The sequence below is a fragment of the Cygnus atratus genome, chromosome 12 (genome assembly GCF_013377495.2).
Source record: "Cygnus atratus isolate AKBS03 ecotype Queensland, Australia chromosome 12, CAtr_DNAZoo_HiC_assembly, whole genome shotgun sequence".
NCBI lineage: Eukaryota > Metazoa > Chordata > Aves > Anseriformes > Anatidae > Cygnus > Cygnus atratus.
This window is the reverse complement of record NC_066373.1, coordinates 6,842,640-6,986,818: the sequence shown is the minus strand read 5'-3', so window position 1 is coordinate 6,986,818 and position 144,179 is coordinate 6,842,640. Positions and strand designations below refer to the sequence as shown.

Below are 144,179 nucleotides of genomic sequence, written 5' to 3'. Positions count from 1 at the left end.
CATGTGCCTCAGTAATTCAAATAGCTTGCTGCCATTCCCATGCTCTTAAATATACTATTTTAAGTACATCAACAAACAATTGCAAGAGCTTATAAATGTTTCAGAGAAAAATGTGTTGAGGGCCTTTTCTTTTTCCTCTGTCAAATGCTTCTGGTGAGTTAATAACTCCATCTACAGTTCATCACTGAAATAGTTCCAGAAGTATTGGAACTATGGGCCTGAACCAGGTCACTTGTGTGATAAAACCTGGGTCCTAGTCATATTTTAAACAATGGACTAAGTGTAGCGAATCCACTAGTGCAGCAGTGAAAGTACAAAATTTATTTTGTTGGAACTGTTGTTGTTTTTTTTTTTTTTTCCATGACAGAGTATAAGGACCAGGAGCACATAATTGAAGCTGTTCTGCAATGGGTGTTGACCAATTTCTGTTTAGGTGTTGGAGAATTCAGGGCCTGTGGGCAAATGTCAGAGGGAAGGGCGCTAATAGGCCTTCTCATTTCGGTGGGATCAGAGCTCCCTGAGACCACACTCAGAACAGGCAGATCTCATCCCAAAAGCCCAAGGCAAAGCTAGAGGAAAAAAAGTGAAAAAATAAGATCCGATGAGGTGCAGACATATACACATCTGCTTTTCCCATGCTTTGAGCTGGCCAGACAAACCAATTTCTTTCTGGCCACGTTTCAGCTGGCTGTTGGCTGGCCTGGCCGCATGGCTCCCAGACCAGACCTGCCTCAGCCAGACAGCTCAGGACGTGCAGAAGAGATCTGTCTGAACCTGTTGTGCCGCTACAGCTCCAGGCACTGTGGACTAGAAGAAGATAAAAACCCAGAAGATACAGCCCAGTTTTCACAGATTATTCTACTTTTCTCAGTGTTACTCTTGGCAGTAGACCTGGGTAGTACTAAAAAAACATACAGTCCATGTACATGAACTACACATATAGCCTGCCTTGAGTGTTTTTATGTAAGTGTGCTTACCTGTTTATGACCTGCTTTGTCATGTCCAAAATAGATACATATTAAAAATTCCTTATCTATATTAGTGAAAAATAATTGTGCAGACCTAGTGGGACTCCAAAAAGAGGTTCAACTACCCATCAGCTATTGTTATACCTGAGGTTACAATATTTGTAGGCATCAGCTCTGGCATGTCCACATGTAGGTGACTTATAAAAGCAGATCTTTCTTAATCTTTGCAGCTTTCACTGCCTTCCTTGAGACCTATGGAAGCTCTGTGCTTCTGAACTCATTATTATGTGAGAATCGAAGTAGGCATTCTCATATATTAATTACTTCATGTTCCTATGTAATTCTTTTCTTAGATTTATCAGTTAAACCAACTGTAAATTTATTAGCAACAAGCTTATGTAGTAGGTGAGTTATTTTTAAAAATCACTGTTAACAGATTAAGGAGAGTTGAAATACAAAAATGGTTTTCTAAGCCCAAAAGGCAGGTAGGAAATAGACCCAGAATAGAGTGGTACTAATGTATCTCTGTTTGTTGTGGTTTTTAGCTTGTCACTAATATGAATACATTTTCTGCCACAGTAAGATTTTTCTATATACTACATTATAGATATGGAGGTGAGACCACTGCAAAAACCACAAGCCATTGCCTTTCGTAGTTTCGTTAGGAGAAAATTCTCACTGTTGCACCATCTTCTTCCTGTGTGCTTGTGATTCAACAGTTTGCTGGCAACTTTGGAAAAAAATTATTACAAAAATAACTGTAAAAAAATAGGTATTTAAGAAAATAACATAGTTTATTTTACAGTTCTAAATGATAGGGATAGCGAGATATTTTTTTGTGAATCCTTTTTTTTCCTATGGTTATTTGCTCTTGAAATCCTTGGGAATTGTATTCTAGTGACATCTGTTAACACTGTTGCATTTAACATGTAATTAGGAAGTGAAAAAAAGAAAACAGAAAATAAAAGCCCATGCCAATCTAAATGTGCTTGAAAGGTGCCAGATTGATAACTCTGGAGAACTGAGTCCTCTGTTTATCCTCTGAATTAGTGCAGGAAAATCAATGGCAACATAAACTTGCTCATGTCGCCCTGAAATGTCTTGTGCTCACTCAGCTGTGAGAGTAGCTCAGGCTTCATATCGCCTACAGTCCTTAGGATCCCAATAGGAATTATACGAAGGATGCTGTCCTGTAGTGGAAGGACTGTACTGAGAACGCTAAACTTCTTTCATATAAACTTCTGACCATCCATCCAAGGTCAAGCTTTGCAGTTTCAGCATAGATTACAAATGGTGATTTTGAATTAAAAGGCTTTATAGTGCATTCCCAGTCTCTGAGCTATCGAATCCCCTGGTGTGTTTTATTTAATGCATAAACTTCCATTGACATGACAGAGCCAGAGGCATTACAATCTATCATGTCAAGACTTCATACATTAACAGTTCTTGTTAGCACACATTGGCACAATACACTGCAATAGTTCTGAATTATACTAATGATCCATGGATAATGGGTCACAAGGAGATTTTTGAACCGTACCTTTAAACCAATGCCACAGTGCTTTTAGGATGTGTCAAAGAGCATGGAGGCTTGGCACTATAACACGCTTTAATGCATCTTCAGAGCACCTTATCTTGTATGCTTTGCTTTAATTGAGATTAAATGGCTTTGAAGGACCTAATGCAATTTCAAGGACAATGCAATATCTCATATTCTCAGTGAAAGGTTTATAATGTATTTCCTTAAAACCGAGACAAATATTCCATACAAACACATTACACCAAACTGATGTTAAAGGTCTAATTCAAACTTAGGGAAGCCAATACACTTAGAATTAAAAGCATGGCATACTGTTCCTGAGGCTATGGCTAGGAAGGGGTGAGAGAACTGCATAGGATCTTGGGTTCTGCCACAGCACCAGCCAGCAAAGTATCAATGGAAACAGCATTCTTGAAAGGAAACTACTTTCCTTTTTAGGTGCCTAGATCCTGTTGAAAGTCAGATTGAATTTGTGCCAGGGAAGACTTGTGAGAGTGTTCTTCTGGGGCTGCATGCTCTGAATTCTTTGCATGATGTCAAGGCAGGAGCAAAGCCATCATAAAAGTTATGTTTAGTTTGTTCCTCCCTTCTTTATTACATTCCTATATTAGTGGTTTAAGAAAATTTAAATAGATGTCACACGAAATGAGAAATTACAAAAAAGTGACAGCCCCCCTCCTCTTTTTTTGTAATTTCAGTTTGATATGTGCTGTTTATTTAGTTGCAAACTTGCCCTCCTTGGCTTGCTTCAATAATTATATATATAAATGTGCTGCACTATCTTGGAAGATGTTGTTGTATTCCAGTAATGATAACTGTGTAGTTTCATGACCCTCCTGAGCTTACATTTGAGGACTCTTTGGAAAAACTGCCATCATACCACAAGAATGTGAGGTGTAATACTGCCAATTTTTTGAATTATTCATTAGAAGGAAAAAAAAAAAAAAGGCAACAAAGACATAGGATTTTTCTTTTTATGTATGACTTTACTGCTCTTCATATTATTTAAGTAAAAGGAATACAATTCTCCCATCTTTTCCACAGCCCAAAAAGAAAAGAAAATATGTATGCTTCAAAAAGTTGGGATTTCTGGGAATACATTTCCGTCTTTTAACTTGCATTTTAACATAAGGTAAAACATTTTTTTGACAAGGTAAGTAGAGTAAACAAAGATCAGTGAGAAAGCAGAAATTATTGAAGTACTGGAAAAACTGCTGCAGGCTACTTTTTCACACATTGCTGCTCAAGTCAGGATTATGCTATGACAGTTCTAACTCTCCTGCTGACATCCTTATAGACTCTATTACATTATTTACTTCTTGTAAAATAACATTCTATTACAGCTCCTTCATGTCCTGCTGCTATTCTAAGTTCAAGGGGAAGAAATTCTGCTCAACCATAATTCTTTGCTTCCAGCTCGTTAATATGGCTCTGAGGAGATCATTATTAAAAAGACTGATACGCGGCCTTATTTCATACCCCATTTTCTGTTGCAGTTACAACTGTATTGCTAGGGTCTTGGTCTTCACTTAAATCAACAGTACTGCATAAGATTCATTAGCCTGTGTCTTGAAGTATCAGATGAAGCATGTCCCACCCTGAGCTGAAGATGTAATGCCATTTTTATGTCAGTAAGGGGGAAAGCTTTCAGATATTTCTCTTGCTTTTTATTGAAAAGAAAAGTGAAGCCAGTCATGCAATCATACCTGATTTCTGAAGAAGAAGAACCAATTCTCAGTAGACTTGCTGGGAACATCTGTGGATAAAACAGGGTTAAGAGCAGACAGATTACTCAAACACTCTCTGAAAATGGACTTAGGTTTCTTTTTCAATGTCAGGACATAATATGTCAAACACATATCACAGAGTCCCATGTAAGGAATCAGCTGAAACTTGTTTTCTGAGAAGATGTACTTATTAGGACCCAGAAAATGAATTTGCCTACTGTCTCTGAATTCTCAGGCCTTTCATCACTGTAAGTCCAGTTAGCAGCTAGGTGTACCACTAGCAAAATATTCCCACAGTATGGTAGAATGCTCCCAAAGCACCAGCCTTTGAAAAGAAGCACTTTCATGACTGTCTGAAATCACCCTGGCAAGTCAATCATCAGCCCTGCTGCTTGCAGTGTGAATCTTGAAAGCAGCACTCGACACTTGAAGAACTGGCATCAAACCAAACAGCAGTGACCACATGCTTTGAGATGGTCAGAGGACAGGGAACCCCCGGCACTACACACACAGTTCTGAGTAGAGCACTTCGTCTGCTTTCAAAACCCATTTGGTTCATCCCTAATGAAATTTAAATTGCATTTTGTCAGTAATAAGACAGACAACATGACAATTATCTAGTTAACCAGTCCTTGTGAGGAGATACTGCATAAATTTCCCAGCAAAAAGTGAATCATATGTGCTCTTTCTTCAAGGCAAATAGTGAAACAGCTAGAAGATCAGCACTGACTGAAGCAGCATTTCATTATGTATGTGGTGGGTCCCGATAAAAGCAGTGCAGAGCATTTGGCTGTTGATCTCTGAAGTTAGGCAGGGACTGTGTGGGAAGGGTGACATTTGTCACTTCCCTCAACCTGAACCAGGACTTCAGTCACCGTCTCTAGTATTTTCAGTTTGCTGCACAGCTTATAGTTATGGCATTGAAACTGGGGATAAAGTTATATACTGTATGCTGTGTTAGCAGCTGGGGATTGCTACATCTGTATAGGTAAAGGATGTAGCTGATTAAATATCTCATTCATCATGAGAAGATTCTCTGATGATCCTTCACAAAGGTAAGAAATGGGAGTGGCAAGAGGTTGCATACAAACAGGGTGGTTGTTAATTCTACTAGAGTGATCACACAGGATAGATATTTGCCATTTCTTTCATATATGGTGCTGTTGGTCAATCACAAAGAAATATTTCGATCCCTGTTACCCTTTGATTTCAATGGAGTTTGGGACAGATTCCCATTGTTTTGCTTCACAACGTTCTTGGTGTGTCTGCAGAGTCCCTGAATGGGTCAATAGACACAAGCATGGGACAGGTTACTGGAAAAGAAAAAAAAAAAAAAAAGCAGGTTACTTGCTAGTGTTGCAAATTTCGTTTCCCTCAGTCATGAAAGGTCATCCTCTTCTTCATCTTCCCACCTTTCTATTTTCCCCCGTCCCCAGTCTGACCTGCTTCTTCTGTAAGAAGAGTTGTTTCTTCTCTAAGAAAAGTTTTAGAAGAATTTCAGTAAAAATACCAGGAATATCTGACCAACTGTTAAAGTCATTTAGCTCAAGTGCCTGTGGAATGTTTTTAAGATCCAACGTCTTAGCTTATCTTGCACTGGCAATCCAGTCTCTGAACCAGGGAGTCATTATATATATGTTTGTTTTTTTTATATACCACCAATTACTGTTATCAAAATATGTTAAATGAAATGATATGTGTTCTAGGAAAGCAGATAATTTCACTGTAGACTTGTAAATATCCGATTAAAAATGAAGCTACCTTTTATTTATTGCAAAGGCTAGCACATTCATCAGCATGCCTAATTAAAATTTAACAATTAATAAGCAGTGGCAAACCCTGTACGAAGGTCAGTAGCAACCTAAGCAAACTTATCAAAATTGCAAAAGGGTTTAGAGTTTTTAAAAAGTTCATTCTGTCCTTAATTAACAGATCTAATTACAGTTCTGCCATAGCAAAATGCAAAACGATCTCTTCAAAGGACGAGAAGTCAAAGGTGTAATAGTGCAGATAACCTTCTTCTTCAGTACATACTGACCCAAGTGTAGAAGGGAATTTTACCAAGCAGTCAACAGAGTTGATGGGATGGCTTTGATAGAAATTAAATCTAAGCAATACATAGAAATCCCAAAACAACAAAGGAATTGAGAGGGAATAAAACTCTCTCCTGTTTGGGGATTTGAGCTAACACCAAGTCAAGACTTTGGATAATCTCTCTTCTTAGCAAGTTGTCAATGTATTTGTTCTGTGACCTTTGATGGTTAGTTTTGAATAACACTTTCTGTTCTATAGACTGCATGTGTTTAATTATCACCTTATTCAACCACAATGGACAGTGCAAAAATGAAGGATAATCTAGTATAGTAGAGCTAAATACAATAGAGCAAAGCACTTAAAATTCCTGTAGTTAATAGCATTTAGGAGATGAAGGGCAATTTTCCAAGTTTCACTGAAGGGTTTAGTTATGCATTACTTCTTCAAGAAGACTAAGAAAATACTGAGCATTATGTTCAGTGTTTTGGAGGAAGAGGCTGGGAATGAACAGAACTGGGTTCATCAGTAACCAAATGAAATCTTCCTCGTTGATTTATGTGGGCAAGGGTCATTACATGTGGGTAATATAAAGTGGCTGAAAGAAAAATTAGACTGCTTAAAATTAATAATATATAGCTGAAATGAATTGTTACTATTCGTCTTTACATTTGGGTTAAAGAAGAGAACACCAGCATTAGAGGCAAGATCGCTTCAGGGAAACCTGACCTATATGACTATCCTTATTGTCCCCTTTCATACCCTGCCAATGTTGAAGTGAATGTACATAAAGGAGAAACAGTTGAATATCAATAATTATCTTGGAGAGGCTCAAATACACAGGAACCACATTCATCTTATACTGGCAACAAAGTACATCATGACAAATATTTCAACCAAAAGGCTCATTACATGCAACATGAAAACTGAGAGTCTGTTCTGAGCAATCTCCATGATTTGTCCTCCAGCTCTACAGCTGCACCATCATGACCTGAACTAATTTCATATGGCAAGATAATTTTCTATTGGCTGCAGGAAGAAAAAAAATGAAGCCCACTCAGACTGATGAGCATTTTAAGACTGATCCTTTATTCTTTTTCTTACAAAGAACATAATCTGCTGCTTTTAAATTACCTGTCTTGTACCAGTCAAGCATCCCATCAACATGCCGTACTAATGTAGCTTCATGCTAGTCTTGTGCTATATATTTGAAAGCAGAAATGGTGAGGCTTTTAAATGTAGCAAATATTTTGTCTACTCAAAATAGCTAGACTCCCTGTGTGGCCACAATATGATCCACACCTTTAAGGAAATTATAGTGATCGGTCTAAAATTTGGGTGCTCAGAAAGATTTTATTTGGTATTTGGTACTCCTCTGTATCCTACCTCAGAAAAGGACAGAAAACTAGTCCTGCTACATTGCTTAAAAACACAAGCAGTGGAAAACACATACTGCATTATCACATTCCTTTCTTTGATAACACTTGCTTCAAAATAAGAAATGAACATAATTACTTGAGTTCTGCTGATGGGAAGTGAAATACAAGAGGTAGGCATTATTACTGTTACTGTTATTATTATTATTGAAGTAGCAGGAAGTGCAGATAAAAACTCTTCTAAGCAGTCACTCCCTCTAACAGACCATTAAAGGTTCACTTCACACTTATGTCTTTTTTTTTCCAGACTGAATCGTGAATCATTAATTTTGCACTTGATGTTCCTAAACGAAAGCTTTTTGAAGCAAAACCTTCTCTTGATGTCTGAATGCACCCTGAAGATGTTAATCACGAGAGCTGTAAATTCAAGAAAAAAAGCCATCCAGGTACCTTGAATTTATTGAGACTTGAAAGCAGTAAGATGGAAAGATTTTTATTTTCCAGCACTATACAACATCCAAGCTTTAGACAATATCATTTACTAATAGGAATCTGAGCAAACAATGTTGTTAGAAATAATATATGGCCCAAGACACTATATGAAAGGGTGGTAAATTAGATTTGAGGGCAAAGAGAACCGAACCAAACTCTTCCTCCTCTCCCTTGCAAAACTCTTTCAGTTTACAGATCAACTGCCTTTAGAGCTAAAATTTATGGAGAGACTTGACAGTAAGGGTAAGTACAATATTTGGGATGTGCATGTGAGATACCTATAATGAAGAAATAAAAAGTTTTATGACTTGTAACTACTTCTATAATTTCTTTCTCTTCTTTTTTTTCCTTTATTTTCTTTCCCCTTTTCTTTCTCTTTTTTTTTTCTTCTCTTTTCCTCTTCTTTCCTTTCCTTCCTAATAGATCTTTCTCTGTCAGTGTTTCACCAAAATAAGGAACAAATTCAGGGATCATAAAATGTCAAGTACTTTGTTTCAAAGAGACACCGATTCCCTGTATCCTTCTCAAAAAAAAGACTCAATTTCTTTTAAGATTATCACAGCACTGTGAAAAAGAAAGCAATTTTTTTCTTTCTGGTCCTCTGGGAATCATTTTCATCCTCCATTTCTATTTCAGCATAAGTCCTTTTCAAATTAAAGCAAATGCATGAAGCAAAGGGTAAATTTTGTTTAACTGTTAACAAATGAAGACCACCCATTTCATACCCTCTCAGGCACACAAATTCTGAATATCTCATGCATTGTTGCCCTCTAGTGTTACTTCAGAATGTATGTAGAAGATTCTATCCATAAAAAGTGAACAAGAAATGTGTGTTTCAAAGAGATAGGACCAGATCTAAACCTGAGAAGTGACTGTCTGTGAAAAGAGGCATTTTACAATCCTTTGACTTCAGTCGGGTTGATTACCTAAGGTCTTTACGAAGAACCAGTGCTTTGAATATTAATTTCTACACATAGGAAGTAGGGTAGCACAGGGATTGTTACTTTGCTCTCCACATGTCTCTCTACTTTACTCCAAAGAGGATGCTACTCATGCCATATGGGCCTTTTGATTTACCCCCAGTTTTCCTGTAGCTGAAAGCTTCTCAGGGAGTTCAAAATGCTTGGTTTAGCTATTCATTAATAAAATGAATAAATATGGCAGTATAAGTTCAAAACTGTATTGCTGTGGAATGGCAGGAACAAATTGGATGGAGTGTTACCTGTTAGCATGTCTGGCTCATGAGATTTACATGTGCATCAAAAAATGGGAAAAAAATAATTATCATTTTTTGTGGAAATATTGCAAGGCTTTCCAATTTCCAAGGAAATTTACAAATTGAAGTGAGGAAAAAAAAAAAAAAAGCATTTCTGTCCTTAGGGTCCTTCTGACCCTATGTCACTAGTTAGATAACTCATTAAACCTGATCTAATAACATGCAGGCTAGTTGAAATTCTAAGTAAGAGCAATCAGGAGTTTTCAGCTTCTTTGAAACTGACATATTGGTTGATACTTTAATGGTTTAGTGCTATTACCAGACAGGCATCAAATACCGTGTATTTATTAATTTTACCCATCTGATGGGTTTCTGCTGGAAAGTATATCATGTGGCTTGGTGAATAAAGTTACCATCTACGGGATGCTGATAGCTCAAATTCTGGACCTCATGTTGTTTTTCTGTGCTTCATTTTTCCCATCTAGAAAATAGGATGATGAAATAATTCTCTCATGTAGAATTCTTTGAGATCTATAGATGAAAATGGCCCATCAGAGCTGGGGTATTACTAAATAATATCCAGACTTCCTCTGAAAGCTCTAAACATAATAAGATAAAATGCTAGATTTTTATTCTCTCCAAACTTACAATAGCTTTTCAGAAAAGTTCTCAAAGCTTCATGAAGTTTTGAGCCCAGATCAGCACATTAATGTCCTTTCTGCAAACCATGCAACATACGCATTTTGCTACCATTTAGGAGCCTGTCTGAAGGAAAAACTGAAGGACTCCAATCAAGAGTCCTGAAATGTTCCATGCAAAATACAACTGCCAGTTCTCTCACAGATCCTTTCATCCTATGCTCATGCAGGAGCTCTTGTGCATCCCTACAAAAGGTTTTGCTGGGAATAAGCCAATGAATTCCAGCCAAGAACTCTACTCATTTCTTATTCAAAATCTTGAAATCCCCAACACAAACTGAATCATGACACTCAGTCCTAGCTGTTAAAAAGAAAGGAATGTTACTTAATTTTTATGTTCATACTGGGCATGATTTTTATCTCACACTGATTTTACAACTGTATACTGCAGTCAACTTTGATGACACAGCGTGACTTATCTTAATAAAAATAACAGAATCATATCAATGACTGGGAGTTGTTCCTGCAGTCACAGCTCTCCAACTCAGGGCTCTGGAGAGTCACAGGGCCCCTCACTGGTGTTGAAGACAGAGGCAAAGAAAGGCATGAAACATCTCTGATTTGTCTGTGACCCTATTTGTGAGGTTTCCATCCTCATCAAGTAACAGACCAATGTTATCTCTGGTCCTCCTTTTGCTGTTAACATATTTTTAAAAGCCCTTTTTATTATCCCCTGCAGTACTGGCCTGCTTCAGCTTTAATGGAGCTTTGGGTGCACAAATATTCTCCCTACAATGGCAAACAGCATCTCTGTAGCGCTCCTGCATCACCTGACCTCGCTTCCAGTAGCCATACACTTTCTTTTTCCACCTAATCTCTAGAAGATCCCTGCCCAGCCAAGCCAGCCTTCTGCCCTGCCTTCTTGACTTCCAGCATTTTGGAACTGCATGTTCCTGTGCTCTTAAGACATGGTACTTAAAACATGACCAGCACTGAGGGACCCCAGTGCCTTCAAAAGCAGTTTCCCAGGGGACCTCACTAACTCATTCCTGAGCAGCCTGAAGTCTGCTCTCCCCATACCCAGGGTATACTGTATATGATACACAAAACTTTTAGAACACACCTTGCTGACATTTATGTCTCCTTGACCTGCCTGTGAGAAAGTAACACGTTTCTGTTCAGACAACTTTGAGAGAATGATTTAAAATTTGATCTTGAACAGGAAACTATTTTTCCAAAGGATTGCAAATGTCTCTAACATTTCATGCACTGAAGCTCATTTTTTAAATGTTGCTCATAACTAGATTTTATGGTGAATCTTTATGATTCAGGAAAATCAAATCTCAGAGTGATTTGTGTCTACCATTCACAATGGTTATAGCTTTATAGTAATCTTTGGATGTGGACTAGTTGTTCTATATATTTGAGGCCTGTTAAAGGATTTATATCTGAGGCTTAATGAGTAAATATACTCCAGGTTGCACAGTTTCCTAGTACATCATGAGGCCAATTGTCTTCAAGTATGAAGCTAAAGTAAGAGATTTTCCACAGAGGAGTTCCAGTAGAGTCAAGGAAGACTTCAGATCAGCAGTCTGAAGATTTACCTCATAGACCACAGAAGCTGCAACCATCACAGCTATAAGCACTGGTCTAACTAGAGTGATCTGTCAGGGCTAGACACAGCGTAGAAGCACTCAGTATGGCTCTGTGTATATTAAACATTCTTATCAACATGAGAGGAGACTCCACACATCCCAACAAAAGACACAAACAATCTGGAAATAAGCTCTGGCAATTTATTACTTCTTCTGGGCAGAACAGGTGTACTGGTACTGATGAAACTGCCAGTTCTGATCTCTGAGCAAAGGAAATGAATGTGGTGCATAAGCTACCTTCATTTGCTGGCTCTGGGACACAGCTGCCTTTTGGGCAAGGCTGAATATGTTGCTCTCTAGAGTTACTATTAAGCCAATCACGGTAGTAGTATGTGTTAGGGAAATGACACCTTTACTTACAATTTGAGCTGGACACAAATGAGATTTTTCATGGTTGAAACGGGAGTTGTTTAATTTTGGGATGATATATTTCTTAATTTTTGCATAAGCAGCCTAGACTGGCAGATAGGCTGTAGAGGAATGCCAGAAAATTCACTGAGTTCAGAAAATCTAGTCATTGCTTGCCTGAACAGAATTTTGTCCCTGTATTCCTTCTCTCCTGGAGAAAAATGCAGCTGAGTATAGGGATCCCTTCACACTCATTAGATCTGTTCCCTGCATGTCTTCTTCCTTCCTATATGAGAAGAAAGATGTTTCCAGGGTTGTCTTATTCTTGTTAGTCCTGTACAATCAGAGCTGTTGGAAGGAGTTTAGATTTATTTATTTTTGTTTTTTGTCTCTTACATTAACAATAGAGTTTTAACTAAGATGCCACTTCAGAACGGCAGTAATGAAATGTGCAAGTCAAGAGCACAGCTGTGACTTTCAGAGTTTGCAGGGCTGTCAGCTAGAGAAAATGCATCTTTACCTGTAAAGTGGGCAAATTTATTCTGTAAGACTTCGAGGGAAAATGAATTTGAAACTTCACAATGATATTTATTCAGAGTCACTTTTCAGCATATAACCAGTTGTTAAAGTTCTCACAATAGTAGGAATCTCATAAGCATCTCAATGCACCTTAAATTCTTACCTCTGTCAAGAGTCAGCATCCAAGTTTATAACAAGACCTGGCTTCTTTTATTTTGGTGGAGAGACTCTTTTAATCAGCTCATAGTTGCCTGGTATGTGTCTAATTTTATGCGGCAAGAAAAAGATGAGCGTATCTGCACTGACTTCACAAGTTCAGAGATATTTTGCTTTGAAATTTACAAACAGATAGGATCCATGACTAGAATTACAAACGTAGATAGGCATAACACATTTAAAATTGCATTTCTTTTCTTCTAAATGTGTTTCTCTGCCTCTTGTCATTGCTCGTGTAACTTATCAACAGACCTAGGACTGGCACAGTAACACGAGTGTCATTGGGCCAAATTCAGAGGAGGATACAGACTCTGGTTTTGTATCTACAAATGCACATGCTAAGATTATTCACGATTTAAAAGAAAACTGTTTGCAAGATATATGGAAAAATTACAAGAAACGAGGAAAGTTCAGTTTTAAATGCATTTCTACCACTGTGCTGGCAAATCTACACTACATTCTGTAGAATTTAAATATGAACTGAGAAGAAAAATTGGCCCTGGAGATAGCACAGACTATATTGTGTAGGTCTGGCCAGGAGCAGACTAATCTAGAAAGAGAATTGGTTTTGTGTGGTTTAAGGTCAGTTTCTGCCTTATGTCCCACAAGGCAGAATGGCAGAGGAAGGCCTATAAAGCGTCCTGCTTCAGTGGAGGAACAAATACGTAAGGTTGTTGGTGATATTAAGTATACTTCCAAGCAGATATTTAGTATCTGATACATTTTTATGGCAGCAATTTAATTCAAGACTTTAAATGTTCATAGAGCTAAATGACAGCTCATTTGGGAATTTGAGGTTCCAAGTAACTTAAACCTTACTGGTTTTAGTACCTGGGGTCAAGCGCCTCTTCATGCTTTCAGAGCCACATCCATTCTTCCTATCTGTAAGGTCAAAGCACAAGCATGTAATGGATTCTTTGTGCCTGAATTTCTCTAACTGCAGAACAGGAAAGCAGTCAATGTGAAGGGCTGTATGTCTTATAGTAGAGTCTGGGTTCAGCTCCTCCAAGGTACATTGCTTTCAGGTGGCATGAGATAAAAGAGATAATGGGTGCTTAAGCTCATTTAGGATCAGGGCCTCAACCTCCTTCCAAAATTATTGTCAGCACTAATTAGCTCCTTAAATCACTGCTGAATGGGTATGCGGAATGAACAAACATTTATCGTTAACATAGTCCTTTCAAAATTAGTGAGATGTTTGCCGAGAAAATATCTTGAACGTGTTATACTTCGACTGTACCTGTTCTGTAGATAAGCAGAGAACTCGCAGTTCTGGCATCTCTCCTAGACTCTGCAGTATGTTCATTTTCAGTTTCAAGCAGTTTAGTGGTTAAAGGTCCTTCCTTAGATATGGCTACAAGTATCAGAATGCCCACTGTGAGAAAAAGTTTAAATATTCAGAAATTTCTATTCAAAGCATTAGTTGAAAATCACTATAAGAATTTCTCGCCTTTGTCTTTTATCTCATGAAGCAAAACCATGAAACCTTAAGAAACAAAGTCTGTCTTTGACCTTACCTCAACTTTTGCTTGCCTGGATTTGACATACAGGTGTATGGAACTAGAGTCGTTTGTTAGTTAGCAATTGAATGTGTTTGCAAGTTTAATGGTATGGCATCCAACCTGTTTGATTACGATAGTAGAGCTTAATCACACAGATATCAAGCTTTTACAGATCTGGAAGCTGTACTCTGCTAATAGCTGCTGCTTTTCTGTTGACCTGCTACAGTGCACTTGGACATCCATAAGTTTTGGCAAATTCAATTTGACATTGTCTTAGAGAGGGAAGGGAAGACCACAGCTGCATGCCCTAACTGTAATTCCCAAAGAATCTGAACAGGGCCATCAATGGATAATTATGTAATTCTCTTGGTCCAGTATAAAAAGGATCTGATAAGCACTGCTCTCTTTGTTTTCACAAATCACAGGAAACCTTTAAGGGAAAACCTTTAGGCAAAAGCACTATTAGAAATTTTTTCAGAAATTTTCAAGCTGCATATTGTGAATCTTGATAATGTTTCCTTAGCAGTCAGACTGAAGAGAGTTGTCCTGTTGGTCTTAGGCTTTAAGTTTTGAATGTAGGAAATACACTTGTCTTTGTTATGGGATTCAGCTGTAGCCTTTGAAACTGTAGTTGACTATATGTTCTTGGCTTGCTGACTTTGCTGTATCCTCTGAACAGAATAAATGATCTCATGTAATAACAAACCTGACAGATCTTCATAATTGATCACTATTCTTCACAAATGAAGGGCACAGGATGCAAATAGAATAAAGCAGTTTAACTATTGTGCAATGTGAGTATTGATTCTTTTAACAGCAGTACTGCCTGTATCTGTAAGTGCCCACCTCAGCAATAAGAAATTATGGGGAAAAATAGAAGTGGGAAGTAAAATTAGAATTAAATAGAGAAAAAAAAAAAAGTGTAACAGAACTTAGTGAGTGCCTGCCAAGTAGTCTTATTGCCTGAAGGTTCAGCTTTATGTAAAGCCCTTAACTGTATCAATAGATTCTTTTTGGACTTGGGAAAGCTAAACAAGTGTAACTGGGGGAGGGGTAATAAATCAGCCCTGCTTGAACTGTATAGAAGTCAGGGGCCTTCAAGACCCCTTTAAACAACTGGAATGATTTACAGATGAATGATTGGCATAGACTGAGAGGTACTGTGGGTATTGGGTAGAGTGATGTGGGGAGGGCTGCTCACACCTCTTACAGCAAACTTATAATCTAGCAAATTGTGCTTTCAGAGCCTGATGTCCTTGATAAACAAGAAATGGCAAGACTTACTAAAAGTGTAGTCCAATCACTGTTATACCCTGATACTGGAAGAGATAGGTGTCAAGTTCTGTTACTGCTCAAGTTTTCACAGCATCCAAACGATCTTATTTGAGGTGTGTGAGAAGACACATTGGCATAATATGTGCACACCTATTCCCAAACCTGCAAAACCACTGCAGGAACCCTTTAACCTGCTCTTTCATCTTCTCTTATACATCACCGTTGTCTCACAATCTGCTCCCACTGAGCACGCTGCAGTTGTCTAACAAATTTCACATTCAGATGGTTAACTCACATTACACTACACAGGGTCATATGAATGTTCTGAAACTGACAGTTGTGATTACAAGTTAGTTGGGTAAGAAGAGAACCCCTGGGCACAAATCTCTGATGTACCTGAAAATTTTTTTGGCAGCAGTGACTAAATCTATCCCAAGCCTACAAGGTCAATTTGCAGCTCAGTTGCTATCCATATTTATCTGCCTCACACATTAAAATTTTGCTATGACAGTGATAGGATCTCTAGGAAATACCTCAAGTAGTTTCTGTAGATAGCCTGTAATACTTGTTGCTTTTAAACAATCTTCCAGGACGTGTCATTGTCTTGATGATGACATCTTCTATTAATTTTAAGAGAAAAAGAAGTTCTTATAGAATTCACCTTGGTTTCAGATCTCAATGGCCTGTAACTTGGTAAGCCTTGGTCACAGCACTGTCATCAAGTGTAGGCATTGTTCTGCTAAGCAATAACGAGAAGTGCCTGGCTGCTAGAAGGGGCAAGGAATACAGTGTAAGATCACTAAGTTACTTAAATTTCTTATGCTAATTGTGACATCTCATATCACTGAAGCACTTAGGATTTTCCTTCTCTTCCATATTCTTTCTGTTCCTTTTTGCACTCTGTTCTCCTAAACACTTCCAGTTTCCGATTTGTCAGTAGGAGTTTGTAGTTAAAACTAATGTATTTAATCACAGTAGTAGTATGACAAAAGCACCAGAAAACTACAATTACAAGAGGAGTCATTCATACTTGTCATGTAGATTTTAGAAGCAATAGCAACTTTTATAAGGAAAGGGGAGGGGCAAAAAATCAGACTGTTGAATCTGGTTTTAAAATGTTTAGCATTTAGAAAGTTTTGAGGTATTTGTCATTAGATGATACCTGAGAAGTTTTCAACAGAGTCTCTTGACAGAGAACTGCTTCTCTTGGTCCACAGATCATCCCAGGCAGTGCATGACTTTGTGTCATACAGGTACATGCCTGACATGGAGAAAAGTTTTAACTATGATTTTATAATTTGCCGTTCTCAACACAGTTCACCTCTGAACTGCTAAATATTGGAAAAAGTAAGAGGGTCATTACTTTGAGGTAGCTGTTAAATATTGAAATATTAAACTGATTTTTTTTTTCTGATGTTTTTCAAGAGCAAAAGCACGTAAAAAGAAGGAAGGTTGCTCAGTGGCTTGGAGAACCTGTGGTATTTTTGTGGTAGGCTCTAAAATGAGCAGTGAAAGGTGTTAAGGGAATAATTTTCTTTAGCTTGGTGTTATGTGTTCCTAAAGTTATGATATATACATGTAGTATGAGGGTTCAAGAACTTCAGCATTCAAACACTGTAACTGCAACTAACTGCAGAAAAAGCCTACTATAATGTATGCTGAAGTCAACAAGAGTATTTCCATCAGCTGGAATGGATGTTGGATCAGGTTCAATACAACAGAGATGCAAACTCTGCAGCTCAAGCTCTCAGAGGAGCTCTCCACTGTCAGCTAAAGAAAACTCTCCATTAGCCAAGTTCATATTGTCATCAATATGAACACGTAAGCAATTCTGCAAGGCAAGCCATGCACTAGACAGTAGTGATAGGCACAAGATGCAAGTCAGTAAATATTTTCAGAAGCACCAGCTCTATGTGCTATATATGCGCTATGATACGCATTATGCAAAGCTTCTGCTCAGCAGAATTAGTCTTTATGCTTAATTTTGATAGTTAATCATAAGACCATATTTTATAGTTGCTCCACCAAGAACATTCACTAAGACAGGGAGCTAAAATACAGAGAGATGGAAATGCTTTTTTTTTTTTTCTGAACCTATATGCTGGGCTTCGTTGTGGCCTAAGGCAGAGTTGCTTTAGCTCTTTCTCCATCGTTATTCAATTGCTAACATAGCAGTAGCACTTAAGTAGGGGTCACAAAATGCTAACAGTATTCTATTGTGAATGTATGCTGTTGCTATTCACAACCTGGAATCCTTGTCCTACAAAATTTTGCTTTTTATTTACAGCTCTCTAAGCACATTTCTAGAGGTATATGTTACAATCTCTGTCAGGGATACAAACAATAAAATATTACTACATAGCTGGCATCTCTGAAGCTAGAATACAACCCAATCAAACTGACACAGCTGATAAAATTTGGTGCTGCAACTCTTGCGAAGTCTTTGCAGCACTCTGAAATGCTTGAGTACAGCATGGTCCTGAAATCAGTATGATGTTTTTGCTACAAAAACGCACTACATCAGTGCCACAGAATAGTGTCCTTCATTGCACTGATTTAGTGCTCCATCCCAACCCTATTCTCATCAGGAATTGTCCACCAGAGACAACTCAGTGTTTTGCTGCTTTTAAGTAAGAAATCTAAATTAGTGAAAACTTCAAATGGAGATGTATGTTTTCTTTTGCTAGCAGAAAACCCTCTGTCATTTGCATCAATAAAACTGATTAATTCTAAACTTACTAATCTTGTTGAAAATGGTTTTATCGTGCTCTTCCTGAGTCTAGTAAATGGGGGTGAAAGTGATAGTTACAGTAGATGCAGTATGATATGGAGGGTGAGTCAGTTTCTAAAATCCAGCACATGGGGGTTGTTTTGTTTGAAAAAGTAGTGTAGGCCTAGATTATAAGTGTATCTTCAGCCATAGTGTGTTCTTTACTTACCACTTATTTCTTGAAGAACTAAATTTATATTAGGAAGCAAAGTATTTCTTCCTTTGAGGAGAAGTTTTTGGTCTCACACTAGCATTGCACACTTGATGACAGGAGAAAATATTAACCATATGTATCTTTGAATTATTTCTGGTGATATGGTACATGGCATAATAGATTTTAAGGCTAAAAGAGGCCAGCCTTCTTATGTAAAACCTGCCAGAGAATTTCACTGACTTCTGCAGTTAGAGTTCAGAAACTTGTTCAGTAACTATCGAACTCTTTATCACTTGCTTCTTTTGTTCTCCTCTCTGCCCCATAGGAGCAATGTAAATTCAAATGAAAGAAAACATAGTGTTTTGAAATAACTTGGTACATGTTGACTTGTAAGTGTCAAATATTGTTATTAGACCTGGTGAGAAGGATGAAAAAGACAGTGTCCTGTGCCACGCAGAAATGTGCTGTTTGTAACACAAGCTCACAGCAACGTTCCCACCCCAGTACGTTTCATACTGCTTTTCCATATTGCTGCAAGTGATACTAGAGAGCTATACAAAAAGAAACAGCCTTTAGTTTTTCAAAGCTGTATCTTTCCTTCTTTCATCTCGTCTCTGCTTATCTCTTGCTGTTGTTCAGACCCCCTCTAGGATGAAGTTTAAAGAACAATATGGAAAAACAAAGGAAATAACAAGAGTGGTTGTTTTTTTTTTTTAAAGCCTTTCTCAAGAGCCTGTGCTCTCAAATGCTTACCTTCAGGTTTTAATTTTGTTGTTTGTTTTTTCTTTAAACATATTCCACTCTGTCATAAACATTCCTCATGTAATTTCCAATGTCAGGAAGGGAAACTTGGGGCTTGAATTAATTGTGTAAAGGTACGGTTACAAGGAGAAGCAGATGGCAGATAAAATGTTGGGTGAGATTTTCTGTCTGTCTAGCCATCCGTTCATTTATTGTTCGTTTCCATCTGTCTTTGCCTGGCTTCCAAGATTGCATTGTGTATTTCTCTAAGTGCTGTTAAGTGCCAGAGATTTGACAGAGTGCTACATTAGCTTACCTCAGCAAGAAGAAATAGTGGTTGGTTATACTGAATTGGTTTTCCATTCAGCATTTTGTTACAGGATTTTTAAACGTATGTGTTCATGTCTGCAAAAGGCTTTTATGATAGGTTTATTGTGTAGCCCATCTTAATTGGAGATACTTTACCTACACATGCTTCAGGATTTTTCTTTGCTTCAGTGCTCAAATCATATTTGCCTTGCAAGTTTTTAATCCTTATTCTCTTTTCAGCTGATTTGCCTACTTTTACTTTTTTTAAAAAAGAAAAAAAAAAGACTTACTCAGCAAAATACTTTTAGGTTTTGTTAGCATGGGAAAGGAAAGGTTTCAGTAACGTAGGTGGGACTGTATTCAGCATTTGAAGTGACTTGCCTGAATTCTCAGCAGGTTTGATCCTTATGGTAGGTGTTGCTTTAGAAGGGACATTAGCTTCCTGCCTTGGTCTCCTCAGATGGGACATGGGGGTGCTATCGCTACTCTAAACTGCAAAGGTCTGATTGAAAAGGACAGTTAAACCGTATTAACTGGTGATAGTTTGTATACCTTGCTGATAGTTGTAAAGTTCTGCAGCCTCACAAATAGACTCTCACAACCTGGCATTTCAAAACTCTTTTCATGTTTATTTCCAGAGATACAGTAATATTTTACGTGTAACACGAAAATCTGTGTACCTGTGTACGTCAGAATGCAAAGTCTGTTGTGTGGATTACCAGCAGCTTCAGGTTAGAGGACTGAAATGACCCAAAGCAAAACCACTAAAATGTCACAGAATCCTGATTAGAATAATGATAGAAATGTCCAGTGAACTGAATGATGTGATGTTAACAATCCCAGGATGCGGAAAATGATATGAGTACTGTAAGTTAGGCGGCCAGGGCTAATGGCCAGGCACTGATGTCAGGACCTCTTAGGGAAAGGCCATGGGAACTGACCCAGGTCAGATCTGCAACTGAGAGGGGATGTATGTTTTGAAGAAAAGATCAGGACCTGGAGGTAAGGATACTTATCTTCAGGTCATCAGAGCAAGATGATAATTTTAAAGGCATGAAAATAAAAAATTCTGACATCTTTGAAGCACCTAGAGTTGGTTACTGCTTTATTCTCAGTGTGGTTCTACTAACTGTTCATGCATTCATCCTTTCTCTGATTTCTTGTCCTGAAATAACAGTTGTGTGAATTGACTGTAAAACTCCACAAAGTTGCATAAGGTTTTAACAGATTCGCAGCCTTAGCAGGGAAAAAATCCTTTTTTCTTTCTATGTTTCCAAGATACTCATCCTCCCTCCTTCTCTTAAGAATAGGTGCCATGATTTCCTATGTTAGGTCTATCGGTGAAATACTTAAACATTGCTGGGCACTGAACATCACTGTAGAATCAATTCAGCCATATGCCACACAACCCCATCAGGAACTGCTGTGCTATTATGGAAAAAAAAAAAGAAGATATGCAAGTCATTTCTCAAGTTTGACAAACATCTATTTTGTTGTCAGCTTAAATATATTACTACTTTTTTCATTATTATTTTTCACTCACCTGAGAATACTTCTTTATGCAGTAGGCTTCAGTGAAAGCCATTTGGGTAAGAATTATAGGATTAAGAAATGTAGGATTAGAATCTCTTTTCATAGAAAAATGTTTTTTCATCTCTAAGCAATTATTTTCTTGGACTACAACTGGAAGTTCCCCAAAACTCTATGCATGAGTTTCTGAAAGGAGTAATTCCATCATGATGATTCCCATATGTTTTGTAAAGAGAGAACTAGCTGTCTGTACTCCATTTGCTTGAAAAATATGCATTCAAAATTTTATCCATTTATTGTAGACATAGATACAACATGTATCTTAATGTCTTATAAATAAATGCTCTCTATGTTTGCTGGCCATTTTCATGTTATAAGCCTTTCTGAGATACTCTCTTAAAATCTTAGCTGACATGTTTCCTGTCTTTTTATAACATTACAGTGGTTTGGGACCTGAATTCTAATACATTCCTAAATCTGATTTTGTTATGTTATTTTATTTTTGAAATTGCATGGTCACCTCAGTGCTGCTAAGATGTTCAGAGTGAAAAGAAACGGGAATTTTTTCTTCAGTCTTTGTTTTGCAAACGTGGCAACACCATAACATGAACTGTTCTCTACATACTCTCATGGGAGATTCCTGGTTTGAAAAGTCTCCAGTCTGTGTAAAAATACCACAACCAGTTCCTTTGCCATATTCCCTCAGAGAATCTGAGGACATAGGAAAATTTTGTCTAACGTCTGCTGAACTCCTGACCATCTGCCTACGGGAGATGTCATGTTGGAAGCCACCCGTTGTAGATTAGACTAATTGCTCTAACTTCCCTGACTATTTGGACACTATAATCAAGTTACTGATTTCCCTAACATAGTCAATCCCATTTGCAGAAAATTTTTTCATGTAATACTCCCACCAAATTATGCAATAGCCAACTTCACCACCATTTTCCTTGGCACCTCTGTGCAGATGCAGAGATAACTTCAGTACCTAGGTTGCTCTTGTGAGATCCCTAAGGGGATCTAATTCCTAATGATTCCTAACTAATTCCTTAATGACTACCACAATTCATTCCAGTGCCTCATGCCACGTAGTGAGACACTGCTTGCATTTCCTGATGCCATTTTCAGATAAATGAATGTTTCTATTCTGAGAAATATACTGGATTCTTAAAGGGTTTGTGAAAGAGGAGGAGAGCCGTTGCAATGTCATGCAGTCTGTCTTTCCAACCTCACAGTATCTGGCAATAAATACTTGGATAGGAGAGAAATGAAGTTGTGAAATTGAATCATGATATCTCAACAGATGGTCATAAGCAGCCTAAACATGAGCTGAGTGCATTGTATGTTGTACAGGACTCTGAAAAGATTTACACAGTTATGTTTTACATTAAAAGGAAACACCTTTGCTAATCTAGATATGTACTGCATTAACTTTCAAAGTTACACAGTATCTTCTTTGCACTATAAGGTAGATTATTGGTTCTTCTGAGCCAAGAAGCAAGTAAAAAATGACAAAAGGGTATAGGCTTCTATCGAATTTATCAGAGCAAGTTAATGAATTGTATGTGAAAAGGGGGGTTGGAAGTATAAATATGTTCTACATCCTTTCCATGACAGGCTATGGAATATTTATTATAAATGGAGACATAAAGCAGGAATAATCTTCCCCATGACCTCACTGTGACAAACTGGCTTCCTAATTCTTGCTGAGTGCTGATTATTACTTGGCTAGCACTCTGAGCTGAAGATGAAGCATGTGCTAAGTTGCAGGAATTCTTACAAGTAGGCTGAGCTATTTTCAGAAGGGCAATTTTAAGGACACATTCATGTTTTTACTCACAGGAGTAGTTTTTTTCTTAAAGCATACAAGTAGATCCACATGTGGAAAACCTCCAGGCAAACAATATGAATGCAATTGCTCGTTTATACATTGTATTTTGTGCCTGGTTCAATGGAACAGGCTTGTGAAGTGTGGGGCTAGAGAGCTTGGTGACATGCTTTGAAGGGCTTTCTCCTTAAACACTTTCTTGGAGGTGTATATCAAAGGAACAGGTGTAACATTAATAAACGTGCTTCAATTTGTATCGACTTGAAGAGAATGCTACCAGGAAAGGTAGCTCGGAAGTAGATGGATATAACATGAAAGAGTAGAGTTAAGTGGTGCCTTGCTGAGTTTTGTCACTTGCTGGAAAGTTTTGAATTATATTTGTGTACAGACCTGTCTTGTAGAAGGAAGCAAGGATCCAGCTCCTTGCAGCAGTTTTGCCATGCATGTCTATGCAGTGCTTTCAGAAGGCTGGAGAAGACCTGCAGAGAAATCACAGAAAGAAATAAAAAATATTGACGAGTACCATTAAATAAAAGAATTGTGCCATTCTTCATGCAAGGTTTCTACTATGTAAAAATCATTACGATTTGAATTCAGACGAAACTCCTTCTAGCTTGTACTTTGAAGGTGGCAGTGACCTTTAGCAAAGACTCACCAGATATGACTGGCCATCTCATCTGCTCTCCAGACCTGTAACTGTAGCTGAGCCAATCTTTCTAGTGTGCTGAGAGAAGTGCAACAAAATGTTGTACTGTTTAGGTTTAACCACATAATTTTAATCTAGGTCAGTCCAGCCAAGTCTACCTGAGTAGTTATCTTGCTGGTTCATCCTTTCACCATGCTGCAGGATGTGCTGTACCTATTCTAGCACCAACCTTTGATCATTTCCTCTTAAGCTTACACAGCCAGGAGTCCTCTGCAAGCTTGGTGTTCCCATGTTTTCAGAGCTTGTTAATAGTATCCTCTTTGCAGTTTTGTTCCACAGATGACTTGATGTGTAGATACATGGACAAGAGAAAAAGCGAAAAGTTCTAAGGTCTTGCTGATGCAGAACAGCAAGAACAGCGCACTGCTGGGGATGGTTGTTTTAGCATTTCTTTTAATAATGTCCATAAAGTATATAGAGGAAGGCTTGGTCATTCATTTCATAATAATCTAAACAACTGTAACTTGCTTTTAAAGTTTTCCCATATGGCATAAGAGTTTCTCTACAACTTATTCTACTATCTCACCATGCAGTCTGCTTCTATGATACAACACTTCTGTTCTGAAATTAAGACCACTAGGGGAGATCAGTGGAGGAAAATGTCTCACAAGAAGAGTGTAAAACATCAAACAGAATGAGCAAACACCTCTTTTAACTTCTAGATGAGCTGTGGGAAGTTTTTGCTTGTATGAAGTCTCATGAACTGCCTGAATTTAAATCTCCTAAATCTGTGAAAACAGAGAGGGATTTTTTATTTCTTTCAGACCCAACATATGAGAGAAAGCTCTGCAGAGTTTTTAAAGGAATGTTTCTGTAGTTACTGATCTGGGAAGCAATAAAAATCCACCAAACTGTGCTCTGCAAGGGAATTAATGGTTCTAGTTTTGCCAGCCTCGTTAGAGTGTTTTCCACAGGGAATGTGGAAATTGGGAATACCAAATTTCCATTTACAGGGTAGTTCACCACATGGAATGGTAGAATTTCTTTCTAAATTAGGAGACCTTGGAGAGGTACTTTTGTTCTGAATCATTAAGGGTTAAACCCATGACCAGGAAGCAGCCTTGAGCTTCAGTCAAGTCCTACTGTAATTTTCAAATCAAAGACAGACAGATACAGCTTAATAGTGAATCATGAGAAGCTGGTATTTTTCTAGGGGCTACAGGAAGTTGGTCTGCTCATCACTGAACCAAAGATCCTGTCAGTTCCTGCCTACGCTTTTCAGTTAATATGGCAGAGCAACAGTATTGAACAAATTGCTAAGGGAATGAACCTAAGTCCTAGAACAGAATTTCAGGCTGTGCTATGATTTGTAGGTTCGGAAGCTGTTCACATTTTTGTTTCTACGGGCTTGAATTCTTTGATGTCTTATGGCTATTAATCAGTGACATGGGGTAATTCTGATTACAAGATTGTGTCAGAACAAAAGGTCACTTAAAAAAAAAGTTAACATCTGAATTGGGCTTCACAAGAGAGATGTTTCTCCATAGCAGATGTCATAAGCACGCAATACTCATCCAATTTGCAGGAACAGAGGTCAAGTACTTGCAGAAAGTGACCTCTAGACATGAAGGGAACACAGAGTCAAAGAAACTGCTCTAGGGAACTACAAGTATTCTGAAGGATTGCTTTTAGGGTTCATCACTGAAAAGATATTAACTGCATAATATAGAAATTAGTTTGATACAGAAGAAAAACATATTTTTTACAGGTCTAACAGAAAATAAATACATTTTACACTTTTACAAGTGTTAAGAAGCATTAGTGGCTGTGTAGTCTGATAGTGATGAATTTTACTCACACTTCAGGTGGGCTGTGTAAAAGCAAGAGTATGTTATACATGTAGATAGGAAATTCGATACAGTCACGGCTTCAGAGATAGAGGAGGTACTTCAGGTTAGAGTACTTTTATAACTGCAACCACTAGTGTAATGCTGCCATAATAAAACAGCAGGGAGCAACTCTGTCTATTTGCCTATGTGTATAAATACTCAGGACCAGGAAAGGAGAAATCACACAACAATGGACTACGGAACTTGGTGAACTATGATAACTAATATCTATTGTACTGAAGTAGGTGAAATAATTGTATTGTTTTAAACACCCACTTAGAACGACAGGGATATTCATATCGTTCCAATTCTCCTGAAGTATAAATTTTGAAATGTGCTTATCTCACCTCTCGGCAGTGTCACAGAACGCAGCCCCATGGCACTAATTTCCCCCTGGATACAAATGAGCTGAAACCTGAGGCTTGTGAAGGGAGATGACGGAAGTGTGCCTTTGTCAGGATCTCTTTTGGTGGTGGTGTGGTACCCACACTCACTCCAATGATGCCCTTCAGGGAGAGGTGAGGTGCTGTCTGGTGAGCTGCCATCAAGATTTAACCCACAGTGCCCAGCAAGGGAGCTGTATTCCAGTTGCTGGGCTGACGGCAGCTCTGGTTGTGTCTGTGGCAGAATGAAGGGGCTGGAAGTCTATCTGGAATAAATAAATATTATTTCTCCTCCTACACAGACTTTGCATGGAACCTGCATGCATAAGTTCAGCTTCTCCTACAGAGAAGCATGCCATCTGTGCAGGCTAGCGCATACCTCTTCCTGAGGTATGAAAAAACAACAAATTGTCAAATGGCACCAGCCCCACCTGTCTGGGGAGTTTCAGAACTGAAGCTCTGAGGGCTGGATGACAGTAAATTCCTACAGAACAGGGGGAAGTTGGGACAGAAATTCAGAAACCAGTGTGAAAGGGGAAAGAGAGACCCGGACGGCAGCATACAATCTCAGCGTGACTGAACATTTTGTAGTGAGCTGGGCCGTGTGAGGGTAGCAAGATTTTGAGTGAGACCTAATTAAAATCATCTGGCCCTCATGAGGGAGATGTCTTTCTTTTTGCAATTATTTTGTGTGTGTTGTGGATATTTAATTAGGCATGTAGAGCTGATGTTTCTGAGACAAATTCAAAGGACGCTATTTTTAGTATATTATTGTATTGTTGGGCTTATGGATTACAAACAGTGCAAGCCTGTAAGAACAAAGAAACTGCATTCAAGGCTACAGCAATAATTTAGGACTGACACGATCTGCAACTTCGGCAGTTCTCTGCATCTGATTTTTGTGAGGCAGTAAATGTCTGAGTAGAAATTATACATCATCCCAAACAGATAATAATCAGCAGGGTTTAGTTAGTTCTTCTTTGACCTAACCACCTTCACACAGTTTTTATGGCTTATTAATATTAGGTGAAACTTTGGAGAATGGTAGTTTTGATAATATTTTCCACTAGTGTCTTAATGTCTTATTTCAGTTGATCTTTTTCTTTTCATTTTCATTTCAATGATCACAGTTATAAAAAGAGACCGTTTGGGAGCTTTCTCCTTGCAAGTGGTCTTCGCAGCAAAAAGTAATTTAGCAAGCAGTGGTTAATATGTAACCACTGGACTGATGATGTGCAAACTCTGGCTGCTTCACTATAATTCCACACATTTTGCATGTTTCTAACATGAGGATAAAATTGCATGTTGTGGCTCTATGAACATCCAGAGCACTAACAGAGGTATGAAACCATAAGTGTGTAACATTTTGGTGGTCTTCCTGGAAAAATTTTGCAAAGGCAAACTCATAAATCATACCTGAATGTTTTTCTGTGAATCCTTATGGTTGTTTTTGTTTGTTTGTTTGTTTTTGTTTTTGTTTTGTTTTCCTTTTGTCTCATAGAGCTAGAATTTAACACACACAAGCAGTAAATGTAAGTGCTATTCCTCATATGAACTGGGGTCATAGGTTCTCTCGTCTTAAGACATACTATTTTCACAACCACGTTCAAGTTTAGATTAGCAGAAACGTTGGAACACACAGACCAATGAAGCAGGCTTTCTGTGCGAATTCTCAGGTGCAATTCTAAGAATCTTTCCCTCTGGACTTTGACCCTTTTTATATTGTATGATATGAGGGTTTTCAATCAACAGTAGTCTTTAGATTTAGAAATGAGTACATAAGAAAAAGGTGAGATTAAAAAGAAAACTCATATTTGTATACATATATGCACACATACTTGTTCCTAAACATTTCTGAAATTCAGTTAGCCCTCAGACATCCTTTTTAATACTTGAACTCCCACCCAAATATTTGTTTCTAGAATTGCTAGGTAATGAGGAATCTTATCTTACGGCTGTTTAGTAATTCAGCAGCCCTTCCTCTGCAACTGTGTTTACTATGAGAAAAACCTCTGAAGTTCACTGCTGATTTTAGCACTGTATTTGTAGTGTAACTCCAGTCTCAAACAGTTCCGTGAATTTTCTTCCAGCTCTTGATTCCTCACTGAGCTCACTAGGTGGCTGTCTAAGAACATATATATTCTTTTACTCGCTGAAATATAGTTCTTTTACTGCTGTGCCATTCTCTGAGTTCACTCTGGAGAGCACCCTCTCATCAGCCACAGCAGGTACCACTGCAAGGTCTGGGCTGAAAGAGCCCAACCCCACAGGTATCAGACATCAGATCTCTTTGATTAAACCACTGTCAGTCTCCAAAACCTGGAAACATCTGAAGTGCAGAATTAAGTATTTATATCAAGTCCAAGCCTCAGCTAAACAACTTTCTTGCAATACTCATTTTTGAAATTCTAGGTGATATATTCATAGAAGTTGGATGATAACAGGGAATAAGGTAGAACATGCATAACTAGGGCTAGTTTGTTCTTCCAGTAGGCTAGAGAAGTGAGGCAAAGCATCTTCCAGAAACTGGAAACTGTAGCTTGTGAGAGAGTAAATTCAGAAAAACTGTGTGCTGTTCACTTAACATCCTTCATGTTGTAAAAGTCATAGAATCATCTAGGTTTGAAAAGACTTTCAAGATCACTATGTCCAACCATTAACCTGACCTACTGAGTCCCACCACTAAACCATGTCCCGTAGTGCCACATCCACACGTCTCTTCAATACCTGCAGTGAAGAGGATGCCACCACTTCCCTGGGCAGCCCATTCTAATGCCTAACCACCCTCTCCATGAAGAAATTCCTCCTAATATCCAATCTAAACCTCCCCTGGCACAACTTTAGAGTGTTTCCTTGTGTCCTGTTTTTTTGTCACCTGAGAGAAGAGACTGACACCTCCTTGCTACAACTTCCTTTCAGGAGCAAGAGGTCTCCCCTCAGCCTCCTCTGCTCCAGACTAAACAGCCCCAGTTCCTTCAGCTGCTCCTCATCTTGTTTTCTTGTCCCTACACCAGCTTCATTACTCTTCTCTGCACACGCTCAAGCAACTCAGTGTCCTTGCAGTGAGGGGCCCAAAGCTAAACACAGTACTCGAGGTGTGGTCTCACCAGTGCTGAGTACAGGGGGACGATCCCTACCCTGGCCCCGCTGGCCACACTACTTCTGATGCAGGCCAGGATACCACCGGCCTTCTTGGCCACCTGGGCACACCGCTGGCTTACGTTCAGCCGGCTGCCAAACAGCATCCTCAGGTCCTTTTCTGCTGAGCAGCTTTCCAGCCGCTCTTCCCCCAGCCTGTACGGCTGCATCAGGTATTACCTTATTACCAGACGTCCTTACTACCAGATGTGGTTTGAGTTTGACTTGTACACACTGATTTTGTATGGTTATGAATCCTTTAACTTATGGGAAATTACTTCTGATTGAGATGAAAATTGGACCCCAAGGCTCAGGCTGAGCTGAACTTTGGGCATGTATCTCAGTTTTCCAGTGCTTTTCATTGGAAACCCTGACTTAGGAAGGAAAGTATGCATGGATCTCTCTCTAGTCCATGTGTCATCCTGTTGTCTTCAGTACTGCAGAATATAAAGCAGGGAATGAGACCACACAGGAATACATCTCTCTAGAGCATCCCTGAATCTTACTTACATGGTTTGTGTTACTCAGTACTGCTCCAGAAAGATGAGGTAGGGAATAGGCAGTATCTTGTCTCTGTGCCTTAATGTAATTGCAGCAAAGCTGAATCAGCACATGGCTGGGAATGATGTTAATTGCTTATGCATGGGTAAGATGGGAGAATAGTAGGGAACATAAATGTTATCTCTACTTGATCATTTTTTTCTCATCACCATATTTTCAACAGGATACTTACATTCCATACAATAATAATTTTTCTTTTAGCGTAACCTTGTTGAAAATCTTAGATTTACCTGACACTTTAACAATATTCAGTTGGAAACACTGAAACAAGATACTTAAGGCTGGGGGCTGGGTCAGCTCCATATCTTCCAGAAAAACTTAGACTGTGAAATAGTTTGTTTCCTGTCATCAGAACACAAAACGCTGATGTACAGCTCTCCAGTGCCTTCTAGGAGCTGTAATTCGCTTGTTCTCTGCCCAGCTCTGGTATTTTTTGGCACCTTGCAAATACATGATACCTTTTCCACATGAAGATAAATGCATAGTTTTAAGCCTTCATTTGCCATAAATCTTAATTTGCATATTGCAAGCTTAGCTGAAATAATAACAAATTGCAGAAGTGTTTTTGCCTGGCTATCAGGAGAGTATGAAAGCTAGCATTCTTGGCTCAGTATCTGCGGGATTAATCTGAAACGCTAAAACATGATACTGGAGCTGATCAAACTGTGCAAGCTACACCTGAGGGGAATTTTTCTCATGGAATTCATAAAAACGTTCTTATATTCTCTTGATTAGATGTGACTGTTAAGGTTTAAATAGAAAGCAGCAACTTGTACATAGACAGCAGTGGGAGCTTTACAGTTCCAAAGCCATAACTTGTAATCAGCATAGTTCCCTGTCAAAGTGGATTACCCCAAGACACTTCACAACCAGCTCCACTCCCCATCCCCTCATGGCTTCAGGGGGGGAGCTTTGGAACAGGAGGAGAGAAGCAGAGAAAAAGGGGGTGCAATTGTCCAAGAGAGACAGAGCTATGTGCCAAAATGTCTGAAGGTTTCAGAACTGTATGAATCTCACATTATTGGTACTTTATTTTTTAATCAACCACTGTTATTGAAAAGACAAATCCACTGTTTGTCTCCCTCTTGTATATAGTTAGTACACTACAGTAACACAATTTGGAAACTGAGGTGTAAACTCTGCTTTCAAAGAGTCCTTTGGTAGCTGCTGGCTAGGATCCATCCAGTAGGCATGAGGTTCAGAAGGTTAATGAGAAGATCAGGGAAGAGCATTTACAAGAGCCAGCACCAAGAATAACCCAGTTCTTGAAGTACTCTGTCCCTGAGCAAAGTGTAATTGTGTCATCTAGGAAGCTGGTGCTTTCTTTACTCTGGTTATTTCCTGAATAAGGACAGATAGCCTTTATGATTTATTTATTTTTTAACCTTAATTAACTTACTCGTACAAAATAAGAGCTAGATTAACAGCCCAGAAGATCTATACCAGATATATTGTATATAGGTAGGTAAGAACAGTTCCGGTGGCAGAAAAAGAGAGTATCAGCATATCCATGCAGTATCTCATCTCTGCCTGTTGTCAGTCAGAAGATAGGTTCCCATCCATTTTATGTTTCTACGTTATGCTTCAATATGAAAAATTCATTCTTGGCCCACGCCGAAGACCAGCAGAACCACTGAATTATGGCTCTAAACAAACACAATCCGATGCAAATACTGTGCAGCAAACACAAGCCCCTTCAACCTTGCCCTTCCTGATTACAATAGGTCAAAGCTCAGAAGCCGTGTAATCTCGAACTTTAATTTATAGCTCTGGCATCAACCCTCAGCTGTTACATAAGCAGTTCTGTGAACTTCTGGCTTCTTAACTAGCCCAGATGAAGTTTTTTCACCACCACACACAACTGATCTACAGCACTGCACTGCAGCATGGACACAGACTCTCTGATTTAGCTCTACATTACAAATAGCAATACAACTGGTGAAACTGAACAGGATTCTCAAAATAAGTAAGCTCTACTGTAGAATCATGGTGCAAAGGAATAAATAAATGGCTGATGAATGTCCCAGATGTTAAATGTGTTTTTTATCAGCTACCTGAGAGTTGCACTGGTATGCTCTTGGATCAGTATGGCTAATATAACATAGGGCTAATCCAGCTTGAGGTTAGTCAACTGTTTATGACACACAGAGCAAGCTGTATACTTACCTGAACAAGACACTTACAACAAGTTCCGGATTTTCATTACAAGTTCCATTGCAGTTGAAAAAGAAAAAAAAAAAGAAAAAAAAAAAGAAAAAAAAAGGGGGGGGGGGTCAGAATTAGATGTTAACTGGCCACAAGACACAACAAGAATTTGAGTTCAGAACATGTAATATGGTAGATGTATATCATAGTTGCCCATATACCATCTTAAGGTCTCACTGAATAGTTGAATGCTTTTAAAATTAGATGTTACAGTTTGTTCATATGCAATTTTGGTTTTGCAACTAGTATTTTAGAAGTGGACACCAAAAACCTCAAAATTAAATTGTGGTAAATGATACAGTTTGAAGAAGTATATCCTATATTTAATTGGGGAGGGCTGTGTTTACAGCCTGTTATTGTCTGTTGGTTGACTTTTCCCCACACACCAGCAAAGACAATAATGAGTAAGTCATGGTAGTTCTGGGCAATTTAGCATTTGCAATGTATTTTTACAAAGTCTGAGCTGATGAACTTTCTGCTGACAGGCAATATCTGTGTCTAGAAATGAAATGTTCTGATCCTATTAAAATATTATCTATCAATGGAGAGTGCTGTACAGTTAAATTTTTGAAAGTTAGACTTCTTTTAATGGACTTGGAAGTAGAGTATCCTGCAAAGGGTGGAATTATGATTTGCATATTGAATCTTCTCATTTAACTTGCATGGATAAACAGTGGCATATCATTAACAGTGAATAATCTAGAAGCACTTTCCTTTTTGCAGGGTTTGTCTATTTGGAGAAAAAAAATAACTCTGTGAGATGATCTGTTTGTATGTTAAAAATACAAAACAGAAAATGATCTCAATGAAAAATTGTTTTTCAACTATCAAAAGCCCCCAGAAATGAAAGCTGTAAAGCATTTTGTTTAGTCGCTTAGAAAAAATCATTTTCAGTGATGCATTTTGGGAAAAGGCGAGCCTCAATTACTTCTTACTTGTTCAACAATGTGGAAATGTGAATTCTAGTGCTCTGGGGAAGGCATTGCACCAGAATGGCTTTTCCTGTGAAACTGGTCATAACTGCATCCAGGGAAAGCATTAATGGGATTTTCTCTCATCTCTCTTCATGGAATGAAAATTTATCCCTTTCTGTGCTCAGGTACCCCCCTCTACATAAGACACACAAGGATCCTGGGTGTCATTACAGGTTGCTGAGGTGAGGAATCACGATGGTTGCAATACATTACTACACTAGAAGCACTATGAAAGCTGGTCAGAAACAACATTATACATAGGATTAACTATTTTGTACGAGAACAACTCTTGAATCCTGCAGATATCCTGAATATCTTCAACTATAATCTAAACGGAGCTAGTAAAGGTCCATAATTTCCACAGAAGCAAAAGAATGTGAGCAGGGGATTCCTGCTTTGAAGACAATGCCTTCAGTTTCTCCTATTAGACAGTCCTGATTTGGGTATTTTAATGTTATGAGAAGGAGAAGATCCCGAAGAGGGAGTTGTGTATGCTTTTCTCTGAACCCTGTTTGCTTTCCATAGGTAAGATTTTCATGAGTAAATATTGCTATTATAAACCCTTTTATATACTTTTTAAATGATCACGTGTGGCAGCTCTTCTATGCTGTTATGAGAGGATTAATGAACATTATCACAAAAGAACATAATAAACTAACACTTGGCAGTCCGAGTCACCTACAAGTTATTGAGGGTTTATCTTAAATCACAGTAGGTACACAGTACGGTGTTAAGGATTAAATGTATGGTGACAATGGCTTGATTTAATGTTTAGAAAGTAAGTTCAGAAGTTAGGGTTAACTAAAGGTTCTGCCTTCATTGACAGAATCTAGAAATTGCATCAGATTCTGTTTATGAATAAATACTTACTACTGAACAGAAAGTACGTAAAATAGATACTAGTTTGAAGTATAGGTCTTAGAATAGATTTTCTTTCTTTCAGGGAGCATGAGGAAAATTGGCTTTGATATTGATATATTGGATTTTGAATTCAGAAATTCAGGTTCCATTTCTAGTTCTGCTCATCTGGGACATTCAGACAGTTTGTGCTCCAGTATCACTCACGGAAAACGAGCAGGCAGCTACTCCTAACCCTGCCTGGCATGTTGACTGTTAGAAGGCAAGCTCTTTGGCCAGAGTGTGCTTCTGGTTGCCTCCATCCAGGGCAGAGACAATGACTATCCATGGGCAATGCAGTATAAATGCTGTCAATAGCAACCGGCTTTTGTACCATTTGCAGTGCAAGCCTGGGAATCAATCTGTCTGTCACTGCCTGCTCTCATGGGAAGCAAGTGTTATTTGTAACCTGCCAGGTGAAGAACTTATACAAGAAGAAACATATACATGAAAGAACCAATTCCAGCATGGAATGGTTGGGATTACAGCCCAACCCTGACCTGGATTTGTTCTAAAGAGAAGGAGATGGAGGATAGCTGTGCTACTGGTGCACAACATGCAGAAAGCAGAAAGGAAGGTCAGCTTGACTTGGCTGATGTTTGTATGAGATTGGTGAAGAAGGAATTCAGGGTATTTTTTACCAGCTGCATCTCCTTATTCCAGAACTCTTTCTGATGGAAAGAAGATTTACTGCCTTGCCAAAACCTCACATCTCTGTAGTCCCTGATAACTGCCAGGCTAACAATTTGAATAATTCATATTTCTTTCTTTTGTCTCATGATAGTCAGTATCTTGGTTAGGACTCAACATTGAGCACACCTCATTTTTGATTCATTCCACTGTAACCCAGCTTCCCTACTAACTTTCCCCTCTACGTTCCTCTTAGGCCTTAGCAATGCTTAGCATTTCCTTTCAAAACAGCCAAGACAGACTTCCTCAACATTTTGCTCTTTCAGATCTTATCTGCATGGTGTTTCCTTTGAAATGTTCTGCAATGTCCAGACAGACAATGACCCATGAGCAGCGCTTCAGATCACCATGATCTCACTGTTAATGCTTTCTTTTCCTATTGTTTCTTGTTGTACACTTGGGACAGTAAGCCTTTCATGGCATGTATACAGTGTTGTACACAATGGAACCCCAGCAACTCAGGGCTGGACATCTATTACAATAGAAATAATAATGTTAATTTATTTTATGGATACATTTGAATAGGATTTGCTGAAAAAATAAAGGAAATACAGGATATGGATCATGTTACCATAAAACCACATGCAGCAAAATGTTCATCTGTCTCCAGCATTTCATGTCTTCTGGGCATCCAGGGTAGTTGACTTTGATTTACACAATCAAGCCATTCATTAAATATCTGTTTCAGTTTTAGGCAGATGCATCCTTTACCTGAGTGATGAAATCTGACTACAGGAAACAGAGTTATTCCTTTGTGAAAAGACCCCATTCTGCTTTATAAAGTGAGCCTTGAAGCAATATACTTCTAGAAAACTGCCAAGCTTTGTATACCAAATATCATTATAAAGGCTTAGCAATATAACAGTTGTGGACTTGGGGTTGATCCAACCACACAATAGCACATCTTTATGCAATACTTCCTCTTTCAACATCCATCTCCAGCACTGTAATTCACTGAAAACCGTCAGTTAATTTTAATTCCAAAATTCTAGACCAGAACACAAAGCAGTTTCAAGTCTGAAGTCTTGTGTGGACATATTAATTATTTAAATCACTAGTCCAAATCATGTTCAAAAGAGCACTTGCTGGGAATCCTTCAGGAGCAGACTGATCAATTGTTTATTATTGCCTACTAGATTAGAGTGTAAATCAGAAGTATGCTCAGTATTTCTTACCAACAGTACTCTGTGAAGCTTGCTGTTGTCAGAGACCTGCGTGGTGGTGAATGAATGGACAAGTTGCAAATATATGTTAGAGTGTATATGTAAAATGATGGAGTGACCAGATGGAGTCCCTCCTAGTTCATATCAGGGAATGGCATGGAAAATTCATAACTGAGTCATTTTTAGAAAACTAAAGTATCCCCAGGCCAATCGGAGAGACTGTAAAACCTAATGCTTAGTTGAGTGAGGCTTCTTGCAAACCACCTTGCAGATAAATACACACAAGAATCACGGTGGTTCTATGATATACAAGTTTCTGCTGTCTTTTGCAGGTGAACAGGTGGGTCAGTTTTGTGTTGCATATAGGGAGGGAACTGTATTTTTGTGTATTTTAGCTTCTGTATTATGCAAGTAAAAACATGAAATTATGTCCATTTTGCCCTTTTGTGCCTGCAGTGGGCACAGTCCAGACTAGCGGCTTCAGTGGCAGGATAGTCTTGCAAGTGAGAAACATCACCTACTCTTGAAAGGCAGCTACAATATATTCACTTTGTTGAATAGCCAGTGGTGCATTCCACACTTACCAGTATAATAGGACCTTCAAAAGTAGACAAGTTTCACATGACCTTAGAACATATGCCTGACTTTGAGTCCCTGAAAGGAATGACCTCCCCCCATTCATCATAATGGCTTGTAAACACTCAAATTCACTGTTTCTAGGGTTCCCCGCCAATATTAACCCATAGAAAACCTGAATGGTAAGGGCACGGACAGGCAGTAGAAGTCATACTCAGCTATGGTGGCTATATTTCCACTGTCCCAAAGAACAAGATTTTCTTTTGGACAGCTTTTGTTGCTGTCCCCCATAGAACTGAGGTAGGTTCAGAGTCACAGACAGAAGACAATTACATAGCAGAAGAAAGTAGGATAATGTTTTACTTAAAGATATTATGGCACAATCAACACGAATGCAACAAAATGCATATACACCACTTATATTACTTGATATTTACTTATAACCTCCATATTTTATTCATGAATTTTACAATTCCAAATATAATGAAACAGTTAGAGTACTTTATTACAAAGCTTATAAAATAATTAAATATTACACTTATATTTTTTGCTTTTTTTTTTTTACACCATAATTCATATTTTGTGACACTACCGTTTTCTTTTCTCAGTTTTCACTTAAGGAAGTGAGCAAAGAAATATAAAGGAAAAGCTATGCATTAATAAATTAATTATTTTACATCAAATAATCAAAAGGGCACAATTATAAAAACAAAACAAAACAAAAAGTAGTTTTCCTAGAAAAGAGGTTACAATTATGCAATGTTGAATATCAAGACAGAGTGATGTAGGTTGAGAGATGTTTCCAATCATCATTTCTTAAAGTATCACAGAATACATGTTTTTAATTTAAATTGTTGCAAAAGGAACTGATAATTTCAAGTGACCACTGTCTGGCATTAGTGCTGAGCTGGCTAATCTTATGCTGAAATGATACTTTAAAAAAACAGTAAAACTGAGCTACATTCATCAAAAGAAGTTGTGGGATTGGGTGGAATTAGATAAATATGTCCCTCATAGGCACTCCCCAGAAAATTACAGTAGAACACAGCTCTGTCTCAGAATGGTTTTGGCAAATAGGTTGTGTTGGGTATTTTTTCAATGCAGAAACTTTTAAAATTGTACCATTTGACGTACAGTGTCACCTAACATCTTGATACTGAATGATTACAAATATCATTGTGTTTACATTTGTTTTGTTTGCTGGTGGATTCTGAACTAAATAAAAGTTTTATGAGAATGTATAAAAATAGAAATGATTTCCATTTGGTTAGAGTAAATCATCCGCTTAGCATTTGCAATTTTTTCATATCACCTATGTGAATAAATAACTATTTAGAGAAGTTTGGCATGGATTGATGGACTGCAATATTCTTGTTATTTCCTTTGGGCAACAGATGAATCAAAACTTGCAGAGATTTGAGATTAAAAAGAAGACATTCTTCAGTATCTTGGCATTCAAACAACCTAGCTTCTGAAAAAAAAAAAAACTACTTTATCAAGTTTAAATTTTAAATTTACATATCTAATGAGCTTAGAAAGTTGAAAACATAACCATTGAGCTCAATAAATCTGAGTTCCTTGAGTTAGTTGAAATATGAAATTCTATTTTACTTGTAACAGAGCATTATTAAAAGTCCAAATATTCTAACGCTGAATATTTCTAGGAATACATTTCAAGTTACTAGTTAACCACCTCTGAGTTTCTACACAAAGCAGAAAATGAATTCTTCAAAACAATAAAAACATAAGCATGATGCAAAACTTGCTTTTCCAGCAGCAAGTATAATAGAGAAGCACCATATATCTTTGTAGTGCACCATTTACTTCTCGTGGTCACACATGTGACACTGGATTCTCCAACCAACAGTCATTTGAATGTCTTTCTGTGAAAGTGGCAGTAAGCAGCTTCCTTACCTGGGGATGATACTATCATAAAAGATATGAAAGGAAAGACTTCTGGTTGTGTGATCTGTCATGCTGCCACGCTGTAACCTTATTCCTTGAGATCCCAATCTCTTTTGCTTGGCATTCGGGTAAATTAGCCAGAAAAAGGCGTCCTTGCCTTAATTTCTTCCTCATAACATATGACAGTGCAAAATGACACTTTTAAAGAAAGAAGAACTGCCCGTTGAGTCTCAGTGTTCAAGTGATCCATAGTACCCTGTACTTTAGTGAGGTCAGCAAATAAAGAAAAAAACAACATTCCTTTTTCAGTATATATCCAACAAGTACTGTACCTCAGACATTCCCTTAGAAAAAAATGTCTGTTCCGTCAGTGGTTTATGTGGCACCATGTCTTGGCTCAAAGCAAAGTTAATTTCAACATAAATTGAAAAAGAAAATCCTGTCACTGAAGAGTTCAGATAACACGCTGCTATCAGTTCTTCTTTGTGCATGATTTACAGCATTGCTTGCCATAAAACTTGTGGTTACAGACACCATGCTGGGGTACCAGATGACACCAACTGAAAAAATCCACACAAGAAGGATCATCTGAAGGAGAGAAATTCAAGCAATATGTTAAGACTATGTTTTAGCAATTCTACAAATCAGGCAGTAGTTCAACAAACTTGTATGCATTTGGTAATTTTAAAAATATGATGGGTTACTCAATTCAAAGAAAACGAACCATGAACTAGCTTCCATCTCAAAAATTCTAGTTTAATTTGTTAAGTGATGCTGATAGAGCTAATACAGTAGGAATGTCAGAGGCTAAAGGAATTAAAAAATTCAGAGCACACTTTGAAGTTCAGGAAAACAGAATGAAATGGGGATTTGACCACTAACTGTAGTGGTGAAAAAAGTCAGTTTTGATACCTCAGTGTTTTCATCTCTGATTATAAATGCTCTAAAGCCAAGTACTTGTATAAATGAACCCACTTCAATGCTCCAATGCATGTTGATACCACCATTGCATGGAGTTCAGCTGTGCTTCAAAGTAGTCTCAGCTTTGAGTTTATGTGTATATATACAGAAAATGCATGGAAAATTGAATGCATGGATCATAGTCTGTTATGTGCACAAAATGCTCTGCTATGTGTTTGTATTCCAACGCTTTCCAAAGTGACTTATTTTTCTCCTTTTGTTTATGTAGGGAGTGTAAGGAATCACTCTTCTAACTTAAACATTTAAATTAGGTGGTATGAATCAGGCTTTTAGGACTTTATGCCATGCTGGTGAAATCTTAATTAACTAATAGGGTAAGAGACAGCTGACAACATTTTGTTCTGAAAAGCGTAGTTTTTAATTGCAAAAATAAATAAGACTTTTCAATTAAGATTTTATTTCACATATTTATGTATAGATCATTTATACATACAGCCCAGTTGCTTTAAAAAACATTTCATAGTTACTGCTTTCTACTGTTTTGTAGTGGATGCTTTACTTTTCTTTGAAAGAGCAGAGTGATGATTCATGTGGATGATTTATAAACAAATTCACAATGTCTGGGAAAGCAGTAAGACATTTAAATGAGGTTTAGCAAAATTTATAGCTAAACTGAAATCTCCTATGAGCATGGGAGAAGATTCCATTCTGCTCTCAGAACTACTGTTTACATGGTCAATAAAAGGAATTTACAAGGAGACACTGAAGACAATCTAGCCACCGTTGTCTGCATTCTCAGATCAGCTAAGTTGAGTCATAGAAGATATATGCTCCCTTACATAGCATAGGCAACTTCTTCATAGTTTGTGGTTCAGGAGTCATCCCAGTCTCTTTGTATGAATTTATTTTGATTATTCACTGCTTCATATTTTTTTACTTACATTTTATGATGGCAGTGGTGATGTTGTATACCTTTATCACTCTCAAATTTGTTTGAATGAATAGCAAAATGAAAAAAAAAATATATTCCTCAATTTTTAAAAACAGAATCCTATCTATAAATGTTATCTAAAGAAAATACTATCCTTGAACAAAAAGTTTTCTGGGAACTGGGTGGCTCAGTGTCATACTGTAGCCTTCCCACTCTACCATGTTATGCTTCTACTCTTAACCGAATGTCAGTAGGGATGGAAATGGTAGTTTAGCACCAGCTTTCACTTTATCTGCTGGCCCCCTACAGAATTTGCCACTGGAAGGACCCAAAGCAGGCAACCAAAGAAAGACATGCACAGCTCAAGGCAAGGAAAACTGTTCTAAGTCAGAAAGATCTCCTGCCATGTAAGCATAAATTTTCAAAAATTGCAAATTGCTAGTTGTTTTTTTTTTTTAATTTTTTAAGAAATGAGAAGGCAATGTTAATAAATCTTTATCCCCCTTCTGAAGACTGGAGTGCAATGCTAACATTACAGAGGTGTGGCCGAAAACTTTACTCTTGGGACTTAATCCAAAGACTATTGGAATGAACACAAAGACTCCCTCTAGCTTCAGTGGATGTGGATCAGGCTGTCAGTTCCTTATTTCTATTTACTCAAGTATTTACATGTTGGTTTAATTTTGATTGATTTCAAGCAGTTGGATATGTTAGGAGTTATGGTGACCGTAACTGCATCTAACGGATGGAAAGGACCCAGCTTGTCTAGGAAAGTGTGTAAACTCTCCCTGAAACATTAATTTCTTGACTGTGATCACTGAGCTGGAGCTACGTGGCTGATAATAGAGACTGATTTGCTTGAATGTGATTCCAGCACAGCTGGTTCCCCCTCTTTTTGCTGCTTTAGACAGAAAGTTAGAGAGCAGTGAGGAGATAATTGATCTCCAGAGCCTGACGACCCAGTTATAATAAAGGCGAAAGGGCTCCTGCAGATGTGAGGCAAGAGAGAAACAGGCCAAGGCCAAAATTAATAACAGACATTACTTCAGACATGAAATAAAGCAGAGGGAGGCTGGGGTAAAAGAAAAGTGCTTGCTATATCATGATAGAAGAGGATGTAATACAGAAATTCCAAAGTACAACAGAACTTTGGAAAGCTTCATTAGCATTTGAATTGTTAAGAGCATTTAACTGTAGAAGCAGGACAACTGTTCCGTTATCTCTTTTAGGACCATTTCATCTGTATATCCTAGTTTGGATTCAGGCCCCCAGATATCACAGTTTGATAATCTGTGTGTCTTGAGTTGCTGTAGTAGAATGGTCTAGCACATAAGATATCACTGGGTTTTACAGGGTTTCTGTGCACAGTGAATGTCACAAATCAGTAGAGACAAGAGGGGGTATTGCCTAATGTCAAATTACAAGATGCAGGGCCAGAGCTTGACCTTTGCCTCCAACTCTATTATCTTTTTTTTTTTTTTCTTGTAATCCAGCCTAAGTTTTATAGATGTTACTTTCAGGTCCCTGTTTTAAGACGGTAACAAGATGGTTAAGGTACAATATTTTGAAAGTTAATGTTTGAAGTGCTCTAACATGCCTAGGTAACTGTTGTTATATGGGACAAACATGGACCTCGTGAGCTTTTTTCCTCGGTTAAGAAGGAGTCACAAACTGTACCAGCTTGTGAGCAAATACACAGGATGGTGCAAATGCACCTCTCTCTTTTTTTGGTGGTTCTGAGAAAATTCCCATTCCATCTTTAACACAAAGCATCTTACTTCTCCTGCTCCTCCAGAATTGCAAAACACAGTAAAGAGATGGGGAGGGATATACCAGACACAAATGGGGAGAGAGATGAATTTCATGTTCCCTGTCTGCATGTGCCATACACTGATCAGGAGGAGAGAAGAGAAAGTACACTCTAGACAAAGCATTTTTGGACAGCCTGGAGGCAGGTGTAATCTGACGCTTGGGTGGACTTTAAAACACTAAAAAATAAATGGCAAGTTCTCATTTGTTACTTCAAATGTCACTATTTTTAATCATAAAAGAATACCAGCATAGGACACTCTGATGTGAATCAACAAGATAATCTAAAGGTGCAGCTCAGAAACAAACCATATAACTTTAAAAAATATTTTTAAAACATATCTTATTTTTTAAATAAAATTATTTTTTTATTTTTTAATACATTTTTAAAATGTTTTAAAAAAAGTTTTTAAAATCTCAGTTATATTGAAGTTTGCTTTAAGAGGGCTCACTCCGAGAAGAGAGATACTGTAGTATTGGAGAGTAACTGTAAAGCTGCAAAGTTGGGAAAAATTCATTTGTGCAGGAACATGCCAAATACTAACCTTCAGTGGGTGTAACTGGAAAAGGTGATTTTTACTGGATATAGAGTATATCTATATACATAGATATAAGCAACCAACCCTGCAGCAGCATGTAGAGCTGAGTTTTACCTCTTTTCACAGGGGCTGGGCAGAAGTTAGTATTGCAAGCTCTCAGGATTGCTGGCTTCTGATGGGGCAAGCACCCAGAAGCTGGTCTCCCTTGGCGTAGGCACTGTACACTCCGGGTTTGCACTCCCCCTCCACATGTTACTGTACACTGTAGACAGGAGGGGGGGGGGGGGGGAGGGGAAAAAAAAAAAGCTGTCTTTAATTATAGGGAATCTCTCAGATCTCATGAAAGCCAAAGAAAAAAGTTTCAGGGGTTTAAGATGAGACTTTCAGAAAGATTTCAGGATCTGATGTGTTGATGCTCGGCAATCCCCATCAGGACCAAATTTTCAAAGACGTGTGCATCTGTTCTCCATGTTGAACCCTTCTGAAAGTGTGGTTATTTAAGGACTCCACTGAAAATTTTGTTCTTTACTTAGGCATCTAGACATAAACTGAATATTTTAGAAAACCTGTTCCTGATTGTCTGCACTGATTTCTTTTGAACTCTGAGCCTCTGGTCCCAATCCTGCTGTCTGAACAGAGATAAAACTCCCACTGGAACCATAATTATGGCAGTATCTGGGGAAAAACACTATGCGTTTTCAGGAAGATCTATGAAGTATGTTAAGATGAATAAGCATTTTACTTCTATGTGTTTCATGAGAAGTTGTCTTTAAGATAAATGTGACCATTTTCATCTGATTACAATTGTCAGGCATACATTGTTTCATGTAAATGTTATTAAATGAGTGTGTGGCTCATTGATATGTGACTCATAAAGTAGATAAGTTCCAGAAATACAGAAGCTTGTTTGCAAGAATGTAGGAACAAATACAGACTGATCCCATAATTAATCATAGTATTTAGGGAATTCCAGGCAATCTGTGCTGGTCCTCAAATCCATTGTGCATGTAGCTATGTAATAGTTCAACCACAGTGCAGTTCGAAGAAGACTGAGAAGGAAGTATTGGGGACCGACCATGGAATCTGGTGCCTCTGGAGCACAAAGAACACGTTAGGGTGACATTCTTCAGATAAAGGACAAAGAAATGAACTGCACCAAAATACACGATGGATAAGGACCAGCTACATCATGCTCCAGTGGCTGAGTGGTGTGACCTTCCTTAGGGAACAGCCGTGTGCAGGAGACACCCGTGGACTGTCAGCACTGGGGATATAACCTCCTCTATCCTCATCCCTACAGTTGGACAGTTTTGACTACAGCACAATGACTGTAAGACTCAAGCTAGCTTCAGTTTGGGTAGCTCAGACTCACATTGCCCTAAAGTCACAGTGGCATAGTCTTTAGCATTTTACACCATGCTGGATGTTTATGCAGCTCCAGCTAGCATCCATTCTGTGGCATGTGATACCACCACTTCTCTAGGTTTGGTGCTCTCTAAAACCACCTTCTAATTACAGTGGATACGCTGTCCAGGAGTCAGCAGTCACTTTGCAGTTGTTCCATTCTTTAATGCTGTGCACTAGGGTATGCTACATGAACTACCATGCGGGGAAACTTGCTCCTTTAAAAACTCCAGAAAATCCAAGACATGAAATGCTGCTGGAGAGACAATGCTAGCTGGGACTGGGAGAGAGAGGCAAGAAAGCTTCCTGTTCCTACCTGCTGCCAGGGTGAGGAATACCAGCCAGATACCATGTTATACAACATTTGTGATGGACAGGCTCCATTGTTACAAGCTTCTTCCAGGTCTATGTTTGGTTTCTTGATGTTTCTACATCTTCTCTGAGGAAAGGTGATCAATTTCCCATGGATGCTTTTCTCACCACATTTTAGTTCTCGCTTGTGTACACCTGGGCCACAGGAAGCTGAGCACTGCAAAAGCAACATACACCTTTTACATCTATAGAAATGCCCTCAGAGGAGGCTGTGCTATGCTCAAGACAACTCAAATTATGTGAAACTACAAAAGCATTACTAAAACCACAAAGACCACATTCCACAATGTATAAAAAGAAATATGAATCCAAGTCAGTGGAATTCCAGAAAAGCAAAGACATAGAGTACATCTAACTACACCTGAATTTAAAGAACTGTTTTTATAGTGGCTTGCAAACAACACCTGATTTTCAAATGTTAGCTTAGCTTCTTTTTCCCCACACAGTTTGTGTGTGCCCCAAGTCAAGACCAGTGAAGAAAGACAGTGAGCCATGTAGCTGTACCACTTTACCTCACTCCAGGAAGAAATCACCCACTGCAGCCGGTCATTTTTGGGGCAGCGTCCTAGCACACAGGTCTGCTGGGATTCAGGTTTATGGTCTTGGCTGCACATACTATCAGGCAAGATTTTAAGCTTGGGAGAACCAGTACTTTTGCAGTAGACATCCCGTTTCTTAACACCTCTCCCACAGGTCTTGGAGCACTGTGATGGAAAGAAATACTCATCTGAGCTACAAGAAATGCAAACTGACATTATTTGTATTTTACAGTGAGCATAGAAACCATGGTTAATGTGCTCTGTAGCTGTCATAATGCAAGTAAACTTGAAATTCAATTTGTAAACACATAACAGCAACATCTGTGTATTGCTTCTAAAGAATTGTTCTAAGCACTTTTGTAATGTAAACTACGAACTCTTACAGCCCCCATGTAGGACAGATAAGTAATATCTCTCTTCAATAGATGAGAGAAGTTAGACTTGTGAGCAAAATTGTTTTTCCTTGGACAACATACTTGAAAACTGGTTCTAACCTCCCTTCTGAAGATCTCCCACAGCAAGATGTTCTCAGCTGTTTGTTATTTTGTCCTGACATAGGCCCAAGAGTATCCAGGGAATATATACATAACTCCTTCACAAATGAGTCTCACAAGACAGAATCTGATACAGAAAATCGTTAGGATGTTTGACCAAAGATATGTTAATTGCCAAGATTGCAATAAAGCTTAGGACAAGTCACCAGTGAACGAATGTGTATTGCTGAGCCGTGGTTCAGTTGAAAAGACATTCCGTAGTTTTCATTGCCTTAGCATGCAACAGAATGCACTAATGAGCCATTTCTGGTGAAATGAGGAAATAAAGAGCTTTCTGCCGTGTTGCATCCTCTTCTAAGTGTTCTTCTTCTTACTAATAATTAACAGGCACATTCCAATGTGGAATACCACATTATCACTATACAAATTAAATCACAAATGTTTTTAAAAGATTTCATGAAAGCAGAGTTGCACTGAAGATGCATCAGAAATACCTGCTTGCTGAAAATCTGGTTGTAATCTTCCCCCCAGACAGACAAAAAAATCATTTAAAATGACTCCCTGATTAGTGAAGAGAGACTGGGTATTTTGCATTTATTTTTCTTTAACTCTTTTGAGCCTGCGATATAGGAGCTTTCAGCTGACTCTAGAAATCTTCACCAACTTGTTCAACAGGCCTGCGTTCTACATTTAGGCAGGACTTGTGGACTTAATTTTCACAGGCTTATTTGAAATCCCAGCTTGAATTATACACCTCCCAAAGAGGAAGAAAAATGATTATTTTTTTTTTAATTTGAAATAAAGTTTGAAAGTGTGAATATGTTTGAAGACTTTGTTCTTCCTTTTTAAATATCTAATCACCATATCTGTTTTTTACAATCTCTTGCCATAGTAAAGTTTTGCTCACATATGCTGGAAGAAAAAGCTACTCGTCTGTCACAGTCCATTACAGGGCACTCCCCCAGAGAAGCAATCTGTACTTCTCAACCCAGAATGCTTAGGTCAAGACAGTCTTGAACAGGACCTAAAGAGTAACAGCACCAAGAATTGTACATAAAAGTAACAGAATTTTCAGTGAATTTAAATCCACCTTGAATCTCATTAAATGAAGATGGAAAAATCAAAATATTGTCACTCCCTTTGATATAGGTGTACTGTTGTCTCTCTCTTACATCTAAGGATTTCCCAGTACTTGATCTATCCTTACATTTGTAGTTCATACCAGCAGCAACAATAGTGAAAGAAAGAGCAGAGATGAGTTTTGTTTAAGTGTGTGTATGCTTTTTAACTTAGATTGGTTTAATGTGAGGCATTTCATAGGTTTGTGAATCAGGGTGTGTACACATAGGAATCTGCCTAGGGGCCTTATGCCCTTCGTGGAAATTAAGTACAGTGATATTCTAAAGTATGCTAAAGAAGAGTTATTCTGACAAAGGCAAAAGTACAGAAATTTTTATTGCACATGTAAACCACAGATTTATCAACCCACAATTCAAAAGTGTGTATGCAAATAAGCATGTCCAAATACTTCTTCATCCTTGACTGCCTGTCATCTCAAAGAAAAGTTAATATTGCTGTGGGAACTGATCTCAGAGAGGAGTTTATGGCTTTGAAGAGTTCATAGAGCCTTAAGTTATGAAACCAGAAAAATCTTCCATCTGTTTGTATGTACCCAGCAGGACACCACGTGTCCCCTTCTGGTAACCCCTCCTGTCCGACCACTTATGAAGACTAGGTAAAATATATATGTTGTTTACATGTTACCTGTATAAATAGAGCTATTCGCAAAATATTGATTTTCACAAAGTTTACACTGTTTCTTCTTGAGCAGAGATTTTGGCAGTATTTTCATTATGCCAGCAAAAGAAAATATACGTTTTTCAAGTTACCTGAGACCATAGTCCAGGGCTCCATTCAGGTGGGCAGTCTTGACTGTTGCACATCTGCACTTGGGCAGGGGTGCTGACAGGACACAGGGAGTGGGCCACTACCTCCTCTCTCTGGAAAGCCTTTTTCTGGACACACTGAATGAGACGACTTTGTTGCCCGCCTCCACAAGACTTGCTGCATGCACCCCATTCGCCTGGTGACCAGCTTAGCGGAGAAAATATATATTAAAAACACAGGAGGCTAATTAGCTTTATAAAATCAATGCATTTGAGCCACCTATCAAAGGTGAATCACTCAGGGATTCAGCTTAGTCTACTCTACTGATGTACAGATATCTTTTCAAGCAATCAAAAAGCCTGAGTTACTTAGTCTATCTTCAAAGCAGAGAACATTTTGCTAGGGATGAAATATAAGTCATACAACTAGAAAAACCAGTATTACTTATTTACAGTTTTCATCTACCAGAATGAACTTGCCTATGAATATGACCTAGAATTTGGAGTTCCACAGGGACTGAGGGAGACACTGCCATTGAGGCTGGTGGAGTATCTAGAAAATCTAGGGATCTGGCTAACAAATCACCATTCCTTTTTAACCACGTCAATGTCTTAACCGAAAAACTCTCTCTAAAAAAGGAAAAGAAAAATCTCTCTAAAGAAATGATAGGATGATCACTTTTGTCACTTTAGCTGCTGAAGAGACCTCCAAATAGACTAACAGACCAGAGGCCAAAAGAAAAGTCAGATGGATAGCCAGGTCTGTAAATAGACGAGATTGTATCACTGGAAAGTTTTGCCTTTTGCTGTTACATTTTTCCCTTGTTTCAGTCTCTGTCAGAAGGCAGAGAGAGGAGGAAGATCCACCTAAGCTTACACAAGGAAAAAGCTGGCATGGCAGGGGAAGAGTGGGGCCAATTTAGCTGGGCAGGTACCTCCCAACGCATGTGTGCATAGGTACACTTGCTTAGAGTGACAAATGTTGGCATGATGCTGTCCAGCGATATCAATGGCAAACCTTAGCTTTTACAAAAAAGAACATACTTGCTAAAATCAGCAGTCCTGTTGTTAGTGTTTGGAGGATTTAATTGTCCTCAGACTAATAAATTTGGCAGACAGATGATGTGGAATCTAAATAAAACAGTAGGAATTCAACCAGCAAAATCCGTTGGGCAAATCTATGCTGCAGTCACAGGCAAGCTTCAGTTATGCATGCTGTCACTAAAATTACACAAAGCCTGAATAGTCACTGCCAGTCGCTTAGGCTAAGTTCAGTTCTGAAATGTCAATAGCTGCTCAGTGTTTCTGTTATAGAAGGACTGGACGGATCCCCAGCTCGTGTGTCACTTCGCAAACACACAACTGTGTCTGTCCCTGAAGGCTTATGATGTGAGACCATAACCAACAACTCAATGGGAAAACAGGGGTGAAGAAAACGAAGGAAATTAAGAATGTTTAAATGATTGCTCAAGTTGAGAACTCATTCAAATACCCAACACTGAATTTAAACTAAGTATTTTAAAACAGCAGTTTTACAGATTGTTAATAATTGACGTCATAGAAAAGGGCTTTTTGTCTCAAATCCAGCTGCTTCTCCTATCCCTACTTCTATCATTTCTCACAGCATTAGCCCTGTAATGACTAGAATAGCTGCTTACATAGAGTTTTAACGACAGGAAAGTTTTGTTTTGTTTTGTTTTGTTTTATTTTCTTACTGTGTGAAAGATGTCCAGCATCTCATTAGCCTGTCTGTTCACATCTGCCTGTAAACAAAACTAATTTTAATTGGTAAAAAATGTATAAAAGGCCTATTCTGGTAAAATTCCTTTGGGAACAGAAGAAATCCCAACGCTCAATCTAGGAACTTCAGTAACTGCCAAAAGTAGTGGGAAATATAAAAAGACATAATTTAAGTGCAAAGAAATATTAATATGAGAAGTCAGTAGTTATGTATTTCCAGCAAATGTCAGAAATTTCCTTTTTGCCTGATATATAAATATTTGGACCTTTGCAATACAAACATCTGGATAGAAGATAGAGTTTTAATCCATTCTACAGCTTTTAATTAGTTTTCCTTGATGTTTCTGACAACTATGATTGGCAGAGCAATCAAAAGCGAACATTTTAAGAGTTTATTCACCATAAGTGTCCAGAAAGTTCCCTTCTTCACTGAGGAGAGGGCAATAAACTTGCTTTAATGTCCTTTAGTAAACTGCCATTTTCCAGGATTATCTGGCTGTGATCCAAGAGTATCTTTCATTAGCTCGAATAACTAACTAATTATGAGCAGATTTGGCAGCTCTGAAACCCAACAACAGTGTGCAGTTCTGATGCCTGTGTTCTTACTGTTAGGGTCGTAGTTTTGTTCTCCCTCAGACCACTAAGTCTTTGTCCTTATGCAGTAAGTATTCCTCACTGACCTTTACAAGGCTGGTGTCTTCTCTTTTAAGTCACAAAACAGACACACTTGTATCTCATCTATTTTTTCACCACCTTCTCTTGCCTGTTAGGCCTACCGTATTTGTTTCTTCTCTATTTGCTGGCTATTAAGCATTCCTTGTCTCCTCCACTGTATTTATTAATATAAATATATATATATTTTATGTTGACAGTCTCAGTTTTGTGGGTAAAATTACATGTCATGACTTTCTAGGCAGATTCCTCAGCAAAGATGATCTGGCATAGTTTCACTCAGTTGAATGGCAATCTGTTACCTTAAGACATGGTCCTACACGTAGATCCTCCATACATTAATATATCCTCAGGATTTTAAAAATAATTAATTAGTGAGTAGAACTGTTCTTCCTGAAAGGCGTAGTTTTTTTGAGGGCTTGAGGCTTTTACGGCTTTTCTTTTTAGGCATAAAGTCATTAATTGTGTTGTAGTAAATCCAAGACTATCAGAGCAAGTTTAGCATGAAAATATTGCACTGCATGTCAAAAAGGATATTCAGCATTTTCAGTGATAATTATATCAGTGGATCTTTAAAATACATTGGGATCTCTGTTTAATAGAAATAGAAATTTTCTGTGTGGTCCAGAGGGACAAAATAGAAATGAAGATCATTTGCTGAAGCTTTATAGCACAACAATACCACATCAAAATGAAGGTAAGCATAAGCAGCTTAAAAAGACTCCTGGGAACATCACAGACATTGCATTTCTGTCTACACGATACTGCGTTCATTGGATAAAAATACTTCTGGCAGAAGATAAGTCATATACAAACAGATAGTGTTTGGCTACAAAGATTACATAAAATTAGTATTCAGAAAATCATGTGGCTAAAAGCAATCTAAAGAAACTGCTGAAACAGGAACATGGGGCCCTGATGTGACATGCTGCCATTATTTAAATCTTATCTCTATCCTTTTGTGGTCATAGTATATAATTTGCCATTTGGATTTTGTGTTCTGTGCTGTAATCTTTAAATTTTGCAGGAAATTCCAAACTATTACTGGGCTATTTTTTAGAATGTTAAACACATTGCAAACTATGGATTTTTAAGCAAAAACAAAGCCACTGCAGAGCATGTATATCTTTCTGCTTTGTCCCATCATCCTCTTCTGCATTGGGGAAGATAGGGAAAGCCTATTAAACTTCATTAAATGTGTTATTTTTATGAAGTGTGGGAGTGGGCTTAGATAATTGCTTTTACCACCCATTGCTTTTATCACTACAGAGTAAAACCACCAGATGACACCAGGAGTAGAGCTTTCCTCCATTTCTTCTGCCTTCTGCTACTTGTGCACTTGAACTGCTTTTTTACCTCTCTTTATTTTCTTCTGCAACATTTAATTTTTTCAACATATCGCTTTAGAAAAACTCCTGTTCTGGAAGTCATGGATGTCTTGTCCAATATAATTTTCTTATGTTTAATATAAAATTAAAATAATGCTAAGGTCGCAAAGTCAGGAGTCCGAACATGGAAAAAACAGCAGAAGAAAGATGCTCAATGCATCCTTAAATCTACCCATGTATATTCTAAGCCACATGATACTGTGCTTAATTATATGAACACGCAACTTTTTTTTTTCCAAAGGACCCCTACCACAGCTACTATAAATCAGTGTAACTCCTTTGTTTTTAAAGGCGCTCTATTGATTTATACCAGCTGGATTCCAACGGCTTATCTATATGTCATTGTCTTCCTTTGCATCTCACTTCCTTATGTCTTTTAGAAAATAAGATTGTTAACATAGGAAATGTCTTCATATTTATTTTTGTGGGCACCAGGAGCATTGCTGACAATTTATTTGGCTTAGATAGTCCTCTTATTGGTATCATAATACTCTATGGAGCATTTTGTCCAAAAATCACTAATTACACTTCACAAGATTCTTTTAGCCTAATCTAATATGTGGAATCTGAGTCAGAGGGCCAGGTCTCCACAGGGGGAGTAGCACTTTACTCAGGAAATGGTCTTGTTGATTCAAGGTGAGTAAAGGTGGCAGAATGGGCCCCTAAGTAATTTAGATTTACTCAGTGTCACATAGCTAACCCCAGCATGGTGACAGAGCTGCAAGCAATCCTCAGGAGGTCTTGCTTAGCAACATTAGAAATACTGCCTCTATTATTATCATTGGGCAGGAGCCTACACAACTAGCATTTTTAAACAATTACTGTTTTAAATTACAGAATAAAAAGAGGTTCATCTAGCAGGCTATACAATTCTGTGTGCCTATCAGGACTTCCTTGCTGGCTAACTCAGTCATAAGCCACAACAAAAGGTAGAAAAATAAAGAGAACTTACTATGCTGGGCAGGGATTAGTATTGCATAGTTTTGTTTCAGTTAAAGGCTTCGTCCTTGCACCACAAAAGGAGGAATTAACTCGTGTACGATGATCTTCTAAACAAATTGCTTTTGTTGTAATGTGTCCTATGGAAGTATTAGAAAAAAAAATGTAGTAAAATAGATGTTTACTCAAAATATAAGAGGAAAAGTAGTAGAAATGAATTTTATCTAAACAAGTCCAAGCTCATCCTTGGTACAATTCCACTGACATGAACTAAGTAAAATAGGATTTCATTTGGCAACAAGTTTTTAACACTAATTTCCTTCTATGCAACACAGGTACTATTGAAGTCAGATGAAACACTTTAGTTATAAATGGCATATTTGCAGAATCTTCCTCCAGCAAAAATCAGTAATGCTTCAAATCCTAATTCCCTGCAGAAACCAGCAGCACTTGCTTAGAGCTCTCCTCGTGTGCTTGCAAATGGCAACAAAACATTTTGCAGATTTTTCAGTATTTTTACACACTTCAGAGTTCTGCAGGCTCCTGTACCTAGTTTCTATCTATTTTCTACATCAGGTCAGACTATAGGGAAGGTGACAAATGCCTTAAGTGATTAAATGATTTTATAGACACATCCTTTAATTGGGATGTGTCGACCACCTCACACATGGTTCATTGGGCACAGCAAGTCAAATCTGGAAACACAGTTACTTCCATTGTCTTTATCCATGCTGCTTAAAACAAACTTTCATTTGTTTTAAAGGGAAGCAAGAAAAATAGAGTAGCTGTATTTTGTCTACAGTGCTTCTGGTGGGCCTTGAACAGTGTACTGATATGCTGTGAAGTCTAACAACACACTAAAAAGATATTCCTGAATTTCACCTGCACTTTTTTTGCCAATACAGGAGCATAACATGGCTTTTCCATGGTCATCTAGTCCAGTTCTTTGATGTTAAGGACAGCTGCATCATATAATCTTGTTTATATGACCCAGTTCTGATTTAAAGGCCAATAAATTTTTTGTTCTCAATTCTTTTCCCAGGATTTCCCATGTACCAGTTTCCTGCTTTCACTACATCCTGCTCTGACTGACAGAGCATCCGGGATTTTAAAATATACATTTTCTGAGCAAAGCAAATACCTAGAAGAATATGTTAATAAGAAATCTTTATCTTACGTAGAATTTCAGAATTTAAGCTGGCCGAACTCAAATATTTGTAATTAAACAGTGAGACCAGGGTGCAACTGTCAGTAAAGGTCTTTATAATACTTTAGTCTTCAGTTACTCTCTACAGATAGATAAATTGTACTATTTGTTATCTTTCCATGTTCCCAAATTACAACTACATCAAAGCACATAGTTAATTTCCATGTTACTTCAAGAGCAAGATATTATATGCCTACAGATTGTCCTCCCCATAAGTGACATGAATTGAGACTGCCAGGATTTTTTTCTACTACAAAGGAAGTGTGACGGTACTTCACTGATGTTATAAGTTGTCAGATAAAAAATAAGGACCAGGTGTTCAGTGTAACCTTCTGTCTGTATTTATAAACAATTTTCAAAATTAAAGGCAGCTGAAATGTTTGAGATGCCTTAAAAATGAAAAAGAAGAGCATTGGAAATTAGAAAGTTACCTACCCCCACCACAAGTAGCTGAGCACTCTGACTGCACCGTCACCCAGGAGTGGCTGTGCTTTTTGACAGATGTCTTGTTCTCAGTGTTGATTTTGGAAAATGTATATTCCCAAGCAATCCCAGGATTTTTGCCTTGTAACAGGATCTAGAGAGGGGTATTTGGGGTTTGTTTGGAAAAAAAAAAAAAAAGCGGGGAGAGAGGAGTTAAAAAAAAAAGGATTCTGTCATTTGGAAGGCAGATGAACTAAACATGATACACACATAACATATTTTTGTGAAAGTTTGTGAAAGAATTTGCTGGAGACCTGATTCTTTGTTAAGCTAAAACTCATCAAAGTAATTCCTTAAAAGCAAAGTGTTTGCTTGGCCCAGCACCCGCAGGACATATAAGCAGAGTACAGAAATACCAGCACAATGCTCCTTTAAATCAGAAGGCATTTGACTGGACTGATGAAGCAGAAATACCTTCAGTAGACATGAAATATTGTCTGGACTTTTGGCAATACAGTGTATGTCACTGGCCATGGCCCAGCACTCCGTGCTCGTCTCCTGAGATGGAATACTAACAGGTGGATCCCTGCCTTCACCGGGGGCTCATGGGCAGGTTCTGGAGCTTGCTTGTGCCAATGCAGTGGAAGGATTAAGGATTTGGGGATCGGAGATATTTCCTGCCTTCTAGCCAGCAAACACTAGGCTAACTGATCCTTCCACAATGCCTTGTACGAATTCAAGGCCAGGCTGGATGGGGCTTTGAGCAATCTGCTCTAGTGGAAGTTGTCCCTGCCTGTGGCGGGGGGGTGAACTTAGATGCTCTTTAAGGGCCCTTCCAACCCAAACCAGTCCATGATTTTATGATTCTATGAATGAAGAAGCATTCGCTCACTGAGTAAGCAAGACTCAAATGCTTTACTGCAAGAAGCTTGAGCAAAGCAGTAGTATAGCTGTGTGGGGACTGGGAATAGAGTTAGTTAGAGATGGCTTCCTCACTTCTTGAGCCTGAGGGTATAAAATTGATTTTTTTTTTCTTGTAAAAAATGTTTTTCTGTGCTGACTGGTGATAAGTTTCATTTGGCAGACCCTCAGCTGTTTTTTTTTAAGATGATTGAAACTGAAAAAGCTTCAATCCAGCAGAGGACCTGTCCCTGGATGTCTTGTCTACAGGGAAAAAAAGGATTGGAAAAATCTTTTATTCTTGATTTTACCATAATGTGTTAGAAAAATTGTAGACAGTGTGGTTACTGGCTACAATAACAATCCTTGTCACTTAACTCAGGCAATCTACCTCTTGGAGGTGCAATATTTTAGTAATGAATTATATTGTAGCTTTCATGGAGACAGCTTCCTCCAATTCACTGTATTAATTTCAGTCTGAATTAAAATCAATGCAAGATGCATGAAAATCTGACACATACCTAAACTTGGGGAGAAAACTGTATTTAACAATTTATTTATTTTAGAAGCTACTTTTGGCAGTAAAGCGCATTTATGTTCATACTTAATAGAAAAAGTGCAAGAGTTTACAGTTACAGAGCTCTACTAAGTTTTAATTATTCACCAGTATGAATCTGGTCATAGCAATATAAAGATCAGGTACGGTTTACCTCAGTTCCAAAATATGCTTTTTGATAAGCACTAGCAATTCGAGTATGATTCCACTTTACATTAATGATTCCTATTCAAACTATTAATGAAATGTGGCAGACACTGTCAGTTAAGTTTGTGTGATGTCTAACCTGAGTGCTTAAGCACACCCATGCAGATAGAACTGATCTCTATATAGATAGGGTACAAAAAATATCAACAAATTTACTCTCTTGTCTTTTAAGACCAAGAAATATAACAACATTTTAAAATGGAACCAAAAGTTTTAAAATACTCTGAAAATTTACATATTGCAAAAGAGAATTTATGTGACAGTGAAAGCCTCTACAACATTCAGTGCTCACTAATGAGCATGTGACAAAGTTTCCGTATTTTACTTCATGCTCATTCTTTACCATGTGGATTTGTGCCCTATTTACTATGCCCTATTCAAACCTCATCAATGTAACTTTTTTCAGGATTTTCTTTTTTCCTTGGCTTTCATCACTGTCCACTGTGAAGTGAATGTTTTATAAGATTTAGCAGCCCCTTCAGGTGACGGAAAATGTCTCCTCCATATCGGTTTTGATTTTTAGAAAGCTGTACAAGTGCTGGTGGCAAGAAGTCCAACTCTGTTACAGCAGCTATTCCACCGTCACTTTGAATCTCAAACTTCAAGCCCATGGGTGTCAAAATTTCTAGAAAAAACAGGTTGGCAGCTTCCGCAGGTTGTGGAAATATACTTTTAGTGTGTTCCTGTTTAGTTGCTATTTAGCAACTGTGGAAGGTCAGTATACCAAACGAAGAACAAGACCACAAAATCTAGTGTTAGTATAGCTCCTCTGCTTTCACTGCTAATAGCTGGGGCCACTCTTCCTCACAGAACTTCATTCACAGTAATGGGGGGGCATAAAGTCACTCTTCATTAACAGAACGTTTACTGGGCCTGTTCAAATACAATTTCAGACAATAGCTTTATTTTATTCTTGTGATAGAAAAGACCTGCCTAATAACAAACAGTTAAAGTCTCTTTCCTCTTTCCCAAACCCATGAGGATGCTCTTTCTCTCATTTCCCAAGGTGCTATATGTTCTTTCAAGTGCATGGGCTGAAATTCTACCTGGCCCTTTTGCAAGCTGTGTGTCAAAAGCGGAGGGTGTTTTGTCCATGCCTCAAGACCTCGTGTAAGGGTGAGCCCTTGCCTCATTTGATTCTGACAACTGTCACAAAGCTGTGCTACGCCGGTGGCCAAAATAACTGTAAAGCTTAAAACTTACCTAACACAAATATCTTGAAATATTAGACTGTGAAATTGTTCTTTACTTGGTGGTAGTAGAGGTAAGAAACAAAACAAATGCATCCTGAGCAACAAATTCAGAACACAAAAGAGGGAGGATGAGAAGAATAACATTTTTGTTGCAACCAGTTTTACTCCTCTGGAGCAATGTTCTCCTGGTGCTTCAACACAGCAAATGGAAAGAGAGCAAATGATGTCTGACGAGTTAGAACAAGATGTGTTAGTGTCTGTCACTTCAGAGAACCATGCAATGATGTCAGAACCTTGCAGCCTCCAGCTGAGTGAGTGCCTGTGGGGTAAATCCTGTACATCAATCAGGCTGCTCCGTACACATTTTAAGCCATTGGGTTACACCCCCTTCTTGTGCATTGGAAAGTAGATCCAATTGTAAGAAAGAGCTGAAGTCTGTAACTTCCTCTCCTCCCAACCAGCAGCCAAAACTAGAGACCCTTCCCACTTATTAAACAAGAGGGAATGTTTACAAAGCAGGAGCTGCATTACATTCAGGTCTCCTACATCCTTGTATCATGCCAGCTACAAAGAAAAAGGGCAAAATCAAACTCTGGAAAAGTACTGGGGACAAAATATTGTAGGACACAAAGTCATATAATTTAAAGTCCCTGGCACTTAGCTGAAAAATGTTATACAGTGTATAACATTCAACCAAGTCTTCATCAGGAATGCAATGCTATTGCAAAGTTACAATTTTGCCAAAGTAATGAGCATATAAAAATTTTTCTTTCGTATTTTCAAACATTCATTATAAAGCCCTTCCTTAACAACCCAATAACTGAAGTCTGCATATACAGCCAAGTTATCAGACCTACAAATTTGGAAAGACCTCCAGTGCAAGTCTACTTAACTGGATGCATTCCAGCATCTTTTCAGCCAACTGGCATTTGCTCCCAAATTTACAGCTGGCAAACAACCTCCTTAAACATTTCCAGTTCCTCAATAGAACTGTTTAATGTCTACCTTTAACACACCAGCCACCTGACTTCAGACACAACACTCAGCAGCTCTGACCGCAGGGCGCAAAGTTATAAAATTTACAGCTTCTTGAGTTTGAAAACCACAGACTCTGTGGCTGGAATCTGCCAGATCTACTCTGAAGAAAAAGAACCGTGGCTTTTGCTTAGGGCATAAAATGTTAAAACAATGGATAAATTGAATTCTCCTGAGTAAAGAACCTTTTCCTTTTGCTGCTAATTTTGATTTCAAAGCTAAGCCAATAAATTTTCTAAACTAGCCGTGCATCTGCTCCTTTGTTTGAGATTCTTTTTTTCCCCATGGCTATCCTAAGTCTCCAATACAATACTCCTTTTCGAAGGTCAACATTTTAAACAGCCTATCAACGTCTTTTTTATGATTGAGTCGTTGTGCTTTTAAGGTATCTTTTATTGTAAGATGTGTATGTGAAGTCATTTGCAATACACTGAATTAAAATAGATTAATTTAGACAAGATAAACTCCTCTTTCTCCCATAATATTCTGTCTAATATACAGGAAAGCATACAAGTGTCTGGCAGGTTAACAAGCTATAAAATGAATCCATATCTCTGTGAAGGAGTAATACACTTATACCACTTAGAGAATTGAGGTGAAGTTAAATAAAAAGCCAGATAAAGGAATAGCTACTGTTTATCCATATATGCTTCATGTATTTTCATCCTTACTCATTCTGCATGGGGATAATTTACAAAATGGGCATGAGCCCAGACTTTGAACCCCAGCACACATGGTAGCTTTGATCTGCAGCTTCAAATTGCATCTACATTTCCTGGGTCACTCCCTTGTTTTGTAAGTCTTTGATAATTTCTTTAGGAAGATGTGGAGGAGTTGAGCTATCTCCAGTGAGCCATCAGTTACACCAATAAGGGCGGACTAAGAAGTTTGGCTGTGTTGAAGACTAGTGTCTGGCTTTTTCGATTTGGTTTTCAGAAAGATGCTTGTGAGACCTGCAGTTTATATCCACTCTGAATCTACATGCCATTTAATACATATTTTAACATCCAATACATATTTTAACATCCAACATGCTAAGCCGGATTCTGATTTCTCTGATCAGTCAAGATTAATTCCACTGACTTTCATGAATTTACTCTGTTTTCACTAGTGTACATCTAAGCATGGAGCTGGTGGAAAACTGTTCCTGTTTAAAACAGGACCACTGGCTTGAATGGGCAGCTGCTGGGGCTTTGACATGCCTTGACAGTGGCCAACAGCAGGAGCTTCCAAGGAAAGTGGGAGAACACCTGAAGAGAAAAGCACCAGCAAAGGAAGAATTGCATCTACATTGGTTACTTAAGCCAAACCTTAAAACAAAAGGGTTTTTATCCCTTCAGTATTTCTAAAGTCACTTTAAACAAAATCTTAACTAAAAGCTTATGACAAACTATTGTTTTTCAAGAAAGTCCACTAAGGTCATTAAAAGGAAAAAAAAATCACAAAAAAACAGTAACCTTGAAAGGTCCTGTATGATCTCATTTCTACTTCAGCTGTTTCAAATTTATCTTCTGTTGTTATTGTGTCTCAATTTTTTTACTGTTCACATGCTAAATGTACAACCTTCAGGGATACTGTCCAGCTAGTCTCTCTTCACTAAAGGAAAACCCTTTTATCTGTTTGTATTGAACCAACATCTGTATCTTATAAGCACATCTTAGCTCTCTTTAACTTACTTTCTCTTTAGGGGAAATCAGTACAAATTTATCATCTAGTAGCTAATAATAAATGTAATGTTTTATAACTGCAACTTGGCTTTCTCCCAGTGGCAGCTAGATCATCAGTAAAGTCATTCCACCTGGCCTCCTTTCCCCCCTTTTTTTTTTTTTTTTTTTTCCTATTGGCAAAGAGGAAGTCATTTACTGGTTTTAATTAGACATTTTCCTGCTTTGAAGCTCCATTCACCTTCTCTTCCCATGAATATTTGCCTCTTTATAAAGCATCCTTTCCATCTGTTACTTACTGTTGTCAAAGTAAACCATGTTTTTTTTACCAAGATTTCACAATTCCTTGATACAATATTTCACCAAGTTTAAGGTAAATTTCAGTGAGGATACTGATTCTATCTCATCCTGAAAAGCTTTACAGTGCTTTCTCAAATCAGATTTGAGTTCTCAAATCAATCCATTCTTCCTCACTTTATTGGTAGAATGGAAAACAAAATTATTGAACTATTGTGTTTTTAAGTTAGTTTATCGATTCCTGGTCATGCAATATTTTTCATGCCAACCTAACAGTGCAGGTCATGCAATATTTTTCATGCCAACCTAACAGTGCGGGTTTTTCTTGCGCTTTCAGACTCTTTCTTGTAATTTGACTTAGTTGTGGAGGGTGAGTGAATATTTCAACAAATGGAAGTCACACGTGACCCTCACACGAGATCTGTATCAGTAGAGCCCTCTGACACCCATGTCCCTGCTAGCCCCGTATGGAAAGTACTTTCAGCATTTAGTGGTGACCGCTGCCAGCCCTCATTTTCAAAGCTAGATGAATGAATGATGAATTTACTGTTCATTCCTCCTCAGGTTAACAGAAAACACTGTTGAGGTCTTTAAGTGGAAGTGGTGCCCAAATGACCTTTGACCAAATGACAGATAAATAAATAAACTGAATATATTCAACTACCTTAAAAAAATCCAATATGTTTCCATTTAAGATGAGACAATTATGCTACCAAAACCATATTTAAAAACCTGGTATTAATTTCTGATCCCAGATTATCATTTAACTATCATGTTTCTACCACTTTGACCTTTGTCTGTTATTTCATCTAGCCTGAATTTTGACATTTTGGGAACTGCCTTCGGTACCCATGTCTATTTCTCATTTATGCTTTTACTGGTTTCTACAAACCCACAATCACTAACGTATCAATAATACCAACTGCAATTTCAGAAGGATATACAAATTCTAAAGGGCACCGGTTTACACTGCTTTGCATTCCCTCCATCTGTGAATTTACTTCTTGGACAATCCAGAAAAGGCTCTGATGAACTCTAGAATTTCTTTTAAATCTTCCAGTAGTTGTGGTCAGGAAACACTCGTCCTACACTTTTAATACCACGTTCTTCTCAAAATATTCTCCTCCCCCTCAGAAAATATTTGGCCATTAAGTTTGTATTTTTTTCTCTCACAACCTAGTTAAATTACAGGTTCACTGCTCTTTGTCTTCTTTGGTATGACTGGTTCCCATAATTACATACATGTAATATATGTGAATATGTATATGTGTTTTTGTTGTTTATTTTTGCTTTGTTTTGTTTTGGTAGGATTCCAGGACAAAAAAGAAAAGTACTTTCTGGTTCTTGTCTCTCATCCACTTTTGAATAGTGTTTAGGACTGCAAAGTCTGATTAAATGACTCAGCGTAGCTATTGCAAAGCCTGATAGAAGAACGGATACACAGGAACATGCTATACAATAATGCATAAATATGAAACATTTACTTGAACTGCGAGGCTGAACTATTACTTGTGATATGCAAGGCAATAGGGAATTTTAAGACTCTTTTTCTTATTTAGGCTTCACCCTTCTTTCTTAACACATGCTTCAGATGTCTGTTTCAAGAAAATATTTTGGAGAATGACTGCATTTCACAGGAAGAGATTGCCTTGAGCACAGATGTGCCAGACCTGTCTGGACCCATACCTGGAGAGCACTGGTCCCATCCTCTCCTGTGAATGCTGCTCAGAGGATGTGCGTAACCTGAACTTTCTGGAAGCATGCAGGTTGACTTGCATCCAGAAATGCGGTTGAAAACCTGGATCATTTGGGTCACCACACAAATGTCTTGCAAAAGTATGACTACAAAATTAAACAAGCACAAACTGTGCTAATCTATCTTTCAGATCATAGTGGAACAGCAATAAATACACCTATAAAAACATGTATTTTGTGCCCACCTGAATAATAAAAGTTCCTGTATTTATGCATGCAATTTATTCAGTTTCTTAGTCCCTGTAGTATCCATTTTTACAAGGACTCCCACTGAATTCTTGTGGAAAAAAAAAATCTAATCCAGAAAATAATTATTAAATTGGTGTTGAATACAACATAATTACAAATAATGAAAAGAATATCTAAACATTACAGAAGCAGTTGAGGTCTGCTCCCTGGAAAGCCTCATCTTACTGAAAATCAACTTAATTGGATTTAAAAAATTGCTAGCAAGACTTATTTTGTATGCTTAAAGTTAGATAGGATTTGTTTCATCATTACTGTTGGAAACAGATATTCAGCAACGTGTTTCGTCATAAAAGTGTATTCTTTGTTTTTCATTGGCATTTTTGCTGCTTATTTATTGATAAAGCATAAATAATGCAGATCTCTGAACACAGTATTTTGCATTTTTCCAGAATTCAGCTTGTTGAACATTGCTGAAATTACTGAGTCAAATAATAATAATAATAATAATAATAATAATAATAATAAAAACTTTACTACAGCTGATATATATAATTGGGGAATACATTAACTTTAACATTTTCAGTTGTTAGATTCCCTAGTTACTAAAGCCAGTGGTGTAGGTATTTCAATAAAAATAGAAGGGAAGCTTAAATAAGCTCTCATAGGAGCAATAGCCTCAAGTTAAATGCTAAATCTTAATAAAACTGTTTAGCATAATTTGATAGGATGAAAATAGAAGTGTTATTTGGCATTAAAATGAAATATTTTTTTCTTTAATCTTTACTCTGTGAAGTATTTGCATGATATGCAGCCAAGTCATCTTACAGGCAATTTATTATTCATACTTTAGTTCTATAATAATACAGTTCAATTTACTTTGTATTATGACAAATAAGATTCCTGAGAGTTCAGCTTAGCATTTTGTAGTATTTATAAGTGTGCTTGTTTCTTTGGTGTAAGGCTATTTTGGAAATGATTTGCAGACAAGGAAGCATGTCTGTGACTTGTAGGCCAAAACTCTTCTTTCAACTAAAATATTCTTATTTACCTACACACACAAAATTAAAATTCTTCAATTGAGAAAAAACATTTTGAAATGCCATTGCAAATTATGATAACAATTTGTTAAAATGTGCAGCTTTAGCCTATGTCAAACTATCCATTCTAAAACATGTGTCCATCCTAAAGTACTTTAACATGTGTTCAAGGTTCATGAGCTTCAATGGTGCTTAAATATATGTTTAAGTACATTACTCAATATGAGTAATGGTAAGGCTCTTCAGTATTCAAAATAAAAATCTTTACTGAATAGCTGTGAAAGTTTAAATAATCCTTGAAGAATATATTTCATATCACAGTCTATATTTGCTGTGTTCCTAAGCTTAACAGAACAAAGCTGTGTAATGGAAACAGGATGCAGAGTTCTCGGTTCACGACTCCTGCTAAACTTCTGCAGAGAGCTGTTTCCAGTTACGGTGTTACGTGATGGGGAGAAGAACCATCGCCTGCTGCCTCAGAGAGTGGGTACAGCGCTCGCGCCCCAGCTCCCCCAGTACACTCCGGAGAAAGCTATGCGTTTGATAGCAGGCTGACCAGGGTACTGTGGGAAGATGTGGGAAGGAATTGAACCCCTTCTGGGGATGGCTCCTTCCGTCTCACAGGGAAGATTTCATCAAAACAGATGTAACAGACAAGTTAAAAATCCATGGATTTGCTGGTGCTTTCTAACAAAGGAGGCAAACTGATATAGCTAACAGTGAGTAAAGACTTAGGTGATTTAGCCAGAAATTGACCCTCAGATGTTCTGATGCACTTTAAAAGAAAAGCAACCCAATGCAGAAAGAGATTTTTCTTAGAAAAAAAGACCAGTTTTGACCAGTTTCAAAAATGTAACACTGAAACAAACCATAGAAGCAACAAATTTACTTTCTTCTAAATATAGTTTCAATACAGGACATCTGGCAGACAGAGTAAGTGGAATGAAGTTGACTGGGAGATAAACATACATGAAATTCTTTATTCTAGATGCTATCACCAATAAAACGGAATCAACAGAAATTACACAGGAGCCTAAGGTATGGTACTTAGATCACCTGTGTCCCAAAGTAGATGTAAAAAGGGCTACTTGTGCCTTTATTTTCTAAAGCATTATTTGAAGCTGTTACCTTAAGCGTATCCATAATGTTAAATTTATTTTTTACATCTCTGAATTTTATTGTACAGCACTTGTGGGATGTGCTTATAATCTCTACTACCATTGTGCAGCAACTGAGAAATAATGCTATATGGTGTGTTTTACGCACCTTTCTTTTCACTGAACTTGTGACATTTAATAAACTTCAAACCTTGATGAACTGGTGAAAGGCCTTTCAATCTAGCATGACTACACAATTAAGTCTGAATACTATTGTGACTCAACGCTATTCTTTAATCTCTCTGAGAGCTACAGCACAGAGCTAAAGCTGTCGTTACTAATTCTGTAATAGACATCAAGGGAAGAATAAACAGAAGAAAGCTTACTTCAAAGACCAGTGTCTCATTAGTTGGTCCTGCTGCATATAGACTCTCTGGATGGTTAAAAGAGCGTTGATAATCAAAAACTGTTCCAGCAAAAGGGAACTTTCCTGGCCAGTCAATTGTCCAGTCTCCTGTTAGATAATACTTTTTACTGAGGTTGCGCACTGCAAGATAGCTGGTTGAGATTTGCATTTCATGGAGGTGTATACTGCGTGCTCCTGCTGGAATAGTGACCACAGCATAGTAGTCTGAAATGAAAGAAATAAGCAACATTTTTTCAATTGCCATACAGATAGAGATGGTTTACCCTTTTTAAGTCACTTTGAAAGATATTGAAGATAGATGTTCTAATCCACCAAAGTTACTCCATTTCCACAAGAAAAAAAAAAAATCTGATCTTAAACCCCGATGCAGTCTGTAATCAGAGTAACTCAGAGGTATTTCAATTCCTGGAATATTTCTTTGTGATTGAAGACAAGAAAAAGCAAGTTTACCTTAGAAAAATGCAGAACGTACTAATGGTAGTTTCACTGTAACTGTTTTACCATGTTTTCCCTGTAGTTTCCTGCAGTAGTTGGAAGGTACCACTTCAATCATGGGCAAGCTTTTTGAAACCTACTTCATTCTACAGTCAGATAAGATGCTACTGACAACCTTCAACACACATGGAATACAGCTCTTTTTGCAGAGCATCCAGTTTAGCTTATTCTCCTAGCGTTGTATTTCTGTATTGCTATATCCTAAATGATTTCCTGGCATACCTCACTGTAGTATTGACATGTCTTACAATCATCAATAAATGGATCCTCAAAATAACTCTGTGGGTAAAGAAATATTTATTATCTCCATTTTATGCCTGAGAAACTGAGGTAAGGTGAGAGGATTTCACAATAAGCCCGTGACAGTCCACTAAAGAAAAGTCCACATCCTAGTGACTGGATCATCCATTGAATCAACTGGACTGCTTCCCATCAACTTAATTCGAAAATGGATGTGGAAATGCTGTCACATTTGGCATTATGCTGTGTATCACTTTTTATATCTTCTAATGTCCCCTTCCAGTCAGAACTGTTGACGCACTTGCATGAATCTTAAAATATTTTTAGAGGAAATTCACACGTAAAAGGAAAAAGTGGCTTAAGAAACAAGAGGAATGCCTGCAGATTAACTAACCAAAACTTATGTTCATAGCTTTCTTGTTACCAAGAAACAGCAGAAACGTGAACTCTTCTCTCACTCTCCCTGTGATTTTCAGTTCACATCTGGACTTTTAGACACTCCCTAATGAGCAAGGAGTCATATATATATATTACATGGGGATACAGCAGAGCAACGAGTTGATGATCATGTGGAACAGCTTTCCTTACCATTAGCTTTGTGCTGGATCAAGTACTGGCCTTTAAAGAACTTGCATGTTGAATTATCTCCTTTGCAAACTCCACAAGCATCCAGTACAGCTTTGGAACCAAGTCCATGATCACACCCTACTTGCTGCAACCAAAAGGCAGAAGTAAAGGACTCAGATACAAGGGAATTTGAAGTAACAGCTGCATTTTCTATAAAGGAGTCAATTGCCCACTTAAAAAAATAGACATTAAGTTTTTAAGAAACTTAATTATTATCTTACTTCACAAATTCCATCAATGCAAACATCGTATTTATTTGGCGAACACAAGGTGCCGTCCTTCACTTTGCTGGACATTGCAAAGAAAAAGTCAAAGTCTTCAGCTGTACAGTACAATTTACATCTGTCTTCCTCTGGGGAAAACAAACAAACAAACAAACAAAAAGACAAGGAAGTATTAGACCTGTGGCACAGTTTAAAAACTCCAAGCACCCTGCTCTTTCTTCTTCCATCCTACATAACATTTGGCAGGTACAAGGATTAATTGTGTAGTGACTTATTAGGACCCCAAGATAGGCAAAATTACAGACAAATACATTTTAAAACAATGTATGGATTTAATGGCCCACACACTCACAGAATTAAGAATTCAACGCCAATGTGAAAATGGGCACATTCATTAGCTTTGCTGCTGTGGCTGTGATTTCAACTCCACTTGTCCATAGTTTTAATTCTATTGTAATAATGGTATTTAATGTTTAATTAAAGTTTGAAAAAGGTATGATTGCTCAAATGGTGTGTTCAAATGGAAGCTAGGACAAGGGTGAGGTTGTCCCCTAACAAAAGCACTTTTTCCTTAAAAATGCCAGACCATTGTCAATCAAATTTCTTCTTATACACAGATAGTATATTGTGCTTATAAAGGGCTGATAAATTCTTTGTAGACAAATACAATGATGCTATTGTGGATTTTTGGCCCAGTTGCTGAAATACAGTTTTAATACGAATATTAAATGCAACAAATAAAGCAATGCAAAATTTTCAGGAACATGAAATTGGATTCAAAATAGTATCCTTTTATTCTTAAATAAGCAGCTGGATTTTCGATAGTATGTAGCACTCAACTTGTTCTACAGAGGCAAGGCATCTGTAGCAGTTTTGAGAACGAGATCATGCTTTCAGGAGTATATAGATCATGGGGGATATTTTGAAATGCAGTTAAAGAGAATAAAGACAGGCATTTTCAATTTCAGCGTCACTTGGGAATTTCTTGCTTTTGAAAAGTATGCCCTTTGTCCCTTATTTAAGCTCTTATTTCTTTTACTAAACACGGCCCTCACCTTAAAACCAATGTAGGCTACATTAACTGAGGTTAATGAGGTATTATTCCCCCTATAATGTAGCATCCACTGTTACATGCTGTGAAACCGTTTCCTCTTTCCTCCATTCACAATGGCATTGAAAACAAATTTGTGCAGGTTGTAAACAAAGCAGCTACATGTGATATAATCCAGTGACTTTTCTTTAAGTAGCAGCAATCGCATATATAAAATGTACTTTCAAACTGCAGCAAATACTTGCTATAATTGATAAAAATGAACATTGATGCAAATTGTTTACAAAACTAAGGTGCATAAATTAAAAATAAACTTTAAATCTACAAAAGACAAGAGAGAGTTATTGAGACCTGAATTTTATAAAGATAACTTTAAAAGATGTATTCCTGTACATTATTTGTTTTTCTAATTCTTAAGGGACTGTACCAGTAGAAAAGTCAGAAGGTTGATTTATTGTTACATTTTGAAATCTGAGAACATTCCAAAGGAAGGAAGATTCTGGTAGCGTTATTGTAGAAGCTCACATTTCCCATGCTGAAAAATCCATGGAATTTTTTTTGCTTTCTATTGTTTTGTTTTTATACTAAAACATATGTAATATAAAAGAAAGGGCTAGCAACAGCTGGGGAGTCATGCTAAGGACAAAGGTTTAAATTCACAACCAAAATGAACTCTGCATGTTCATACAGGTGGTATCACATAAGAGCTGGATTCAACTATGCTGGAAAGCAAACATATCTCAAATAAGACAACTCAATTTCTATATGCTTACATCACGGTGTTATTTGCCTAAAGAATATGGATGACTTTCAGCTGGTAGCTTGCCTCCTGAAATGGCCTTTGTCCATCAGAGCTGTGGCATAATTACCTTCCACTTTAGTGTATGGCTTCCATTTGTAGTACCATCCCCGGAAAGGTTTGCTGTTATATTCTGCACACTGCTGAGCACGGAAGTCCAAACTATTTGCTGGACATGGTTGAGTATTACAAAGTTGATAAATACGACTGGAACCTTGGCAGAATTTGCCACCATACTGTGGCCTAAAAAATAATAATAATAAAAAAAAAAATTCATTTGCAGCACTTACTTTTTATGTGATTGGCATGTTACATGATGCACATTAACAGAGAAAATGAGAGGATGTATTATCTCAGGAGATCAGTATTTCTTATACAAACCATTAATTTTCATAGTTGCTAAAACCCAGCAAGCAGTTGCCATGAATTATCTACTTCGATCATTGCAAACTCAGCAAAGATGCAAACATCTAGAGGTGAATCATGTGTTCACTAATTAAAATTTATAGCTATTTTGTATTGGCTGGTTTCAGTCTTGTTAATATAGCTATTTTTACTCCGTTGTAACCCAGCAATGAACATGTGCAAAGAATTACCCATCACAATAAGAGTTAATAAAGGATAACATAGCACTGATCAATCATAAACAAAATGAATAATGACATTCGGTTGTTCATTTACTTTATAAATCATTTTGAAAAAGTGTGCTTTTAAGCAAAGGAGGTGGGACTACACATAGTTGCCCTGCTATAGGAAACCATTGACGTTCATGGATAACTTTAAATAAGGTCACATTTGTTTCAGCAAACCTTACTTGCGTATTTCCCTTAATTTTGGAGAGAATGAAAAGAACATATTCTGTTACTTTGCTTTGCATAACTCATCTTATGTTATCAGAATTATATATATATATATAACTATTTGGTCTATGTCCGTGACTGTAAGCTGATTTAAAATGCAAGAATTGCTCTTTTTAAAGTGACTGAGAGACCCTGCAAACTGATGAGATATGTATTCACTCACTTCCTTATTCCTTATGGATCTCCTAAGAATCCACTGATGTTATTTTTGCAGTTCCACAACACTCAGATATACATCTGCAAGTACTGAGCCAAGTCTTCAAAACCCCGAACTCTAAGAACTGTTTGTGATGTTATACTATTTCTTGCATCAAGTGGAAAAAAAAAAAAACACAAAAGTGAGAATTCTGCACCCACATACATTTATATTATGATTTTTAAAAATTGGGGGACATACATGCTTGGGAGACAAGATCTTTCAGTGGATGGCATGACGATGTTACACACATATTACAGACAAAAATGAAAATAAAATATATCAGGTAATAAAAATATTATTTTAGTTAAGTTATTACTTATTTAATAATAATCATTATTTAAGATACATTTAAATGTAAAATACTGTTAAATTTAAATATTATTTATAGTCATCTATATAGCTAATATAAAAGATACAGTTGCAACAAGTGTGATCAGATTTGTTTAAAGCCTCAAACAGTATGCTGTAACTATACCCCGTGTCAAGCATCTCATGCAACTTTTAACATGCATCTGTCTGGGGAGTAAAATGGAGACAGCTTGGTGCAACATGGGTGAGAAAATCCACATACATTTTATTTCATTGTACTATTCCGTATTGTAAATTTTAACTCCCACACATCTAACCCACTACCTAAGGTGGAACTTGGTTCTCATGTTTTAAATCAGCTTTGAATGTACACAATACCTGGCTTTTCCAGAATTCTGGGCTACAAAACAGTTTCTCCAAGGAACAGGTGTAAACCTTCTGCTACGCCATTTAAAACTGGGTTAAAGCACCAGAGAAATGTGTTGTGGAAAAAAACACTTCCACTGACCTTTCTTGAGGTCATCTACTAACTACACTGACACTGGGTACAGCAGCAAAGGTCTTGAAAAGAGACAGCTTTTCCATGCTAGCTGGTGGCAATTCAGTCTTTGAAGAGCAGGGAGGATGTGAATTATCAGTGAAGTCAGTATTTGTGCAGCTGGGGGGAGCCTGGAGTTTAGGCAGCCAAGTGTTGGGTCCTTACTCAATTCTCTACAGACTTTCTTTACAGCTTCAGCACATATATGATTTTTGAACTCCTTCAGCCCCAGTGAACAAATCTGCTTTAGTGGAAGGAAAAGAAGCAACCTCCTTCCAAGTAAATGCCACCAAATAAGCAATATAATAGAATTATTTATGGCTAGATCGTGATTTCTAGCCACAGGCTTGTATTTAAGGATGGTATAAAATTCCACCAAACTAAGGGAGCACTGAAAGAGGCATTCTGTTTCTCAACTCTGTTCCAGCATTTTAATATTACAGTACATTCCCATTACTGAAGCCATTGGCCAGAGAATTGATGGAAACATCTCCACCTTCATTTTTTACCAACCAGATGTCAGTTGAGTAATTCACAGGAAACTAGATGTAGGACTACAAAACCAAATTTCAGAAAAAAGGACTAATATTGACACTGATAAAGTCAAGCTTTTATTGTGATGTTTATACCAACAGCTTTTGGCTTCAGGTTAACAGCTCTTTGAGTATAACCATGCTCACAGTCAAAAAAGGGTATTCCAATATTTTTATAGCAGTATAGTGCTCCTAATGCAGATACAGCATAAACTTTCATAGGTGTACCTTCCCAACTTTGGCACATACTGGTAAAGATCCCTGCATTAATAAATGGAATAAATGCTGTTATAACTGAGGCGTTACTGATGACAATTGGAGAAGGAAGAAAACAGTTGAGAAAGGCCAGCACAGTCTCCAAAGAATGAATTGTAAAAGGAGTATAAGTACAAAGCTGCCAACTTCATAAAAGACTCAAATATTAAAATGCTACAAGTGTAGTTTAAATAAATTCTACAGTACCCTTAATAGAATGTACTTAAAGATCAATGAAAGAAACTAAAGTGGCTATTCACTGGAATGTAACACAGAGAGTGTAAAATCCTGGAAAAAAAAAAATAAGGAAAATAGGGAAAATATTTCATGCATTATGAAGGGAATTGAGACCGAGATTTCTGGACTCCTATTTTTTCATGTTTTGTAATCATTTAAATTGAAGTGAGGACATTTCTGTTCATATTATGACCATATTATGACAATATCACAAGCTAGACAATTGTTTTCTGCATGAATTCAAAAGATCTACAATGCCTTTCACAATCTTCCTTTTTATTAATGCTTTCAATGGCATCATTATTTTACACTGGCTTACATCTGCATTGTCTGTACTCACTCTTACAGCTATTGTACAGAAAAGATTAAAAAAGACATGTTGAAGCCATTTTATTGATTTAGTCTTTTATTTATATACATGCTAAAACCCCATTCTACTTCTGCTTCTACTGAACAATGCACTATTGTGAAGTGGGTAGGATGCAGTCCCACAGATACAACTCAGGTATTAATTTAAATCTCTCGGGCACTCTTCAGGTTCTTTCCCAGCTAAACTATTAAATTATGTAATCTATTTCTATCTTGGAAAAGTACCCCAATTGTAAAATGTTGTGATTTATGAAAACCAGATCCATGAAATTACACTGGGACAATTTATAGAAACATAATGATTTTAGCAAATCTTCATAGCCCTGTGTTTTACAGATGACCTCCATAGGTGTCTGTTATTATGAATTCGTACATAACTGAGGTGGTAATTCAGGAGCCGTATCCAGAGCTGTTTGGGTGTGATCACAATGTCCATCTTATTAGTATCATGAGAAAGGGAATTGAATTGTTTGCATATCATTTTCAAGAGGGGAATTTCACATGCTAACACAGATAATAAGTATTTCATAAGCAGCAGTCTGAAGGTGTATTTCTCACCTGTCTAAGCTCTTAAATAAGGTGTGTCACCATTAAAATCATGGGAAACCTAGAAATCTCCCCCAACTCTCCTGTAAGAAGGTCCAGTCAGTTCTTCAGAGATCCACAGCCCCTGTCATAATCTCCTATACATATTATTTATTGTTGTTCTCAGAATTTTGCTATCCAAAATCATCTGTCAGGCTTAGGAACAAAAACATTAGCTCCTACACAAACCTGGATTAGGAAAACTGAAATAAATATCTTACATATGAAATAATATGCATATATATATTGAGATATCTAAACATCTGAAATGTATTTCAGAAGTTCAGAAAGAAAGGAATCATTATTCTTTGTTTATGTGTAGCTTTAGAAGTGAACAATGAACAGTCAGTAGGTTATAAATCTTTCTATGTGGTTTAACATTGAAAATGGATAGGATTCCACTTTTATATAAAAGTGCTGTGATGTGAAATACAGTTACCTGGATATCCATACACTGTTGTATATATTTATGTAGATGGCTTGTTTATGGTCTGTAATTTCATCACTCTAACTCTGAGAGAGATTTATAGTATATTCTTCTTGCTCTAACTGGATTATCACTAATGTAATAAAATTTAATTTTTTTAGAGACACAATCCAGTTCTGGTATCAAGTCTTACATGGTTACATCAAGTCTTACATCAAGTCTTACTGAAATTAGAACAGATAGATCACTCTGGGTACAAGTTTTAAATACATGCTGCAGTAACAGACACATTGCAAGTTAAAGAGCTTTTGTGTTAACATAAGTTGAAATCATCATTACTTATTATAGTAAGCCAAACTGAAACATTCCAACTAATGGGCATTCTTCTGTCTTGCAGGGAGAGCAAGAGAAGGTTTACAAATCAATGCAAAGAACAAGGTGCATACATGCAAATTTAGCAGGAAAAACAGGGACCAACATAAGAAAACCAAAATATATATATATATGACACGTAATTGAGAACCTCTATTTTCGTGCTAACTACTTTAAAAAATGAAGCTATCCAAGTAATTTTGTTCATCAAAAAACACAGAGAAACAACAGAAAAGGTTGAGAATGCCCTGCTATGGATCTGCAAAGATTGACTGATGGAGGATAATAAAGACTATTTTAACTAACTTGAGTTTTCCCATAACATAGTATATGAAGCATGGATATTACTACTGGAGCACTATGTAATAGGTGTGAGGCTTCTTTACAGCCTCATATAAACTGTGTCATATTTTCTCTATTACTGCAGTTTAAATGCTGTTTTTATTGTGTGCAATGAAGAATACATGTGTATATGCCTGTTAAAGTTTTGTATGAAATAAAACAGTGAAATCATTTTTTTTCTAGTAAGTTGCAGTGAACTGAGTACTTAGAAAAGATTCTAATCTGATAACACTTTACTTCTACTATGAAATAGTATTGGAAGGAATAGTAGTATGTACAGCGATAAGACATTCACTAGAGGAACATGCCAGAAATGTCTTATGACTTAGCATAGAATACTATGGTTCAGCAACTTTATTCTGACTTGTGAAACATAAAAGAATACAAAGAATATGATAGACATACAAAGTCATCAATCTAGAACCATTTTGATACTGACTTTAAATGTCTTTGGTTTATTATTCTGGACAGTATGATCTCATCAGAAGTCTTTTAAATTACAGTTAAATTATTAGGTGTGAATATGCCTGTGTGGCATTTCTTTACTGCAGCAGGTGTTTGATAAACTGCAGTGTTACAAAATAAATTCAAAAAGTCAGAGTGTATAGATGTTGCAGTGTTCTAGCATTCGTCAGACAGCCACTACTTTCTTCTAGTGGACAGAACATATTTCTGTCCTTTAGATACTGACTGGTCATAATGGACATGAAAGAATGGTCTAAGAAGCATTTCACATGTATCATTTCCCTACAGAAATGGACCCTATCTGTTTTGTTTTGTTTTAATAACATAAACAGCATAAAAATAATACCTTTTTCATATCTATGTCTTACTTTGGATTGTTGCAGTGTCTTTCTTGATATGTGACCCCACCTCCGCAAGTCCGAGTGCACTGTGACCACTTGGACCAGGCAGACCATTCACCATTTACAGGCTTGGGTCCATGATCACCATATTTGACACACTGTCCTCTTCGACACCACTGCCAAAAGAATGCCAAAAAATATCCCATCAGAGTTAGTGGTACCTAGTAGGTGCAAAAGAAAAGAAAAAAAATGGACATTTAAAAGCCCTAGCGCTTTACCCTAGGAAATCTAAGGTCACCCATTGAACTCAATGATATAGCTCACGGTACGACAAGGACTCTGAAGTAGGAGATTGTTCGAAATGATGGTATAGATAAGCGGTGCCCTTAAATCTGTCCAAGCTCTGACTCACAATCTCTGAAGCACAAATTTTCAAAACTGTTCTTTTGGAGAGTATCTTTTGGGGTTATCTTCCCCCAAAAAACATGTTATTTGATGGTCTTGGTTTGTCAGAACCTCAAAATCTCCCACGTAATTTAAAAATAGCCTGCTAAAATTCTGCTAAAATTTCTCTCCTTTTATCATTCACTTATGAAATAGTATACAAAGAGAAAAAGCAAAATAGAATATTTGTCAGTAACTTGGAAATCAAAACAATATTCTGTTGAAACAAACATTACAGAAAAATAAAATATAATATGTAATTATAGATGAGTGTAAAATAGAGAGTGCAACTATAGCAAATAGCCATGTTCTTCTAGTAATGATCATTGATGATAATATGCATGATGGCCTTAGTTTCTACAGCAAGTATAATGGCTTAAGAAATGTTTATATCAAAGTGGAATTTGAAGTCTTGATCTAATTCCTGTTATAATCAATGGATTTTTTTACTGATTTAGATTTGCTAGATGTATCTTATTCCATAGCTTGATAGGACAGGCATCACTACCTACAATCAAATAGGCACCACTGTGAGGACAAGTCCTGACTACGTATTGCAATGCAGTCTTTTACAGAGCAATAAGCAAGTCCTTGATACAAAACCTGGGGTGGTCTGGATAAAACTGGTCTTGAGAGGAGCTAGTATTTGACCCAATACAGTCTAAAACTAAGGTAGAGTGACATCCTATTTAAAATAACTTACCATACTTATACCACAAGCTGTTCCTTCTGCTGCTGGCATGAACTTTGTCTCACATCTGTGACCTACTTTGTGACACCAGAGAGATTTGCATATGTCCTGAAAAGAGAAAAAAAAAAAAAAAAAGTACTTATCATAGAACTCATAATTCCCATTATGTCCTGGTGTTTAGAAAAAGTAACAAATGATATATGCCTTTGCTACCATACAAGCCATATAGACAAAATTTTCTACATTTATATATCCAGAGTTTAAGATTCATAGTACAGCCATATGCTGTATATTGCCTTCTTGTTTATGCACCATTTCACTATATACATATTTTTCTACTATTTTGAGTGTGAGACTATACTAAAACAAAAATTGTGTTAAAATGTTAAAGGCTAAAATTAAAACAAGTCTGCAGGGACAATAAAGCTGAATAGATTTTCTAAAACATGGGAGGTGGCTGGAAAACAGTCTCTTCACGATGCTGTTCATTCTCACCTCTTTGTTTATTAGCTGTTGAAGAAACACTGCTTGCATCAACTGATAAATATGGTGAATATAAAATAAATCAAAATTCTCCAGGATAATAATGGGAGTAAAAGAAATGACAACACTTTTCAGAATGACCACTCTGGATTATTTAATAAAATGTCTTCTCTGAGGAGGCCAGCAAGGACTGTAATAGTCACTATAATAATGGGTTAATCTAAATTAATCCTTCATCACAGAGTCAGAAGTTCCATTTTCATTGTTCTTAAATGACTCTGTAGATCTTTTCCAGACTTCCACATCAATGCATAGGAGTAAAACAAAACACAAGAAGCTTAGTCCTTTTACCACCCTCACCCCTCATGAAAGTTTTGATAAAAGCTCTGCTGCCTGCTAGTGTCACTAAGCATAGTAGGCAAGGGCTCAGGGGTCTAATGTATCCAACTGCACACCTGACTCATGGAAAAAAACAAATTTCCTTCTGGAACACCTCAGGAATGGTGATATTCCTCAAAGGAGGCCAGTGCCTTCAAAGCAAATTGCCAAGCAAGATAAGGTAGAGAAATAGCCCCAGGCTCTGGAGAACAGTGTTACTTCTATTTATAGAATGCTGCAGTTCCCTAATATAATTTTAACTTTCCACAAGGATATCAATAGGTACCTTTACAAAGCTGAGGTTGCACACTTTCGCTTTCATTCCAAATTGCCATTTGCACTGGGTATCTGCATCGTAGATCTGCCCGGGCAGTTTGTCAGGGTATTTATACTGTCCTGTTTGCTTCGGTTCATCAATCAGACAGGCAGCTTGAGCTGTACTATAATGAAAATGTATAGTAATTATGACTAAGGTCTTTAAATCACAACATTTTAATTTGCTACAGAACAGCAAAAACATATAGTACGGTATAGAGTACTTTTAATTAGCTTTATAGTCATGTACTGAAATAAGAATATATGCTTGCAGGAGCCAAAAGATCTTGACATCTTGTTGGTAGCCTGACCTGCAAACTTTTAAGGAAGCAGGAATTTCCAGGCTTTGGGACTGTTGTGACAGGAAAAAAATGATACCAAAGTATTTTGCTCCCTTTATTTGCATGTAACAAGATCAAGGTAATCTAGTCTGCTTCTTTCCCTTAAATAGATTCCCAAAATCAGGAATCAAGAGTCAACATGGACACTGTCTCATTTCAGCATTCACTTCATGTGGATCAACAAACAGAAGCCTACTGCAGCTTGTGTGCTTTGGGTTGGCTGGGTCTAGCTTAAGACCAAAGGTACACTATGGTCTGCTTTTTTTCATTTATGTATGCTTGAGAAGCCATGTATATGGAAGGTAACCCTACGCTAGATATATCTTCCAAGTGTATGTCTGTTGGACCATACTGCATGCTGGAGGGCTTATGAGACTTTTTTAGTTTGCAATTTGCTTGTGTAATCTGAATATGCTGCATCATTGGAGCAGACAAAGTCACCAAAACTGTCATCTTTCCTATCCATTGCTCTAAGATAATAATTTGAAACCAAGTACTGAATAATTTGAAACCAAGAAACTGAAATATGTAGGAATTCGATTCTTACTTCAGAGAATTAACATCTACAATGCCCTTACTGGATCTGGGTCTTAGTACCACTTACACATTTTTACATAATGATGCATAGTCTACCCATGTACAACAAATAAAAGAAAAATTTGGCAAGAAAGGACTGCAATTCTGATGACATTAAGCATAGACAAAAATACAGTTCCTTTAAAAGCATCACTGAGTAGTACCAACACTCTGGAGAAACAGCTGGCATCTTTCTCTTTTTAACATTTTTTTCCCCAGAAGCAGTGTATGAAAAACTTAAAATGTCCTTACTCATGTCATGAGCTAGATCAAGAGAGAAACTCTAGGGAGAAAGGCAACAAACGTTAATTTACATTTTCTAATGACTTTGGCACTACTGTGTTGGCCCTCTTTTGTGTTCACTTCCTGCTAATTCTCTAATAAACCTGACAGGAATGCTTGGGAAAGAATGATATGCCAGCCATTATTATAGGATATTCATGGAGAGTGAAATTTGTTGTTTTGAAATGAGGCAGGAAAAAGACACTTATACTGCACAGAGAAGTTGTGGATGCCCCATACCTGGAGGTGTTCAAGACCAGGTTGGATGAGGCCCTGGGCAACATGATCTAGTGGGCAGCATCTCTGCCCATGTCAGGGGGTTGGAACCAAATGGTCTTTAAAGTCCCTTCCAACCCAAGCTGTTTTATGATTCTATGGCTCTCTGATTCTATACCATACCACCTATACACCTCAGATGTCCAAGTGTGCAGGCTCAAATAGTGCACTGGTTTGAGCACATTTTAAAAGAGGTAAATTTCACACCTACGTAATTTTTATGTCTGTTCAAGAGTTCAAGGCCAGTTACTAAGATACATTCCCTGACACCGGTCCAGATTAACATCTGACCTACCTGAGAAATTTGTTGAGATACTGCCTGCTGCATACAGACCAAGAAAACACACCATTGTTTCCCGTAAGTGTAGGAGACATAATATTTCCCTCAGCTTTTCTACAAGGATTTCCTTCTCCATCATGAATCATACCAAAGCTGAAAAAGAATCATACATGAGAGTGAAAATTTACATTAATCAGAAGCAAGACACAATTTGTGGCAGAAGAAACACATTACAGTCAACACCTCTGTGTTTGAATTCCACAAAAGGATAAACACATGCACAAACCACCATTCAAATGACTATTAGGATGAAACAAGCTCCAGTTAATAGCATTCAGACTTTACTGTCATCATGCACTTGTATGATTAGAAAAAAATAGTCATTTTTCAAGAAAGACCCATATTGGTGATGGACAGGAGCTCTGCAATGTGAGCTGATGACAAGACATTGGCATCTAATTACCAGAGTTACAGACGGTTTCAGAAGTTTTACAGTTTAACCATTGGTCTTTTTTTCATGAAATTGTGCCTGTTTGTTGTATCATGAATTGCCAGTGAAAAATTCTATCTAACATCTGCTTTATAGCTTTATATGTCCACCTTGTTGGACATACCATAACAAGCCAAGAACTGATTTTACTTGGAGTCAACTGTGTCTTGGAAGGAACTCCTAGGGGCAATGGGGGGGGGAGGGAGGGGGGGGAGGGGAAGGAGGAGGGGGGAATATTATACCATCTATAATAAGCCTGCTCTGCAGATAAACAGATGATGAATTTCTTGCAAAATCATGGTGAAAGAGAAATATTATGAAAAGTTCAAGTCACAACTATACCTATATGTTTTTGCAGCCTTAGTCAAATGGGGCTAATCAATGCCAAAATCATATTTATACTCTAGGTGCCCTATTTTCATGTCTCCAAAATGCTAAGTATCTTATAGGGAAAAAAAAAGGCTAAACAAACAAACAAAAAAAAAGTGACTAATGAGTTGTGTGGATAATTGCAGCAGAGAAATTACCCCAGATTGATTTTTCCTCCATGTGCCCTCCTATCTCTCTCATTTATAACCATGCACCAAAAAAAAAAAAAAAAAAAAAAAGTGAATGATAATAGCACCACTTCTGCCATTTTACTCAAACAAGATCTTACTAATTGTTATTAATCCTTGAAATAAGGGAAATGCACAATTAGTACATGTACAAAGAGAATCCTATTGATATGGATGGAAGTAGTGATTCTTACTATTTTCAGTCACAGCTGTAACTTGCCTATGAATCTACCAGCTTAAAATATGCAATGTTGTCTGAGCCTTTCTTTGCCTATTGACAACACGTGCTAACATAAATATTGCGGAGATCAGAACCCAGTGAAATAGCAGTTACACAGCTGGAAGAATAAAATGTAACTGTCCTCCTAATCTGAGGAGGAACTACATAGCTGCATTCAATCTGGAGCAAAAGAGGTGGGACTGAATAAATAGAATACATGTTATGAATATAAAAATCTTACACTTTTTCTAATTTTGGGCACTAACTTCTCTCAGTCAAATCACTTTCTTTTCCCTGCCTTTGCTGTCCTGTCATTTACTTTGTCTAGACTCTTTAGTGGGAATATTGCCTCTTACTGGGTGCTCTGCTCAATCTGCAGTATCATGAGGCCCTGCTTTCACTAGGAGAGGTGTTACAATAACATGAAGTATAATAAGCAATAATAAAAGCCACATTGAAAATAATAAATGATGTGGAGCTTATGGTTATAATAAATTTAATTTTCAGACTTTGTTTCACTGCTTTATATTTACTCACTGTACAGGACATCTGTGGATTTCAATGTGTTTTGAATAGAAATTTCAAAATCTGTTACTTCAACATTGTAGTACATTGGCGACTTTATGAATGCAATGTGTGCACATGCAGGGAATATCTAATTTACTGGGCTTTATCCTCTACTATTATAAATCATTGCAGGCTCATCAGAGTTACTGCATGTGTTGCCACCAGCTGAGGATCCAAACTTGCTAAAATATATGTCTCACTCTATAAATGGACAAAAAAGTCCCAACTGAGTTAATATGTCATAATCCTTTTTAAAATACTAAGTTTGTTCACATGCATTACCGTCAAAGAATCCACAGTTTTAAGACCCACTCACACAATGGGCTCTGAACTCCCAAAGGAAACATTAAGCTTTCAGGTAAAAACACAAACTACTTATATAAAACCATAAAAAGTGTATAACAATTTAAGCGACTCAGTGGATGACACAGTGTGATCTATACACTATACAATACCCTCTTAATATGAAATACTTAGGTTAATATATTCACAGTGGACCTCAGCACCTATAGGATGGCCAGTTTTTCATACAGCAAGACTTTGTGTTTCACTGGATCCATATTAATATGAGATCCGTGCAAAACAGTCAAATCACTCCATTTATTTTACTGAAGTGGATAGCAGTACCAATCCTACATTTGAACTGAAGTTTCTCCTAAAAATTCTGAGTTGGTACAGTCAGGAGAGAACTGTCTGAAATGATGCCTGACTCTCAAAGACACACAACGGACATTTAATGAGCAGAATGAGAAAACTCCAGGAAATGTCCTGTATGCATCATCCTGTCAGATAAGAACCATGGTCTGAACCTTCAATAATTGCCACAGGGCACCATTTTTTCTCCAGGACCAGAGCACAGTTTGAAAGCACTTCTTAACCTGTTATATAAACACTGATGATCAATAGATGAGATCCTAAATTTTCAAAATTGCACTGAACTACCTTACACCTTTACATGATGAATCGTGTACCGTTTCCAAAGCCACATGCTGCATGCTGATTGTTAGGATTGCCAGACAATAATTCTGAGGACATTTTTTCTTCCACAAATCTCTGTATCACAGAGACAAAGTTCTATCATTTTACACTTCATATTAGGTAGTCTCAAGGACATGAATATGAACAGATGATAAGAGTTTGTATCTGAGGCAGTTGTTTTCTAGCAGACAAGATGCATTTCATTAGACAGGAGTATGGAAATATACCAAAAGGGCACATAATATAGGAATCAACGGCAGTGGTGAAAAAAGAGAAAAAAACAACCAACCAAAAAAAGCATTTAAGAGGTTCCAAGTATAATCTCTAAAAGTGAATAAGAGTAAATGAAACAAAAAGGAGATTAAACTACTAAAGGAGATAATTCTTGAAAAATAAGCAATGGGCCTGATTCTCTCCCTAATACTGATCGAAGGGCATTAAAAATCTACTGAGCTCAGTGAAACTGCATTAGTGTGCCAGGAGGATGAAGCCATATACATTTTACATATTTGGTCCCACTGAAAGCATTGGCTCAGTTCCCATGGGCTTCACAAGTAGCTGGATTATTCTTTAATTCCTTGTTTCCCTTCAGACCTGTGAAAGGGTCACTCATGTAGACATTAGGTCATAGTATATACTGTAGAGCATATCTGTACAATGAAAACTAAATAGTCCTGATTCAGTCATGCAGAATCGGAAGGATTCATGCCTTGAGCAAACAGCAGAATATAGGAGCACTACTTTTGAAGGGTACTATGTGCAGAAATGTTGCTGTACAGAATAATGATCCTATGTCCATGTTTTCTCTAAGCCTTGATTTCAGGTTTGTTTCACATTGAGAAGCTATACTTCCATACTACCAGTGGTTAATTAGAATCCAACTTGAGCTATGTTAGAACTGAAAGTCAAAAACATGTAAAAAGTTGTGAAAAGGACTTAAAATGTATCTGGAGAAAATAGGACAGTAAAAACTAATTGTCTTCTTTAGATCTTAATTCAACAATTCAGAGAATAGCTGAAGCTCCACAGAAGACTACTGATTTTGCTTGAGAGACAGCACTTCTTAGGAAAATGACACTCTTATTACCATAGACATCAAATGGAAATCCAATGGATATATGTACAGAAAGGCTAAAACTGCCACAAAGGTTGTTTTTAACCAAAACAGTCATTAAATAGGTGAGAGAAGAAGGAACAATAAATTGAATGGAATGAATGGCTCCCAGATTCTACGAAACACTGGAGGGGACCTCTTTAAAAGACTCTGAGAGATTGCTTCTTCATACTATGAGTTTCTGTGTCCCTTCTGATTTTGGAGCTACAGCACTGATACTAGAAGCAATTTGTCTACCAGAACATAATAGCAGGGTGGGAAGCTTGTAGACTTAAATAATAGCTTTTATTTTTTGTTCTGGTTATCATCCGGAATATGTAAAGCATCAAAAAATAAAAATACAATACACGCTCCATGGGCAGCTGATGCTGTCTATATTCTAATAATTGCTCTCTGTGATCCATGGGTAGCTGATTTATATTAATTGATGGTGTGTTTCCATTCACTTACACATTTATTTATAGAAGGAGTAGGTAAGACTCATGAAAAATAACTTACTTGTGTCCAGATTCATGAGCAATTGTAAAAGCCAGTCCAAGGCCTGTATCTTCATTAATGGTGCAACTACGGTATTTGCTGCACATTCCACTGATAGGTGCAAATCCTGAAGAAAGAAAATGGTAGAAGAGGTTGTTCCTTTACAGAATGCTAAGTACATATATCATCTACACTGTTCCTAGTAAGCCGCTCCTATTGTGTCACATGAAGATGCAAGATGGCTATCTACTTCATCAGTTTTATCATGTAAGAATTAAAGCAGACTTATTTGACAATAAAGGGACTCCTGTATAAGAAGTTAATGCAAATCAAACCCAACTCTCCAAAATGCACTTTACTGGTAAAGATTATTCTTATAATAAAATAATAAAATAAAATAATAAAATAACATAAAATAATAAAATAACATAAAATAATAAAATAAAATAAAATAATAAAATAAATCAAAGTGGCTCAGAGTTATTTTCAAAATCTCAAGTATTCCTTGAAGAGGTGACAATCCGGAAGGATGTTTTCAGATAGCTTATTTGTCCACTTTTTCTGGGGCAATAATACTGGAAATACTCTTTTTCTTCTAGGTAACTCAAAGAAATATATGTAATAATAATACAGCTCTTTCCTGTTCAAGAAGTTTAACATTATATACAACATTGGCCTTTGTTATTTGAAAACATTTCAGTCTCTGTGAATCAAGATGCTGCTGTTGACATCCATGAGTTTCTCTGAACGTGTTTTCTTACCATACCTAAAGTATCACAAGGCTCGTTTTTCCAAGAGCAGATATCAAAACCCGTAAGCAAGATGGCATGGTCATGACGTTTTCCATTCTTCCCAACCAGAGCAGATTGCCATTGACAAAAGCTGTTCAGTGACTGGTCTGCATGGTGGTTAATCAGTAATCCACCCTGTAGGTATTTCACAGACACAGAAAGAAGGTGCTTGCATCAGTACTTGAGAAAGGTGCTTGAAGGAAGAAGAGTTGGTTAGGGAAAAGGGAATTATTTTTGTTTGCATTTTTCCTACGTGAACTTATGCAATCCTGTATTTACCATTTGTGATGACCAATTCAGTTGATGAATGAATCTATTAGAATTATAAATTAAAACTGAAGCATTCACCAGACACAGATATTTTCAAAGTCAGCAGTTGGAATACAATAAATAGGGATTTGATTCCTGGTAAAACTGAATACCAAAATATTTTTAACCTTGTGATTAAAATTTTTGGAGATTTCTGTGGAGGAAAAATATTATCCAAGTAGATTAACCCATTAAAAGTTGCTTCTCATCAGGAAAGAATTTTTCTTCTTGTCTTTCAGGACCATTGCCAAAAGAATCAGCTCCATTCCCACCTTCTGTTACATGCTGTCTACAGTTTGGAACTTTTGACTCTTTCCCTCTTCTGATCATCCCACTGGAGAGCCTACTTCAAAACCTACAAGTAGATTTCTCATTCCAGCCTTCTCCAGGAAAATGTTGGAAACTGTTAAGTTTTATCTTATTGGATGCATTTCAAAGTTTCTAAAGAACATTTATATGAAAATGAAGGGTTTAGTATCAAAAGAAAAAAGGAAAAGCAGTGAAATCTAGAAAACAATTTTTGAGCTTTTTGTGATTTCAATCTTCTTCTCACACTTTATGTCATAAGAATGACAAAGACTTCTAATGAAAGTTCATGTACATAACAGAGGAACATCCAGTGTTCCCTGTGGGCAGTATCAAATGAAGTACATACCACAAAATTCTGATACAACTTACAGGCTCTTGTTCCAAAAGAAGAAGGCTCACAACAATGATGTTTATGTCACTTCCAATTGTTCCATCTTTAAACAAACTAGAGACCTGCAGTGATTATTGAAAATGAAATATCATCTAGATGTGTTAAAAAAATCTTTTTTAAATAGACATATGTATTGAGTTATCACATTCACCTTCATTTTTCAATACAAATTAATGGAATTATATACCTTGTAGGATTAATCCGAAAGAGCTTCACCCAGAATTATGCCCCAAACCACTCCACTTATTCAAAACACTTGAAAACTTGATTGCAATGGGCTTTGTTCTGTCCTTGTTCTCTTAGATCAAGTGTAATCAGTGTCAAAGTTCAAGTTTTGAAGAAAAAATTAAAGGAGAACAAAGCCATAGAGGAAAATGCATTTCTAGTTATATTATTTTTCTCAAAATAAATTTATGCTTTCTCAAATTTTTGTTTCAAGGAGTGACATCAGACTAAACAGAGTAAGACTCATGAAACTAAATAAAAGTTTCGGTTTCAGCATACCTGATTTCTTTGTACTATGCAAGACATATTTTAAAATTTAACATTTTTAAATATTCTCCAAACATTTATATTTTTTTACCCTACAGTAGTGTTGTCAGAGCTGTGATAATCCAAAAAAATCATTTTAAAGAGTTTTTTGGCCTAAGTAACACATCAGATGAAACTTGAAGAAGAGCTTGTCTAAGTTGTGCCTGCCCTTTCTGGTATCACCATTTGTCTAATGAAAGATACTCTGACATAACAATATTTCACAGGGAAAACATACTTCAGTGACATCAGATCTTACCATATTCATAACTGTTAAAATGTATGTTGTTACATTTTCCTTGCCATGTTTCTCTAACATTTTTTTATCTGCCACAACAAGGGTTTCAACATTTAGACTTCCATTTTTCTGAATTTTAGCAGATGATCTTTTGAACCTAGAAGAAGTCCCATACTCATCTGAGCGAATGTATGTCTCTTCTGTGGGTGGCTTAGGTGCATCTAAAAAGGAAATAAAACTCAGTTTGGGGAAGGATTCAGATCACCCATGATCAGTTTCATCAGAAGGAAGTAACACAGGTTTAGAGCCTTATATTATTTTTACAGCATGTGATTTAATACTTATGGGTAGGAAGTTCTTGTATATTTATTAAAAAAAAAAAAGAACTTGATTCATTCTTCAGGGTAGGATGGCTATAGGGGGAGACGGAAATAGGAGAAAAAACATATGCATTCTGTAAGCAGTTCAAAATAAAGAATTAATCTAATAAATTAGTAGCATCTGTGGCCAAAAAAAAGAAATACACACAGAATTTTTAACAGAATGCCTACATTTGTCCTGTCCTTTTGATAACATCCAGAAGTGTTTGGCATGTGATACTTACATTGCAGTTGATAAAAAAAAAATCCTTTCCACAACAGACGTCCACCACCAGAAAGGAGATACACCATAAGTGTCCAGAAAGGAGACACGCCACAAGTAAGATTCCCATCAGCCTGACATTTGGATTGACAATAGCCTTCTATTCAGTGGCAAATTTGCCACTGACATTGGTCCTGCTGGGAATGTATTTATTTAGCATAGGTAAGTGTCAGGAAACAGCAATCAAGGCTTGACAACAGGATATGCGCATCCAGTCTGCACACACTAATGTTGGCTTGCACTTTTTCCCTCTGTACTTGTATAGCTTGGTCAATGTCACAGTCATGGAATGGTCTCCAATCCATTTCTTCAGAGAGACCGAAATGGGAAAGGAAATCTGTATTCTACATCCTATAATTCTCCTATTGCTCGTTGCTTCTTTTGCCTAAAGCTACACTGCCTTGGCATTAAGAATTAACTCAAAGGCCACTTTTTAAGGCCACGTTAACTATTTGGATAACAGTACAGTTTGTTTGTTTGTTTGTTTGTTTGACACAGGATGTAACATGATGCAAGTGAAGGAGCCTCAGGTAATTCAAAAAATCTTGCCGGTGCCTCATCAGAAAGTTAGTCCAATGACAAAGCTACTTCCTAGCATCTCAAGCTGGGAAATCAGGAATACCACAGAATGGACAACAGTAATCTGCTTTCAAGAATTAAGTCACTCTGAACTCTATTTAATATTGCAAGTGACTGTATTAGTAAGATTTTAAAACACCATTCATTATAAACAATTATCCTTTACAAGCTCAGAGAACTCCTCTTCTGGAAGCACATCAAGACATGAAGACATGCCTCACCCAAGAGTAAAGCACTCAGTTCAGGGCAGATCAGTTTCCATGTTTTGAAAGCAATACAACTTCAAGGAACTTGACTCATAAAAAATGGTGCTTATATTTACATGTCCTGTAGACTGATCCACAGGCAGTGGAGTTTTGTTCTTGGATTAACTTCACTGCTACTTATAAAACCTATGCAGCAATATGTTTCAAGCATGATCTTATGACTACAGTCCAGTCAATTCTCATGATCTAAAACTATTAAGATTGTGAGGAAGAGTTTGAAAGATTAACCGAATTCTCTAGTGCTTACAGATTGCCAACGTAGGAAATTTCAAATGACGATGAGCTGGACAAGCTACCTTTATGATCTTAGAAGTGGCAGCATGGTCATCCCTGTTTCTGTTCAGCAAACTTGGATTCATTCTTAAGTTAGGATAAATTAACTTGACTATAGGCAGTGTTAATAGCAGAGGACTGTCTTCTGTACCACTGCATACTCAGTTCTTACACCTTTATTTATTCAATCTAAAGTTTTCTGTCTGAGGTGGCTGGATTGGATGTTGCTGAAAATTTCAAATTAATATGATTCCAGATCTCAGAAAAAAAGAAGACCAAGAAAAAAAAGTCAAAACAACAACAATAAATAAATAAACAAATAAATAAAATTTTCTTCTACATCCCTTATTTGCCCCTACTCAACTAAATGATCACATGTGATTTTATTTGCAGGATTGCATTGTATTTGGTGAACACGAGAGAGATTTGTTTGATATATTAGCCAAGGCTGGGTGTGGAATTAGGTTGTGTTTTTTTTAAAACTCCTCCCCCCTTTCAGAAGGTTGCAGGTATGTACAGCATGAGGTGAAAAACTGCAGGATGTGAAAATAAAGAGTTGCATGGTTAAGATAATTAAAGGAAATCTTGTTTAATTGGATTCTAACAGTGCATCTGACACCAAGTTCCTAAGTGATGATGGGTAAATCACTTACACTAAACTCACCACAGCTGGATGCTAACTGTATGTTCTTCATTTACCAGGAACCCAGCTCAAAACTCCAGCTAAAAACTCATGGCTTTAAGTGGAATCACTAAACATACACAATTACAGGAGTATATATTCTGATAAGTATTTTAAAGGAAAACTCAACTTATTGATTTGGTATCCAGCAGCAATGGTTATTTTTGACATTTCCTGTGTCTCTGGAGTCCTGCTTCTAAGCCAGGAATAATGATAACATCTTTTCAAATCCCAGGAGGTTTTGAAAATGCAATAACCAAACTGTGCTCATTTATTACAGGGACCAGCATTATGTAAAAACTAAAGACATGAATAATTCTGAATTTGGACAAGCAGTCATGGGGGTACAGCAAATAAGGAATAAGACCACAGTGGACAATGCAAACAAAATCAAACACTGCAGAGCAGAATAGCTAACTTAGCACCGTTTTGTTTGGTTTGAAGCAGGCAGCAGGAAAACCAGACAGGAGGGGGAGGGAGTATGTAATGAGGTAGCTTTGACCTGCATCAGAATGCAAATATTTACGGTTGGAATCACAGACTTCTGCATCTGGCATTTGAGGTCTAGCTTTCAAATCAGTGAGGAGAAGGATTTTTGAAGAAGCAGTCACTTTTTAAAAAGCAGTTTCCTGGCTTCAGATAGGCCTCAGCCTCAGCCATCTTTTTCACTACCTCCTTTCTCATTCCTTCCCTTCTATTTGTTTTTCTCTGTCTTCCCTACATGCCTGTTGAAAAAGGAACCTGCTCATTTTCTCACAACACAAGTTAGAAGCTGGAAGAATGCAAGTAGACTGACAATGTTTTCAATACTGTGTGCAATCCTGGAGACCCTCCTTAAGCAACTCAACTTAGAAGCAGATCAGCTTTCAAAGAGAATCAACTGAATGCTGTAAGTACAGATATAGGGTCCAAGGGGGCTCTAAAATGTTCAGAAATTTGAAGGCCAAATGAAGGACTCAGAATAGACCTTGGCAGGATACTATGCTCCAATATGTTTTCTAGGAGGTGGCTCCAAAATTTTATTCGAACAATTTACGTGGGAGGTTCTTTTTGAAGATCTCAGTTGCTGAAACTTCCATTATCAGATGGTGAGCTCTGAAAGACTTATTCTCTATCCTTCCAGAAAGTAGTGATTTGGAAGGCTTCTCCTCCATCTTCAAGCCTAATTAGTTCTATTTCCCCAGACTAACAGAGAACAGTTTAGGGACTTGGCATCCCTAACTGTGCAAAAGCAGCAATCTAAAACAGAAAGGCTTATCAAAAACTATTGCAATGTCAAAAAAATCAGACAAGGGATCTTTTAATCTAGGTAAAGTAAAAGAGAACTAAACAGTGATCTGATGGCTTAATAAAAAAAGATGATGACAAATTTAAAGGAAGAATCATATTTCCCATATCTATTTCCCTTTATAGCCATACTATCCTTAATTATTATGTCTCCATCACATAGGTGACTATGAACTGCACCTAAGTATCACCATACAGTCTCTAAGAGGCACTATCTCAAACAAGGAGAGAAAGTTTCCTTACATACATTTCTTGCGACGTCCACAAAAATGTTGCTTTTGAAACCTTCCATGGTGGTAACCATTCGCTTGAGCATGATACTCGTGGGAAGTGTGATTTCTGTGATGACCAAGAGAAAAGTATTTGGGATTGGACTCTACTGTGTACCGGTGCACCTTTTCTTCTGCTGTTCGTTTATATAATACATGAGGATGATGTCCAGCAGGTGATGTGTAGTTGTGCTCCTGTGCTAGCTGCTGAGGTAATGGAGATATAAGGAACTCGATCTTCTGTGTCCTTATCAAACCTGACTAAAAAAAACAACAACAAAACAACAGCAGAAATTAGAGGAAAGACTGTCAAGGTTCACAGCTGGAACATGCTAGCTCTTAAAGTGATCTCCCACCAAAGCCTCTAGACAGACTGAAATGTACTCCTCTAAAATACATTTACTCAGGATTTAATCTAGATAGTCTTCCCAATTAAATATTCATTGTTTCACTTTGAAGACGACCAGGTGTTATGTTTGGTAACACAGAGAACAAGAATGCTGTAACCCACAGCATTAGCATAGCACCTTCACACAGTGTTGTGACTAATTTTGTAAGCAATATTAATCCAGACATAAGGTTACTCTAAGTAGAAACCTAAGCACATTATGGTGCAGTGGTGCAAAGTTAAAGCATCTAAAAATTTTAGTATCATCATTCAGTAATCAAGTCCCAGCAATTTAATCAACATAAAGCAGTTGATATTTTTGCCCGCATACAAATGAAAACTGATCAGTGAAATCAAGTATCTTAATTGTTTTCCTTTTTGGATCCCTAAAAGACTGAAATGAGTATGGGAAAACTATGCTGTATTTTTCACATAGTATCTATGCATAAAACTGCACATGTGATGAAGTGTTTCCAGGATCAGGGCCAGAGAAATGCGGGTGGCACTGAGGAAGTATTTCCATGCAGCTCATTAATCAGTTATGATTTTATTTCATTTCTCGGTTTTGTAAAACACGTTGTAATAAACACTCCTTTTTACCAAGTCAAAAACCACGAAGTTTCATCAGGTAATTCTATTACATTATATACATAATACTAGATACAGATTTTTGTTTTGGATCAGCGGAGCTCTACCATGTGCCAATACCCTCCTGCCAAAACTGACATCCCATGAGGACTACATTTCTCTAATGCTTCAGAAAAATATGTGCAGACAAACAAATGTCAATTACAAACCATCTTGTTTGACATCTTAAGTCCTCAAAGCTCATGATTCCACCTCCTTCCTCAAAAAGCATTCTTTGAAAATGTACATATTAGACAGGTATCACATATTCCCTTCTGAAATTGATGCTTTCTTTAGCCTAAACTCCTGCATCCAGAATGCCAAGGATATTCAAAAGAGACTAAATTTTAATGACTTATACAAGCACTGTATTTCTTAAGGATTTGTGAAATTTTCTGCGCTTTCAGAACTGTTTCCCATGAGGAAAACTCAACAGAACATGTAAAGCAAGTGAAAATAGAAAGCTACTTGTAAAATCTTCACAGCTTTAACCATTTTCTAAGCTAATGCTAAAACTAACTTTAAGTCCAGTTAAAAGATTTATCAGAGATATGGAGGTACTCCATAGTCTATAATCAGACACTATGCCCTCTTCATGGAAATTCACTTCTGTCTTTCCAAATCTATAATATCTTCACAGTACTCCCCAGTATAAGCATTTTTTGTGTGGTTCTAATAGTAGTGCTCCTAAAATAGTACCATGATCTTCGTTTTGACAATAGAAGAGATTCCATATTATGAACTCAGATGATCAAATTGCTTCCTGAAAATTTATATGAACATAAAAATAGATGCTATTCTGATTAACAATTTACCCCCTCTCCTCTCTTCAACACAAATTCATAATTAAGCATCTTTGTCTATATCTACTTAACATTCTAAAGAAAAGTTAAAATTGCGCCTGATAAATAAGAGAGAGACAATATTGACAAGAATTTAACTTTCCTGCTTAATGCCATAAGCTGGCATATTTCAAATGTCAAATCACATTTGGTAATGGCAAAGTACTTTCCTGTAGGGAAGAAGACTAATATTTTAATCCTTATGTTTTGTGTCATTAAACAATTTAAAAGTGGTTCTGAGAGGCAATCTTCATCTGCTAGAGTGCACTGATAACTGGTCACTGCCTTTTTTTTTTCTTTTTCTGATGTAAAACATAAATGTAGTAAATCTGGTTTTTATTTCCCCATTTTAAAGGTTTCCACATCTGAAATTATTCCTGTAGGATTAATTCTGTAAATGATTCAAACCATATGGAACAAAGGGTTTTCTACATTTTCCTGTAAGAAAGTATCCCTGATGTACACCAACTTCTACCAAATGTAGCTCCAAATGTAATTTCTATATTTAACATTATAAGGGCAGATTGAGAATTCTGGAGAAAAAAAAAAAGGCAGAGGGAGTTCTGGACCCTGTACTGCATATTGCTACACTACTTCATAGGCTGTAACTGACTTTAGTGCCTTACAAAGGTATTCACTTTTTTTTTTTTTTCCCTCAGCAGAAATGAACTTGAATTTCCAACAAGACTTCTTTTCTTTGTGTTTTGCATCAGACATGTCCTCCAAATTGAAAAATGTTGTGAGAATGAAAGGTATCTTCTTTTGGTAACATCTAGTTTTATGAAGTTGTCATGAAGAAAGGGGAAGTGCCACGGAGCAGCCTGGTTACTCACTAAATCACAGATCATTTTCCATTTATTTCAGGTATGGGATGGTTTTCAAGGATTCACATTAAAATAACATCTTCAGTAATTCAAAAATAATGCTGAGAATGCTGACTTGGCTTCTGACAGAGATGCATTCCTCTGGATTGGTGGTAAGTGGGCAATTGGGCAATAACAGTCAGATGCTTTTCTTGCAGGTTCTTGAATTTTAGCCTTAGATAAAGTAAAACGGTCTATGGCTATGGTCATGTTGTCTGGAAAATATGCCAGCTGAGAAATACCAGAGCACACAGGCAGGATACTAGCACAGAAACATCTTTTCTAACTTTATACTGCCAAGGAATTACAGCTCCTTGAAGAAGGCCAGGTTTTGCCTAGTCTGTACTCCTGGGCAGTGTAAGTGTTAAAAAAAAATAAAAATGTGTTCTTTGTTCTTTGGAATTTTTCCTACAAATACATGAAACATCAATGTAATCACGAGTTATATGCAATACGGTTCTCCAGCTCAAGTATTTCAGTAGATGAAAAATTAGTGTCAAAATTGTCATGGAAATTTTATGCATTAGGTTTTCATATTGCCAGCATAGCTTTAAGTATACATGTGCTTATCCTTGAATCAGAACTCAATAATACCTTTCCATTAATTTTGATGGGTTTAGAACCTGACAAGAAGAGGATTGGATAGGTCCAAGCTGCATTTTTCTCTTCAGATTTTCTGCAGTCATAACACTATGAGAGGAAGCAGGCTGATCAGATCTACCATTTTTAGTAAGTCTAGACAACACAGCATGAAAATGACCAGGGACTCCTATCTATTCCCTCTTCGCTCTCCCACTGTGGTTATCACTAACAATAGCAGTAACTGTGAGAACATGGTGGAAAGGAAAACCCAAGAGACTGCTCAGTTGGAATTTGCTGTTCCTTTTCCTTCCCTCACAACACATATTTGTTATGTTTCTGTCAGGGATATTCCACACCATTGGGAAGTAAATTGAAAGACATACGTTGATCTGTGTGGATAGCAAATAATTCTGAATCAGTAAATTAGAGGAACTTGCAGTTTGTTTGCAAACAAGTTGAGAAGAGATGAGAAGGCAACGTTCCTCCCACTCGTTATTTGCTATGAAGTGTTTGCTTAGCTCTGGGCAAAAGGAATTTTCAGACTGGAATACATCTTTGTAAAATTCCTCAGTATCAGGGTGCTATCACCAAACTAAGGAACTTGTTCCATATTCTGGGAGTAGTTCAAAAGGAGGAAGAATCTCAAAATGAAATTTAGACAAGGGAAATGACAATAAAATATCTGCTTCAAGATTTTTTTAATAGATTATAACTGAAGAATAAGAGGAATGCTTTAAAACATTGAAAGTTCATCTTAGCTATTCTAAACCAAGTAAATCTTCCACGATTTCAAATCTACATAAAATGGTTTTTAGAGTCCCGCTCTAACATACCTGTTTCCATCATTTGCCTTTTACTGAAACCACACAAAGGCTGCTCCCATTTGTCTCCCCCTGTGTTCTTAGACTCAGAGTGAACAATCTGGGAGCTTACTGGTTAGTAAATCTAATTCATTCTGATGTTTCAGCATCTCCAAAAAACAGACTGTCCATAAGAAACACAGCACTGACAGTGAGAGACACACCACAAAGAGGAGGATTTTTCAAAACTTATATTTCTTGCCTACAAAAAAAAAAAAAAAAAGAGGTTCTAAGATAGTAAAGAAACCCTTGCTCTACACTAGAACAGCTTCATGGCTGTGAGTTCTCTGTTTGCATACAAGGCATTTTCATTAAATGCTAATAAAATTAAAGGTAACAGCTTGGCCACACACATAATAAAATTGCAGGAGTTTCATAATCCAGATGCAAAATACAAATAATGAGGTAAGAAGCCTATTGAAATGAAACTGATAATTAAAACATATGAATAAATTTACTGCAATGTCTCTGCTAAACAAAACTACTTAATAATGACTGACACAAAACTGAGTTACAGTTTGTACAGACAGGAATATCTCAGCTAAAACAAGTGCTAAAAAACATGTGCATGTACTGTCTAAGCAATACTTCTCATTTCCAGAATGCTTTATTCAATGTTATAAGTGTATATATAAAATCGAGAGTGCTAGAAACATTCTGTCTAAACTGGTAGCAGCTAAAACCATGGCCAAAGAAGTTAATGAAGTCTATACCATTAGGTGAGTGTGCATGTACTCAAAATGAAAAATCCCTCAAAAAGCAGAGTTAAATGTAGTTTCACACCCATTAAAATGATTCCAAATATTCACACAAAGTTTTAAAAGACTTGACAAAAGGCCAACTGAAATTGGCATAAACCTTCCCACAGACATCAGTGGACATTGATCCAAGACTTCTGTTGTGTTATTTCCCAACTGTCCAGCACACAAGTCATTGATTCAAACATCTTAACGAGAATTACAGCACGTATCAGAGGCACAAAGTACAGCTTTTAGTTCTACTTAAAATAAATAAAAATGTAAATGTAGAACTTCCTTGAAATGGATAGAGTAAGAACAGATGACCTAAGAACAATAGTTGCTGGTTATTTAAAATTATCTGAGGTCCACAACCACAAGTTGCCTCTATATCTAGAATTCACTTTACAGTATTTTGGGACCATCACATGTCACAGCATACTGGAGCTTTTCTCCTCTTCGTAGTGAAAACTCAAGAAATGACCTTAGCTACAGTTCATTTTAATTAAAGCCAAACTCTTGTTTTCTGCCCTGACGTGATGCTAGGTTTATGGGCCTTTAGCATCACAAAAGACTGTTCTCCACCTTGCTGGAGGAGGGCCTCCCCTAGCTCATATGTCCCACCTGTGGGATTTTTCTGCTAGACCATTTCCAGTACTGGAATCATGAGCATCTTAGAAGCAGAAAGAGAGAGATGAGTCCCTTCCAGCAGGTTTTATAGGTGGATAGTGGTAGTCCCTTTATGAAGTATAGATATGATCTTCATGTTTGAGACTAGCCCTCCATTCAGTCTGCATGTGGTCCAAGGCAGCTCAAGGAAAGCCAGCCGAGCAATGTAGCTGCTGAGAGACTGGGCTTATTAGCTCAAGCTCAGCATAATGTTTATGTGTCTACACGGTATTTTGTAACAGAGCTAGTTCTTGGCCAGCAGCTTGGAGAACAGCAACGGTGATTTCAGATCCATTTCAAATGCATGCTCAGAGATGGCAGTCCCCCATGCATATACCAGCAGCCTGCTACAAAGTCCCCTCAAGATGACAAAAACTGCCAGCTGTTTAGAATGAGGTTTGGGTCTAGCCTTGAAAAGGGATATACAGTTTTCTCACACATGCCATGAGTTTTTCTTTCCTCCAAAGCAAGGATATTCAACCAATACCAGTATAAGGCTGTTCAAAGCAATCCCACATCATGTGGGCAGTCTAAATAAGTAATTGTTTCTTAAGAGAATGTGTAATGAGGTAGACTCACCTCTTCAGATAGGTTAAGGTGGTAGAATGAAAAATATGTAAGACTATAACCTTACTACAGTCATAAGCAAAACTATTTCCAATAATTATAGCCACCAGCATAGTACAGAGTGACCTGAAATAGTAGATACCTGATATCGCTAACTGACTTTTTGAGCGATGGGTTATTGAGCACCTCTCAGGTTAGGGTCAAAATGTCAATACTCTGGAAACTATAATCAAAATGAGCAAATTAAGATGTGAAATTAGGTAGAAAAAAATACAAGCAACATACCTGGCAAAGCAGAATGAAGGAGCTGAATTATGGAAAGTATTGCACAGGTGAAAGATATCTTTACCCATGGGAAGCAGCATGAGCAAACAGCCAAACCAATGGCAGTAAATCATGGTAATTAAAGAAGTTTGTTCCCTCTCTGCTATGACCTACAGCCCCTTTTCTGGGTGGTTGCTGCAAAGGCAACAGCAGTGGCAGCTAACAGAGCTGAAGTGTATTTTGCCTCCGTATTTTGTTTCTGTTCCCCTCAGAAGGGCATTTCATACAGATGCACCCATGTTACTGAAGCACTGGGTGAATTAAAAAAGGTTCTGAAACACAGCAACAGGGACACGATCCATGATTTTCCAACATAAAGTGACAGGTCTGGCCCCCTAAATCCATCCACAGGTTGTTAAATAAATAACTGACTTTTAGAGTGCTAAGCACCTAGGAGCTCCCATTGAACTGAACATTCTATCTGAACTGCAAGCATTTCCAGAGTGCTTTTATACCAATTTGGGAAAGAAAATGTTCTGGGAAACTAGTGAGAATGGACTCTCATGAGGTTTCCAATAATACACATGTATTATTGAAGTCAGAGATCCCACGAGTAAAACTCACAGCATTTTCATTTTTGATCCTGTCCCAAACCAGGCAGCACAAAGTCATGCGAACACACTAAACAAAAGAGAATTTAAGTTAACTAAACTCTTCCCTAGCTTTTATGTTTGCCAAACAAATTCACCCATTCTTCAGAATAGCATCGAGTCTGTACATGGGCAGTTACTGACGACTATCCCAGAATCAGAAAGGTACAAATGTAATGTTTTATTGGTCTGGGGCCCTGGCTGATGAGGATAACCTCAGCAGACCTTTACTGATTTTCACCAGATTGCAATATCTGGCTCGGTACCACACTAAATGTTTAGGTTAAGTTAATGGACTTTATACATACTAAAATATTTTTATTATGAAAGAAACATTAGAATCACTGGTTGCCTATTTCAATTTGAGAGCTCTACAGCTGATCACGTTTCTGTAGATTCTAAATGACTCACAAAATAACTGACTTTATTCTGTTTCCTAACATAGATTTCTTGCAAATGTAAAATGTTAGGAATTCTTAACAACATAACATTTTAGTATCAGAGGATCTGACAGAAGGAGAGTAAGACATTTAAATTGCCAGTCTGAATTAGTCATGAAAGACTACTCTGTTTGGCTGCTCAAAAGAAGTGCTATGCAGAACATGCAGCAATTATTAAAACGAGGTAACAAAATTGCATGTCTTCAATTATTCCTATATGAACAAAGACAACGTTATCTCTGAATAGTGCCTTTGTATTTCTGCAGTTGACTGAACTTGTTTAAAACATATTTATAAAATCCTCTGTCAACAAATGGCAAATAAGGAAATACTCTTATTTGTTCCTCCATTGAAGGTAATTGAACCACTCACGTTGGTATTTAAATGTATTAAACTGGTATTTATTGCAGGGTAATGAGATATTCTAGAACTAACACAAATCTGATTGCTTTGCCAAAGATTAAATACTTGCTCATACATAACTGAGCTTCCTCATTTCTCATATTAAAAAAAAAAAAAAAAAAGTAGGCATCATAAATGAACAGAAGAAAAGTACTAATGTAAAGTACAGCATTATGACGCAAACTACAGACTATTGACATTTAAATTAAGTGTCAAAGTTTTGCCAAGTGCACTCAAGATCACTTCATTAACAATTCCATCAGTATGGGCACTGACTGTTTGGCTCTTTGGCTTGTTACAATGGTTCTGGAAAGCAGTTAGCTAAAACCAATTGCTTGAATTTAGGCTTGGTAGCTGTACAAGCAGTTGGGTATGGCCTGTTTAAGCAAATCCCTGCAACTGTAAGATAAAATCTAGATATTTTATTAGTTATGACAGCTCTGAAATCCATCACAAAACAAACAGGAAACAGCAGGATTGTTTTATGAATGCATTTATGCTTCACTTTTCCTAAAAAGAGGCAGCCCATACTTGTCATGTGCTGTCTTACAGTTGATTAGTTACTTATGCTACACCAAGTGTAACAGACCAACTGTCTTCAAAAGGTAGTTTAGTTAGTCCCCTAAACTAGCATTGCGTGTAACAGAGTTCATTGCTGGATTAGGACTTAAGAGAATCCTTTGCCTGTGAGAGGAGCCCTACCTTTAACTTTGAAGCATAGGAAGTGCAGCCCTCTCTGTCCTCCCACTCTGTGTAGGAGCACAAAATAAAAGCACCATTTGTATTCCTCTTAAAGCTCTGAAATGTGACTTCAAGATATCTAGATCTTTAACAGACCTTTGGACAGGGCAGAAAGTCGCCCTATGGATGGTCCACTATGAATTATTCATACTGCTCGAAGGATTAGGTGCAATGCAGATGCACTGGCAAGATTCTCCTCCTCCGTGTTTAGCCAGTGCATTTTATGTTGATGAAATTCAGATGTACTAATATTCTAGGGAAACTGCATGCCTTGTCAATCAATCTTCTGATCCTATAACTGTGATAAAGGCAAAACCAGTAAGACTGTTCAGGTAATAATGACACTGAAAATGAACTGCTTAAAACAAAAGAACTGATGATAACAGATAACTAAAATCAGTACTTAGAGATTCTTTTCCATAGGAACTCAGCATTAGCAGATGTTTGCTTGTTTCTGATGAGGAACATTCCCTCCTAACGTACATGCAGCTCCAAACATTGGAAGTCTTGAATCAGGTCTTGCATAATACTATAAATTATGAGGTTTTTTTTAATAATGCTTAAGGGCTTTGGTGTTTTATTTGCTTTCTGATTTCTTGAAACATTTTGGATTGAGTGTTTAACATTTTTTTTACCCTTTATGATCATGTGTACTAAAGTCATACTTGGTCTCCTTTTTTTTTTTTTAGTGAAAACTCAGCTTTTCCTGTGATGATAGGACTTTGGCAGCTAGGCTTTTCAGAAGAGTATTACAAACCATGAGTGAGAGTGGCAAACAAGTGTGAAAGGCTGCTTCTGCCCTTTAAGACACCCTGTTGAAGTTGCAGCCAAGACAGAGAGATACTTACTAACCACGCTCAGACACCACACATGACTAGCTGATTGCAGACCCTTCACTCTGTTCAGAGTGGCTTACAATGATTGTGTCAAAGCCCCGCAGGGAATGTTCTAGACAGTGGCAGTTCACTACACATATCTACTTTTCCCCACTGAAGATCCTCCAGATAAAAGCTTCAGCCTAGCAGAGCTGATGCAAATGAATTTGAGGGGGCAGAAGATCTGAGCCTGTCTGACCTGGGATAATTTGCCTTCAAACAAAATAAATCCAGCTCTATTCCCGTAGCAATTTTATTTTGCTATGAATAGCTCAGGCAGCTCCAATAGTGAGGAGCTCGGGTTACATCTGATTGCCAGCTGTATTGCTTACTAAGAAGTTAGGTCAGTGGTTCCCAACCTTTTAATTTTCCTTGTTGGAGTATACATTGCTATGGATTAGTTACATGAGAGAGTGGTCACAAAGAACTCTGTAGGGAGCAAAGTATCAGCTTTGCTGATATTCCACATACACAGACATATACATATGTTGAAATATCTGTGTGGGAAGGGGAAAGGGAGTGGAACAAAAGAGCTTAGGCCATTAAGGGAATGGAAACTAAGAAGCAAAGATGGCGCAAGAGTGAGATGTCAGGCTGGCGCCTGGGTTATCTGGATTAAACTCCCAGTTCTTCAGTCATTCAGCTTCTCCGTTCCTTATTTCTCAGTTTTAAAGGCAGAGCAGTATACTCTACACCGCAGATGCTCAAAAGAGCCTTGTGAAGACTCGCGTTTGACTCCAGTCGGGTTGTTCTAAAATGCCTCTGTCTCCGTCACTACAAGCACGTGGCCTTTCTCCCCCTGCAGCCCCAGCCTTGAGGATGCCACTCAGCAGCTTGAGCTCTCATCCACTGACAAGTTGGGCTGAGCATACAAGGTCACGGTTGCTGAGTACGTGCCACCTAGCAGGGCTCCACATTGGTAAGTGCCCTGTTCAAAGACACATTGCTCAAACGTGGCTCTGCCCATGATTTGTCCCTCATCACGTCACTAGATGGACTTGTGCCACGTGTCCCCAGTCACAGGACTCACAGTGTGACACGATATGTGACCCTGAAATAATGTGGTCACATTCGCTGGAGTCTGAGAAGGTCGATAGGTTTGCTCATAACTAGGAATTCCCTTGCGGTAATTCTTTATACTTCACACATGCCTATAGACGAAATGTGATTGCTTAGCATTGCTGCAAAAGGGGGAGAAGGAAAGAATAAATTTCATCTTCTCTTTTTTTGCTGTAGTCATCTCTTCAAAACAGGACAGCAGCTTAAGTGTGTGTAAATCATGTTTTCTTTCTAAAAAATCAGTAGAACTGTAAATGCAATTCAAACCATTAAACCTGAAATACAGGGCAGTATCATTCCAACGATTTAAAATAAGACCTCACCATTTTCTCAGGTTTTTCACATTTAGAATCCTGTACAATGACAACTCCATGTCAGATTTAGAGATACAGTATCCAACAGGAACATCTTTAGTGTCCTGGTCTTAATTTAGAATGGGCATTTGAATAAGAAGTGAGTTATTTGCTAAGCTAAATGTTGTAACTGCATGCTGTGAAAAAGTCACATATTTGTGGGCACAGTTTATAGCCATGAAACCTGCCTTCACAGTATTATATTCCCAAGTATTCCAGGGGTCCAAAGATTTGCTTTCCCAATTGTAGCCAAAGGTAACAAGCTACCAAATGGTGGTGCCCAGATATACTGCCCTAATTTCTGTCCTCCTTCCAAACTGTGCATACACACACTCCTCCCTCCCACAAATTAGGGTACGTTTTGATTTTAAGGGAATGATGCACAAAGGTGAGCATGCCAACTGTCTTGCTGGTTTTACTACTGAAATGAAACACAGGAAATCTGGGTGAATTTGGCCCTGTCTAGAAAGGTTTTTAATACAATTATAAATGAAAGTTTGATGAGAAATAATTTTCAGTATCATTTTCTAACTGCAGTAATCTCTGTAGTAGAAACAACTTTGACCTCATGCAAAAACCACCACAATTATGCCCTGGTTTGGTATGAAATACAATACCATGCCAAAACTGTCCTCTTAAAATGGAAACAGTATCACTACCTTAATATTGGTCCAGATTTTCAGCATAAAGTGAGCTAAATCCATTCCTCAATGCAATACATCAATTTACATCTGTTGACATCCTGCCTGCTGACAGGGTCAGAGTACAACATACAAGTCTAAACCAGTACTTGGGCTGTTAACACAACAGTTTCCAAGTATTCAGGTCTGTGTTTGACTTACTGCCTAGGCCTGCAGAGCTACAGCAGTCATGAAAGATTACATTGATTTTACCATAAGCAGATTTTAATATACGCCTATGAATTATGAGACTCTTTAGCAGGGATGCATCTTAAGAAAAGCATGTAAGATGGTGTGGGAATATTTACATATTTCTTTTCATTTATGAAATCAGCTCCAATAAGCACGTCTGAGAATCAGAGGACGAAAAAGATGATGAGGAAAGGACACAAAGGATTCTGTTTCTACAGAGTCCTGTAGAAATTCATCCAAGAAGGGAAGCTTTTGATTCTTGTGTCAGCAAGCACACATTTGTTGTGATTTTCAAGCAAGTGAATAGCATTTCTTCATCAAAGCATTTGTACAGTAGAGTGTTGTCAATGTACTACTTTCTAATATGGACTGTGGAAACCCAAAGATCTACCTAACCTTGTGATGATCTCTGAGACCTCAAGAAATGGTAAAAATAAAGTGACAAAGGGAACACTGTACTTGAAAGTGATGTTTTCTTCCATGAAACATTATCTATATTAAACTAGTCCAAGAAATCTGGACATCTGTTGCCATAGGAGTTGTCACTTTCTTAAGCACTGTAGGCCTTCTAGTTGAATTAAAAATGCAGTAAAGTCAAGGGAAATATAATTATATGGAATTTGTTGACAGCTTAACATGTTGCAAAGTTATAAAAAGATGGTTAAAAAAAAAATCAACAGAAGATTCAGCAGGGAAAATTTCCTAGGCAGCCTGACCTTCTTTCTGCAATGAATCTACTGAACGGTAGGTTAAGTAAAGGTCAGGTTAAACATAGGTTAAGAAAAAAGCTCCAAGAAGAGGAATGTGCTGTCAGGGTCACAAAGGCTCTGGGACATCAAGGAAGTGTTTGAGAGGTACAGACACATCAGGCTCATATGTATATCCCAGTCCCAGAGCCTGCATGTGCTCCCTGCTCCATCCTGGCAGCAAAGAACACAAGACCTGAGCTCACACCATGCCGTGCCAACAGCTGCTCTCTGTGGACTTTGGACACAACCTGAGTGAAGTGCTGCACAGCTTAGTTGCTGTTGTATCTTGAGCCCTTAGAAATCAGGATACACTTGGTGGGCTGAGAGGTGCTGCATGAGTCAAGTAAGTAGTGCATCAGAGCACACCAACTCCCATAAGGAAGAGATCACTTGTCTACAGCCATAGGCAGGAATTAGGGAAGTGAACATGAAGAGTAAAAAATGTGTTCCCCTCATTCTGAGCCTCTCTGAACCTCAGTGTTGCTTGCACAGACCCTGATTTATCATTCTCACATTAAAACTTCTCAGCTATCTCCTGTCCCCAGTCCCTGTCTCTCACCTTAGTGCATCCCTAACTTCCCCCCACAATAATCTGGCTGCTCAGTGGTCACACAGGCTTTCTTTGGCTAAAGGGCCTGCCAAAAGACCAGTGGCATGAAGGTAATCAAGTGCTATTCATGCCTACACATTTCCTTACATAAGAATATATGTGCTTCCAGGAGTTAAAGTGCAATCCTGCCACTTCTCTGTGTGAATTTGCCCAGCCTAATGTGTCATGCCTAAAGATGTGACTGTTCATGCAATCCATCTGGATCATCAGTCATTTACTCCACCTTTTCTTCTTTCCAGGTGGTAACATAAACAGAGGAAAAGCCAGAAGGACCTCTCATTGTGAAACATTTCCTCTCTTCACAGCATGTTACACTATACACTCCTCCCACAGCATAAAACCAGCAGTGTTAATGTTGTATGGAAGTAAATTAGTCACAAATAGCACCATAGGGAACTGAAATACTTTGAATGTATACCATATAATCAGGAAATGCCCGCCCTCTTCATCTGCCGGGAACAAGGAAATTGAAAGCTTTGTAATTTTAAACTGGCCATCAGTTGCTATGAATCAATCAACCATCTCGCTGTGGAGAGCTAGCATGCACAAGGAACGCTGTGAAGATAAGAGAGGGTTGAAACTACACTCCCCATCCTGTTGACATAGTTTCAGCCCAAGATTCCACATTTGCTCTCTCCTATCCTGGACTCTTCTTTGTACACCTCTACTGAACTCCTCAAAAGTGCCAGAATAGGACACTGGACTTTCATATTTTTTCAAGCTATTTATACTACTATCAATTCTCACAAATGCCATCAAACCTAAATGTATTTTTTTTGCATAAGTAAATTGTATAAAATAATTTATGAACTCATAACAACTTCTTCCTTTAACAGTTTTAATATATAATAATAGAAGTTATGCAGGACCGATGTATGTCATGGTCATTTTTTGCAATCACTTTTCATCCATCCACTTACTACAAAAATCAAACAGAGACAAACCTCATCACCCTTCTCCTTAAAATTTGAGTCCCTTCCTGGAAGAAACATGAAGGAGCTGATTAAAACGATAGCTACTGTTTTGCTAGCATGATATTGCTATTGAATGGCAGAAAAGATAACAGCTCTAGCTCTCTTCTAGAGAAAATTGCCTTGTGCAACTTTATGGAAATGAAAATACATTCATATTTACTGCATTGCACTGTCTTTAGTAAAATCAAGATTCACACTAGCATCAATTCAGCTCTTTGGTATAGACGTGTATGTATGTATACATCAATTTCTCTTCCTTTTTACTGACTAGAAAAATGCAAAAAGTCAGGTCCAAAAGATAAACTGCCTTTAAGGGCACGTGGCATGCTATGGAGGTATTCTGGAGCACAGGGGCACCATTCAGAGCAGGTTGATGGCAAGTAGCAACACAGCCCCACAGAGAAATACTCCAAATCTTCTGTTACACCCACTAGAAAAGTAGGCCTGTGGAGGCAGAGTGTCCTTTGCTCCGTAAAAATGCTAGTTTGCAGGACACAGACCTTCATTCTGGGTGAAGAACATTTCTTTCTGTTTTGTTTCTCACATTAGAGTGTGCTCCTGACCTTCCCACACTGAAATCTTTAAAATGATTAAATAAAACATGTGAACTGCCACAACCAAAAATATACTGTTCCTTCAGCCTCAAGCCGATTCCAACTAATTTAGTCTTGTGTTGCTATTCTGCACACCAGAAAGCTAATTTTCAAGAAATAGTTGGAAAATTGCAACAAAAAATATACTTCTTATGGGACTACAACCCGAAAGCTGAAAACCTGTAAATAGAACTGGTGACATACACAGGTCAAAACCAAAGTCTAGCACATTTTTGATCCCAGGTTCAACTGTCTGTGGTAATCTATCAGCCGCTCTTGCTGACTCAGCTTCAGGTCCAAATTATCCTTTCACTGGTGTTACATCTGTCACGCAAGCTGATGGAGAAACCAAAACTTTGTCACTGTACCATTAGTCTGATGTTCAGTGACACATTGCCCTGACTGTATGCTGCTCTGTCATGGCTCCCACCCTGTATTTGGGTTCATGCATGACCTTCACTGAGTGAGAGCTGTAGGACCCTGCCTCAGACAGTGAAAATGACCACCAAGGGGTCTCTGACAGGAAGAGGAATCACAAGAATCACCTAACTGTTTCTATAGGAGACTACATGTCCTCCTCTCTGCAATTATTCAGCTCTCCTACCAAGGGCAAAATACAAATAAGGTCTTGCCTCCTACAGGTGTTCCCAGGAAGACAGGTGTTAATATCCTTGCACCTTTTTGCAGGTCAAAGACTGTGAAATCCAACTCCTGTCAACCAAGGGAAACAAGCCTCATAAACTACTTTCCTCTTTTACTCTAAATGCCAGATTTTACTTCACCAAGACTTGATCAGGATTAGGCCAAGTAACCTCTTTACATTTACTTAGTTTTGACTTTGAATTTTTTGGTGGCCGTTGCACTTTCTTTACTCTTTTGTTTGTCACAATACCTTGGCAGCACAGCAGTAATGAAAACATTTGGTGTTAGTACACTGAAACACATCTGGCAGCTGCAGGCACCAGATGCCAAGCACTTCACTGCATTCTCCAGCAGCAGTAGCAGCAGCTGGTTCTCTGGGAAGCCACCTGAACTCCTGCTTCATTTCATGTCTGGCTGCTGTTAGTCTAAGCAGTCCCTGAGAATAGGATACAGGCAGTCTGTAGATGGGTTTTTCTTTGTCTTTCAGGTAGGCCATTTTCCTCCATTTTGTAACTCAGGAAAATCTGATTATACAGTATTACCTTGGATTATTTACAAGATGGGTTTTAGGGTCTGCCAGTGGAAACTGACATGCTTCACTTTCTTGATGAGCCAGCAGTACCCTCCATTTGAAAAATGCCTTTCTAAGCCAAAGAGTAATTGTAGTAATTTTACCCAAAGAAATGGTGTGCCTCTTTATTCTAAGGCCAAGATGATACATGGAGGAACTCTCCTGAGGACAGGTTCTGATCCAGAAAAGCCAGCATAAAACCTTTTACTCTCCACAAGCTTTAGAGGAAGCCCCTAAACCAGCAAATACCTGTCAATGACAGTGAAAGATACTGTGGTGCAGGAATCAAAGGATATCAGCTGCTCGCTTCTGTCTCAGCCTGGAAGTTGTCCTTTTTCTCCCCTTTGCTCAACCTTTTGCTAGAGGCGAGAAAACAATCTGATCATCAGTACGCGATGTTGGGAATGCAAAAAATATCCATGCAGCCTTCAGCATGGCTTCTAGCATGAAGAGCAGCCAGCAATCAGAGAAAGAAACTTGGGGCTGGAGATACTGTTGTGGTAGGCTGGTCTCTACGGTGATTTCACAGACAGCTATTGCAAACAATGTAAGTCTGTAGAGCAGACTATAAGGAATGATCCTCTGACAGAAGAAGTAGCAAAAAAGTGCAAAAGTGACAGAAACATTTTTCTCATCTGTACTGTAATTATCCGCAGATCCATGGTGGGCTGCAGAAAAATCAGGCTGGCCCTAGACCAAGATCAGTACTATAATCCTTAATTTATACTTGCATCAACCAAGATAAGTAGTGCAACTTTCTATCAAGTGTTAGCAGGAAATTAAACTGGGTAGCCACATGTTTTAGAAAAGTTTAAACTTTCTTCTCTGACACTGTTTTACACCATTTATACCTACCCTATACCATGACCAGATAATACTTCAATTACAGTATTAACTGAAAATATTTGAGGTTTAGTCTAGCCTAATTTTAAGACCTACTGTTTTCATGACTTCTTCCAAAAAAAAAAAAGAATGTGTCACATAAGACAAGCTTGCTCAAGACAGATTTATTTTTAAATGCTCAGTCTCTTCACTGAAATGCATTAATTTGCATGAAGAAAAAGCAAATCTGTTTTTAATTTCATTATTTAAAAAAAAACTAATTATATTCTGATGTTACATAAATTTTATATTGTATGGCAAAGAAACTGCAGATCTGAAGACTAATCCATGTTTCATTAGTTTGTGTATTCTGCCACAGAATATAATATTATGTTCTTAAATTAGTTGGAAGCCACACTGTGCTGGAGAGTAGAAAAACAAAAGTGAGGGCTTAAGCTAGGTCAAGCATATTTTGTATAGGTCCATTAAAAATCTCATTACATTAATATTAATAAAGATGTTGAGACACAAAAGTCCTTCAATTAACATATATTAGGCAGGCAGGCACAAGCATTCAAGTGATCCCACTGTGAACAGCAAGAATCCAGTCCTCACAGCATAAAGCCATGAGAGTTGTGTACATAGTGGGGCAGCTAGAAATGTTAATGCCACAGAAGAGTGAAAAGGCAATACCCTATTGTCTCTTCAAGTAAATATCACTTTATTGCTTCAGCTTCCTCTTCTATTAAATGCATTTATGCTGGACCTTGCTATTCCAGTAACAATAACTTCAAGACCTGTTATCTTTGTCATCAGACTTTTTTGTTTTACTAATTTCTGTCAGGAACTAGCTGTGATGCTACCTACGAGACTCAGGAAAAGAATTTTCATCTGACTGTATAAATTGTTTGTAGATTTCCCCAGCTTATGAACTAACATTGTAAAAAAGAAATTAACTTGACTGTTCCAGAAATTACTCCGGAATATAATGGTTCCCACGGTACTAAGCTTCAACCATCAAGACTCATTCACTTGCATATGACCTGATTATTTGACATTTCTTCACCCTCATTCTTAGTGACTTCCGAGCACGATAAACAATAAAAGGTTACTGATGTCAACCTATTATGAGTCTCTTCCAACACACAGTAAAGCCAGTACTGAAGCTTAATTAATACATTTGTAAATTGTGCTGAGCTGCAAGGCATTATGATTTCGGGTTTCTGTAAATGTTTACCTCGAAGCTTTAGTCAACGCTCTACTGTCTGAACCAAAGATAAGTTCTGCTTCCATCAGCTATTCACAAAGCTGGTCAAATCACTGTCAGAGCAAATCAATAGGAAATTCCTTTAGCATACTGTAATTTATGGTAGACCTGCAGCAACAGAATTGGGATTAAAATGGGATAAGAAAAGGCACGAAAGAACCAACATTTTTGCTCCCAGTGACATGATCAAAAAGACAGAGGAAAACCTTGTTTGTAATGTAATTATCCATTAAGGTTCAATTCAGATACCATTTAAGGGCTAGTCAGAGCCTTCCTAACACAAAATGATTGGGTTTTAGAAAAAAGATAATGAAGTCTGAGCTTCAGCTGATAGAACTTGCAGTAGGTTCAGTGCTAGCTCTCACTGCAGGTCCAGTGGTAGCTCTCACCACAGATAACTAAGTTTAACCCTTCTCCCACTAGTTCACTGAGAGAAGACCATTACAAAATGTGTCACACAGAGCTAACAACTGTGCGTGATCAGGAAATTAGAGGGAACACTTCTGATGACTAAATAGACTGTTCACTTTAGTGGGGGTGTTGTCAGGTTATCGCTGAACACTGCAACTTCCAAAGAAAAAGACAGGTATTTTCTAGAAATCTCCCGGAGAAATCCATAGGTCCACAGCAATACTTATGCCCAGGAGACAGTGAAATCAGATGCAAATAGCTCTGAAATTGTCTTATAGAATCATCTGATAAATTATTGGCATCACAGCTCTGGATGCCTTTGTACAGCATGGCCCCAGCTTTTATCTTACCCCATCCATGGACTGCAAATTTCAAAACCATAGAAGTTGAGAACAGTTGTCAGACTTCTGCCCTTCTCTCATTGTTGGCAGTATTGGACAGCAGTCTCAGTGATCAAACTAAATCTCTTTTGAGTATGGGGCACGCTGTGCATCACAATCATTGCAAATCTGAAAGCATTATCTTAAATAACTTGTACACATAAACATAACTGCGATTCAAAAACTTTAAGTGCCAAACCAGTGTACTGGTTGTACAGATAGACTAAGGAGGAAGCAAGTTTGAAAAAACAATGTTTAAGAACAGTTTTGATATCACTGTTTGCTCAAATTAAGTGGACTGTGCCGCAGTACCAGGGCACAACCAAGATACTCTTCTGCTTTTCACTCACTCCACTGCTGTGTGTCATGTATGGAGCTGTGGGAGTGGGCTGCTTGAGTTGGACTTGAACTACAGTTTCACAGGCTGTCATTGTGGTTTGGGTAAACAAAAGACTTCAGATTCTGGGTATGCAAACCTGGTATCTTCCTCAAGCACTTTTGAAGTGGAGGAAGGGGAAAAAGAGAAATAAAGTCTTGTTTAAGTTAATTATTAGTAACTGAAAGCGGCTATTAGTTTTTATAATTTGCCTCTAAAAAAGGGAAATATTTTAGATGTTCAGTAGTTCATGGCTGTGGAGAATATGTTGCATCTCAGCAGCAGAGATGGTATGGTCCAAACAAAATAGTAGCACTTAAAATAAAAATCCTCATTTACATCAAAGACATCCTGTTATGAGGAGGTCAAGTCTGCACAGACAGGTCATCCTCTCCTGACCCTTATGAGGGCATTTGACTATTAGCTTCTCTCAAACGGACTAGGGAAACTGTGGGAACTAAGCTTTGTGGAAAGATTTTGCTACAGCGAGAAAAATGCTGATGTTTCAAGTATAGATAAAGTCTAGTGATTCATTCAGAAGTCACAAGACTGCTTCTTAGAAAATAAAGGTCAGGACAAGCTGCCTATCTACACACAAGTGGACGACCCCGTTTCTGGAACTGTTTTTAGGGTGCAAGCACCGGTGCTCACAACAGCATAAAGTTTGTTCTGAAATACACCAACAATTTCCATGCTCTTACTGCCAGTTAAGCAATAATGGAGCAGACAAAAATAACTTAGAGGACTACCTCCTGTGGGCAGTCTTGAGAACTGTTCTATGTTCACAGCCACTGTGCTCAGGCTGATGGAGCCAAACTGCTCATACTCGGTGGTTGTGTTTCCTCTATGTATGTTCAAGGGTTACAGGTTTTGTTTGTTTGTTTGTTTGTTTTTTTAATAAAACCTGGAAGAAACACAACCTCTATTATTCCTACTGTCCAGTAGAGACAGATTATTCCTCCAACATTAATCCTGTTTAACTCCATATCTTACCTTTGAGGAATCAGTAGGATCACAATGCCTGGGATAACACTGTCTTTGTCTTGCAGAGTTAAAACCAGAGTTGAACAGAAAGCTTATCTGACAAATATGGAGGAGGGCAATCAATAACCTAATCATGCAATTCATTTCCTATCAGCAGTCAATGCAAGGCTGAGATCAAAAATATTTTGTATTTGTCTAGTATAATTTAAAATATCTTCAAGAATGTGGCTTTTTTTTTTTTCACTGTCACCTCATTTTCCTTGGAAAATTTTTCCTTCTTTCCTCTTTGCTGTATTATGGGATGAATAATGACCCAATGTCCATCAAGATGGTGGACAAAGTGATGATCCTGTGAAATATGATTTGTTTTATAGAGGATAGAGATGTATTGGTGTATGAATATAAAGAAGGTTAAAGAATGTATGTTCCATATGCTGTTCATTTTGTTCTCGTGTAACAGCAAAAATTATAGAATTTGTATATTGACTTGTGGATGGACTAAAATAGCTTTTAGAATGAAACAAATCTTCTCTTCAAGGTCCTACTGGGCCAAAAGCTGTTTTTACAGCTGTAGGTTTCTAAAGGAACTTCATTGCAAACAGCAATTGTTTTGTACTTTTACCACCAGTCTGGCTCACTGATTATGATGGGGGTTTGTCTGAATAAGAACACCGGGATATATCTCAATAAACTTAATTGGACTTAAAGTGTGAGCTCTAGGTATAAGAAGTTGTTAGTATGAACTTAATACTAATATGGGGTGCAATTAAATGACTACAAGGCATGGTTACATGAGTTGCCTTGCGTGCCTGCCTCTTAGGTGGCCAGACTGTGCTAAGAGGCTTTAATTTTGTGGCTTCTTTGATATTTTGAGAAAAGTCCTGCCCTCAGACATGCACACACAACTACCAGCGAATTAATACACCTCCTGTTTATCTCTCAGAGCTACATCTAACCCTTTCTCCAGTCATAGACTCCTCTGACAGCTCAGTGAGTGTAACATGATTCATCCTTCCCTCCTCTCTCTTCCCTTGACTAGACACTAACAAACACAACAGAACTTGAGACAAGAGAAAGAGGCCCCTTATAATGAAAGATTCAATCACATCTTACCAAAAACAAAGGAGGGCACTAGCTAGTGCATGAAGCTGACTCCACTTTTCTAATTGAGGTACATAAATAAAAGGGGCGGAATGGCCCATATTCTCTTCTAGCATAAGCAGGTGCAGTCTGTCAGGCCTCCATGCTAGCACATTTGTTTAGGGCTGAATTTGGTCTAAACAATAAAACTCTGTATCATACAGTTTTAAAGGACTTGAACTGTTCCACTGAACTGTGCTGATTTTCTCTCTGACCCAAAATGCAGATGCATGTCTCCTCTATGATGTAATGGTAGGAGCAGTCCTTTATGTTGTACATGTTTTTTTCTTTTTTCATTGGGGGGGGGGGGAGCAGGGGCACATGCTTTGTATTTGCCATGTGCCCTCACCTCTCCTCCACCAAATAGCAGCAACATTCCCACAAATGCTATATATAAAAACCAACTCATTCATTATGATCAGTATTTTCTATATTTTGTGTATTGGACTACAATGTAAATTTGTTTGACTCTTAAAGAGAGGGTTCTTGTTCACAAGGGGAGTGTGATTTCAGTTCCTAAATGCACAGTTATCAATTACTTTTAAGACTGTCTCTAGAACACAACTTGACTACTGACAACTCTGGGATTCTCTTTCATTCTGCCCTGATTTACTGTGCGACTGCAAACCACTCGCTTTATACAAGAGGTTATGTATACATAGACCTAACATATGCAGCACATAAGGAAACAGAAAGGAGACAAAAAGCATGTAAATAGAGACAAATCAACACACAAACAGTAGTAAGGCTTTTAAAGACAGAGTCATCCTGGAAGTGGGTTTAAAGATAGTGAACCTGACATAGATACCTGTTTTTAACAGAGGATAGAGTGCATAGTATGTGTATGAGGATGGGCAAAGGGGCAAGGGCAAGTAGTTGGGAATACAGAAATGGCCAAACTGAATACTTCCTAAAAAAAGATAAAAATAAGTCTTATTCTAACAGTGGCCTGCACCACCTATTTCAGAAAAGCTGAAAAAAACCTTGGTTATGTGGCCCTGGCTCCCAATAATATAGCTAAAGGCAAATATAAGTAATGATATATTACTAAATAATATCAGTAATAATAAACTATAATTTGAATAAGTAAGAATTAACTCAAGACAGGAGCTTGGAAAAAAAATGGGGAAGAATGAGCAGCTTGAATTGAACACACAAACATAGGATGAAACAGCAAGACAAACCAGCGGCCTGGATGTACACATAGGGAAAGCACAAGGAACTTGAAGGAAAATCCAAGAAGTCATTCTTGACTATCAGAAGAGTTTTATTAAAAGTGACAATGAACATCAGTGGGGAAAGCAGTTGAAAAATTTACAGGATTTTCTATTTGAGCCACATTAAGACGATGACAAAGGAAGAAACTAATTTTATATTTACAAATGTAAATGAACTCACTGACTCAAAGTTAGAAGAGTTAAACAAACAAACAAACAAACAAACAAAAAAAGCAGCCCTGAGAGTGAGGAAGTATTAGCAAAATATATGAACATGAAAAAAAAATTATCACAGCTTCTTTGGAGATAATGTATTATCTTCTCTACAGATAGTCCAGAACACATTTTTATGAAGGCATAGAAACTACACCTGTCTTTTGAGCATTTTTGATAAATTGACTGAATGACTCTGTGTTGTAGACCATGAGCCCAAATTCTACTAAATCTGACACTCTATTACCAAGAAAGTATGATGCTGTTACTGAAAGCCTGACAGTGAAGCAGGCACTTAAGAAGATCTAAACAAGATTTCTTGCATACAAGTTAATTTCATCAAAATAAATAAATAAAAACCAGTTTTCTTGCTGCATAGCTGATGCTCCAGCAAATAAAGGATGCTGACTGAAGCAAAAGTGTACAGAAGAAAGCAGGTTTCGCATTGACAATCAAAATACCTAAACACTATAAAGATGAAAAGGCAAGAGGCAGTACTCATAGTAAATTTGTACACACTATCCTAAAATGCTAACTTAATTTACATGAGCACTTATTCAGATAAAGAACGTGGACCCAGTTTTGCCTTTTGACACATCAAGGAAATTGCATTGACTGATGGAAACATTCAGTCTCGAATCAACAAGTCAGCCTAAAAACGTGAGGCCTTAATGTCAACTAAGCTATTAAAGTGCAAGATATGTCCATCTCTTAATAGATCTATACTGAAGAAACAAATTCTTGCTCCTTTCCAGTGTTAAGTTAAGGTCATCCTGCCTAACAAACCATTTCATATAGACTCTCAAAAGTCCACTCTGCAGGCAATGGCAGATAACAGACAACTGAATGACTGAGTACTCTAGGTCATCCAAAAAATTAGATCAAAGAGTCCCTGTAGTCTATTGAAATGCAATTGCTTCCAAATCACATTGTGGTGTTCCAGGCTTGAAAGAATGGGTCAGTGCAGTTTTATTGTAGAGAAGCTATTGCTAATGAAAGGAACAATGGAAAGATTAGTGCTACCAACCATACAGAAGAAACACCACTTTCGGTTTAATTGCAGTGAACAAAACAAATAGGAAAGAAGGGCAACCAAGTGACAAAAGTAGTTGGTGCAAAGAGGATATAGGAGCTATTCACAAGGTTCTCTTGATCACAGCACAGCATCCAGACTTAACATATGATCACTGAATTTGGATCACAGTAAAGATGACGTGGTTGTCATTACAGACAGCTGACGACACATTTTTAAGAAGGCAGCCTTGCAAACTGGAAGACTAAGAACCCTGTTGATAATTTTCCTGATATTCACTAGGTGCACTGAAATTAATGGATGGATAGGGAGAAAGAAACAATTATACTTTATTTGTGATACTGACTCTGCAGGAGATTATTGTAAGGTTTACTTCACTTACCAGTTTAAAATAACAGTTTAAGGTGAAATCTGTTGAATCTTGGAACTGATTAAAGAAAGAGACAGATTATAATTGATGATAGTGTAGGTACTGAAAATGTTCTGCCATAATAAATTTGTTCAAGCCACAGTATTTATTCTCTTTTGATCAGTTTCTGGATCTTTTCTAAGTAAAGCTTACCAGTCATAACAATCTCTATGTCGAGACAGTGGTAAAAGATCCATTTCAGTCTCAGTTAAGATCACCACATTCTGTTTCTCTGTGACCTGAGGCAGACTTGAACCTTCCTTCTCCAGACAAGACATGACAAGCCCAGCTTTACTTAGCTCATAAAGCATGTTAGAAAACAGAACGTGACCAAACAGGGGAGATCACCCAAATTTTAACTGTTGTATGTAGGTAGAGCACTTCCCTTAGAGGAAATGGCAAACACTGCAATGAGTGAAAATGGCTTTTGTCTGAATAAAAACAATAAAAGCTTGTAGTTTTGAAAATTAAGCTTTTACAGAAATTCACAACTAAGCATATCTGATATTGAGACTTCAGGACTCCAAACATAAAAACAAAAGAAAATTTCATTCCTGTTCCTGGCACCTGCTCCAAAGTCACATTTGCAACCATTCAAATGAACTATAAAATATTAATTCCTTCAAACTACTGTGACTGTTGTGACCCACACAGGAGAAAAAAAAAAAAAAAAAGTAGAGCATACAAAATATAATCCAGACTACTTCAACCAATTATCAGTATTCAACAGTTCTTCCAAGTGAACCACCCTCTTCTCAAGTCACTGATTACTATTTCAAAGGAAACACTGGATGTCTGAAGTGCCCCTCTTTTGGTCCCATCATGCAGTTTAACAGCCCTTATGGTCAAGCACCTTTGCAAGAGAGATTTCTAGAGGGTGACCTAACATATCCTCTGGACCTTAATGAACTACACAACATAAGGACAGCGTCATATAACCTAACATTGTTGAATCTCCCTTCTTTAATCTGCATTCATAGCAGACTGCATGAAAGGTGTAAAATCTTTTGCCTAAAAGCCATCAATAACCATTAATTCTGTAGATGACTATTCTGAGTTAAGTCAGTAAAGACTTCTCTGCAGGCAAAGAGCACTGTCAAATATATTTTGGAAAAAAAAATCATTTGTGCATAATAATTTTTCATGAACTTGGATGACAGCCATAAATATAAAATATGCAAAGATAATATTTAACGCATTCATAAGAGATCAACTCGTCAAGATTTATAAACCAAAGTAGGCTGGAATTGTCAAAGGAAGCTAAGGGAAATTGGTTCGTAACTCCTACTGAGCTAGGAAATTCACCCTTCCTTAAAGCAGTTGACAAACCTAGGTATAATATTTTTTTCTCTTAAACTTATGGATTGATTTTTTCTTTATCCAAAGTAGTTCACAAAAGCAACAAGAACATTTACTTAAAAGCAGGTGAAAGGAGGAGAAACTATCACAAACTATACCAAATGAAAATTGCTATGGGCTAATTACTAGGACTACTGGTCAATCTTCTGGTTTTTCCTCAAAGACTATGGTAAAAAAATACAAAAGGTGTGATGCAGTTCAGTGGCTATAACTAAATCTCTTCTGTTAAATGCACTAGTGGTTTTAGGAAAGTCACCAAATGGTTTATGGTACATACATACAGATCTTTGCCAAAAACGCTACTGTTCCGTATATGAAAATACTTCAAACACTGATTTATTTTAAAGAAACACTTACCAAGCCTACACATGTAGATATTGCTACTGATGAGGTGCTATCATTCCTTATAAATCCCTGGTAGAAACACTGCTCAATGTCATGTTCCTGAGAATTTGAGACTCCATCTTTCCCGAGTACCTGGACAATAAAACTGTTGCTTAAAATGGTTGAAGGTTTAAGTTCTAAGTGAAGTTCCTGTCCAAATGCTGAAAATTTGTAGTGCAATGAACTCTTTGAACTCTGAGTTGATCTCTTTTTCCTAGTACTGTGCAAAACATTGTGTGAAATGTACGATCCACTGGAATCCACTTTGACAGGTGTCACAAATACATAATCTGTAACGATAAAAAAGTTAGCCATCAGCTTTAGCATCCAGCAAATAAGGTAAGTGTCGTTCTTACACAGTAAGCGGCAGGCTTTCAGTATGGTATGAAGAATTCCCTCATTTAAGGAAAGGCCTGAAAGCTCTACAGGCTATGTGTATATAGCCTTGACTGCGTATACTTATCCCTGTAAGTCACACAGGCTCTCAAACTGTGTTTGTTTCCTTTCTGCCCCACTGAGAGGTACAGACTAACTAGCATAGCTGTGAACATTCCCACAATCATTCTTCTGAAGACATTTGTCATCACCAGCAGATCTGTAGATTTTCCCCTCCCCCTGTATTAATTGCTGTCAAATGTGAAGGCTGCTTTGGTTTTAGTTTTTTTTTTCCTTCCCTAAGAATGCAGCAAATATTATATCACTGTAGGGGGAACCATGACTGGGACTTTGTAGAACTGTACCACTTGTTCAAATGGATTAAAGGATTAATTTATTAATGTCTTAACTGAGTGAGACCTCATCTCTTTGTAGTGACTTGATTAGACTGGGTTTCAAATTGTAATTGACCTTCAGCAGAAAGAGATTACATCCTACCTAATAACCTTTAGTCAGCCATTGCTAATTACATGTCAAAGAACTTTATTGTTCTGGATAAAATACGTGAAAAATTACAAAACTATTTGCAAGGAGAAGATCTACTCACAGAACCTAGGAAAGGAAAAAAAAAAAATAGAAGCCATGATCCAGCTAGCAGGCACCTAGCTTGAAGTACATGACCACTGCTATTGAACTACCCATACAGGGATTACTTGGATGCTGAAAGCTTGGTCTGAATTTTAGTCATTTGCTGAACTAGCACCATTGGCACCAGTTCCCAGTTATATGAGTAACTATGCTGAATAAACTGCTTCCCTGCCCCATTGAACCATTGAGCTGTACTTCTCTGCAAATACTTAAAGATGTCCACAGATTTGACAGTCAGACAATCCACTTCTAACACCCTTATGAAAGAAGAAAAAACTCTTCCTTCTTATGTTGTAACAGATGTTGCAAAAACTATCACTCTCCTCGCCTAAATAGATTTTATTGGACGCACATTAAGCTGAGCACATAACCAATGATAGGTTGTTTTTTCTTAGATGGTGGAAACAATACATCAAGAGCTTTCACTTTCCTCAAGTGGTGTGAATCAACGGCAGAAGTTGAGGACTCTAAGCAGGCTAGTGGCCAAAAAATGCAAGCAGCTGCTGGAGAGAGGGAATCCCCCAGTGAGCAGATGATAGGGTGCAAGAGGGTTTTCCTTTCTGCACCCTGGTGTGGTTCTCTATTGTACTTTGTTTCCACTCTCACCCAATAAAAAGTATACACTGCACTTCAAACTTCCCAAACTCATCAGCATCTAAGTGCTAGTCTCTGCACCCTGGGAACAAACTGCTCCTCAGCTCTCATTCACACGAGTCCTTTCTCTCCAGGTTTGCTTTCCCTTAGCCTGCACTGCTCTGCTTCCTCCGCCCTCCCACCCAAATCTTGTCATTACTTTTGTCTCATTGCTTCCATAACAGATGCATGAGGTTTTGTTGTTGTGGCTACATACACATTCATCTTCCTAATTGCACATGTAAACGTGGATGTATTTACCATCTCGTTTATTCATTCACTTTGCCTTTACCTATCATTCCTTTTAGCTTTTACACGCAGGGCTGAACAAGTTAATCTCTGCCCAGGGTTAGCTATTTTATGGCAGCCAACTTGCTTTCACTTTATGTTCCCTGAACACTGTGGCTTCTTCACTTTAAACGCTGTCTCCAAAAAAAAAAAAAAAAAAAAAAAGCATCCTTCACATACATCACATACATAGATACAGAAAGAGTTATACAAACCATGATTTAATTCACTGATGCTGATGCTGTCACTGGTTAAAGTTGCTGCATGAGACATGCAACAGAGGCAGCACAACTGAAGGGTCTGCAAGAGAAAAAAAAAAGAGAGAGAGAGAGAAAAGAAGCATTGGGCGAGATTTACTTGACAAGGGAAGGCAGAAAGACAAGGCACCAGAGACTGTGCAGTAACCTGGTATGCAAGTACTCTAGGCGATTGCAAAAGAAAGTGCTCTCGACCTGCCTTTACAGCGCTTCCAAGCCACGGGAGGGTCGGGAATTGCATGGAGCAGCCGCTGAGAACCGCAACAGGTACCGTCCAGCCGAGCAGCAGGAGACAGTCCATGTTCCGCCGCGCACCTGGAGCGCTGCTACCTGCTCCCCGAAGCGTGCGGCGGCCGAGCCCGGCTCCCCCGCATGGTCACCTGGGCTCTGCCCCGCAGCGGCTCCGGCGGCCGGCTCCGTGCACGGCGGCGGAGCCCATGGAGCGGCGCCCAGGTGAGCGCGCCCTCGCCGCCGGCGCGCACGCTTTAAGCCGCCGCCGCCGCCGCCGCGGGGCAGCGCTGCCTCCGGCGCCGCGTCTCGGCCCGGCCGCCGCCCGGGGGGCGCCGCGGAGCGGAGCGGAGGGGAGCGGGAGGGACCAATGGGGAGGCGGCGGGGCCGGGCCGGGCCGGGGTAGGGCTGTGCCGAGCCGTGCCGTGCCGTGCCGTGCCGTGCCGTGCCGTGCCGAGCCGGTCAGGGGCCGCGGGGAGCCGGGGGAGGCACCTGGGCAGGGGGCGGTGGGATGCGGAGGGTTTGCGGGAGGCTGGGCTGAGCAGGGGGGAGGCGGCCGCGGCACCTGCGGGGGGCTGAGGGACGAGGGGGGGGACGGAGGGTGGTGGAGGAGACGTGGGGCTCAGCCGAAATGACTGGGGGTCTCGGTGCGGGTGTTGGGAGAGGGGAGCGGGGTCCGGTATCAGCCATCCAGCTTTGTTTGGAGAGAATGTACTGGTGTGGTCCATTGTTTCCAAAGGCAGCTTCAAGGAAAACACGCAAACAATCAAAATCAAACACAGATAAGGGTGCCTGTGAAGGAAATCCAGCTGTGATAGCCAAGACCCACTATTGAGCACTTACTGTCCAACACTGATGTCCACAAAGGAGCTGACTGCACACCACCTACGTGTATTGAGCCAAAAGGAGCACCCAGTTCTGGTCTCGACTGGTCTAGTCCATGCTGTCAGGTTCCACTTCCCCTTCTACAGAAAACGTCGGTAAAGCAGGAAAGATCTGAATAATCTGAAAGGAAACGTAAAACCGAAGTTAATGGGACAGGTCAGGAATCAATACAGAACTTGTTTCTGATGGGTTTGGCTGCACTTACAGAAGTGTCCCTCACCCTGTGATCTCCCTTTTGTGCCAGAGAGTTTTCCTGTGTATGGCTCAATGCAATCTCACTCAAAATCTCCCTTGTCCCAGTGTCACACCACAAAAGTAAGCAGTAGCGGTGCCAATTTAAGGTGCCTGGCTGCTCCACTTGGCACACAAGCTGGAGGACACAATGGATGCAAGGTGAGCTGGAGCTCTACCTCCTTCACTGGGGGGCTCTTGACGACTGGGCTGGGGCAGTGGATTAGGCAGAGCAGGGACGCTTTCCTTTCTAAAGCACTGTCTGCCTTGAAACATTCAATAACTTCCCAGGTGTGGAATTTCTCCTTCACCTCTCTCTGTTTCCCAATGGTTTTACATCGTCACCTTGCTGAATATGTTGTGGTAAAGTTTCAAGACCTTTTTGTAATAACACAACTGTCACCTCCCACTGAGTGCATTCAAAAGAAATAGCTGGCTACAACTTAGCGTTTGTCACAGCAGAGCAAAACACATAAAACATGCTCTGAAGAGTAGATAATAGGAGAAAATATAAAACTATAGTGCTGTAATTTTATAATCAGCCTTCAACACCCTGAACAGACAGACTTGAGTGTTTTCAGCAGACCACCTGACTGTGAAGACTGACATTTTACTTGCTGTGAGGGGAGGGAAATAAGTATGGATTTCTGGCAATTATAAGAATTGTTTAAAAAAGAAAACAGCAAGAACAACATCAAAACTTTCACCACAAACCAAGCACCACTGAAGAGAGTTTTGCGCTTGCTTTCTGTGGAGTTAAGACTTCACCCTGGGGATTTGTAGTTTCTGAGTGTGATCAAAGAAGAAGAAAAAAATGTGATACTGCTTTGCGTGCCTATAAATGACATGTGTCCAAATTTGATTTGGCATTAGGCAGGGGACCCCAACCTTTCTTGGCCTGTAGGCAGCAACATTGATCAGTTCACATGCTCAGACAACATCACACTTTGCTCCCCCAGTCAATCAAGACCCCAGCAGTGACGGTCATAAACATCAGAGAATCCTGCAGGCAGCTCGTTACCATGTGCAAACATAGTTACCATGCGAACCCTTAGAGAAATAAAGCACCACAGTCAGCTGGGCGGTAAACAACGTGGTGTCAGAGGGTTTTCTCTCGCCCCCCACTCCCTAGCATTTCCCACCTCAGATGACCAGCCAGAATATATTGCTTCAGAGGTGATCATTACCATGCTATGGCCTGTCACTGGACTCCTGTCTTCTTCCCAGGCTGTCAGGGTGGATGCTGCTTCATGCTGATCAGTTCTGTAGTGTTTTCAGTGGGTCTTTTCCTTCCCGTTTTCTTCCCTTACTGTTTGTATCCACCTGCTGCAGTTGGTTCTATCTACAAGAGAATGAATACAAGGAAATGTGGCATTCCAGCAGAAATTTGTCACCTATAAACAGCATTGCACTACCCATAATGGACTTCTTGTGGAAGATCTCCAGCATTATGACATTCATCTAGGTACCATGACTCAGAAAGTCAGGATTTCTTTCTTATCTACAAGGGAAGAGCAAATGTTTTGCTGTGCTATACCAGCAGCGAATTACTGCTTCACTTTCATCCCCATACTGAGTCTTGCAAGAGCACAGCCAAGTTCCACCCAGGTGTCTCATCCATCCGCTCTAGGTATATCATACTGGGGTGCAAACTCTCCACACATATCATCTTGATGTCTGGATGCACAGATATTGAGTGTTCTTGTTTCCACCCGCTAGCTTATTGCAGGAAAAGGATGATTGTTTTCTATAACTTTGTATTTCCTAATTCTGAATCCATCTTTTCTTGTGAAATTCTATAGATTTTTTTTTTCCCCTAAGAACTATGATATCATGGCCATAGTGATAAAGAGTCTCTGGAAACACAGAACTCATATTATTGGTAACACATCTGATGGGCATGCAGAAGAAATATGCCCTGAATAAAAATGCCATCATGTTTGTTTTGCCTGCTTTGTTAGAGCAAATTCTGTATTATGAGAGACATTTTTGACTACTGAGATGAGTGAATCATTCATAGAAGTCTGTTGTCTGATAGCTACCACCTCTTCCTCTGTCAACCTCAGTTATTTTTCCAGACACATTTGTATTAGAAATTAATCTGAATAATTTATACGATACCTAAATAATATATGATTGGACAACTGGGAGCAGGGTACTTCCAATGAGAAAGTGGAACAGCGGGGGCTTGTTTTAATCAGGAACTTTAGTCACATGGCACTGAGTGAATAAAAATAGTAGAATCAGAACAAATAAAGTTTTTGCTAACTCTGCATTCAGTTTCTGCAACTTTGCATTGCTACTTGACCATTTCTGTGACTATTTCTTACCAGGCTACATATTTGTTGGATTATTCAGGGTACTTCCAGGTTAATATCTGTGCTCTCTGTTTCTCCTCATGGAGATGTTTCACTCTTGTGAAGCTTTGGCTTCAGTTACAGTGAGTGCTGATTAACCACATGCTAGGTGAAACTCCTTGTGGAAAAGTCTTCATGGAAATGTCTTTACAAATGAAAATGGCCCTCTTTAGAATTAGCTGGTAGTTTTCAAGACCCATCACGTTCATCTTTGTCACAAGTCAAGTAGGCTCCATATTTTGTTATGCTCCATACATACCACAACTTTTAAGGTTTTTCATTCTTGTACTATTCATTGAATAATCTCAAGGCAATTTGTGAATTTATATAATTTATCTACAGAGTTCGGCAACTGTTACTCAGCTGTAGCAGGAAAAAACATCCAATCCTGCAAAATATGAGCAACTTGAAAAATAACTCGTGGAAGGATTACATAGATATACATATAGATGACATGTAGTGGCAGGGATGCAATCATCTGGTACAAAACTACACTTGTATGGCTGTCCATATGTTATCTAACCCACTCCATACCATTCAGTTAAAGAAGAGGTGAGAGCTCTTCAGCTGGCACAGATGACCAAAGCTCCTCTGTCGGGCTGATTTACAGAATCTGGGCAGACCTGCTACTGCAACTCTCCTGCCAGAAAGATCCCTCCTGCAGAAAGGAGGTCGTAAACAAAAGTTCATGGCTGACCTCCCTGCCACAGGGAGCTCATCAGGTAGGGTATGGGGGCACAGCCGGAACACGACGCATCCCGGAGGACTGACTGCCGACTTCCCCTCCAGCTAGAACAGCATTAGCAGTACTCTTACTTCCATGGAGTACATTTATAAAGCACTAGACAGTACTGTGATGTCTGCTAACAGCAGATCTACTCCTGTACCATATCCTTTCCTCTCTCCCTGAACGTTAAAGGCTACTCTCATAAAACGAAACAATGAGGCCTTCTTTGTTTACTTCCGTGAAATCTGAAGCTGGCTACAATATTCTCAGGAACGGAAAATGCTAGTCTAGCATATTCCCAAAAGCACATACAAAGCACACTTCAGCATTTCTAGCCAGTGTACAGTTTATAATATGAGCTACTGTAATAAAGTTGCTTTTGCATGATGGTTAATTGCATTCTTCAGTGACACATGGCATGGGCTATACCATGTCACTGGTTATTCTGTTTATAGGTAACTGTATTTCAGCTGACATGGAAACTGGATAAGTAAAAACATCTACTGGTTGAGTTGGTGTGGTTCCTCCATTAATTCATGTTCCTTAAGGACCTGAAAAGTTCACAGAATAAAATTCCACTGTCTCTCCAGTTGCTGTATTAAATTCTGCTTTCTGCAGAAGCCTCAAAACGTGGTGTTAGGACCGAAGTTATTTCCTCAAATGGTCTCTAAACCCACAGTTTTCAGATTGCATCCTATAAATCCTGGCAAACTCCAAGCAATAAAGAGTAATCTCAGTGGAATAGGTTTTCACCACCATTTACAGTAATATTTTCTGTCAATAAGCCCCTAAGTTCATTTCACATAGCTTTTTAATCACAGCCACTGGAAAAGGAGCTTGATCCAGCATTCCTCCTGTACCCAAACTCCCAATGAAATCAAAGAAACAATGTTTACATTTTTTCCTCACCCAATTTGCACGTAGCACTCGGCTGTTATAGTCCCAAATAAATGCTTTTGATTACGAATATTAAACACAATTTTCTGCTTACATGCATTTCTCTGTATTGCACAGCATGTCCATCCTAATTTGATTAGTTCTACACATTTATTTGTGCTAGCTGGACATCCTACTTTCTGGCAAGGAGCATGAAGTTCCAGCTATCCTGCTGACTTGCTACTATTGTACTTTCTCTGTCCTGCCACACAAGAGATTTGGGCTCAGGAGCGGAACTAAACCCACCTCCGTGCTGGGTGCTTACGGCTGACATACAGCAACTTCACAGAGCAATGGTCTGCATTTCTCTCGCAGGCAGTGCTTTAGGCTAATGCTTAGATTTTAGACAAGATTAACTGACTTGCATTTCCAGTGTCACCAGCAATTTTTAGAGGGGGAGGGGAGGCCAAGGAAGACAGAAAGACAGCCTAAAAACTCGGCGAGTAGCATTGCTTTGGCTTAGATCCAGATGTCACAAGTTGCTGCCACGGTGTCCCAACACACTGCGGCTGGAAAGTGAACAGGGGGAAGCTGCAGCTCAGTACATGGGGGCTCTGTCACACACCCACACCAAAATTAAATGAAAATGTCCATCACTAATAGAAGGAAAATAAAAGCTGTCATTGTGGGTGGCCCGACTATGGCTTTGCAAGCAGTACATTTTAGAAGAGTTTTCCTGGAACCTTTCCAAGTGTAATTAAAGAACAGGTACCTCCAAACTCACAGAATTCTAATAAAAACAATTATGCAGTTTATAACATTGTGCACGTGCCAAAATTTGTATTTATATAATGGATCAAAAATGGCATGGGAGAAATCGTGCAGTCCAGCAGGTTCAAAGATCCACTTTGAAAATGCTTTTCATAAAGACTGGTTTGCACTATACCCGGAAAGCTGTGTAGCCTATGGAGTCACAGAGATGTATTTAAAACTCCTGCAAATTACTTCTAAGACACTAGTATTGGTTTCAGACATACTTTGGCATAATGCGCAAGAAGGAAAGCCCAGCCTCTGTTGCAGTCAGCCAGCATCTGCACCCCAGAAAAGGATAAACCATGCCAAGAAAGAAAATCCACATGGAAGTTTCGACCTCTCTCTTCCATGATAGGAATGTATGAGGTTACTACAGTTCCAAAACAAATGGCACTGGAATGAAATGGTACCTCATTCATTGCTTATCAGTTCTTCTTTTCAACTCTGTAAATAAAATATACTTGTTTCATCCAGTAGATGTTCTTTTCTCCCCTACTCCTACTAGCATTGCTTCTTCTCACTCAGCCTTGACGTATTATCTTTATTTGTTGTGTTTCTAGACTGGAAAGGTAACTTCTGCTGATGTGACTTGTTCCCTTTTTGTAATAGCTACAAGTGTGAGCATCAGTCTGGGTTGCTTTATAAGACAAGACCTACAATGAAGATTTTCCTGCTTGTGTCCAGTTAGTTTTAGGGTGGGATTCTGAGTGCAGTGATGAAAATTTCAAGTGCACTCCAGGGACTTAATTTTCCAAAGTACCAAGAATTCACAGCCCCATTTGAGATCAATAGGAGCTGAACCTGCTCAGCATTTCTGAACATGACTCCCTGTACTCTTTTGAATAACATACCCTGAGAAGAATATTGCTGAGAAGATTTAGTCTCCAGTCCTTTCTACATGTGTTTCTTCTTTTATTTGGTACTAATTTCATGGGCCAAGCAAAGAAGAAAATTGGCTTCTCTCTCCTCTGAATTTCATTATTTGCAGATTTTTTTAATACAAGATAATGCCTCTTTGGCTGGCTCCTGGGATTCCTCTATTAAAAACTTCCCCCCCCTTTTCACATCAATAAGCCTTTGTTACTTCAGCCTTCTTGTCTGGGAACATAGACTGCAAAGAAGTTCACAGGGCTTTTCAGTCTCTTCCGCATAATGGTTGCAGCGTACCCACAAATACTTCGTTATACCATTTTCAATTGAGTATCAGCCCATTTCCTATGAAAATTGTGTAGTTTCACTTCTGATGCCATGTATGTTCATCTTCCCTTTGTCATTGTCTGCCGAAGCCCACCACCTTCATCTCCTTCTTACCCAAAATGGACCTCATCGTGGGAATTTTAACTGCAGCTTGGGTATCAAATAGGAAAATGTCTCCCACAGAATTATGGAGCAGTTCCATATCTGCTTCTGTAAGAAAGGGTTTACAGCACCATGCAATACTGTACAAAGAAGGCGTTGTCTAATAAATCTGCATAGATACTCTATTTGCTCTGTACTGAAAGCTGTGTATTGAAATACTTCAAACTCTTTTACCATAACAAGAGTGGGATTTGTGTTAGGCATTGGAAAACTGTATTTTTCTTTTTGAGGACTAGATTCTTATGTCTTGTAGGCTATTTTGCACGACAATGGCAGTGAACAATCACTTCACAGCTCTGTATAGAAGTATGAACTCTAACCATTTAAGTCTCTTTATTCTCTTTGACTGGTAAAACAAGGTATTTATTACTCAACTTTTATTTTCTGCAAAGAAGGATATTTACCACCACTATGTTTCTTGCCAAAAGATGACGATAACAGATGAAGAATATGGTAGCAGTAGTTGTACAGAACCTCATCAGCTAGGTGCTGAACACACACAGCACAGAAAATTGGTCCCTATCCCAAGAGCTCAACTTACAGTTTTTAATTTACCACAGCTTTCTTTGCATTCCTAATTTGCAAACAAAACTATTCCCTGACTGGTGTTGATTTCCAAAGGTATTTCAGCATGTTTAGGAGTCAGACAGTTGTTTTACGAACTCAGTGTTGTACTGGTTGCCATGACAACATTTAATAATATCTTACTGTGTGTGTGTACTGAGTGGAAAGTGCTTGATTTTTGTCTATTTTTGATAGGGCTGATGTTAGGAAGAAAAAGGAGTGAAATCATTTTAGGCTGTATGCTTTTAACATTGAAATTAACAGCCCCTTTTAGCTGAAGTCAATAAGGGTAGAATTGGACCTCCTGATGGTAATTCTGAACTTGCATATTGGGACAAGCACTCTAGTGGGGCAGAAATGTAAAGGTAGCTATAATTAAAGAAGTGATTTTTAGCCATATTACAATAAGAGAAACGTAGAATATATTCATGAAAATCCTAGTCACACAGGATGAAACCCTACTCAGAAAACCCTTACATACCATTCTAATGTTGTGTATGTCCATGTTTGCCAAGAGGCTCCTTATAACCAAAACCCTTCCCTTCTTCTCCTTCATGAAATACCAAATACTGTGAAAGTGCTGCTGCTTTGTTCCATAGATGAACTTTTAAAGAGTTTAACATTAATAAAATTGGTTTAATTGCCTTTTCAATCATTTTACTTTTGATGAGAGTAGGGTTGCGGTGTTGTTTTTTGTTTTGTTTTGTTTTGTTTTTCTTGAATTGAAATGAGATTTAAAACCTTCTTCTTGGCAATGCTGACAACTGCAACATTGTACTAGAGCTTCATAACCAGAAACTGAAACCGATTAGTCTGTTTGAGGGTAACCCGATTATTTCCTACCCATGCTCACAGGATAATTTTACTGAGTTGCATCTAGCAAGAAGTAAAGTGCTGATTCCAGCTCTGCCAGGCCAGCACGTGTTGCCTACTGTCCTGATAGTATGAAACTGCAGTCACACACTGCATGATTACAGGATCTTTCAGAGGGCTATGGAGTGCCTCACGTGTTTAGGACTTAGAGACCAAAAAAAATTATTTGCAGTCAGAAGTTTACACACTGAAGTCTACAACTAGAGTAGTTATCCTGGCCTGTTTTCTTGATTCAGAGCAAAGTGGACTGTAAAGCAAAGAAAAATATGACAGGTAAAATCTGAATTATATTGACAAAGTACTTTTGCTTTTTATGACCTATAATAAGCCAAGCCACAAGATTTTTTTTTTTCATGGACACCTTTTGTGTCCCTTTGATTACATATGCAGTCTGTCTTGTTCGTTTGCAATCACATGCTAAGGGTGTCAGGAGCAGCAAGACATAAGTGCTGTTCTTGTGAGTAAACACTATTTGCAGCAACACTGCAAACTGAGGAAAACAGGCAGTTTATTAGATATCTCTTTTCCAGATAATTTTTTTTTCTAAAATCCTGCTTGCTCACAGCATACAGACAATGTGATCTGAAAGCATATTGTTTTGGATGAGGGCCAGCCAGCTGGGATTCCTTTACAAGTACCTGAAATAGAACCAAGGTAGGGCATACCGAGGTGAGCAGCTTCCAGATTTTACCTGAAAGCTCTGTAGGTGGCCTAAGGCCACTTGAATCTAATCCAAAACAGGCACCTGGCTCTGGCCTGGATGCCTGCCAGTTTCATAGCATATTCTATCCCTGAATTATGGTGTCTGGACTTATTTCATGGCTTATTGTTGTATGTCTTTTTAAACTAATTCCTCACTGAAAGATGTTTGAAATTCAAAGCTTTCTTCAGTTCCCCACTTTATTCTGGAGCTGCAGACACTTGCCTTACTAGGTCCGGGGAAAACCTGCTCTAACAACTCACTAAATAGAGCTTAACACTTTCGTAGTGTGCAGGTTGTTGTTCTTGGGAGGAGGAAGAAAGGGGATAATAGGGGATTGTGTGATGGCTTTACTTGGTTGATAAACATATGATGAGGTATATCTTTTGTAAGTAAGTTTTCACCACAAAGTTTTCACTAAGCGCCTGTGCTGCTTAATTTTCAAAGCACTTTTTTTATAGGTGCAAAGGCAGCAATCTTCTTACAGTGATTAAAGCTTGGTTGTTTATTAACCAAAAATGTGGCTTGTATATGCTAGCCCTCGATTATCATAGGGCTTTTATTATGGCTCAGTCTTTCTTATTTTAAAGAGATTTTTCTAACTTCTTCTTTATGGGTTTCCTAGAAGCAAATCTAGTATGGAGCTTCAAGGCTATTGGACTCTTTCAGAATACCATGTCAGACTCGCTCATATTCCAAAACTCCTAATGGAGAAAAGAAATCCCCCAAAATCCAAATGTGAGCAGTATAGTCAATGTTTCCTCCACAAAGGAATAAAATACTTAAAATACTTAAGGGAGAATTCAGCAGTGGAAGATACATGTAAATATGAGAACTTTTCCCTTAGAGCCAAATGTTTTGCTTTTGATGTTGATATATTTTAAGTGAAAAACACTACAGTATTTCTCAGTGCTACAAGGGCAGCTTAAATGGTAATGTATTCATCTTTCTTCTCCCTATCAGATCTGTCAAAATGGTTTGTATCTTCATGATTTTGTATAACCAGCAAATCTAATCCTTACCAGATGCCTGGACTTTTTACTGCAGTGTTGCATATTCCTAATTATGCTGCTATCTGACCATCTTAATACTTGATTATCATCATTACACTCAGCAGTCTTCTTAGCTGAACTTTTAAAGAAACAGAAAGGTGATCAGAAAATTAAGCATTGTTCTGCAAACTTCTTTCCTGAGTTTGGTAGCCTCACTCTTACAAGAAAACATGTTGCTGGTTAAACAGCCCAGAAAAGAATTACCTGACCAGAATAACTAACTACTGCCTTAGGGCATGTTCCTTCTCAAATGTTGATTTGAAATTGCTGATCAAGTGTTAGATTAACTAAATTATTTACAACTCTCAATTAATAAATACCAAAGCAACTTTGCTAAGAAAACAACACAGAACATTAAACAAAGAGAATAATGTCCATGTCTGCAAAAATCACCTGGAATGGTTTGTCAGATACCAGGGCATTACATAGAGTAGAAGAGATTTGCACTGAATCATCTTCAGGGCTAAATCAAGGGGAGTCTGTTATTTCTCACCTTAAAGTCTACTAAGTGACTCAGAAGTATTTAAAGACCATTGGGCCTATAAGAAAATCACAAATAACTCGAAAGTCAGAACACTTTGCCTGAGATTTATGCATTGTATCAATAATAACAGTAAGCCCAAAAGAGACTAAGGATTCAGGATACGAACCTATTACATGTGTGTGTAGAGTGTGGAATGTGGGAAGCTTTGGGCTACCATATTTCTGTCCAGGTTTTCCCAGACAAAGTGAAATGCAGTGAGAATAACGTGTCTGGGATGCGTCCTTGATTTATACACGTGCACTAAATCCAGATTGAATTAGATTTACTGTGCTCATACAGATCACCCATTCAGTGCACAAACATTAGATCCCGTGCATCCCAAATACATGGGATCCATTGTTCATATACTCCAGAGCAGATCTGACCATATGCATTAGATATGCCTGTGAATGACCTTGATCAGCTCATCAGAGTCCTAAACAGCCATCACAATACCTCAAAAAGTATCTAAATAGAAAAAGACCACATGCTTGGAAAAAATCAGATGCAGTCCTAGGTAAATTGTGTAAGTACAAATTTCACTTGCCATGCTTACTGTTACCATTATAAAAATACGTGAAGATATCACTCAGATTGGGTCAGAAAAAGGACCTGAATCCATAGGTATTTGAAATGGAGAATTTCATTTTATTGCCGAGTGCTCTTTGCAGAGAGATTAGAAAAATACATCACTGTTCAATCTTCTCTAAAGAGGGACAGAAGCAAATGCTAGTGTTCAAGAGGGATTGATGCATCTTGCATCATTAAACATTCAATAAGCCTTCAGTATTTCAATAAGCAATTCATTTTTTTCCAGCCTAGTTGATGTGTTTGATTCATATGCACTAAAAATCTTGACCTTAAACGCAGATTTGAAGGATTTTAAGCACTTTTGGAAACACACAGCAATGTATTTGTAGCTTGAATAGGCTCTGAAGCCCCTAGATGGAGAAAGACAGTCTTTCATATTCAGTGTGACTGAAACATTTGGAACTCCAAAACATACATTTACTGTACAACCATGCATGCCCTGCCTTGGAAACTATAAACTGGAAAGTCAAATGATGAAGTAATTCTACTCTCCACAATGTGCCACCATTATTTTTGTATAGTGGAGTATAACTAGATTTGGAACAGTTAGTGCAACGTGCTACTCTAGTGTGGCTGAACGACACTTCAAAAAGCTACGTTGTCTGTACACCTATTTCTTTGAACAATGACTAATGTCATTGTACCATGACCCAAGTTCTGCAGTGATTGGCAGTTACAGGAACACTTTAAGACAAAAATCTGATTTTATTTGGCAATGTGCTCTATTGGTTATCAAGCCATGATATCTCATCTGACTTCAGTTTCTTTGGACTAAAAAAATAGGACTACTTTTTCCTAAAATCTGTCTCATTACAGCACACAATGGCAGAGAGACAGTCTGTGTTCAACTCTAAGCTCATTTGTCTAAGTAACCTAACTCATAGCATGCCCACAAATATTTTCTAAAACAGTATGAAAATAATGGTCAGCAAGATTTCTAGATTCCAAGGACAGGATTCAGGAAATCTCTAACTCAGAAGTACTTATCTTATGACTTTTGTGCCCAGTCCTCTGCATGCTCTAGCATGAAAAGCAGACAGTGTGGAAATAGCAGGACTTACTACACACCTCTGAAGGACACGCTAGACCTAGTAAGTGCATTAAGGAATTCTGTCCTACACCTCCATAACGTTTTATACCCTGACTGCTGCAGTCAAGAGACAGGTTAAGACAACTTCCCTCTGCCAATTAACCTGAAATTCCATCCAGCAGATGTCAGAATTGAGCCTTGGACTCTCATCTTCATGTCACACTGTTCTGTAGCTCCTAGGGCATTAAATGAACTTAATTTATATAAAAAGCAGAAGATATAAAGTAATTGTCAGAAGTCAAGAAGGAAACAGTAGTATTAATAATAATAATAATAATAATAATAATAATATTTCCATAGAAAATGTGATTATATGGGAGGCCTTTTGCCTTGTAAGAATTTCTGGCTTCTGCGTTTTGACTCTCAAACTGAAAGATGATATTTAAAGCTACCGTTTCAGTGTATAACTTCTATTTTTTTTATTTCTTGTTTTCTTAGATCTGCTGCTATCTTTGATATCTGAGCCTTGTACATTTTTCATGTTGCTATGTAACTGAAACATTGAAATTCTGTAATACTGTGTTATGTCACTGAATTGAAGTGTGGCATTACGGTCTCATCATCACCAAATCATAATGGGCTCAGTTTTGTACATGCTCCAGATCCTTCACTCTACTGAAACTGAAGTGAAAGTCTGTAAATGGCAAAGAATGCATACATTACCTTTCTCATTTAGAAGAGAATCTTCCTGACTCTTGTTCTTTTCATCCACGTAACTGCCAATTTTTACACAATTCACTGAATTTCACACCACTTCACAGCAAAAATATTTGTAGTAAAACTGGGTATCAGTTTAGTAAAAAGCATCAGTGAGACTTCACAGCCTCCTTGCTGTGAACGAGGGGTCAGATTCTCCAGAAAGACCCTGTTGGTCTGAACTGGCATAGCTCCACTCAAGTCATGTTTCACTGACAGCTCTTACTAGACAGGATTTCAGCCAGCTCAGGGTGTGACAAATCAACAAAACTGAAGCAATGTGCATCAATAGCAGATTTTGTCTAGGGAATATAACGCAATCCAAGAAACTTCTTAAGTCAGTCGAGATGTCTTATATTGTTTATACCCCCAAACAAACTGTAACACGCAGTAAATCCTACAGCCAGAATTTCTTGAGGGAAAGAGTTTGTTACCTTTCTGTCAGAGGAGAAAAGAGAGTGATAGCACCAAAAGCTTTGCACAGTCAACATATACAGAATTATTGTTGTGATTCTTGGGAAGTCACTACAGAGATACATCAATACGTTTGGGAACAGCTTCCAGAAAGACTCATAAGTAGAAAGGAAGGCAATTACTCTTTGCAAGTAAGAGTTAGTATCCAAGTAGTTAACTCCCCAACAATGGCAAAGCGTTTTTCTACCACAGCACACATACACACATAGGTTTAGGTCTAGCGGTGGCCTCAAAATCAGCTACATGATTTATGTCTGTTGAAACCTTTAAATGGCACCAAGTCCACTCCGAGAGCCCTGCATGAACACTTGGTGGTGGTAGTCATTGTACAAAAGAGGTAGAATTTGTTCGGTGCCCTTAATTCCAAAGAATTCTGGTAGTTCACTTTGTTTAAAAATTTCTCATTCCAAATTTTAATCTGTAATTAGCTGTTGTAACTCTGCAGGTTAAACTTATAATTTAAATTCAAGAGACTTTAAAACTGTCTGGACAAATTAGATATGTACTTAGAATACTGGCACTTCTCCAAGACAAACAGTGTCTGTTATTATCAACAGTGCTAATGTTACCAGAATAACTAGGAAGCTTTACAAATCAGCATGATAAATTAAAGAGAGCAAAAACAAAATTCTCCGAAGGCAAGGAGTTTTTAGCACTCATTTAAATTTAATCTTCATGGCTAGATTTGTTTCCATAAACATACGTTTGTTGTAATTAGCTACTGAGACTGGAGCTTAATGAGTTTAATAAATATTTCAGGCTGTTAAGAGATGGAAGTGGCACTGTGATGACTTGAGATTTTCTGTAGTTCAATGAAATATAAATGAAGAGTATAAATTAATAATTAAAAGAGAATAGGAATGACTGAATCACAAATTTCCTAAGGGCACTATCCAACTCTCTGTGGAGTGGAAAACGTCATTAGGAACTGGGCATGGACCATAAGCTTCTAAACACTTGTCCAGCACAAGAACAGAAGATCAGGACACTGGAGCTACACATTAAGGAAACCTGAACAAGTATGTACAATGCTGACAGAATATTTTCCCTGAACAGGAGATTGAGGAGTGTGGTGGAGGTATTGCCCTTTATTTCAAAGCCATGTTCACTGCAGCCCCTGTGAATATAACAGTGGGATGGTGCCCTATGAAGAAACAAGAAATATGAGCTACATACCCAATGACAGGGTTCATAAATCTTCAGATAACACCCCTCTTCATTTACACTTCTGACTGATAAAATATCTTCCCTTTTTGTTTGTTCCTTTGTTTTAGAACATTTTGTTGTTGTTGTGTTTTTGTTTGTTTGTTTGTTTGTTTTTTAATGAGATGCTATAGAAAACCTTAATTTCCACACTGGAATTTGTAGTCTTGAGTATCGAACTGAGCATTTTTCACTTGTATGTACTACTGAGGCTTACTGAGGCTACCTAATTAGTAGACTTAGACCACCTCTCAGAATCTAGATACCCATGTTACCAGAATGCAGAGACAGCCAAGGCATCATTCTATTCTCATCTCTAGCATTTCACAACAAATGTATGACAGCCATCTTAAAAACTATGAGAGAAATGTGCAAGTAATGAAATCAGTATGTACTTCTGTTTGCATGGGGGTTTATGCAGCAGAAGTCAGTTGTGAATTTTTATTTGCTTTATTTACTTTAGCTTTATTTAGGTTATTACTTTATTTAGGTTATTATTTATTTTATTTTATTTATTTATTTATTTTATTTCTTATTTTATTTTATTTATTTATTTATTTATTTAGGTTATTTACTTTAGCTTTCCTTAGCCTTCAGCTTTTCCTTTACAACAAAAAGAAAGAAACTTTTCCTTTTCAGATGAAAGCTCATATCCTTAAATTACCAAGGAACATGGGACATTACTTCCCCTTCATTAACATTACTGAAGTTGATAATAAATAACAAAAGTTTGGAAATAAAGAGCAAAATTTTGGAATTGGAACTTCCTTTTAGTACTGAATGACTATTTATACAGCAGGGACAATTTTTGATTTTAGATGATGAAAACACTCTTCAGAGAAAACATTAAATGCTGCCTGTTGTGAAGAGTCTAGCTCATATGCTGCCTTCAGGCACCTGTGGCTAGAGATACTTCTTAAAACCAGCCAAGGAAAATTCACTTCCATAATCCTGGAGCAAGCACTAAACCAGACCTTGCAGCATGATGTAGAGTGCTTGCCTAGGCTCTCAAGAATCTCATGATTTGTGTTGCATAGAAGATAATCTATGGATAATCTAGTCCATACTGTATAATAATTCACTACTTCAAAGGAAACAGAGAATCATGCATTTATCAGATAATTGTAATGTCATGAAAGACTGAAGGATATGAGATTAGTTTTAACTATAGAGATAGAAAATTAAGTATTTACATGTTAATGTGGAAACGCTACATTCCATAAAATATATTAAAAATCTGAAAACAGAAGAATGCATTAGCAATGGAGAACAGACTTCAGTCCTGTTCTCAACTGCTATTTCAGTATTTGATCAAATGTTCTCATCCAATAATTAGGTGTAATCTAGCAAGCAGGTGGCATTTTGAAATGCGGCTTTGGAGCACTACCCCTTACCTTGATTCCCAACAGATACTCATGTTATTATTTTAACGTGCAGTGAAAATGTCATTTCAAAGGACACTGGTGAGACTTTTTCTTTTCTTCCTCTCTGGCTCTTTAAACTCCAATGTTAATTTAGCCTGACTCACAGATCAGACAAAAAAGGTAGACAATCTAAACTTTTGTTTGTAGCTAGGTTTTTTTCCCCAGTTCACTCCATCCTTCTTCATTTTACTCAGCGGGCCTGAAAATGGAGCACTGTCAAACTTGTTTTCCTGGTTTGACTCATGCCTCATTTCTTATGCAGGAGAAGTGAAAGGGAGAAAGGGGATTTCTACATGGGTTTAGCATGTCCTAAATTATCCTTATTTTATTTAGTTCAGACAGGCGCTTCCACTGGTTTAAATACTTTGCAAAGTACATATGTCTCAAGAAATATATCAACATGTTAACTATGAATATACCAACCACAAAAATCAGCTTATCTCAAGCTGTTCATAGAGAACAGAAATAAAATGAATGATGAAATTAGGAATCAGCTGTCATCACTTTGTAATACTCTCACCCAATATATTTTCATAATTTCACGTGGTTATGTCAGAGAACTCTGTAATGAGATGTGTGTTATGAGGTGGAAAGATTTAAAATCGCTGGAAAAAAATGGTACTTTTTTTTTTCTTTTTTTCTTCATGGATTTGACAAGTTTCTTATCTTCCTATTAATAGAGGGCTAAGTAATTGAAAGTTTCTAAACAGTGTATTTCAATAATTATTTCCAAAGAATCTGAACATGGTTCAAACAATATAGATTATTTTTTTAAAAAATCGTAAGTGCAAATAAAGGAAGCTAACCAGAAATGCCTGAGATTTTGCAAATAAATCTGCAAAAATCAAACCCCATGAAAGTATATTCTCATGCACTCAAGTGGAAAAATGTGATCTCAAACCAAATGTTTATTTTTCAAACAAAGGAAGAAGTAACCAGTCCATTTTATTCCAATGTCTTCATTGCGGTCTAATTAATCAAATCAAAACGAAAAAAAAAATGATAACAATTTGCCAAACACATAAAAGAGATGTCTGATGCTGATGATTACACAAAAAACTCCCCCAAAGTCTGACTTATTTCCAAAGAAAAGAATTTTAGGGGCTTATTAGTTTTCTGAACTTTTCCTCATAAGTTGCTTTCAAAAGATCAAATATAATTTTACCATTTATCAGTCTCACACTACATACAAGAATTGGGGGCGTCTTTGAAATTCTCTTCATTTGAATTTCTGCACTTACCTAAAAAAAAAAATTAAAAAAAAACAACTCTTTTGTAGAAAAGGCCCCATCTATGAATAGCTCCACTAAAGTAGATATGAATACAAAAATGAGCACAGACGCAGGTGTTTGATACATCATTTATAACATGCATTCCTGATGAACTCAAGCAAGTCATTTCTATTTCTCTCTCAATGAAAAAGCAAATACCAATAATTTATGAAATGTGATCATTATAAGAATTCAGAGTTTAACAGATGCTAGTTTCTTGCCACATTTCTAGCAGGTTGCCAGGGGCAGCCCTGGTGCCTGATGGCAATGTAACTTACACTACTTCACACCTATGGTAACAGTTCTTTCCAGTAAAATTCTCTATTTTTACATTAATGCCATGTTAGAATTACACTCCTACATCACACACGTGACTCAGAGACATTGCCAAACAGGTTTCTTAAAGCTGAACACTAAATCTATCAGTTACCAAATATAAAATCTCCCTGAGGCAGAAATGAATGTCAATAAATAATGAACATAAACCACTGTTATTTTGCTAAACAGCAAAGCTTATTCACTCCAACCAGAGATACAGAGGGAAATCATATCAAATATTAGCAAACTGGAAATTGTGCATTAGAATAATGATTTGAAAATGCAGGCGAAACTTTTTGAACACTGCAGCCACATGTTCCCACTCAGAGACAACGTGCAAACTGACACACCGGGCATTTTAACCACAGCTTCTTTGTGCCCATACATGGTATTTCAAGGCCAGTTAATCTGTGTGTTCACAGACCCCATGTCCAGTCTCATCTCTGGTCTGACCACATTGCTGATTACTGGTGCCTTGAGTACCTTTCCTGTGCCAGGCCAAACAATGCACGACCACCTTGTAAGGCTGTACACTGGTGCCATCCACACGGAAGCAGCTCATGCAGAAGCAGGCATTGCTCAGCCTTCTGCGCCACTGTGGACTTCACCTGTTCCAAAAACTGGCAAGAAAGCATCAGAGCAAATCATTCCGACATGCAGTGGCTGCTGCTGTCTGATGGTAGGTGCTGGTTTCAGTCAGAGAAAGGTGTAAAATATTTGTCTGTTGCTTTATTCGAATGTCAGCCTCTATATAAAGCAGGTTACAGCTCTAAGCCATCTTTGTGTTTTTTAATAGCCAAAATCCACTGGAAATTTGCACACTTTTGGCCAAAAAGCAGTGCCAATGTCAAAAGCAATTTCAACAAGCACAGTCAACTTAAAGGACTAATACATTAAGAGGATATACAGGAGTGTGTGGGAGCATGAGCTGATAGCTATTAACAGCAGCATCTATTACAAAATGAGATGTATAGCCCTGTATGTTTGAAGTACTAATAAAATATTGCTAACCCAGACTCTGAATTATTCATATTTATGGTCTGTTTAGTAATAACTGTGAGTGCCATCTTTTAACAGTAAATTGAGTAATCCTGATACTTCCAGCCCTGCACAGAATCCTTTGATAATTCTAATTAAGATTGCCATCGACTCCACTGTACGATCACAGTACTGCTATGTGCATATGCCCAGCAGACAGTCTGTTCCCAAAGGACATATCACAGGAGAGTCCTTCTCAAGAAAGCTGAACATTAGGTACAGCAAACAAATCAGTTGACTGATTTAAATAATTAGTTGTTCATCTCAGCATGCTACAGTCTTACAGGATCTGAAGAGCTGATTAATTTCTTAAGTCAAAATCCTTACTAAACTCCAAGAGCTTTGCCCAGGCTAATTTGCAGCTTTAGGTTTTGCATGCAAGGTTTTGAAATTTTCACTTTTTGAGGAAAAAAAGAAAAAAGGCTTTTGAAAACTGACTTCCTACCCAGCTGGCTGAGAAAGCCTGAAATCCCCGTCTGCAAAGGATTTTCAAAGAACACTGAAAACAAGGAATGGCGTTCGGTGGATCTGCAGTTGCAATACGCAAACATAAAATATTTTAACACTATTCCTGAAGTTCTTACTATAAAATAGAGTTGTCCTTAACTGGCATGGAAATAAAAGCTCCTTGATTAAGGAATCAGCATTATGTCATTGCCTTCACCCAGGGTACTCAAATTTAAAGGTCATTGATCCTTTAGTAAATTACCAGAGGCCACCAAAATCAGTAGGAGTCTTTTCTGTTGCCTTACATACTTGTTAGATTAGGCTTGTACACATTGCCTTGCTGTAATGTGGCACCCTGATAATATCCTGAGAATCAAGTCTCCCTCTTTGCTGCTGCGGTACCAAGACAAGGATGCCAAACTGTCTGTCAGAGAACCCGCTCTGTGTCTGCAGTTGAAGGAAAACACCGAACGCACACATTTATCCAAATCACCTTGCAACTGGGTGCCATGCCATGGTTTGGGATTAGTGTATCATGTCAGCCCTAAGAAAGATCAGACGTTTCATTGTCCTTGCAGTTACAGCTATGGAAGTTTACCGGGGAATAAAATTTCATCTGACTAAGGTCTTCTGATCCGTTATTATTATTGCTTTGAACCGAAAATGTCTGCTTTAATCAATAGGGTGATAGCTTTCTTTCTGCCATGCAGAAGTCTGTAAAGTGTCTCCATTACAGCCCAACCAAAAGGACATTTCCTCTCAAAAGAAAAGAGCAGCATGTTTCATGAAACAGTTTATTTAAAGAACATCTGCTTGAGTTTTCAGATTGTTGCTGTAGGATATGGTTACATTAAACTGTAAGACAAAAATGTCTGGTTTTACTGTGTTCCATATCTCAGTTATTAACTCAATTTTATAGGACCACTTATGCAGGCTGAAAGTTTTCCTAATAAATCATTAGAGGATATTTAGGCCTCTCTCTCAGTTTGTGGTCTTTGTTTGTTTTCCAGTAACCACAAAACATCTGAATTAAATTATCTAGCAAATTTGATTACTTGTATTCCAGAAGTTGTACATCTTCAAGATATGTCGATGTCATTGCTACATCAGCAATCTTGTGTTCTGACTGCATTTAAATCACTAGGTTCCTCTTCCATGGTATTGTTATCACAGAGGTGTTAAATCATATATGAGCAATACTATATAGCTTCAGCTTCTTCTAAAGCTGAGCATATAAATTTAAAAAGATACTAATACTTGGATTACATCATATCCCCTGCTTGACCATTTTCAGCCATGACCCACCGCCCCTGCAGCTGATGTATAACGACATCTTTTATAATGGTATAGGCTGTATGGTTTTAGGAGGAAGGGTTCTCAGAGAGGGTTTGTGACAATACCTACACGACGATTTTGTCTATTCCCACAAATACTCTAATGAAATAAAAACAATTAAGTTTCAAAGTGTCTGAATGGTCCAACTGGATATGCCTCACCTTAGAATGACTTGGTTTTATCTAAAATGTTGAAACAACATTTTGGGAGAATTCCACTTCTAACATTTCAGAATTGAGTTTCTTCAAAATAATTAACAGCCCATCTTTTCATCTTGATCCAAAGTGATCTTCTCTTCATAATCTCTATATATTTTACAAGATGAGACATTTACATTCCAATCAGCTGTGTTTGTTTGTTTGTTGCAGCCACGGTGTAAATGAACTTAGCACAGCAGAGATGGCAGATGTCTCAGCATGGGATTGCAGACAGTAAGAACTAGGCCACCTTAATTTACCAATATTGTGATGTCTTCATCTATAATTTTTTTTTTTTGACAAATGAAAGCAAAAGTAAAACCACTAGTTTTTAAATTTTGCTTTTCCTGCTTGTAAGTAAGCTCTAATTGCATGGAAAAACTCTTACATCTAAAACAAAAATCATCATTTAAAAATATCTTAAACCACTGGAGAACAAGCATAACCCAAGAAATCCATTTGCTATAGCCTGGGAGATGTATTTCCATGTTAGCATTCTTCAAGATACGGAATACAAAAGCTAATTAAATTAGTTATTAAATTAAGCACAGTTCTGACACAATACAGTGCACAGGAATTTCGTACAATAAGCTCCCAGAATTACTCAGGGTCAATAAATAATTACCTCGGCAGTCCCCCATGGCACACACATTGTCCCATCAGGCAAAAGAAGAATGCACCACACATTCCACTGCTCAAACTGCGCTTTTAAATGTTTAGATTTTTTGGGTGGGCAACAGAGAGAAAGGAAAGGAAAATGAACAGTCTTTCAACAAACAGTTTGATATAACATAATAGGAGCAAAGAGTCCTTCCACTCTGCTTTTGCTCCCCTGGACCATACTAGGAGACAAACAGGCTCTCAGGCACTCTGTTTGTGTCACACTCCAAGCTACATTCCACATTCCCTTGCTTTGGGCACCATCTGTAGTTTGCATATTCCTTTAGGACACCAAACATCCCTGGGAAAACAACAGCTAAAAACCAAACATACACAATACACAGCCCATTCTCACACAGCAGAAGCCTCAGTCAGAAAATGGAGACAACAAAAGCTTTAAATAAAAAATATTATCTCTAAGCAGAATTGTGTTTTCCTGGTTCCCTAGAGAATTTTTCTCTTGTTTCTGGCTTTGTTTTTTGCCAGTGGGTACCCTGCTTCCCTGTTGTTTGAGGTAAAGAAATCTATAATGATGTCTCTTTCTCCATTAAAACGTCCCTGCAAATGACTAGAGATAAATTCACAGGATTTTTAAAAGCCTCAGTGGATGCAAAGTTGGAAAACTGAAGTTCTTTTACTGCCACAGCAAGAATGTTACACAACGTCAGAAAAGCTAATGAATCGTTGTACAGAGCACACAGGTTGGTTCATTGCAACACAGCTTGCCTGCAAGCGTAATCACCCAGCCGCTTTGTCTTCAGGGATCTCCTGCCTGTGCCAGACCGAGGTGCAGGGGGAGGTTTTCTTCCCACATCCCCAGTGTTTGCAGAAGCTTTGGTAGCAGTGTGTTACTTTCCCACACACATTTGCCAGCTGTTTTATCTTACAGATCACTCAGTGCTTTCAGGATAAGGGAATGTTTCTACGGAGGAAGTTGGTGAAAGAAAGCAGCATAACACCCTTCCTTAACGTATCTCCATTTTCAAGCAGTTCCAGAGGTAAACTGCTGAGCATTAAATACATTATTCACGACGCCCACATCCCAGGGGGTTTCCCAAGCCTTTAGCAATGCTCCACTCTGTGAGAAGCATAATTCCTGCATTTTACATGCATTCAGTTTCGTTACTATTTAATGTTTGTAGTGTACAAATCGGATAACCTGTGCCTGTGGCAAGTCTGCTGCACGCCTGAGCTTTCATGGGTCGCAGTGAGATGTTCTTATGGCCTAATAGGACTTTCATTCAGAATGGCACCAGACTGTGGGACTGCTTAAAATAAGATTTTTCAGAGTAGCAGCAGAATACAGTATGACACCTCAGTTATTCTGTGCTACCAGGGAAGCAGCAGCAAAGCAGGTGGGTCTCCACTAGTGATCCAGGAGAATCTGGGGATATTCATCCAGAACCCTCCCCAGCCACGCTCATCAAGCATGGCTTGACTTATGGCTCTTCGTTAAGGCTCCATCTCATTAGTTGTCTTGTGTAAGAGCACGATCAGTATCTTAGTTTCTTCATTTGGTCCTCTGAGGTATCTTTCACATCCGTTCTTCCCATGCAAAGATATCTCACAAAACAGTACAAGATAACCTGATCTCAGCAAGGGAGTACGTGCTTGACACAAGAGGAATGCACAGCTTACAGATGGATGTATTTTTAACATCCAGGATGTATGTGGTTTTGCTTTTCTCATTTTATGGGTGCACATTTTAAACTGTGCTTTAACAGACTGGCCTTTTGCTGAAGAGACATCTAGGGTGAGAAGGATTAGAGGGAAAGGAGTAATAAAAATCGTTATTAATTTTTACTTCTGTTGTTGCTAACAAAGGTGAGTATGCACAAGAAAGCAGCCTGTGTGTAGTTCTGTCTTCTCCCTGAAGCTGAGCCTCACTTTGTACTTAATCCTGAAAGAACTAAAGCCTAGGAAAGGCAAAGATATGTTTTACTTTGTCACATATGTGGTCTGGCTAAAGCAATAACAGCCCCACAGAAGAAACTCAGTCCTATTGCTGCAGACCTGGCTCTCTGTTTACATGTCCTATATGAACATTAGGGGGTTGCTTTGTTCAGTTTTTACAGAGTTCACAATAGTCCAGCACTGAAGCCCACCAACATCGGAATTTTTGTTTTTCAATTTGCACCAGGTTTTTCTGCAGCTCTTTGACTTGTATGGACTTGTACTTTATTGTTTTGGTTGGTCAGGAAAAGCATGACAGGATTCCATAGTGAAACATAAGAAGGACTCAAGAATCTTTGGTTTCAAAGCTATTAGTAGGACAATTCTATTGAATTTTTGGGTGGCTCCAGGCTCAGAGCCCTCCTGTAGTAGGCACCCCATGGTACATTACAGGCTGCTTCCAGTGAACTAGTAGGAGGTGATTTGTTTTTTTTATTATTTTTTTTTAGTATGATACAAATAGTTTTTATTAAAGAAAATAGGACTGTAGTAAGAGATGATGTCTTGTGATGATTAAAGGATCTTTAACCTGTTCAGTATCAGTACAAAACTGGGGATGAACAATGCATGAACAGTGTTTGACATGGGACAGGAGAGATCACTGTAACACATCTCTGAAACACATTTTTCTTTGAGCTCCTCTCACTTGCTTTTTATATTTCTCCCTCCTCCCCGCCAAGTATTTTGTTATATTTAAACTATAAACTCTTTGGTCAGGGAACAGCCTTTATTACAGATTTGCACAGGGACTAAACAAACTCCTACCTCTGGGGAGTTCTGCAATGCAATTAAAGATGGCCATTCTCCCAAAACCTAGACACAAAAGGACATTAAGTTTGTGAGGTAAGGATTCAACAGCCAAGAGAAATCAGAATTAAAGTTTGCTCTGCAATTGCCCATGCGGTCTTAATTTGGCATGGACATGCTATGGTATAGACTCTCATTACAGTCATAACCTTGTACAGGAATAGGCAATGCTCACCACTTCTACTGACTTCTTTTTTTGTCCCTTCATTGCATAACCTCCTGCATTCCCTGCTGCACCTCATCCATACTCATGAGTCTTTCATAATTGCCAAATGTACTATCTTGTTTTGGTTGCCTGGTTTGAGAAGCATAGGGCTTGACTTTTAAAAGCAATTCCATTATATAGCACATTTCCAGTCAGAACAGATGGCAGTGCAACAGAAATCTTGTCACATCTGCAAAACAGAAATATTAGCTTAGATATCTCAAGCTGGATACCCAGAAAATGAGGAACACAACATAACCACCTCCAAAACCTTGGTTTAAATCACTTGTATTAATTACACAGAAGTGTCTGCCAGACCTTGAAAATCCAGTTCACTGAATCCAGACAAGCACTGAACTGTCTGATTGCTTGAATCCTCTGCCCCTTCTACTGTAGCCATGACACGTCTCCTCAGAGATCTGTTTGAGCTGTCAGTTATTTAGCAGCTTCTGCTCAGAACTGAAAGCTTATTTTAGTCTGTATAAATTGAGCACCTGAAGATAGGTGCTCCTTAGATTTCTATCTGGGAGGAGAATTTGGCACACATTTACTGCCCTGCCTAGGTCTTCAAAGGGAGTACCTGTGTGGTCCTGCCATGTTCCTCGTCTGAATAGACTGGAAAAAACATGGTCTTAGACCATGTTGTGTCACACACCTGTGGCAGGGTCCAGTTATAGCCTCAGTAATGAAATTCGCTGCAGCACCCAAACATATTAATTCCTCATAAATTTCTACCACATGAAATGGACCGGAGTCCCCCCCAGTTCACCGGAGACTGGTCGTTTATGTGTCTCCACTGATCTAGGACCTTGCTTGTACCATCAGCCTCTTTGACCTGAACTGTAGCATGGAATTTGCCTACATGCCATACCCTCCTCTTCTGTTTCAGGCTGTGAAAGGTGTCTAATGATCATGTCGTGATCTCACTTAGAGCAACATTCACAGAGCAGTGCTTTCCTATTCTTCTCTTATCAGCCTCTAGACATAATCAGCACTTCCCCTCCCCACAGTGAGTGCACCATGTGAAAGCTGCATGACAACTACTGAATCTACTTTTGAGTCCCATCCTCACCAACCTTTTCATTTGCTCAGCCATTTTCTTGCCCTTGAGCTCCATTTCATCCAAAGCTGTCAAGCTCACTGCCACCTCAGAGGACAATGCCACCTCTTAGGACAAGAAGCAAAGAACCCCAGTAACAAGCTACCTGGACTGCCTACAAATGTAAAAATAATACATATGGGCAAAACAATGCTTATGTTTTCAAATTTACTGATGTTGGGAGGAAGATTCACTTTTCCCTTAAGGAGACAGAGATAAGAGTGTCTTCTCTTGAAGTTTTTATATTAATTAAAGAGAAAATAGTGCTCCACTGGAACAAATCTCTCGTGTTACTTGTAATCATCAATTTACAAGTACAGTTTCTAAAGCAAGGCAACCCGTGGGAGGCTCTGAGATCATTAACAAGATATAAATCTGTTAATAAATAATCTCATGGGCACAGCATCTTAGGAAGACTGGTACCAATTTCTACACTATTTTAAAGCCTGCTGTGAAGTTAGGCTGGATGCCAGTGCTGAAAAAGAACAGTCTGAAGCTTGGCATGGCAAACCTCCAGTGAGCAGCTTTAGTCTGTGAGTGGTCATATTGTGCTCTTCTAGGGCACTGTTCTGCGGAAGCTATCAGAGGAAGAGGCCCAGATACTGCAGAGGAGCATTAGTGATGTGCAAATCCAAGTGTTTTCATGCTGTCAGCTGAAGCCTACTCAACACAGATCATGTGCACAGTATGTAAAATAACGGGGTGAGCACTACCCTTCCCAGCGTGCTACAGCCAAGTCCTTACAGCAAGGACTGGGAAAGAAAACTAACTGCCCCATCAATTTTCATGTAACTTTTTCAATCAAAATATGGTACACATAGTCTCCAAGGGTGTGTGTGCCTGTGGTGACAGCAACAGGAGGAACTTGCAGAGGGAACATTATATTATGCCTGTGCTTTCCCTGCTAGCATGGCTGTAAGTGCAGTGGGAGATCTCAGAGGTGGCTGAATGCAGTGCCTTTCTGACTGGAATGATAATGCCAGCAGGAAGATAACAAATGAGATGAAGCCTCCAAAATCCTTTGATGGGATGTGAGCAGCTGCCAGCAGAAGCAAAATATATACGATCTGCCTTTCAGCTGCTTTGTGTATGGAAATGCAGTGCTGGAGCAACGTGGAGGGTGTGCGTGCATTAATTCTCCTTGCATGTGCCAGAGTAGGAGGAAAAGAAGCCAGGAGGAAGAATTATAGCAGTCTCCCTTTTATTTTTGTGATTTCATTTGTGTCAGCCTTGTCCTTCCAGTCAGTTAGTTACAATTCTCAATTCTGTTGTTTGTTGTATTTACTGTTACAGGATCTTCCATTAGGCCCACAAAGTCAACATGTTTTTTATGAGAAGTGTATCCTTTTGCTGTGTCTTTTAGCAGCCTTTTTTTTTTCTGTTCTGGACTGCTTGCTCTGGCTACCTGGTTTGAATAGCTAATGTATAGTTTATTCTGTTGGACACTAGCACAAGGTCTAGGGCAGTTTATTGGGGTGTATTACAATGAAAAAGGCCTTGAACGACTTAAGAAGGATTTTTTTTTTTTTGTGTATTTGTAATGTGTTGTTTTGTGTAATTGTGTATTCCCTGCCCCAGATGACTTGACTGTTGGTTAGGACAGCAGCACAGCATGTGGTCAGCCTCCTTCTGTGCCTCTCATTGTCTTCTTTGAGACTATGCTAACTCTATACTGCTGAGTACAAGTGTTCAGTTGTTTATGCTCTCCCCCTCACCTCTGCCCTGGGAATATATATAATGGAAGAGAAATACTTCGACCTATTTTCACACTTCACAGTATTCTGGCTTCAGCCAAGCTTCCAGACATAGCTGTTATGGTTACAGTAACACTGTTACACTAGCACCTCACCAAGGAAAAGACTAAACAATGTGCTGGTACTGTAAGGTATGGAGTCCCCATGCAGATGACTATAACAACACCAGCTGTAAAAAATAATCGGATTCTTTTCTTTAAGAATATGCATGGAGCTCTCTTTTTTTTTTTTTTTTGTCTTTGACTTTTGAACTTCAAAATGTTGCCTGCTATGAAAGTTAGAAATACAATCCATTACACGTCTGTTATTAACACTGATTGGAGACTCTTCATTCACACTATTACAACTGCCTTCCTTTAAGGCAAACACTAACTAGTCATTTAGTTCAAATACTGTAAGCCTCAGTAATGGATGTGAGACTTTAAATTTAAGGAAATTTGAGTTTCAAAGGAATGTAACACAGAAATCATACAACATGCAGTCTGCTAGTGGTACATGCTATAAAAAGACATCTAA

General features: G+C 38.1%; 1 protein-coding gene and 1 long non-coding RNA gene across 5 annotated transcripts; one reads left to right on the top strand and one right to left on the bottom strand.

Moving 5' to 3' along the window:
• Positions 1-36,292: 36,292 nt before the first annotated feature.
• Positions 36,293-116,374, bottom strand: ADAMTS18 (ADAM metallopeptidase with thrombospondin type 1 motif 18). 3 transcript variants are annotated; one of them, XR_004778165.2, is made up of 24 exons: positions 116,113-116,374; positions 115,872-115,956; positions 113,686-114,002; positions 87,766-88,048; positions 83,811-84,010; positions 82,999-83,082; positions 81,987-82,146; positions 81,242-81,347; positions 76,833-76,970; positions 75,034-75,187; positions 73,899-73,994; positions 72,779-72,927; positions 66,990-67,162; positions 65,067-65,197; positions 64,807-64,930; positions 63,443-63,687; positions 53,139-53,280; positions 51,510-51,636; positions 46,761-46,965; positions 44,351-44,542; positions 43,783-43,995; positions 42,177-42,324; positions 37,872-38,450; positions 36,381-37,428 (listed from the first exon to the last, which is right to left on the bottom strand). XR_004778165.2 is itself a non-coding variant. In XM_050713253.1 (23 exons), the coding sequence occupies exons 1-23, from the start codon at positions 116,212-116,214 to the stop codon at positions 38,335-38,337; spliced, it is 3,741 nt and encodes a 1,246-aa protein (XP_050569210.1). In that variant the 5' UTR covers positions 116,215-116,372; the 3' UTR covers positions 36,293-38,334. The 3 variants fall into 3 exon arrangements, 2 of the variants coding, with proteins under 2 accessions (XP_050569210.1, XP_035399568.1); XM_050713253.1 differs by having other exon boundaries at positions 36,293-38,450; positions 116,062-116,372; XM_035543675.2 differs by having other exon boundaries at positions 36,381-38,450.
• LOC118246529 (uncharacterized) lies at positions 90,521-101,321 on the top strand. 2 transcript variants are annotated; one of them, XR_004778167.2, is made up of 3 exons: positions 90,521-90,620; positions 98,100-98,213; positions 101,177-101,321. It is a non-coding gene; the product is annotated as an uncharacterized LOC118246529 (long non-coding RNA). The 2 variants fall into 2 exon arrangements; XR_004778166.2 differs by lacking the exon at positions 101,177-101,321 and adding an exon at positions 99,721-99,909.
• Positions 116,375-144,179: the final 27,805 nt, after the last annotated feature.

Coding starts and splice junctions, on each gene's coding strand:
- ADAMTS18 (XM_050713253.1), bottom strand. CDS start 116,214: ATGGACTGTCTCCTGCTGCTCGGCTGGACGGTACCTGTTGCGGTTCTC. Junction 115,957..116,061: donor CTAGAGTACTTGCATACCAG/GTTACTGCACAG, acceptor TTTCTCTTGCAG/ACCCTTCAGTTGTGCTGCCT. Junction 84,011..87,765: donor TTGTGGACGTCGCAAGAAAT/GTATGTAAGGAA, acceptor TTTCCTTTTTAG/ATGCACCTAAGCCACCCACA.